At 45.2% G+C, this 144,179-nt stretch overlaps 3 protein-coding genes and 1 pseudogene across 4 annotated transcripts; 2 read left to right on the forward strand and 2 right to left on the reverse strand.

Moving 5' to 3' along the window:
- The first annotated feature begins 8,771 nt into the window (after positions 1 to 8,771).
- LOC127299131 (putative aldehyde oxidase-like protein) lies at positions 8,772 to 21,427 on the forward strand. Of its 2 annotated transcripts, none has more exons than XM_051329044.2 (10): positions 8,772 to 9,012; positions 14,082 to 15,737; positions 15,864 to 16,123; positions 16,830 to 17,039; positions 18,435 to 18,653; positions 19,101 to 20,066; positions 20,193 to 20,288; positions 20,412 to 20,510; positions 20,691 to 20,880; positions 20,973 to 21,427. In XM_051329044.2, exons 1-10 carry the CDS (start codon positions 8,871 to 8,873, stop codon positions 21,185 to 21,187), a joined length of 4,053 nt encoding a protein of 1,350 aa, XP_051185004.1. In that variant the 5' UTR covers positions 8,772 to 8,870; the 3' UTR covers positions 21,188 to 21,427. The 2 variants fall into 2 exon arrangements, with proteins under 2 accessions (XP_051185004.1, XP_051185006.1); XM_051329046.2 differs by lacking the exon at positions 8,772 to 9,012 and adding an exon at positions 13,074 to 13,496.
- An 11,467-nt stretch (positions 21,428 to 32,894) lies between these two features.
- LOC127303321 (protein FAR1-RELATED SEQUENCE 5-like) lies at positions 32,895 to 70,052 on the forward strand (annotated as a pseudogene).
- Positions 70,053 to 99,631: 29,579 nt separating this feature from the next.
- Positions 99,632 to 104,827, reverse strand: LOC127299132 (cysteine-rich receptor-like protein kinase 10). Its single transcript, XM_051329047.2, has 7 exons — positions 103,970 to 104,827; positions 103,671 to 103,781; positions 103,399 to 103,574; positions 100,731 to 100,941; positions 100,315 to 100,555; positions 100,074 to 100,224; positions 99,632 to 99,991 (listed from the first exon to the last, which is right to left on the reverse strand). Exons 1-7 carry the CDS (start codon positions 104,766 to 104,768, stop codon positions 99,704 to 99,706), a joined length of 1,977 nt encoding a protein of 658 aa, XP_051185007.1. The 5' UTR covers positions 104,769 to 104,827; the 3' UTR covers positions 99,632 to 99,703.
- An 8,514-nt stretch (positions 104,828 to 113,341) lies between these two features.
- LOC127303322 (uncharacterized mitochondrial protein AtMg00810-like) lies at positions 113,342 to 113,869 on the reverse strand. The gene has a single exon (XM_051334066.1). The coding sequence runs from the start codon at positions 113,867 to 113,869 to the stop codon at positions 113,342 to 113,344; it is 528 nt and encodes a 175-aa protein (XP_051190026.1).
- Positions 113,870 to 144,179: the final 30,310 nt, after the last annotated feature.

The raw sequence follows: 144,179 nt of genomic DNA on the forward strand, positions 1-144,179 counted from the left end.
ATCTATTTACTATGATTACTTACAAGCAAATTATGGCAGACTATTTTTTAGTTTTGAAGATTTGTATGCACAGTAACTATATACAGTAATCTGCACAGTGAAATCCAAACAGTATTTTTGAACAGTACCCTGAGTTTGCTTCTTCATTTTACACTGCATGACTACTATAGCTTACCTGACTTCCTTCCTCCCGGATCTGGTTCCCAATGTACGTACCTCTTTGTCGGAAAAACAAATTAGCCTGCCAGTACTCAGGGTACCGTTCAATTAGCATACTCTTCCGTCCACTGTTCGCTAGCCTACCTCTAGATCCAGTTGCTAATTGCACTCCCGAAAGATGCAGCTCCTTGTCGGAAAAACAAATTAGCCTGCTAGTACTACACGCTCCGTTCGTTTCAAATTTTTGTCGTGGTTTTAGTTTAAAATTAAATTAAAAATACAATAAAAATTAATAAACCGGGAGAGCACGCACTTGAATTCAGCGGCGGAGCCAGAAATATCCCAAGTGTGGTGCTAATACTGGCTTAGTGGTGCTAAACATCTAGAAATTTCATGTTTGTACCATTGAAATCTATGACGCACTCATTGCAGAGTAGCTGCGGGACAGTGCTACTGGTAGCACCAGGCGCAGGTCCGCAAAATTTGTGTCTCCTTTTGCGTATACCCAACAAATAAAAAGACACGCCTACTCAGTTTGTGTTTACGAGCATGATCTGTAAAAATCCTAACCATTTCTTATGTACGGGTTTGATGTACCTCCGTCCCAAATTAGTTGTCTCAAATTTTTTTAAATATGGATGTATCTAGACATGTTTTAGTGTCTTGATGCATCCATATTTTAACAAACTTGAGACAACTAATTTGGGACGGAGGATAGTACATATCCTGGAGAAATGAGGCGACAGTGCCAGCGAAGGTGTTTGCATCTAGGTCCTAGGAGTTCTCGGAGCCACGGACGAAGCGTTGGGTTAAGTTGCCACCGCATGCATAAAAATCCCTGCCAGATCGGTAAGGGTTGGGTCTGCAAACGCAGGGTCCTTTGCCGCGCTTGACGTACCACCCTTGTTGAGTGCGGCACCGAGCACAACGACAAGGTTGATTTGAGGGCCCTTGCCAAATTGGCCTTGCCTCCTGCCGCTAGCTACTCAAGCTAGCGAGCTGCCGAGAGTTCTTGCGCAGAATTTTGGCGGTGACGATGGACGTGGAGGAACAGCCGCCATGGAGGGTATCGCCTAGGTGAGGGAATGGGGTTTGGGCAGTCAGAGGAAGTGTGTAGTGGGAAGTCAAGGTGATACATCTCTTCTCTTGTGCTCCCCGAAGCAAAATCGCGCCACATTGCTCTCCCAACACCTAGCCACGCGTAAACAATCAATTCGAACCTTTTGAGCTAATTTTTGAACCACTTTAAAATCCATGCTTTATAAAAAAAATGATGCAAGAAGGGAAAGCAAACTGCCAAATTCTTCTATTTTGGTGCCAAAAGTGGGCTTAGGGCATCTCCAGCGGTCTGATGCAAGCGGTCACTTTTTTTGTTTGCGTTCGCGTGATCAAAAAATAGATCTGCATCGCAGCGGTTCGACGCAAACTAATCGGCTATCTGTGGGGACGCAAACGAGACCTAAATTTGCGCTGTGAATGCGTCTGTGTGGACGCTTCGACGAGTCCGCACGCGTTCTCCCTGCGTTCTACATGTCCCGCCCGCCAGTGGCACGTAAGCCACTTCCGCTCCCACCACTCCCAAAAATTGTATATGGTGATGCAAAAAAACCCTACCCAACCATGGACACGCTCGCCGTTGTCGCCGTCTTGGAAGTCGAGGAACCCAACCGCAGTCACCGTCCCTAGCGCTGGAAAAGAAGTTCTCCCAGATCCGCCAAGCGATGTGACCGGCGCTCCAGTTTGAAGCTGAAGCAAAGCCAGCAGGCTAGCGAATAGCCCGTGAGGGTGCCCATCCTTGCAGCAGGCGAACGCCAATGCGCAGCCTAAATTTGGTTAGAATTGATATATTTATGTTTCATTTGGCTAGCAGTGATCTATTTGAAATCCCTAAAATATGGCTGGCTTGAACAAACAAAATGTGTTAGACTGCAAACGGTTAATCGTAAACTAGCGATCATTTTTATGATGACCAAAATAAGTGGAGCGGCAAATGTCTTTAGGACATATACAATGGTTATATCTTAGCACTGCGACGTATGATAAATGATGGTAGAGGAAAGAGACAAATGAAAAAGACTTTGTATTTTTTTAGCTAAGAAATAGCCTCTTAACATAATAATCTCTCTACCACATATTTAGGATGTCTCATTATTAAAGATAGAACTAAAAAATAACTCAACTCATTGTATATTATGCATTATTGTTATATCTAGATCAAGTAGCATATGATTAAGTTAAGATATTATCAACCATTGCGTATGCCGTTAGAGCATCCCCACTCGTTGGCGCTCCCCACGCCCAAATCCGGCGATATTTTCGTCCGGATTGGAGGAAGATTTGGCGTGGGGAGCGCTGAAGTTCCAGCCGTCCCCCCGGCAGGAAACCCCTAACCTCGACCATTTGACATATTTCAAACAAATTTAACATAAAATTTAACAAGTTCCGGCGACCTCGTGCCGACCCACCACGTTGACCAGTTGCCAGTCCGGCGTACATGCTAGCCAAGCAACCAAGGATCATCATGTGCTCGTCGTCTTGGGCGGCTGCTGCCATCTCTTCTTGCATAAGCTCGACGAACATCTGATCCTCCTCTTCGTCCGAGTCCATGGCCGGCGAGGCAAATGGACGAACACCTGACGGGCGTGGTCGAGGCAACCCGAGCCGCGAGCGACGAGGAGCAAGCAGGCCGGCGGAAGAGCAGCCAGATAGGCCGTCGTCCAAAGACGGCGGAATATAGGCAGGTGGGGAAGGAGGGGCGGCGGAATCTGGGCAACAAGCCGGCGGGGTGGTGCCGGCGGCGAGAGAGATACGAGGGGTGGGGGAGATTTTGAGCGACGTGGCGGTGGGGTTCGTGCGTCGAGTCACCGACAGATCGGGCCCTTCCCCGCTTTTCACTCGTCCGGAGTCCCCGAGCGCTCCCCGGGGGACCAGGGATGACGTGGGATCGCCGGATGAATTTAGGCCCAATTCCGAACGAAAACGAGAAACCGGGGGCGCGACTGGGAATTACGCCGTTCGGATGGAAAAAAAGCTCGTCGGGGGCCTCGTCGGGGGACGAGTGGAGATGCTCTTAACTATCCGAAGACCGCCTTTGGTGTGTGATTGAATTCCTTGGGGTACTGGACACTGCACACACGTGCATCTACCAGATCGCGCCCAGCGCTGTCTCCATCGTGCCGGCCCCTACTGGCTAGACCATACTGTACACCACTACCGCTTCCAGCCTATTTAGGCTATTGATCAAATCATCCATCCATCAAGTCATCAACCACATTAAATAGCGATCGAGAGCTTGGGCCGGGGCTGGATCCATCTTTCGCGAGGGATCGACGGAGATGAAGCTGGAGAAGGTGGTGTTCGCGCTGAACGGGCGGCGCTACGAGGTGGCCGGCGGCGAAGTCGACCCATCCACGACGCTGCTCGAATTCATCCGGACCAGGACGCCTTTCACGGGGACGAAGCTCGGCTGCGGCGAAGGTACGTACCTATGCACGCACGCTGCATGTTCTTCGGTCCACAATTCGCTAGCCTAACTCTTCTAGATCCAGTTGCTAATTGCACTCCGGGAAGCAGCAGATGAAGTGCCTCAGCTCGTTGTTGGAAAAACAAATTAATATGCTATATAAGACTTGGAAAGTGTACACCCCATCTGTTCCAAATTCTTGTTATGATTAAAAATCGTGACAACAATTATGAAACCGATAGAGTACATACTTGAATTTGTGTTTACGAGCATGATACATAGACACGTCCGCTCGGTTTATGTTTACGATCATGATCACCAATTCACCATGTCATGAGCTCCCGACAGAATCAAATGCTTTCATGTTTTTGGGTAGACCGCAGTCTGGCTACGAAAGCGGCCCTCTCTTATGGTTTGCTTGCCGATGCAAAATTATGCTCCATCTGTTTCAAATTAACCAAAGCTGTAGCTTTGTCACAAGTCAACATTTTAAGTTTAAGAAGTATATATCAAATAATGCTAATATCTATGACATGAAGCAAACATAGCTCACCAATATATTTATAATTAAACTAATTTGGTATAGTAGGTGTTGATATATTCTTCTATCGATTTGGACAATTTAATTAATATTTAGCCTAAAGCAAAAGGATAAAACTTCAGTTAATTTGATATGGAGAGAGTAATAGGGACAGCTTCAAGAGGCAAACACATTTTTTTGGGAAACCGAAAGGAGTTCTTTTGCACGCCAACTTTGGTGGACGAACTGAGTAGTAGATAGGGACATGACATGACATGATATATTTGTAGGATTATTGGCTGTAGCTTGCCCTTTGCGTGTTGATACACTGCGTGGCGATCGTGATGCTCATGTCAACGATAGCTAAGCAGATCAGTTCCGATATCAGATCGACCTGCTGTCACATCTTCCTTTCACGTTTCCATGTTTCACGCCACACATCTAATTCAATCAGCGTACGTTTTGAACCAGAAGTTAGTTTTTCTCTTTTAGAATAACCAAAAGGTAGCGAAAGCTACAGGTAGCCCCCATGTAGCATGTAGGCTTGACTTTTTGATCTGCCATCGTCGGAAGCCGTCATAGTGCTAGTATCATAGCTAGTATCATACACATTGGTCCCGCAAAAAAATTGATGTGGCAGTTAATTAAGGAGGAGATAGAAGATTAGAGTAACATAGGTGGATACTGTATCATAGCGCATGTCACGAGAAAAGTTAATGCCAAACAAATCTTATGCACACATTTGCATTGAGATTTTAAAAAGTTATAAATATAGCATAACTATGATAATACTTCATGATACTAACCACTATAGAGATAGTACCATACACAAGTATCATATGCATGATACTACAACATGATATTTACCACTATGGCCACGAAAACACTGCTTCACTTGTCACGAGGGGCTATTACTAGGTGGTTCGGAAGATAGCACGTCTCTTTCTTAAACTAGTTGATGCCTGATTTTAAAAAAAACTAGTTGATGCCTTGTGATCGCAAGTTTTTCGAAAAACACACATACTACTACAGCGCCACCACATGGACACTTCCAGGCCAGATTTAAACACCGGACCCGTGCAACTTATGCCTTGTTTGGGCAGGCTGGGTTTGACGTACATGTTTTACTGTGTAATTTTCCGGTCCATGCTAAAACAAAAAAATGGACCTATAGGTACGGGCTGAGCTCAATCAATCTACATGTACTCGTTGGGCTACTAATATCCATCTGTATTCGAAGATATATCAGATTTTATGGTTATGTTTGGCCAATATCTTTCAAAATATATGGTAAATACTAACTAATATCTCAAACTTTTTCAAGGCATTGTCATGTATGTAAATCAATGGTCACCTTCGTAGGCACCCTCACGGCGTTGAGGGGGCAAATTAATTCGCCATAATGGTCATGGAATTATGACTAATTAAAAAATATGTACCTTAGTACTATATCATAATACATAAAGTTGATTTCGAGTAAGTTGGTCCATATTATGTGCTACATATCAGCCTATTTTCAAAGAGAGATTCTACAAAATATTTATCCACAACCGAACAGTATTTGCACCATATTTGGTCTACAGGGTCAACACACACCCTCTCCCAGCGCAAACTCCCAATTGGGTCCGGCCATTGGGGGAGTAGGTAGAAGGGGAGGAGAGGAAGCAGCCGCCGGCTGCGATTTGGTTTTGGCGGACGCCGGACGGTGCCGCCGACAATCAAAGAAGGGGTGGTGGCGGCGGGAGGAGGAAGAGGCGGAAATGGATATGGTGTGCCGCGTTGAACCCCTCACTCCCGCTTATATACGTAGTTCACAGGCCACGATGGGTTATAACCACACCGGCTTTCGTGATGCGGGTAGGTTTGCAGCATCTGATCGGGCCACATTTTGGACCAAAACAAAAAAAAAATAATGAGATGCGGTGTGGGATGGGATATGTACTAGAGATGTTCTTACAAGGAACTTCCCCATGTTGCATCTCAGGATGTGAGAGCATCTCCGGCAGGAGGATCTAAACGTACATGAAAAATGTCTTTTTGTTTATTTGGGTCAAGTCCCGGACATAAAATTTGTCCGTGTCTGTTTGGGTTGGGGAGTGCCCTACGGCATCCCCATTCGACATGACATGTCCTTTTTAATGGTCGAATCTCGGAGTAGAAATTTGTTCGTGTTGCCCAAGCAGTGTCCCCTATTTCGGCCTGGCATGTCCCTTTTAGTAAGTTTTTTTTTTTGTTTTTTTTTTTTGAGAATTCGGCAGGTGAGCTGCACGATATATTGATAGAGGAAGATTTTGCTCAGTTAATAGGAAAACCGGTCCCAAAAACAAAACAGAGCGGCCGAATTTATGAGGGAAACCGGCCCAAAACCGCACAAATATCGGAGCCTCATCGCCCACACGAAACTAGACTACCGACGACCAAACACACACCACCAAACCCGGAGCCGCTGCTCCGATGTCCCCTGCTCGGAGGCGAGCCGCAACGCCGCACGGCATGGACGTCTTGTAGCCCAAACTACCAAGGCGACCACCCGCAGACCACGAACGCCGCGCCAAAAGATCTGGGGCCGCCGCCCCGACATGCCAGCCACACCGACCGTCCCATCTGCGTAGGCCGGGCCGACGAGCTCGGTACCCACGTAGCACCAACACGCCATCCATGCCTTGCTAGACCATGACCACACCCCATGGAGTCAATGTTGCAAGACCTTCCGAGGCCGCCGCCTCGGCGAACGTCAACCTTACGGGGCCGCCGCCCCGGCATCCACTACCCCCGACAACAAGGCAACCATGCACAACTGGCACACATCTACCGCACCATGAGGAACACAGACTCCAAAAGTGGTGACTTCAGGAAGGTAACGGCACAGTGTGTCGCCGCCGCTCGCTCCGAGGAGCAGAGGTTTTCAGCCGGAGAACGCAACAACTCGTGACAGCAGGAGACCAGGCTCCCCGATGAAGCCCTCAACAGGGGAAACGGTACCCAGGGGCACCGCCAACATCGGCACCAATGGTGCGAGGCTTTCGCCTGGAGTGTCAACGCTGCCGACAGGCCCAAGTAGGCCTTGGTCGTAGGCGTGGCGAGCCGCACAGACAACCTTGTTGCCGTCCACCAAAACGCCCAACACTCGCCTGAGCAGCGCGTCCCGGCCAGACCGCTGTAGAAGGCAGCAGATCGGCCGCCCACCGCCAAGCCTGGACACGGGCCCGTCGACGCCCAGATCGGGCCCGACCGTTGAATCCCCCGCGCCTCAGCCAAGCCGGCCACCTCGTCGCACGGCAACACCACGGCTCCGCCGCGCCAACAAGCGCGCCAAGCAGAGCTGTCCTGCGCCCATGTCCGGCGCCGGCCCGCGCCTCCGGCCGACGAGACTGCCCCGCGCAGCCTGCCTCTAGAACGGATTGGGGAGATCCCACCGCCGCCATGGCCGGACGGGGCGAGCTGCAGACCGGACGGCGAGCCGCAGAGAGCAGCGAAGGTCGGGTCCGGCCCGCAAGCCCGCAGCCGGGGCCGGCGCGAGAGGCACCACGGCGAGGACGACGCGGGCGCGACGAGGGGAGGCGGGGAGGCGGCGACGAGCGCGGGCGGCGGCGACCTCCGGGACCGGCATGGTGGCCTCCCTCCTAAACAGCCATGCGGGGGCCTGAGAGGCATAGATCCTCGCCGCCCCCGTCCTTGGCGGCCTCGGGAGGCGACGAGGAGGCGGGCAGAGGGTGGGGAAGGTGGCGGCGGGGAACTAGGGTTTCGCTCCCCCGTCGCCTGGAGGAGACGACAGAGGAGCGGAGGCAACCAACAACCACTGCTTTTTTGGTTTTTATCTCTATTGAAATTTAACACCTATTGCACTATAGCTGGAACAAGTAGTACTACTAGAAGATTAACTAGTACTTCCTCCGTCTATAAGTACATGTCTGACTTTAAGATACATTCAGATATAAGAGCGGCTTTTGTGAACCTGGGTGTATGTGAACCCATTTTTTCAAAAAGTGGGTTTGTGATGTCAAAACATGTTTTAAAAATCGAAACACAAAATAATTGCAAAGATGATCTCAAACATGTGCCCTGGACATGAGTTTCGTTCTGAAAAAAGATTTTATTTTGCCTCGGCAAAAAAGTGAAATTTTACAGGGCTATATAACAGTATATATGTGACGTATTTTGTCTTTTTTAGATTCTGAAATAAAAAAGTGGTTTCTCCGCGAAAACTTTCTACGCACCCATGGAACATGCATACGTACCCTGATATTTTTATTTTAGAATTTTTTCACATTTCGAAAATGTATTTTCCAACCTAGGTTCACGTGCACCTAGATTCAACTGGAGCTTTTCCCAGATATAAACCTTAAACATCTATTTATATAAATAGATGGAGGGAGTAGTTCCGATCGATCCAAGCTGGCTGCCGCAAGAGATCGATGCAAGCTGGCCAGCCGACGAACGGAGAACAGCAGCAGTGTCTCCACATAACATGTGGATAGCTTTCGTGTGTGATTGAATTCCTTCCGCACTGGACATTGCACACGTGCATGGTGCATCTAGCTACCACATCGCGCCCAGCCATCGCGATCTCCATCGTGCTAGACCATACCGTACTACAGTACACCACTACCGCTTCCAGCCTTTTAAGGCTGTTGATCAACTCATCCAGCCATCAACCACATTAAATAGCGATCGAGAGCTTGGGCCGGGGCTGGATCCATCTGTCGCGAGGGATCGAGGTCGAGGGAGATGAAGCTGGAGAAGGTGGTGTTCGCGCTGAACGGCCGGCGGTATGAGGTTGCCGGCGGCGAAGTCGACCCATCCACGACGCTGCTCGAGTTCATCCGGACCAGGACGCCTTTCACGGGGACGAAGCTCGGCTGCGGCGAAGGTACGTCCTATGCACGCAAGCTGCATACTCTTCGGCGACAATTCGGTACGTAGCCAATTGCACTCCGGGAAGCAGCAAATTCGAAGTGCCTCCTTGTTGGGAAAACAAATTACTCTACTATACACGGCTTAGAAAGTACTTCATTCTTCCAAATTCTTGTTATGGTTTTAATTTAAATTCAAACTAAAATCATGACAAAAATTATGAAACCGAGAGAGTTCATACTTGAATTTGTGTTTACGAGCATGATAGAAAGACACGTCTGCTCAGTGTTTGTGTTTACGAGCATGATCACCAATTCACCAAGTCATGAACTCCCGTTAGAATCAAATGCTTTCATGTGTTTGGGGAGACCACAGTCTGGCTACGAAGTGGCCCTCTCTTATGGTTTGCTTGCCTACGCAAGATTATGCTCCATCCGTTTCAAATTAACCAAAGTTGTAGCTTTGTCACAAGTCTTCATTTTAAGTTTAAGAAGTATATATATCAAATAATGCTAATATCTATGACATGAAGCATACATATATAGCTCACCAGTATATATATTTGTTATCAAACTAATTTGGTATAGTAGGTGTTGATATATATTTTTCTATTGATTTGGACAATTTAATAAGTTTAGCCTAAAGCAAAAAAAAACTTCAATTAATTTGATATTGAGAGAGTAGCAGCAGAGACAGCTTCGAGAGGCAAACACATTTTTTAAGCAAACTGAAAGGAGTGCTTTTAGACATCACTTTGTTGGACGAACTGAGTAGCAGAATTTTTTTGATAAGAGGAATATATTAATATCAAGAGATATCAATTACACCCAGCCTCTGCAACAACGTAACACCCTAATGGCAGTACGCATACACACAGATAAGAAAGAAAAAAAGAAAAACTAAGAAACAAGAAAATCCCGCTACGGTATTTCAATCCTAAGAGCAACAATACACCTGAACTGAATAGGCAGATAGGGACATGAAGTGACATATTTGTAGGATTGTAGGCTGTAGCTTGCCCTTTGCGTGTTGATACGCTGGATAGCGATCGTGATGCTCATGTCAACGGTAGCTAAGCAGATCAGTTCCGATCAGATCGACCTGCTGTCATATCTTCCTTTCACGTTTCCATGTTTCACGCCACACATCTAATTCAATCAGCGTACGTTTTGAACCAAAAGTTAGTTTTTCTCTTTGAGAATAACCAAAAGGTAGCGAAAGCTACAGGTAGCCCCCATGTAGCATGTAGGCTTGACTTTCTGATCTGCCATCGTGGAAAGCCATAACGAAAACACTGCTTCACTTGTTGCGAGGGGCTATTACTAGGTGGTTCGGAAGATAGCACGTCTCTTTCTTAAACTAGTTGATGCCCATACTACTACAGCGCTACCACATGCGCATTTCCAGACGAGATTTAAACACCGGACCCATGCAACTTAGAGCAGGTCCAGCAGACCCCTTATTTTGCTGCCCCGTATTTCGCGACTATTTCGTCCCGTATAAAAAATGCTCGTAAAAACACCGTTCCGTCTAGCAGACCCCGTATTTGACCCCGTAAATTCGTAAATTTAAAAATCCGCGAAACTTGTTCATTCATAGTTCGTCGATCATACATACGGATCGACGTATCTACATACAAAATGCGTGATCATGGATCGCGACTTCTAGTCGGAGAGGTCGATGATGTACCCGTCGGCCTCCGCCTTCGCCTCCCGCAACTTCGCATCCTTCACGGCGGCGATGGCCGCCGCCCTATCTTCCTCCTCCACCCTCTTCCTCTCGGCGGCGTCCTTCAGGGACTCTTCAATCGCCTTCTTGAAGGCGGGGTCCTCGTCCTCGTCCTCCTCCTCGCCGGCGAGCGGAGGTCCTCCGCCGCTGGTGCTCCCGATGCTCGCGTTCCATGCCTCCTTCGCCCACCGTTGGCGCTCCCACTCGGCGCGCCACTCGTCGAACTTGGGGCCACTCATCGGCTTGAGCGGCGGGTCCTCGTTGTACCAGCGGCCGCCCCGCGCGAACTCGCGGACCTTCGGCGGGACGAACGAGGCGCCGTCGTACTTGCAGGCCGCACGGCGGCTCCCGGTGGCGGATCTCTTGCATTGGAGACGCCACGCATCCTCCACGTTGTCCAGCGAGCGGGATCGCTTCGATCCGCTCGCCGGCGAGGCGGTACTGCGGCGGCGGGCGTCCATGCCGGAGCTGGGGTGGAATGCGGCGCGGGGGAGTGAGGAATTGCTCGCCGGAGCAGGATGGAGGCGGCGGCGGCGCACGGCGGAGCTAGGGTTGCGAGTGAGGGGTTAACCCCTCACTCGCACCTTCGCCCGGTATAAGTAGGGGGCGGCGGGGCGGATTTTCTGGGCCCCGTATTCCGCCGAAACGGGCCGGCCCGAATACGGGGCCTGCTAGACGGCCCAAACCGCGCCTGCCCCGTATCTCGCCGGAATTTTAAGGGGTGAACGGGTTATAAAGGACCTGTTAGACATGCTCTTATGCCTTGTTTGGGCAGTCCTGGTTTGACAGGTTTTATTATGTAATTTTCCGGTCCACGCTAAAACAAAAAATGGACTGTTTGATGGGTAGGTAAGGGCCGAGCTCAATCAGTGTGCATGTACTCGTTGGGCTACTAGTATTTATCTCTATCCGAAGATATATCATATTTTATGATTATATTTGGTCCATATCTTTCAAAATATCTGGTAACTACTAACTAAGAGCATCTCCACCGGCAGCCCTGAAATAGGCGCCGGCAGGGGTGCAGTAACTGACGTATGAGGGGCGTCGGCAGAGCATCTTCTATTTGAGGATGCTGCTCTCACACCAGCGCCCCCCCCCCCCCCCCATACACCAGCACCGATAGAATTTGAAACTTGGAATGACATTTAAAACCGAAATTCATACGAAATTTAAACAAAAATTATTCGAGTTTAAAACTAAATAAAACTTAAACTTAACCCTAATCTATTGGCTATCGGTTGAGACGCGTGACGGGCCTGCCTCGTCGTCGTTCTCCCCCTTTGCCGCATGCATTCGTGTCCACCTCTCGGCCCTTGCTTCGCACATCTGACTGCAGTGAGTATTTGTGATTTATATTGTAAATTATTCAAAAAAAATAAAAGAATTTTGTACATTTTTAAAATTCACGAACATTTTTTTAATTCATACATTGTTTCTAATTCACGGACATTTCTAAGTTTCACAAACTTTCTAAATTCACTATTTCACCATATTCATGATATTTTAATAAAAAATCACGATTTTTTTTCAAATTCATGAACAGGGATGAAATATGAATAAAGCAAAAGAAAACGAAAGTGAAAACAGGAGAAAAATAAAAACAATCGCAAAAAGAAAAAATGCAGCAGTCTATTTGGGCCGGCCCACGACGCGTCAGTCAAATAGGAGGACCCCGTTTTGGCCGATCGAGATCTCGCTGCTCGGGTGGTGCAGCCAGCTCGGCGGCGGCGCCGCCTCTCCTTTGCCCTGGCTCTTTCCAGCTCCTTCCCGCCACCTTCCACCGCTCCTTCTCCGCACTCCGGCGGTCTCACCACGCCAGCTCTTTCGCCTCACGCCTAGCCCTACTTCACGGGCCATCCCGTCCGCCTCACCGCTGAAAGTTTTCGAATTTCATTTGTGCCTGAACCGAAACAACCCAGGAGGAGATGTGGTCGCCAGCAGATTTCTGAAAATTTTGAATTTGATGAGCAGCTGTGTTAGCACATTGCCAAAAAAAAAACTGGAACTGCGCATTTGTATGAGCATATTTTTGGGCATCTGAGTGAATGGAGTTGTTTCGTTTTATTCTACGGAGTAGTTTTTTGGTGTTGGGGTGAAGTCTTTCTTCCAGCCACCTTCCAGTTTAGCTAGCAAGCCTCTGTTCTTGATGAGGAACAATTCTGCTGGCTCTGTTCTTGTGGTATCTTGGTCAGAGAACATGTGCACAACTGATACTTGTGGTGGGAGGATGGCAATAAAAATATAAAATCATGAAGTTAATTGGCCATGAAGAGTGTTAGTTGAAACACCAGGTTGTGAAGATGTATGTGCGGCCCTCTCACTAGTCACTCCGTCAGGGTTTAGAAATGCATCAGTACCATGGACAATTCGTGCAGGACTGCTTGTGAGGTTTCTAAATTTTATGTGTGACAAATTGACGAAAGCACATACTAGTCAGTCTGTAGGTTTTATACTAGCAATGTATGAATTTAAAATTGCATTCCAAATTTGTAGGAGTATGAACATGGTCCTGACAGTAGAATTTTTTACCTGTATATTTATTCAGATCTAGCATTCTGAATCCTACAAGTTTTTCAATGCAGTAATCCCTGTTTACCAAACAACATTTCTTAAGAGAGGGTTTGTTGGAGATTAGGATGGAAGAGGATCGGATGATTTAATTGTTTTCAGCCAAAACACTAGGGATAATACTCTGGAATACTCTCTAAACCATGCCTGCCAAGCAAAGCCTTAAGATTGTCGAGGTTGCTTTCGGCACATGTCGTGTGGGTATGTTGCGACCCCCAGACAATAAATATGGAGACAATCACAATTTTAGGAACACTGATAATTCTTATTTGGATAACAGACGTGGCTCCAAGAGAGTAGAGAAAAAAGTAAATTTCATCGCAATAAGTAGGGATTAGTTGTGTAGAAACGAAAGCCTCAATGGTCTTATGATAAACATGGGGCTATTTGGTGAGATTATAGACTTAGGGAGTCATATATCTCAACAGTGGTGGGTAATCTTGTAAAACTGAGGAATGAATATCCGTGTATGGTACTTCCTCTGTTCCCTTTTATAAGACGTTTGAAAGGCTTAATTTGATTGCCAAAATGTTTACTTATTGCATGTTCTTAATATTTTTGCTACTTCTCTCATTATATGGCTATATACTTGAGAGTTCAAACTTTGGAAAATGGAACCCAAACCAACTCGATTAAATACAATACCAATCGATTCCGATATGTTTGTTCAGTTTTCACTTAAGGTTCAGTTCTTTCAGTTCAATGAGAACAGGAAACATGCTGCGTTCTTCTTATAGGAAAGAGGCGGATATTATGACTGATATTTATTATTGTGCTCTCCTGCAGGTGGATGTGGAGCTTGTGTAGTCCTTATAGCAAAATATGATCCAACAAAAGATGAAGTGACTGAATTTTCTGCAAGTTCATGCTTGACCCTCCTGTACAATATAAATTTCTATTCAATTATCACGACTGAAGGTCTGGGAAATACACAAGATGGTCTTCATGCTATTCAGAAAAGAATGTCCGGGTTCCATGCTTCTCAATGTGGTTTCTGCACTCCTGGCATGTGCATGTCCATTTTCACTTCTCTTGCCAATGCTGACAAATCCAAGACGCCTGAACCACCAAATGGGTTCTCAAAGTTAACTGTATCCGAAGCAGAAAGGGCCTTCTCAGGCAACTTGTGTCGATGTACTGGTTACCGACCAATAGTTGATGCCTGCAAAAGTTTCGCTTCAGATGTTGACTTGGAGGATTTGGGTCTTAATATATTCTGGAAGAAAAGCGATAAGCATGCTGATGTTAGCAAATTGCCTACTTATACTCTTGGTGGCGGAGTCTGCACTTTCCCGGACTTCCTAAAATCTGAGATCAAATCATCTCTTGATCAACTAAATTATTCATTTACGTTCTCCGGGGAGGGATGGTATCATCCAAAAAGTATTGAGCAATATTATGACTTATTAAACTCTGGCATATTTAGTGACTGCTGTGTCAAAGTAGTCGTTGGAAACACAGGTTCTGGTGTATACAAGGATCAAGACCTATATAACAAGTATATTGACATAGGTGGTATTCCAGAACTGTCAGCTATTTTAAGAAAAGATAACGGCATTGAAATTGGAGCAGCTACACCAATTTCTATGGCCATCAAGATACTTGAGCAAGGAAATGAATCTATATCAGCTCCAAAGGGAAGTTTAGTTTATAGAAAACTTGCCGAACACATGAGCAAAGTTGCTACACCGTTTGTCCGTAACACAGCAAGCCTTGGTGGAAACATAATTTTAGCACAGAAATACCCATTTGCTTCAGACATAGCAACCATACTTCTCGGTGCTGCTTCCACTGTCCGTCTTCAGGTTGCTTCACAAACGCTAGAGGTTACTTTGGAAGAGTTTCTGGAGCAGCCTCCTCTTGATCCTAGTACTTTACTTCTGAGCATATTTATTCCACATTGGACTCCAGATTCTCAGACAGAAACAAGTGTGGTCTTTGAAACTTATCGAGCAGCACCACGCCCTCTTGGCAATGCTGTTTCATATATTAATTCTGCTTTCCTGGGACTTGTCTCCTTGAATGAATCATCTGGTGATCCTGTATTGAGCAACCTACACTTGGCTTTTGGTGCTTACGGGACAGAACATGCTGTTAGAGCAAAAAAAGTTGAAGAGCACCTCACTGGAAAATTGGTGACTCCATCTGTTGTGCTTGAAGCAGTTCATTTACTCAGAGAAACAATTGTACCAATGGAAGGAACATCACATCCCGAATACAGAGTTAGTGTGGCTGTTGGGTTTCTCTTCAGTTTCCTATCTTCATTTTCTGAAGGCATCAAAGGGCCTGGAAAAACCCTGAACTTTAGCTCTGCTAGTTCTGTAGACACAGATGATCTCTGTAACCTGCCATTATCTTCCCGCAGAGAAACAGTTTCCGGTGATGAATATAAACCTGTTGGTGAACCAATTAAAAAGTATGGAGTTGAGCTTCAAGCTTCTGGTATGTGGTTACTGGTTAGCTTACATCATCAGAATGTCTAATGGATCTAGAAGCTATTTTCCTCCCCAAATCATCCATCTTTTAGTATTATGTATAGATTGATAGACTTTCTTTTCTTTACTGCAGGGGAGGCGGTATATGTAGATGATATTCCTGCTCCAAATAATTGCCTCTATGGAGAGTTTATTTACAGCACAAAACCTCTTGCGCATGTCAAGAGTATTAAGTTCAAGCCTTCTTTAGCATCCGAGAAGGTCCTGACAGTTATTTCTGCGAAGGATATTCCAAGTGGAGGGCAAAATATTGGATCATCATACTTGTTTGGGGATGAAATACTTTTTGGTGATCCAATTGCTGAGTACGCTGGCCAAGCTCTTGGTGTTGTGGTATTTATCTTCTCTTCTTAATATTCAAATGTTAATAAATTACAGCATACCAAATAGTGATTTGTAAATGTTTGCTTCATTATTTCTTTTTGTAATACCAATTGTGGATGTTAATTATATAGTTTTGAATAACGAGGGGCCAGTATGTACAAATTAAATACCTTAATTTCACACAGATTTTCATCTTGTGTGGTCACACTTAGTGCACCCTCCAACCCTATTTAGTTCAAACAAGTTCATTTAATTTCACTAAATAGAGTTGGTGGGTACCCTAATGGTCATTAATGTAAACCTCTAAGTTCATGCAAAATTATAAGCATATATCTGTATCCAGAGTCTTATGTGTACAATACCCTAAGGAAACCCCTATCAGTTAAACACATGCGAAGATTTTCTGTGGTAGCACTACTATGCGCTTATTTCTGTTTCTTTCATGATATTTTTTATGGAAATTAGGTACTCAAAGAACAGCACAAGTGGCTATGCAAAAATATACTGAACTGATGGCACGTTTTAATATAAAAAGATTGTTTCAACTTTAAACAGAGTAATATTGTGAAATTAAACTGTTAATGGTTAGCGAAGAACTGAATATGTGCCCCTAATTACATTGCCTTTTTATTTAAAGATCATAAACTTATTACATAGTGTTGGAATTCTTTATTTCTTAAACATTGCTGTTACTGAAATTTGGACATTACCTCAGGTTGCAGAAACCCAGAGATATGCCAACTTGGCACGAAAACAGGTCATTATTGAATATGACACAAAAGATTTGAAGCCACCAATCTTAACTGTAGAACAAGCAGTACAAAACAGCAGCTATTTCAATGTTCCCCCAGAGAGGTATCCAAAACAAGTCGGTGATTTTTCCAAGGGCATGGCTGAAGCTGATCACAAGATCCTGTCGACAGAAGTATGCTCATTTCACTTTCTCTGGGATATTTTCGTAATGACATCTCACGTGCATTGCTGAAAATTTATACAAAGTATTTATACTTTTTTTAAGTAGGAACTTATAACAGTTTTTCCTTCGAGAAAACGCAAAAGCTCTGCACCTAGTTTATGTACAAGCCAAAGAAAGGGTGACACACACGGTATTACAACTAGACGCCCCTACAAACTAGGCCCACAGGGAGCAGCTCCACCAGCATCTTTGCCTGTGAAAAGAACAATACTAGGCCCCGCAGGGAGCAGCTCCTATTAAATAACTCTTTTAATGGTATAGTATTGTAGCGACGGAGGTTGCTGGGTACTTGCGGTTTCTGGAGTTGGAGTCCGAGCTGCAGGATCTTGTTCTGCAGGATCTTGTTCGATTGGGAGATGGAAGATGAGGTCCGTGCGGGGTGTCAGGAGTACCATGACGCGATGGCTACAGGAACGAGGAGCTGCAGCGGCAGTGGTGTGATACAACATGGACAATGTTGCCCCATCCTGGTGGGTAGGGTCGGAGGTGTGCGACACTACGGCTGAAAATCCTGCCCGTCTTTGGTCGGTGCCGGCGGCGACGGCGCCTGCGGGTGTCGTTTCCTTCCTTGGAGGCGTCGCCATGGTGTGTCAGCATCTCCTTCGCTCTCATCGGTGGTTGGTAGTTGTCTCCGGGTGAAAGCCTAGATTTGGACTCAGATCAGCGCGATGGCGGCGTCCTTGACGTCGTTACTCTGTTGGGAACATCGTGTTTGGAGACACGGCTTGGAGGTTCTTTGTTGCACTCCTCTGGTCCTCGCCGGTGTCCGAGGTTGAGTGCAGGGGTGCTATGCACTCCATAGCTGGCGAGTCCAAGATGATTCCTTCTCAGGACCGACCGAGTTCGGCCATCTTCTCTTTGATGGTGCGTCGATAAGGAGAGTTCTTTTGAAATTGTTGTTCTTCGGAGGCGTCTAGCATCGGTCGAGACGCGGTTTTGTTGCTTAGCTTAGGATAGACCCTTTCGTGTTGTTGTTGTTTTGTCAGGGTAGCTGTCTTCGGACTAGTTGGTGTGGAGTTCATGCCATGTGTGGTAGCCTTCTTAACTCAAACCTCTGCCTTCTGTAAAGATAAGGTACGTTGTTGGCGTACTCTAAAAAAAAGTTTAGTATTGTGAATGTAGTCAATCCTACTCTTTCTACCAAAACGCCTTACAGTTTGAAACACAGGTAGTACCATTTAATTTGCACATGAACATAGCAGCTGTATGAAAGTTTGATTTTTTTTTTGTGACGAAAGTTTGCCGATCTTATATGTTAAGTTTTGCTCCCTGCATGTGACTTCATGGAACCCCACAGACAAGTCTATATGGCACGTGTTAATTAACTAACTCTTGTGATTGCAGGTAAAACTTGCCTCTCAGTATTACTTCTACATGGAAACACAGACAGCACTAGCGATTCCAGATGAAGATAACACCATGGTTGTCTACAGTTCATCACAGTACCCTGAGCTTGCACAGAGTGTCATAGCTAAGTGCCTTGGCATTCCATTCAACAATGTGCGTGCCATTACAAGAAGGGTTGGAGGAGGCTTTGGTGGAAAGGCAACCAAATCATTCAATGTGAGTAAGAATTTACAAAATTTGAATAGGTGTCTAAGTGATTAGACACGTTACTTTCAAGTTGTGAGTTCACATGCATGACCTTTTGATTAGCTTTGAGACTAGCTGTTTCAGAATGATTTTGTGGCCATTTGCAATTTTCCAAATTTTGAGGACCTGTTTTGATACAAATCCCATGTGGTACAATTGAATGTATTGTTAAATCTATATGTAATAGCTTCATATAGTTTTGTAATATAACACCGAACATTCCTAAACCGGACATGAGAGCCTAAAACACAGGTGTACATTGGATGGGTTCACGACCTAAGATCCAATGTTTAATTTTCTTAAGGGAGATTAAGATGAGTTTGGCCATTTGAGCTTTATGTACCATTCATTCCACGGAAGCAAAGAGCATTGACAATAGCTGCCTCTGGGGATTGATCCAATATATGATCTTTGTAGGTAGCAACAGCAGCTGCTCTTTGTGCATACAAGTTAAGGCGTCCTGTGCGGATGTATCTCAATCGCAGTACTGACATGGTCATGGTTGGTGGTCGGCACCCAGTGAAAGCATATTACTCTGTTGGTTTCAAGTCTGATGGGAAAGTTACAGCCTTACATCTAGAAGTACTAATTAATGCTGGAATTTCTCCAGATGCGAGCCCCATAATACCAGACACTATTATATCAGGACTGAAGAAATACAACTGGGGTGCTCTCTCATTTGACATCAAGGTCTGTAAAACAAACAATCCGTCCAAATCCGTAATGCGTGCTCCTGGAGATACACAAGGCTCTTTTATTGCTGAAGCTATCATTGAGCATGTTGCTTCAGTGCTCTCACTCGACGCTAACACTATCAGGCAAAAGAATTTTCACACCTATGATAGTCTGGTGTTGTTCTATCCAGAAAGCGCTGGCGAAGCTTCTGCATACACGCTACATTTTATTTTTGATAGATTACTATCGACATCGAGCTACCTGCATCGAGCCAAATCTGTCAAGCAGTTCAACAGTTGCAACAAGTGGCGGAAGCAGGGTATCTCTTGTGTGCCCCTCATTTTCAAGGTAGAACCAAGGCCAGCTCCTGGAAGAGTTTCTGTGCTCAATGATGGTTCCATTGTGGTTGAGGTTGGAGGTATTGAAATTGGGCAAGGACTGTGGACAAAAGTACAGCAGACGACTGCTTTCGCTTTGGGACAGCTGTGGCCTGATGGGTGTGAATGCCTTCTTGATAGAGTGCGTGTGCTTCAGGCTGATACTCTGAACTTAATCCAAGGTGGAGTTACTGCTGGCAGCACAACATCTGAATCTAGTTGTGCAGCAATCCTTCAGGCCTGCAACATGCTGATTCACAGGTTGAAGCCAGTCATGGATAAGCTCAAACAGCAAGCAGGAGCTGTTTCATGGGACTCTTTGATTTCGCAGGTTATTTTTTCTTATTACCCTCTGATCTTTCTTCATACTAAAGAGAGTAGAATGTTTATCCGTGGAAATTGTTATCTTCTTATGTGCTAATACTTAATTTCCGTATGATTCAATTTTCCCAAATAGGCCTCTACGGATAACGTTAATTTGTCTTCAAGTTCATACTGGGTTCCTGGCCAAGAGTCCAATCGCTATCTGAACTATGGAGCTTGTATAAGTGAGGTGAACAAAAATTTTGCAAAATGTCGATCGCAAAAGTGTAGTATAATTACAGTTGGACTTTCTATGGATGATACTGCGATACGTCTCTCATTTCTTATTTAATTCTTCTTTTGAAAAACGTAGGTGGAAATTGATGTTCTTACAGGAGCAATAACTATACTAAGGGGTGATATTATCTATGATTGTGGGAAGAGCATGAACCCTGCAGTGGACTTGGGCCAGGTTTGCATAAATATTGTCCATTATGTTACACTCCTCTATATTATTATGTATTAAACATGAGTACCATTACCAAAAGTGTTATTGGGAATTTAGAGGAGTACATGACAGTCCTGACTATAGCTGCTCAAAGCTGTAGTCTATATTGGCATCACATCGGATGTTGCTCCTCTTATCTTGCAGATTGAAGGTTCCTTTGTGCAAGGAATCGGTTTCTTCATATACGAAGAACACGAGACAAACGCTGATGGCCTTGTTGTGAGTGACAGCACATGGGACTATAAGATCCCAAGTGTCGATACCATCCCAAAGCACTTCAACGTTGAGGTGCTGAATACTGGATACCATAAGGACCGTGTGCTTTCTTCAAAAGGTAGAATGTGATTTTGTTAAGACAAGGTTATGACTTCTTTGCTGGGTGGAAATTCTCATTGGTTCAAGTAACTTAGCTACTTCTTCTGCCAGCTTCCGGGGAACCTGCCGTAGTTCTTGCATCATCCGTCCATTGTGCAGTGAGAGAAGCCATCCGAGCAGCAAGAGAGGAGTTCGGAAGCTCGCCCTTAGTATTCCAACTCGATGTCCCTGCACCAATGACAGTGGTGAAGGAACTGTGTGGTTTGGATATAGTGGAGAAGCACTTGGAAAATCAATCTGCACATCAATTTGCAGCTGGAGCATAATATGTAGGACGCTCTGATGTTGTCAGCCAGACGGAGTGGTGTGATCATATTGTGTAACGTTGGATGGTGAAATATATACTCCCTCCGATCCATAACAAGTGTAACGAGTCCAGTTTAAATTCAATTTGAACTGAGCTCATGACCCTTTTTGGATCGGAGGAAGTACTTCAATATTCGAAATATTTACAGTATTCGGTGCCTCACACCTCTCTAAAAAATGAGAAAACCCTCCTTTTTTTTCAGATGGTCGATACATGTATTGACCTTATGTGTTCCTTGAGTTGTAACTTTTATGAACAAACTTCAATAAGTAAATAAATAAATAGAAGGTCATATGCATCGCCCGAGGATTCCTCCTTTTTGATTTTATTTTAGCAAATGCTCATCAGATATTTATAATACAAATGAGTCTTTTTCGCTAATATAGTTTATCACACAAGATCTTCTACGTGAGTTTAGAAGAAAGCCTTTTCTTTTAGAATACCGAGAAGTCTTACAAGTTGCATCGAATTTAGAATGATGACATGTGTTAGACGCACACACAATTTTCATGTTAGAATAAAAATTACCTGATTGATTTGCTCACATTGGCTAAAAGAAAGGGCTGCAAGCATGAGCCAGCATAAACCCACATATCGATATTTTAAGTCAATTTAGTGTAATTTTTATTTAAGATTAACACACGTTTGATTTTTGATATACGAAATATCAGCTTTGGAACCCTACTAAAAGATAACAATATGGCTAAATAGACCATGTGCTTCCAAAAAAACAACCCAGCAACAAATGTATATTGACAGTTTTCTTTTTGACAGCCATATCATATAATCACGGAGAAAATAATCCCTGGAGCAATTTGAAATGAATTGTTCATTTAGACTCTCAAATCTGGCAACATCGCCATTTACCGGTGTTTCCTTGTTAGTTCTGAAATCAAGTGCACACCTTTTGTCCCTACGAGCGACTTATATGTACAATATTGCAGGAATATACGGTGTAGTAGGCATTTAGGTGCTCATTATCTCAGGGCCGGTGATGCAAGACCGTCGCGACATGCATGCCGAGCAGTAAACGAGTACTGTACGTAGTATTGCAGTTGGCTGCTTTTTCTACTAAGGTTGCTGTCGGCTATCGCAAAGGATGCGTTGGTTGTCAGCAACTATTCTGTAGCTGCTGCCGATGAATTGCTTGCCTCAGTCGATCATTCATGCGAAAGCAAGATTTCAGCACGCACAGATACAAATGTAAAGCCTCATCGAGTCCCATCCGGAGACTCCAATCCCTGCATTTCAGGCTATTTTTTTAAAAATAATACAGTACGTACTTTCAATCAATGCCAGAATTGATACGCATTTTTGGGAAAAATTCAAGTATAAGGCGTGTTTGGTAGTTTGGACCCTATCGACTATCCTGAAACCAGTCGGCGTCTGTATAGCTAAAAGGTATAAGGCGTGTTTGGTAGTTTGGAGGCTGGATTCTTGCATGACTGCGTCAGGGAGAAGTACCTATGCGTGTTGCAGACGGATCACGTGTCAAATTCGGCTTGTTGTTTGGTCGCCTGGGCCAACTATTTCTGCACCGGGTAGGAAGCGATGTCCTGTTGTTTGGTTGCTTTCCAGTCTAATTTGGACGCACGAAAACACGAATCAATGGTTTGGTTGTACAAATCAAAGTTCCATAACCTTACCACATTTCAAATAGGGTGAGAATACCATGCCATAGCATGTTACATCGGATCACACACCATTCAGAAGAATAAGATCCTCACGATCACGACAATAGGAGGACGATGATGTAATCTTTGACCCGACTCTGACGTACCTTCGGTGCTCCTTGTAAAGCATGCACTGCCTCCGGCGGTAGATGTGCTAATGGCACTGGCTGATCGATGGCCTAAAATGCCATGGCCTCATGATCCAGGAAGCTGTGGTACTCTTGTTGTGACTCCTCCAATGTTTCATACCCTCTGTAGCTGTTGTTGGAGTAGCCACTGACTTGGTCTTGACAGATCCTCCATGAGCTGTAGATTTCTGAAACCCATCCGCATAACACCACATACCACTAGCACGGCATAAGAAAAACATGTAATCGATCACAACCATGAACCAATTCATAACAGAGCAATAGAACTACACAAATGTTGACAGCAAATGATAAACTAACAGGGGCATACATGATCATTGCAAAAGTGGATCACAAGTTCATCATATACACTACTATGGTGTTATCCTACCACCACAATAAAAGTGGTTGTCATCCTAACACCGCAAGTTCATCATCACCTGAGAGATTAGTATATACCACCTCACCATAGTTGCAAAGGGGGTCCTCAAATGTCTTTCAACCCTAGCTACTGCCAAAATGTACATCATCAACATCATCATCATGTCCATCACCTCCATGCATGCATCCCTAAACCACCCCTCAAGGGCACCACTACGGCTTGTAGTGGTACTTGGCAAGGTAGTTTCTTAGCCAGAGGACGCGGTGTGGCCCAATCCGCCCACAAATCTGCAACCTTGGGCCTTGTGATCGACGAGGTGGCTCAGCGCCGCCATGAGATCCTCCTCGTCGAAGCCAAGCATGTCCATGACCGCATTGTACATGTCAAGGTGCATGTCTGTGGGCTTGTTGTCCCGGATGGCATGTGTGACATCCTTCACAACAACAATCATGTTGGTGAAGGCCACCAGCTCATCGTCGGCGAAGTCACCTCTCTTCCTCTTGCCAGCGGTCGCCTTGTCAGGCGCATCGGTAGCCTTCTCAGGCACGAGGATGACTGTGTCGGACTTCTGGGTTTCAGCATCCCCGTGCCCAGGGGTCACTGGATCCCATGGCGTACTTGCCGGTGGCGAGGCCGAAAGAGAAGATGGCATGCATCTCGTCGTAGTTCGTAATGGGCACATTCATGAACTCCGGGTCCTTTGGGTGATCCTACTATATGAAGGGACAATGATGTTAGTTGTGCACATCAGTGATGAAAAGAGTTAGTTAGGTGGACAGAGCATGCTCACCGCGACGTGCTCGTAGTAGTGCTCACCCTCAAGGATGATGCATTTGGTATTCGCACCACAGAGCCTGTTAAATGTGAGCCACCTCTGCCGCCACTTCCTTAGATGGTTGTACACCTGAGTGGAGCTAACGTCTACACCACAGTGTTCAAACTGGACCTTCGCCACAACAGTCAGATGGACTTCCTTAAATCCTTTGTCAGTTCTCACTCCGGTCTTGATCAAGGCGCACATCTTCTTCAACACGAAGCTGGACATGAATGGAAGCCATTTCATGGTCCCGTTCCCCTTCTGTGAGGCCTTCAAGGCCTTGGCCGCGTCATTGCGGTTCTTGATCTTCTTTGTGGAGGCCAACCTCGCTGCTAACTCTGCCACTACCTGAGCCACCAAGTCAGCCACATGTCCATTGAGGGCCGGCATAGGGGTGACTGCCACATTGGACTCATAGAGGGGCTGTGAATCGGCAACTTGCGAAGGGATCTGAGAGTCCCCAACGCAGACAAGCGCTTGGCTAAAGTCATCACAGAAGGAGTCCTACACACATCGTAGTAGATATAACGTGAATCTACTTGGGAACAAAGACATGGCTAAAGTGGACAACACAAACCATACCAACATTATCCTAAATTAGGCAAGCAATACATAGCAACTATGGACAACACAAACCCTAGGAAGATCATGGTAGCTCAGCACATTTGGGACACACAAGGAACCGGAAATGTGGCACCCTAGCAAGATCATGATAACTCAGCACAATCGGGAATAATCCTTGCAACAAGATCAAACCCTAGCCAAGATTTGACAACTTCTAACCTAGATCTAAACATAATCAAGGTACCAGGGTGAGGGAATCCTTACAGTCATCGCCGGAGGTGAAGAAGTGCTGCACCAGGAAGAAGATGAAGATGAAGCCACCCAGATGCAGTCGCCGCCGCCGCTGCTAACATCGCCGACCGGAGATGTGTGCGCCTCTTACCTGCTTGCCGACGGGAAGAGGATCTCGAAATTTGGGGGGTGGTGGAGGAGGGGGTAGAAATAGGCGATGTGGCGCGGCGGGAGGTGATGGAATCCTTTCTGCCCCCTTTTCGCTTTTCACCAATACGCGTCGCAGCTCCCGCCATCTCCCTCCCCGTCTCCGCGCGTGCGCTGAAGATTCTCTTTTGCATGAGCTTTGTGCAAGATTTGGGTGGCTCGCTAGAAATGGCCGATCTGAGCGTTCCTTCGGGGCCTGGTTCGAAGGTGCTTTGTGAAGCGGTTCCTGCAACAACGTGGACGAGGCCAGCCAACTAAACGGACCGAAAATTACTGGACCGATGCGAGCTAAGACGAGACCAGGCTATCAAGCGCGCAGATAGGGCGCGTTTGGTTGCCTGGGCTGAAATCCTGCATGGCTGGCGTAGCGAGATGGGCGTCCATGCGCGTCGCGAATGGGCCACTAGCCACTTTTGGCCCATCGTTTGGTAGCCTGTGCTGCACCGGCCCGAACAGAAGTGCACATTGTTTGGATGTCTGTAGACAGCGTTCCATCTCTGTTCAGCCACAGCACATGTGTTTGGTTGCCATTTTGGGCGCCCTGACAACAACTTCTCCTCACCACATTCAAATATGGTGACCTTACCATCGTATAACGGCACACAAACAGCTCAAATACGATCATAAGCAGAGCAAACACTTATATACAACGAACAGAGTACTTAACAGTTCCTAATCTAGCGTCAGAGTGGTAAGACGCTTGCCTAAATCTGGGGCATACTACCTAGGTCCAAAAGCAGTGTTCAAAAGCCTCCTAGAGGCCAGCACAACAGTGAGATATGCACAAAAGAAGTGTTTAACAGCCTCCTAGAGGCCAGCACAACTACATGATCAGACATAAACAGAGGCAGCGATGGAGCAGCAGCACCTTAACAGCGAGGATCAGCAAAAGGGCCCTCGCGGTGCCTCTTGCAGCTGAAGACGCTGGAGCAGGATGTCTCCTTCGTGAAGACGTCGACCTTGAAGCCGTCGCCCTGAGGGGTGAAGACGAGCGTGTCGTCGATGTGCATCAAAATCCTGGCACAGAACTCGCTCCAGGACTTGATGAACCCGATGCGCTGCCCTGTCCACTGCAGCTGCACCTTCCACTCACAACGCTCGTCCAAGTACAAGCAGACCTTCACCGGGGGGCATTGTTCTTGAGCTTGTACTTGGTGATCAGGGGCTGCTCCATGTACGACGAGGCGGTGAGGGCACGGAGGTCGTGGCTCTCCACCGCACGAAGAACGCCGGCAGACGCTGACTGGCAGCGTGCCCCAGGTCAGCGGGACGGCCGGCGTGAAGCCTCGACGCTGTGATCTGGTGGTGGGCTTCCATGAACGCTACGTTGGGACCACGCAGCTGCACACGGACGACATAGTCGATAGCGCCCAGTATGGGCCCTTCCGAGAACAGTTCCAGGAAGGGCCAGTTCTGCAGAAGCACAAGGAAGCAATGTCAAGCTCAAGCAAGCAATGGAATGGACAATTAGAAGCATGAACTTGCACAAGCATAAGGAAGCAATGCCCAGCTCAAGCAAGCAATGGCATGGACAATCAAAAGCATGGACTTGCACACGCACAAGGAAGCAATGCCAAGCTCAAGCAAGCAATGGCATGGACAATATATCAGAAGCAGAAGCTAGCAATGGCATTGCTAAGCACAAGCACAAGCATGCAGAAGCAGAAGCAAGAAATGCCATGGACAAGGATGCACAAGCAGTGACATGGATTTGACATTGTGCCAATGCCAAGCACAATCACTGTCAAGCCAATCATGGTGCTTCAGATTGGCATTGCCAGGTGCTTGAGCTTGGAATAGCCATGAATCCTATCTACGTTCATATGTACAATGTCATCTAGTCCATGTAAACAAGCGAGAAGGAGTCGACTGAAGGTACCTACGATTGGGTGGATGGACAGCAGCCCCGTCAGAGGAGGAAAAGGATGCGCGCAGGCGCCGGTTGGTCCTCGAGGAGCTCGCGGACCAAATCCGGGTGGAGGAGGAGGCGCACCCGAAGCGTACGTCCTCATCGACGGCGGCGGTGCAGCGGTCAGGAAGGGGGGCGCCGATGGTGCTGTCGTCTGCCGATGAGCACGAAGCCGGCTGAACCCCGGCGGCGGCGCGACGGGAGGCGCGCCATTGGGTGCAGGCGGACGCGGCATGCCCCATGGCATCGACGCGTGCATCGGGCTCGACGCGAACCCCGGTGGGGGTTCCATCTCCCTGCTGGAGCCCGGTGCACCGGCCGCCATTGCGGCCGCCCTCGCCGTCGGAAACCCTAGTGGGGAGCGGGCTTGACCGATCCACCGGTCGAATCCCGGCGGCTTGAAGCGCCAGGACGGCGGCGCTCCAGGTTGCCACGCCGGCCGGCCTCGTGCTCGCGAACTGGCGACGGCCGATTCAACACCGGCACGCGGCCGACATCGATCTGAGCCGCTGAGTCGCCGCCTCCAGCCTCGTACTCACGGACGAGGCGCAGCAGCGCCTCGTTGGACCTGGTGCCGTCGGCGGACGGCTGGATCCATCGGTGATGGCGGAGGAGGAGGCGGAGGAGGCGAGGAGGCCATGGCGGCAGTTGATGGGACAGGGAGGTGCTGTCTGTGCCAGGAGTGAATGGGGAGAAAGAAGGAGTGAACCGGTGAGGGGAAGTGGTGAGGACCAAGGCAACGAGTTGTCTCCCGCGCTTCTCCACGCGTGCAACCGTTGCACGTGGGCGTGCAAAATGGCACGACAACGGGACATGCCCGCTGAAAAATGTCGATTCGGGCTTTCCTCCAGACCTATCCCAGAGGTGTTTTGAGAACCGGTGGGTGGGTCACAACGCGAACCACTTACAGGCAACCAAACAGACCGTTTTTTGCGATCCGAGCCAAGGGCTCACAGCCTACCAAAGGCGTCCATAGAGTCTTGCTCCACCGCAGACAGGCTATCGGCCACGCCAAACTCGCAGGTCCAGCTCTCTTCTTCCTTCTCTTGACTGTTTCTCCCGTTTTCTCTCTGGCTCAAATCGGCCAAAAAGCGAGCTGAGAACGAGTGACTATGAACCTTGCTGAATCAAGGCCGCTAGACGGAGAGGCTTGGCACGCTTCAAGGCTAACGCCTAATCCCTGGCTAATTACAGTATGTTGTACATTGCTTAGTTAGATTTATGAATATTAGTCCCATAGTAATTTTAAACTTTTAGGCAGTGTTTCTTAAACGGTATTATTTATATAGTTGGTCCGGTAGTTAATTTTTATTTGTTTAGATGGTATTTTTTCTACTGTGTTATTTATTTACTTGGTCTGGTAGTAATTTTTATTTCTCTTAGCACTATTTTTTGGATGGTGTTATTTATTTAATTTGTCTGGTGGTAAATTTTTATTTGTTTAGGCGTTATTTTTAAGACAGTATTATTTATTTAGTTTTTCTGATGGTAATTTTTATTTGTTTCAGCGGTATTTTTAGATGGTATTATGTCGTGCTGCTTAGTATCTGATGAGTCTGAATATTGTTTTTGGGGATGTGAGAGTTAATGAAATTTGATTTTTAGTATACCGGGTATAACTTATGGGGACTGAGACTTAAGTTATGTCTCAATCAATTGACGTCATCGTTGTTTCGTTTGTAGATGTTTGACCTGGGTTGTCCAGTTGTCCTTGTCGGGCCAGTTTTGTTCAGGTTGTTGGGCCAGTTTTGTTCTCGGGCTTCTTCATAAACAAAAAGCCCAACTTGAAGCGCACGAAATCAACCACTCCTAGATCCCTGTCGAGTGTCGAGTACCAGAAAGCACTGAAAATTTACAAAAATACCCTCACGAGTACAAGAAAACAGACACGAATTAACGCAACCACTCCTAGATTCGTTTCCTTTCTTCCACCTCCAGCTAAACTACAGGAAGGAGAATGAAGGAGCAGATCTGACGGAGGGGAGCTAGTTCTTGAAGAAAATGGAACAATGGATAAAGGGGACGAGGCTTACCATGGTAAATTCTCTTCGATCTGACTTTCTGCCCAAACCCTTTCCCCAAAAATCTTGCCCAAACCTTCATCAGTCGATGATAAGGAACCATCCTTGCTAAAAACCTGATGCATCAACAACAAAGAGGTCAAAAAAGACAGTATTATCTTCTAACTAATAGCTGATTTCATTTGCAACAGATTCGAATTTGGAGGCTGATTTCATAATAGGGACACAGGTAAACAACACAACAATGGCTCCAATTTTTATAAAAGCAAATTTGTATCAAAGATTATATACTGAGTTAAAAATCCAACACTGCATACATTTTCAGATACCAAAGTACCCATACCTGGAAGTTGCAGGAAGCAGTAGCAAGAATTATAACACCTTCTGCCTGAGAAGTTATGCATGTACCTGCAATTTATATTGACTACAAGTTAATATTGACTACATACATCATCCAGTTCGAGTACGTGCATTCAAAATCTGAGCTCATGTAATCTAATAGTTCAGAGTCGATGGGTCGTGAGTATGCAAAATCTTAATGTTCCTCCTGAGCATGGCTCCTTGCCCAAAACATGCAAGCATGTACATATGTCTGACCAAATGAAAGCATGTACATATCCAAAAATATCCTCTACAGGCTACTATGCTCATGATTTAATAATTATACCTCACATTTGCATGTTGTACACTTATTACCAGCAAAATAAATATCATACCCATATATAGATATCTCTCACCAAATGCAAAGCATCTACATATCGACCCAAAATGCATTTGCACTTCTTCATACGGAAAGTATTTGAACATAGCAAAATATACTGAGCCTTACCAGCAACAAGTGATCTAATGTTACTGTGTTAAGAAGCTCCTGACTATAAGTAAAACAAACATTGCTGTGTCCCAACTTGCTGAACACGGAAAGCAAGCCAAAACATGAAAGGCAAAAAATTCGAAAGAAGCCAAAAAATATGATCATGACATAGCTAACCTGACTATTGCATCTTCGTTGTCTAACACGTCCTACATGAGAAGCAGAAAACATCGCTGCAGGTTGCATCCTTTTGCATCGCTGTTATCAAAATTTGTAAAGACGTAATAATAGTTGGTTAGAGCAGGTTGAATCACAAAAACAAATTTGAAAACAAAAAAATAGCAGGTAATAACAAGACAGAGAGGAGAAACTGTCACTAAATTGGAGAGGACAATGTGGAACTCAATTCAAACAAGAAACCAGTTGACGAGGGATCACCTCGCCAATGCCTACGTATTGTAGACTTGGGTTTCGGGAGAGAGCGACGATGGAGATTCCGGGAACGAGATTAGGCACACGACGTATCCAGCTTCGGGTCCCCTCGGTGGAGGATCCCTACGTGCTGCTAGCAATCCACTATATGATGATATGTATGTTTACAGGGTGCCGCCATAAGAGGGACTATGTTGTCTATCTCTATGTCTATATCTTGGCCTCCTTATTTCGGGTGCCCTGGCTAGCTTTATATATGCAACCAGCCTAGGGTTTTACAAGAGTCCTAGTCGACTACTTCTTCGGGTTTCCTTGTTGGGCCTTCTCCATATTTGGTCTTCTCCATATTGGGCCGAGCCAGGTATACTAATAATGGGTACCCGAAGGGTATGCCCATGTCAGTAGCCCCCGAGTTTATAGACCAAATATGGAGCACTTGCCTATAAACTCGGGGGCTACTGACATGGGCATACCCTTCGGGTACCCATTATTAGTATACCTGGCTCGGCCCAATATGGAGAAGACCAAATATGGAGAAGGCCCAACAAGGCAACCCGAAGAAGTAGTCGACTAGGACTCTTGTAAAACCCTAGGCTGGTTGCATATATAAAGCTAGCCAGGACACCCGAAATAAGGAGGCCAAGATATAGACATAGAGATAGACAACATAGTCCCTCTTATGGCGGCACCCTGTAAACATACATATCATCATATAGTGGATTGCTAGCAGCACGTAGGGATCCTCCACCGAGGGGACCCGAAGCTGGGTACGTCGTGTGCCTAATCTCGTTCCCGGAATCTCCATCGTCGCTCTCTCCCGAAACCCAAGTCTACAATACGTAGGCATTGGCGAGGTGATCCCTCGTCACCAGTCACCGCCAGAAGAAAGCAAATTCAGAGCAAATTCAGAAGCAGAATTTGTGGACAGTAGTTTCTATTTCTAGCAAACAAAGTTGTTTACTTCTCGCATTATTTCCAAGACTATATAAGTAGTAGTTTGTTGTGTCATAGTAGTTTTTATTTCTAGCAAAAAAGTTGTTTATTTCTGGCATTAATTGTCAAGACTATATACAAAAGAAGAATAAATTGGAATTATATGACTGTTATTTTTCCATGCAGGAAGAAATTGAAGCTCGCACAGCAAGCTATACTTTGAACAACAACTATGTTAACATGCAGGTTACTTTGATTTACTTTCTGAACTATATATCAAAACATGAATTACAACTCAACTTTGTCAACTTACATATGTTTTAATGAACTTGATGTTTAGACTAAGATACCACCATGGACATATGACTACAACTCAAAGGAAGTTGAACAAGGTGACCTTGAAGATCGCTATGCTGTAAGTTGTTCCATACTGACTTTAGTACATAATTATATGATCATAAAACATTGAAATATGGGATAATGGGATGATAGATGGATTAATGACTTATTTGAAACTAAAAATGCAGATATCCTTATCACAAGGTAATGGTATGTCCTTCACGGAAATGTTGTTGTCTGTCGAAGCACCATCAACATCACAGGTAACAAGCAACATACATAGCGCAGGGAAAATGTTTTTATAAAAAAGTTCTTGGTTGTTTAAACTGACTATTATACTAAAAATATAAATTTGCAGAGCTATTTACAAAGCAATTTCAATGGAATGGAAGAGGGAATGGGTTCAGAGGTAATTAGCTGTGACTACAAATTAGCTGCGGATTATATTTAACTGCGGATTATATTTAACCAAAAATTGAAAAATGTGCAGAACAAGACATTCATGATAACTGGCAGATATGCAAGTTCCCAGTCTACACTCCTAGATGTACAAGAAGAAGATGAAGCTTATGAGCAACCAGTATTTGGCGATGAAGATGAAGAATTAGATGAAGATGAGACAAATATTGGAAATGAAGATTTGCCGAATTATGGTTCAGATAGCTACTACAATTGGCAATTTGATCACAATGAAAATCAGTATAATGATCCAGTACATAATGATCAGCATATTCCAGAGGAAAATAATAGTTTCGACAATGAAACTCACAATAATGAAGATGGTGAAGAAGTAGATATGGACATGCCTGAAGGAGTGGAGAAGCTAACTCAAGAAGATATCCGTATTTTCCTTGAAAATGAAAGTGTTGTTGCAGCATTACAAGCTAGTCAGGAAGTTACTGGGCATCATGCTCCACACTTAAACATGGTATTTAACACTGAAGAGGAAGCCTACAAATTTTACAATGAATATGCTTCAATTTGTGTATTCTCTGTGAAGAAAGAGGGAAACTACAAAGGCAAAAATATTGGAAATGCTATTGGCATGAGAAGAACTTACACATGCAGTAAATTTGGCAAAGTAGTTGCACCTGAGGTAATTGAGGAAAGGAAGAAGAAGAGACAAGAGAGAAACCAATAGAAAGCTGGTTCTGGACCGCCACCTAAAACAAGAAAAAGTAGAAGAAATGTAAATCCTGTTTCAGGTTTCAAAGCCAAAATGGTGGTTACACTAAAAGGAGACAAGTGGGTTGTGACAAACCTAGAGTTGCACCACAACCATGAGTTAAGCCGCCCTGATGAGAGCAAATTCCTGCCATCCCATAGACATATGACCGATCAAGAGAAGCTCTTCATTCGCACTTTCACTTCTGTGAAGCTTCCAGCACGAAAGATAATGGCAATACTCACATACCTGCGAAGAGGAAAGCCAAAGAATGTTCCTTACAACAAGAAATATGTGAGCAATGTCATGACTGCAATCAGATTAGAAGACAACACAAATGATATGATGAAAGTTCTATCTTATTTTAGGCAGAGGCAAGAAGAAGATCCAAGGTTCTACTATAATTTTGATCTTGGAGAAGGGAACAAGGTCAAATGCATATTTTGGTCTGATGGATTTTCTCGACACATGTATGACTTATACGGTGATTGCCTTAGCTTCGACACAACATTCAAGACTAACAAGTATAACCTCCCATTTGCTCCTTTTGTCAGAGTGACAGGACATGGCCACAACTGCCTATTTGCTTGTGCAATAATCAATAATGAACAAGCAAGTACCTTTGAGTGGCTATTCGAGGAATTCCTCATATGTATGGGAGGGAAGCATCCTGCAACAATTATCACAGATCAAGATGCTGCAATGGCAAAAGCAATAAAAGAAGTTTTCAAACAATCTTGTCATAGAAACTGCTTCTTCCATATCAAGAGAAAGTCGGAAGAGAAGTGTGGAGGAAGCTTTAGTAAAATACCAAACCTTCATGCAGATTTCTCTGATATTCTGCGAAACTCACTGACTATAGCTGAATTTGAGCATTTGTGGCCAGAGATGATTTCCAGATACAATGTTGGACACCTGAAATACTTGAAAATTATGTGGGAAAACAGAGAGAAGTTTGTCCCCGTTTACTTCAAGCATAACTTCTTACCTTTCATTCACTCAACTGCTAGAAGTGAGGGAACTAATGCAATCTTCAAAGACAATGTGGGGTCTACATATAGTGTTATCAGCTTCTTGGGTGAGTACCAGAAAATATCTGAAAACATAGAGGAATTGGAAAGAGAACAAGATTCGGTAACAAGGATAACAGAGCCAGACTATTGGGTGCGTAGCGAGATAGAACTTCAAGCTGGTCGCATGTACAACTGGAAAATCTTCTATCGATTCCAAAAACAAATAATGTTCACAACAAAATTGCATGTTCAGGAGGTTCAAAAGTTTGTCAGGTATGAGGTCTACAAGACATCTATGCTACAACTGCAAGATTTCAGGTCCAGAAAATACCTTGTTTCTGTAAACCTACAAGCAGAAGAATTCGCCTGTATATGCTGCAAGTTTGAGAAGGATGGCATAATATGTGCACATATACTGAGGGTCCTCATCCACCTTAACTTGTCAGAGCTTCCTGAAAAGTATTACATCAATAGGTGGAGGCCAAAAGATAGAAAATACATCAGAGATAAGCAGTCCATCCCAATAGATCTAACAACAAGTAACAAACATCTGAGATACTGTGTGCTATCTAGGAAATTTTGCAATATTGCCTCTGAAGGAGCTGTGACTGAAAGGAAATACTTGTTCTTGCTTGATGAAATCAAAAGGATAGAGGACAGACTAGATGAGATGACTCAAGAAGATGAAACTGCGGAATTCCAGAAAAGAGAAAAGGGCAAACAACCATCTGCAACAAGTGAACAGCAATAAACAAGTGAACATCAACATAAAGATGGTTTCCCTGATAACCTACAAGATCCTGATGTTGTTCCTTCGATAGGACGTCCAGAAACTTCTAAATGACAAAGGACATTCATTAAAGAATTGTTGTCGAAAAATCAAATTACATGCAGCCATTGTGGTTCGCATCAACATAACATTGCTACATGTACAATGAGGCACATACCCAAGTCAATGTTTGAGAAAAGTGTCAAAACCAGCAACAAGAAGACAGCGGGTAAAAACAAAACATTAGCTAAAAGAGCAATTATAAAGTATTTCCTATTTTCATAATGTTTACAAACTAATACCTAGAGAATTTTCATTTTGTTGCAGGTAGAGCTGATGTTGATAATACAACAAAGAAGCAAACACAAAAGAGAAACCAGGCGAAGTCAACAGGCAACATGAAGAAGACATCGTCAAAAAGCCAGGGGAAAACATGCCTCTAAAAAACAACTGGAGATTTGTGTGAAAAAGATTCTAGCTATTTATTGATGTTGTGAAATAGATTCTAAACAATGAATCTGAGATACTGGAGCAAATAAATGTAATAGTACTAGTCATACCTGCAAAAAAGCTTCTGCATTTCTTCTCTGAGTCAGATTCTGATATGTCTTCTGCATTTCTTAACAAAAGCTTGTTATACATGTGTTTACTTATGAAAAGTGAAATATGCAGTTGTCATGGTACTTATAGAAAAAAGACAGAAAAGCAAGCAGAGCCTGTTTCCGCATATCCAGAAATAATTCAAACAACAAGATAATGTGAATGCCAAAACATATAAAGCACACCAAGAACATAACTTGTCGTTGCTTAGTAGACGGCACTGATACGTCTCAAACATATCTATAATTTCTTATGTTTCATGCTACTTTTATTACAATACTTGAATGTTTTATACATACTTTACAGCATTATTATACATTTTCTGGCACTAACCTATTAACAAGATGCCGAAGCGCCAGTTGCTGTTTTCTGCTGTTTTTGGTTTCAGAAATCCTAGTAAGGAAATATTCTCGGAATTGGACGAAATCAACGCCCAGGGGCCTATTTTTACACGAAGCTTCCAGAAGACCGAGGGAGGTACGAAGTGGGGCCACGAGGCGCCGACACAATAGGGCGGCGCGGCCTGGGCCCTGGCCGCGCGGCTCTGGTGTGTGGGGCCCTCGTGCCGCCACTTGACCTACCCTTCCGCCTACAAATAGCCTTCGTCGCGAAACCCCCTGTACCGAGAGACACGATACGGAAAACCTTCCAGAGACGCCGCCGTCGCGAATCCCATCTCGGGGGATTCAGGAGATCGCCTCCGGCACCCTGTCGGAGAGGGGAATCATCACCGGAGGGGCTCTACATCATCATGCCCGCCTCCGGATTGATGCGTGAGTAGTTCATCCTTGGACTATGGGTCCATAGCAGTAGCTAGATGGTTGTCTTCTCCGCTTGTGCTATCATTGTTTAGATCTTGTGAGCTAGCTAACATGATCAAGATCATCTATTTGTAATGCTACATGTTGTGTTTGGCGGGATCCGATGAATATAGAATATTATGTTAAGTTGATTATCAATCTATCATATATGTGTTGTTTATGTTCTTGCATGCTCTCCGTTGCTAGTAGAGGCTCTGGCCAAGTTGATACTTGGAACTCCAAGAGGGAGTAATTATGCTCGATAGTGGGTTCATTCCTCCATTGAATCTGGGATCGTGACAATAGGTTCTAAGGTTGTGGATGTGCTGTTGCTACTAGGGATAAAACATAAATGCTTTGTCTAAGGATATTTGTGTTGATTAGATTACGCACCATACTTAATGCAATTATCTGTTGTTTACAACTTAATACTGGAAGGGGTTCGGATGATAACCTGAAGGTGGATTATTTAGTCATAGATGCATGCTGGATAGCGGTCTATGTACTTTGTCGTAATGCCCTGATTAAATCACATAGTAATCATCATTGATATGTATTGAATCTTTATTTGTCAATTGCCCGCCTGTAATTTGTTCACCCAACATGTTAGTTATCTTATTGGAGAGACACCTCTAGTGAACTGTGGACCCCGGTCCATTCTTTTACATCTGAATACATTCTACTGTTTTTACTGTTCTTTGCAAACAAACACCATCTTCCACTCGATACGCTTAATCCGTTGTTTTCAGCAAGCCGATGAGATTGACAACCTCACTGTTACGTTGGGGAAAAGTACTTTGATTGTGTTGTGCAGGTTCCACGTTGGCGCCGGTTTCACTGGTGTTGCGCCACACTACATTCCTCCACCAACAACCTTCACGTGCTTCTTGGCTCCTACTGGTTCGATAACCTTGGTTTCATACTGAGGGAAACTTGCTGCTGTGCGCATCACACCTTCCTCTTGGGGTTCCCAACGGACGTGTACATTTACGCGCATCAAGCCATTTTTCTGGCGCCGTTGCCGGGGAGATCAAGACACGCTGCAAGGGGAGTCTCCACTTCCAATCTCTTTACTTTGTTTTTGTCTTGCTTTACTTTACTTTATTTACTGTCTTGTTTGCTTCATATTAAAAACACAAAAAAATTAGTTACTTTACTTATTGTCTTATTTACTAGCTCTATATCAAAACACAAAAAAATTAGTTACTTGCATTTATTTTATTATCATGACTAGTCCTGTAGTTGTTGCTCTATCACCTGAGGAATCGATCTTTACTTTTAAACAAGGGGGTGAGGAGAGTTTTGAGGAAGCTTGGTCTAGAATTTTTGATTCTTATAGTAGAACTGAACCTAAAATGCCTCTAAGTTTACTTCTTAGTAACTTTTATTTTGGGCTTATTTTCGTTATAGATATGCCTTAGATGCTGTAGTGGGAGGAGATTTCCTTCATTGTGATGGAGATCAAGCTTTTAATGCCGTGAAAAAATTGGTCACATCATCTAGCTCAGCTAGTAACTTTGATTCATCTCTTGCTAGCATTCTTAATAGATTAAACACTCTCGAAACGAATATATCTTGTTTAAAGGAAGGGTACAACCATATTCGCGAATTTTATGATTATGTTCCATTAAGCTTTGAACCTTCAATGTGGGTGCCTACTATAAAAGTTACCATTTGTGGTGAAATTTTTTATTGCCGCTGTGATATTATGTCTGAGTTCTGCCTTATGCCTAAAAGCATTTATGAATCTTTGACACTTTGGGAACTTACTGAAGGAGGAGAAGGAATAACTCTTACTGATAATTCTGTTATAATTCCTAAGGGAATAGCTGAAGGTGTTTTCACAACCTTTCTTGGAAGAACGTCCACTGATTATCTTGTTGTTGAATGTGTAGGGACAGGACAAATCACGCTTGGAAGATCCCTGCTGAAACTCATGGGAGCAATCATAGATATGGGGAAAGGCACTCTAAATTTTACCTCTACACCTGGATGCGGTCATGTATTCCCTAAACCAAAGAGTAAGAAGAGTAGGCTCAAGGTGATGTGGTCTAAGACCCCGATTGTGGCCCGATCTCGCGAAGGACCCAAGGAATCAAGGGGAAAGAGGGGGAAGAGGCGGAAGAACACTAAGAACACGAAGAACACACGAAGAACCACGCACACCAACCCGATACAATCGATGCTTACCCCCACGGCTCGATGGACCGTGCCAATAGAATCCGCCCGGAAGAGACTCGAGGTAGAATTCCGAGAGGAGAGACCGGTGAGGAGGACGAATCAAGGAGTGGGAGAGAGAGTGTAAACACTAGAATCTCTCACTACCAAATCCATACATCCACAAGGGTTGCCTTGATTACAGAGGGATGATACCCAAGGGAGACTAAGCTCAAAGTTAGGTTTGAGTTCTAAACAAGTCTGAAAAACAAAGGAGGGGGTCCAGCTACTTAAATAGGCAAGCACAGCCAGCAAGGGCGAACAGGTACGCGAATGGATAAGTCAAGGCAGTTTGGTGGGGTATTCCCGTCGGATCCGGTTGTGCGTCCGGTCAGACCGGGCCTGTGACCGGGCTGTCCGGTCAGGGGTCCGGTCTGACCGGGCCTGTGACCGGGCTGTCCGGTCACGGATCCGGTCGACCGATCGCCAACCGGGAATCTGCGAAGAATCCGGTCTTGGGTCCGGTCGTCGTCCGGTACGAGGGAGCTGGCCCGGTTTGCGCCCGGTTGACCGGGCCTGTGGCCGGGGCGTCCGGTCGTGGGTCCGGTCCGACCGGGTCCTGGACCGGCCAGCGTCCTTTTCTTCCTTGGCGCTCTTCGGGCGACGTCGGCTTCAGCATCATGTTCATCTCCAGGTTCCGCTGCTCCTCTCCTTCCCTTGACCATGGTGTCTCGTCCTCTCCGGGGTCTTGGTGCGCCTTGTACCTAATGACACATAGCACGTCGGCATGAGGTAGCAATCCATTCAAAGGGGTATCAAGGTCAAGGGTGGTGAGGAGCGAGTTCACCTTGTCATGTATCGCTTTGGCTCGAGCCCTTGTCATTGGTCCGCTTGGGGGACTTGTTGGTCTTGGTGAGGAGGTGTCCGAAGGCCACCCCGCATCATCTCCCCCCCCCCTTGGGAGAGAGTCGTCCTCGACTCTTGTTCCTCCTCATCTCCATGATAGGGTGAGAGATCCGAGATGTTGAAAGTGTTGCTCACCAAGTACTTGGATGTTGGTATGTCGATGACGTAGGCGTTGTTGTTGATGCGCTTGAGGACCTTGAAAGGACCATCTCCTCTTGGCTTGAGCTTGGAGTTGCGTTCTTGCGGAAACCTTTCTTTCCTTAGGTGGATCCAAACGAGGTCTCCTTCTTCAAACACGCGTTCCTTTTTCTTGGCATTGAGGCGGTTAGCTTGGCGAAGAACATGCTCTTGTATGGTTGCTCTTGTCTCTTCATGTAGTTTCTTCATGGCGGTGGTACGCTCGTCGAAGTCCATGTTCGTTCTTTCATGAAGAGGTAGTGGGAGGATGTCGAGTGCCGTTGGAGGTTCGAATCCGTAGACGATCATGAAGGGGCTCCTTGAGGTTGTGGAGTGCTTGGCTCGATTGTAGGCGAACTCCGCGTGGGGTAGGCAATCTTCCCATGACTTCAAATTTGTCTTCACAAGTGTGCGGAGGAGTGTTGAGAGGCTTCGATTGACCACTTCGGTTTGTCCATCGGTTTGCGGGTGCGAGGATGATGAGAACAAGAGCTTCACTCCAAACTTCGCCATGAGCGACTTCCATAGGTAACTCATGAACTTGACGTCTCGATCCGACACAATGCTTGCCGGTATTCCGTGTAGGCGAACCACTTCCCTGAAAAACAACGAAGCAATGTGTGAAGCATCATCGCTCTTATGACATGGTATGAAATGAGCCATTTTAGAGAACCTATCCACTACCACAAATATTGAGTCATGACCATGTTTTATGCGTGGTAAGCCAAGTACAAAGTCCATGCTTATGTCCGACCAAGGTGCATATGGAATGGGTAAAGGCATGTAAAGACCATAGGGATTGGAAGTAGACTTAGCTTGTAAGCATGTTGTACACCGGCGGCAAAGGCGTTCCACGTCGCGGTACATTCTTGGCCAATAGTAGTGGGTTGATAGCATGGCATATGTCTTCTCTCGTCCAAAGTGACCCATGAGACCACCTCCATGTGACTCTTGCAAAAGCAACTTACGAAGAGAAGACTCGGGAATGCAAATCTTGTTAGCTTTAAACAAGTAGCCATCATGCAAATAGAAATCATCAAATACGCGGTCAACGGAACACTTGGCAAAGATTGGTCCAAAGAAAACGTCGGAAGGGTAAAGTTCTTTGATCTCCTCAAGACCCAAAATGTGAAACTCCAAGCGGGTGAGTAGAAGAGTAATCTTGCGGGAAAGTGCATCCGCAACCACATTTTCCTTGCCCTTTTTGTATTTGATAACATAAGGGAAGGACTCTATGAACTCAACCCACTTAGCATGTCTCTTGTTCAAATTGTGTTGACTTTTCAAATACTTCAAGGACTCATGATCCGAATGGATAACAAACTATTTTGGCCAAAGGTAATGTTGCCAAACTTCAAGAACACGAACCAAAGCATAAAGCTCCTTGTCATATATAGGATAGTTGAGGCGTGCGCCATCCAACTTCTCGCTATAGTATGCCACGGGTTTTCCATTTTGCATGAGAACACCACCGATTCCAAGGCCACTCGCGTCGCATTCTATCTCAAATGTTTTAGCAAAATCGGGAAGGGCAAGTAGTGGTGCTTCGGTGAGTCTCTTTTTCAATTCATCAAAAGCTTTTTGTTGTGCTTTGCCCCAAACAAACGGAACATTCTTTTTTGTAAGCTCGTTTAAAGGGCAAGCAATGGTGCTGAAATCTTTCACAAAGCGGCGGTAAAATCCGGCAAGTCCATGGAAACTTCGAACTTGACCAACATTTGTGGGAGTGGGCCAATTGTGGATGGCCTCAACTTTGGAAGAATCAACTTCAATCCTGTTGGCGGAAACCACAAAACCAAGAAAAACCAATTTGTTTTGAGCGAAATGGCATTTCGGAAGGTTGGCAAAGAGCTTCTCGTGGCGCAAGATGCATAAGACTTCTCTCACATGTTGGACATGGTCCTCGAGATTTTTGCTATAGATGAGGATATCATCAAAGTAAACAACCACGCTCTTGCCAATAAGAGGTCGCAAAATGTGATTCATAAGACGCATGAAAGTCGAAGGAGCATTGGAAAGACCAAATGGCATGACGAGCCATTCATAGAGACCAAGCTTGGTCTTGAATGCCGTCTTCCATTCATCACCAATTGCCATGCGAATTTGGTGGTAGCCACTACGCAAATCAATCTTAGAGAAAATGGTGGCACCACTCAATTCATCAAGCATGTCATCTAAACGCGGAATGGGATGGCGATAACGGACGGTAATGGCATTGATAGGGCGGCAATCCATACACATCCGTTGCGTCTCATCCGGTTTAGGCACAAGAATGACGGGAACGGCACAAGGGCTAAGGCTTTCTCGGACGTACCCTTTAGCGAGGAGGTCTTGTATTTGGCGTTGGATCTCCTTGGTATCTTCGGGGTTGGTGCGGTAAGCGGCGCGGTTTGGTAGGGGAGCGCCGGGTATGAGGTCGATGCGATGCTCGATGCCCCGAAGCGGTGGTAGTCCATGAGGTAGCTCGTCGGGGAAGACGTCTTGGAACTCCTTCAAAAGAGACAACAAAGACGAAGGAATGTTGGTTAAGTCGTTAGTCTCCGACGAGAGGCCCTTGCAAATGAGCACGTAGTGTGTGGTGGTGGATGGGTTGTCTTTCACTTCTCTCCACTCGCTTTTGGTGGCTAGGAGGACACTCTTTCTCTCACTCATATGTGGGTGGTGGCGCTCACTCTCTTTTTGGTGGGTAGCTCCCTCTCCTCTCAACTCACTATGGTGGGTGTTGTGTTGTGCCCTCGCTAAAGCCTTCGCATTGTCGGCGATGATTTGGCTAGGAGTCATTGGGCGAAGCTCAAACTTCTTGTCCTTGACCTTGAAGGTGTATGCATTGGAGTAACCATCATGTATGGCCTTCTTGTCAAATTGCCATGGGCGGCCAAGCAACATGTGGCACACGGTCATAGGCACCACGTCACACTCGACGGTGTCTTCATAGGGTCCTATCTTGAAGTTGACGGTGACGGTGTGTTGAATCTTGACATTGCCCTTGTCACTCAACCATTGGACATGGTATGGATGAGGATGTTTGCGAAGCGTGAGGTTGAGCTTCTCACATAACTCGGTGCTTGCCAAGTTGTGGCAACTCCCACCATCGATGATGACCTTGATGGACTTGCCACCAATGCCGGCACGCGTTTGGAAGATGTTGCATCTTTGGTCTTCCATAGCTTGGGGTTGAGTGGTGAGCACTCGAGTGACCACAAGAGAAGGGCTTGGATCATGTGTGCATAAGAGAGGGTCTTCTCCACTTTCTTCATCATAGTCTTCCTCATTAGCAATGGCGGCTTGCACTAGGGCTTCATATTCACCTTCACTTAGCGTCTCTATGTCACCATTTTCCATAGTGATCATGACCTTGGTGTTCTTGCACTCAAAGGATTTGTGGCCTTGAGTACCACACTTGAAACAAGTGACATTGGAGGGTCCCGTAGAGGCTTTGGAGGAGGCGGTGGACGACACCGTTTGCTTCATGCGGCTTTGTATAGAAGGTTGCTTGGAAGGTGTAGAGGATGTGGTTGGCTTGCCACTTGTTGTAGGAGTTGATGTAGCAAGCTTGGAGGCGAAGTATTGCTTGGACTTCGAGTACTTGATGTCCTCATTCACTTGACGCTCGGCCTTGGAAGCTTGGTGAACTAACTCAACCATGTTGGAGTATTGTTGGAACTCCACAATCCTCTTGATGGGGTAGTTGAGGCCATTGAAGAACCTCGCAATGGTTTGGTTCTCGGACTCTTGGATGTTTGCTCGCATCATAGTCAACTCCATTTCCTTGAAGAATTCCTCAACGGTCTTGGTGCCTTGCTTCAACTTTTGTAGCTTGTTGAAGAGATCGGTCTTGTAGTGTGTAGGGACAAAGCGGGCTTGCATCTCCTCCTTCATGTCTTCCCAAGTATCAATTGGAGGATCACCCTTTTCTTCCCTAAGAGTGACAACTTGTTCCCACCAAGTGTTGGCATAGTCTTCAAACTCGAGGGAGGCCATGGCTACTTTCTTGGCACCGGAGTAGTTGTGGATGCGGAAGATCTTGTCAACCTTGAGTGCCCATGAGAGGTAGGCCTCGGCATCGTCTTCACCCTTGAACTTGGGCATGTTGAACTTGAGCTTTCCATACATATTCTCTTCATCTTCCATTTTCCTTCGGCGAGGACGGATGCCTTCATCTCTTGCGACTTGAGGTGGTAGAGGAGGTCTTCCACGACCAACCATAGCATTGGGTTGGCGTTGGAGGTGAACACTAGCTTCACTTGGCTCATGTTGAGGATGTTGTTGCGGATCTTGACGAGGTTGTTGACGTTGTCCAATGTTGGCTCTCTCATCTTGATCTTGTTGAGGTTGTCCTCGGCCCCTTTGGTCATGGCGAGGATGGTTCCGGAGGTCACGCCTTGGTGGATCTTGATGACCTTGGTCTTGAGCATCCACATGGGCTTGACGATGAGGTGCCGGGTCTATGTTGTGGAGGACGTTGTCTTGGGGTTGGTCGTCATGCCCATGGTGGGCATGGCGAGCCGCTTGATGACGATCTTGGTGAAGAGCTTGTTCTTGTTGCGGACGTTCATGAGGACGAGCATGGCGATGGAACTCTCCGCGCCTTGAGTTGGAGCGAGAATCATCATGACGAGCGTGCGGTCGATGAGAGCGATGATGATCTCCATGCCTTGAGTCGGAGCTTGAGGACGAATGGTGATCATGGGAGTAGTCATCACGTGAGGTAGTCGATGACGATGAGGAAGTAGAGCGATGTCGATGTCGGCGTCCCAAGTTGTTGATGGCGCGCTCGAGGCTATCCATGCGCCGCTCCATGTTTGCATCATTGGCCGTCACTTGGTCATGCAAGTTGTCCGTAGCTTCGCGAAGAAGAATCATATCTTGGTTCACTTGGCCGAAGTTGTGAGCCACTTCTTCATATTGTTCATCGATGCGTGTCTCGAACAAGTGGAGTTGGTCCTTGAACTCTTGGCGTTGCACCCATAGGTTGTGTTGGGTGGCCAACCTTTCAGAAGGGTGTAGGACCTCATCCTCCTTTGCTTGGTCTCCGTGCCTATCCATGATCACAAGACAAGAACTATGTTGTGGATGTTAGTGGAAGGAGACTACCTCACACTCTTACCGTGGTAAGATAGTATTGAGGCAATCAACCAAGTCGAAAGTAAGACCAATTGTATCGGGACACACACAAAGGCACACGCAAAAGCTAGCAAATATGGTGGTAGGAGTGGATGGTGGAAAGCCAAAAGACGAAATCCAAAATCGAGTATGTTGTTAAGAGTGGGTAAGGTCCAAAAATCCAAGTGTCAAAGTGGTGATCACTATAAACACGGAAAAATGTGGAACTCACACACGGGATGAACGGGGTTAGTGCAACCAAGGAACGAGCGGAAAAAGGAAAAACCCAAAACGAGGGTGCTCAATGTCACACTAACGCAAGAAGAGATCGAAGCTAGGTTGCATAGAGTAGAAACACCAAGATTCGCACGAGGTCTCTCTTCTCTATCTCTCTTGCTTGCACTCTTTTTGTATCGGTGGCACTTTGCACTTTGCTTTTTCTCTTTCTTTTTTTTTTACTAGCACACTATGCTCTTACTCTTTTGCTGGCCACTCACGAGCTCCACTTATGAGCTGTACTCACACAACGCACACCCTCGCGGTCGGGACCTCGTGCGATGTTTCGCAACACTCGAAAGCTTCGCTCGTGGGATAGATCGCAAAAAGAAGAGGGCTACAAGGGTTACTGCAAGTTATACCTGCGATGGTGGAGATGATGGTGGTGGTGGTGGTCGGCGGTGGTGTTAGTCGATGTCGAAGACGAGGAGCCCGGTCGCTGGTCCGGTTGGACCGGAGTTGGCGCCGGCGTGTCCGGTCTGTGGGCCGGTCGGACCGGTCTCTGGGCCGGCTGTCCGGTTTGCGGCCGGTTGGCCGGGTTCTGCGCCGGACGGTCCGGTCTGGGGGCCGGTTGATCGGGTTCTCAACCGGGCTGCACGATTTGGAGCTTTCTCTCTCCTGTTCTTCCCCAAACCAAAACCAAATCGACCAAAACGAAGGGAAACGGTGGAATTGGAGGCTAAAAGTTGGGGAAATAGTAGATCAAGCACAACAACACCAGATCCACGGAGCAAAACCACTCAAAACTCAACCAAATCACAGATCCGTCCAAAGGCAATTTAGGGCTATTTTTTGGAAAATTTTCTAGAAACGAAATTGGGTGGGTGGAGGGTCAAATCCGCGGAAACCAAAGGCTGCTGATACCATATGATGTGGTCTAAGACCCCGATTGTGGCCCGATCTCGCGAATGACCCAAGGAATCAAGGGGAAAGAGGGGGAAGAGGCGGAAGAACACTAAGAACATGAAGAACACACGAAGAACCACGCACACCAACCCGATACAATCGATGCTTACCCCCACGGCTCGATGGACCGTGCCAATAGAATCCGCCCGGAAGAGACTCGAGGTAGAATTCCGAGAGGAGAGACCGGTGAGGAGGACGAATCAAGGAGTGGGAGAGAGAGTGTAAACACTAGAATCTCTCACTACCAAATCCATACATCCACAAGGGTTGCCTTGATTACAGAGGGATGATACCCAAGGGAGACTAAGCTCAAAGTTAGGTTTGAGTTCTAAACAAGTCTGAAAAACAAAGGAGGGGGTCCAGCTACTTAAATAGGCAAGCACAGCTAGCAAGGGCGAACAGGTACGCGAATGGATAAGTCAAGGCAGTTTGGTGGGGTATTCCCGTCGGATCCGGTTGTGCGTCCGGTCAGACCGGGCCTGTGACCGGGCTGTCCGGTCAGGGGTCCGGTCTGACCGGGCCTGTGACCGGGCTGTCCGGTCACGGATCCGGTCGACCGATCGCCAACCGGGAATCTGCGAAGAATCCGGTCTTGGGTCCGGTCGTCGTCCGGTACGAGGGAGCTGGCCCGGTTTGCGCCCGGTTGACCGGGCCTGTGGCCGGGGCGTCCGGTCGTGGGTCCGGTCCGACCGGGTCCTGGACCGGCCAGCGTCCTTTTCTTCCTTGGTGCTCTTCGGGCGACGTCGGCTTCAGCATCATGTTCATCTCCAGGTTCCGCTGCTCCTCTCCTTCCCTTGACCATGGTGTCTCGTCCTCTCCGGGGTCTTGGTGCGCCTTGTACCTAATGACACATAGCACGTCGGCATGAGGTAGCAATCCATTCAAAGGGGTATCAAGGTCAAGGGTGGTGAGGAGCGAGTTCACCTTGTCATGTATCGCTTTGGCTCGAGCCCTTGTCATTGGTCCGCTTGGGGGACTTGTTGGTCTTGGTGAGGAGGTGTCCGAAGGCCACCCCGCATCACAAGGCCTCTGGTAAGAATGTTAATGCTTCATCTCTTGATGTTACTTGATTTGCACTTTCTGCACCTAGCTGAAAGGCGTTAAAGAAAAGCATTTCTTGGGAGATAACCCATGTTTTATTTTATTTACTGTATTGTTGAGTCTTGGAAGTTGTTTACTACTGTAGCAACCTCTCCTTATCATGTTTTTGTGCCAAGTAAAGTTTCTATGTTAAAGTTGATGATAGATTTGGATCGCTGCGCAGAAACAACATTGCTGTCTGTCACAAATTCTCGCAGAACTCTCTGTAAAAAAATCGAAAAATATGCAAATTTACGAGCGTGATCCTCATATATGTACGCAACTTTTATTATTTTTGACTTTTTCCATTTGAGCAAGTTAAGTGCCCCTGCCAGATTCATCTTTACGGACTGTTCTGTTTTTGACAGATTCTGTCTTTTATTTCGCATTGCCGTTTTTGCTATGTTGAATGAGTTTCTTTGTTCCATTAACTTGCAGAAGCTTTGTGCAATGTCCAGAAGTGTTAAGAATGATTGTGTCACCTCTGAATATGTGAATTTTGGTTATGCACTAACCCTCTAATGAGTTTGCTTGAAGTTTGTGTGAAGGAAGTTTTCAAGGGTCAAGAGAAGATGATGATATACTATGATCAAGAAGAGTGAAAGGTCTAAGCTTGGGGATGCCCCGGTGGTTCATCCCTGCATATTTTAAGAAGACTTAAGCATCTAAGCTTGGGGATGCCCAAGGCATCCCCTTCTTCATCGACAACATTATCAGGTCACTTCTAGTGAAACTATATTTTTATTCCGTCACATCTTATGTTCTTTACTTGGAGCGTCGGTTTGCTTTTATTTTTTGTTTTGTTTTGAATAAAGTTGGATCCCACCATTCTTATATTGGAGATATTACGCTCTGCTTTTTCTTATGGAACACTTGTGTTCTTAATTGTGCTTTAATATTCATGGCGAAGGCTGAAATTGCTTCGTTAAATTGCTATTTGGTTGGAATCAGAAAATGCTGCATATGGTTTGGTGACTTGGCAATTGTTTGAGCTCTCATAGATCATGTTTAAGCTCTTGCATCATGTAGTTTAATCTATTAATGAAGAACTACCGTAGAGCTTGTTAATATTTCCTTACTAGGATTTCTGAAACCAAAAACAGCAGAAAACAGCAACTGGCGCTTCGGCATCTTGTTAATAGGTTAGTGCCGGAAAATGTATAATAATGATGTAATGTATGTATAAAACATTCAAGTATTGTCATAAAAGTAGCATGGAACATAAGAAATTATAGATACGTTTGAGACGTATCAAGCATCCCCAAGCTTAGTTCCTACTCGTCCTCGAGTAGGTAAACGATAACACAAATAATTTCTGAAGTGACATGCTACCAACATAATCTTAATCAACATTATTGTAAAGCATATGAGATGAATGGAGTGATCTGAACAAAAGATTGCTAACAAAGATAATGACTAAACAAATGAATCATATAGCAAAACTTTTCATGAATAGTACTTTCAAGACAAGTATCAACAAGACTTGCATAAGAGCTAACTCATAAGCAATAAATTCTTAGTAGAATGCATTGAAGCAGCACAAAGGATGATTAAGTTTCAGCAATTGCTTTCAACTTGTAACTTGTATATCTCATGGATATTTGTCAACATAGAGTAATATAACAAGTGCAATAAGTAAACATGTAAGTATCAATACACAAAGTTAACACAAGTATTTGCTTCTAAGATAGAAAGAAGTAGGTAAACCGACTCAACATAAAGTAAAAGAATGGCCCTTCGCAGAGGGAAGCATGGATTACTATTTTTGTGCTAGAGCTTTTGTTTTGAAAACATAGAAACAATTTTGTCAACGGTAGTAATAATTCATATGTGCTATGTATAATACTTCCTACAGGTTGAAAGTCTCATGCATAGAGTACTAATAGTGCTCGCACCTTGTCCTAATCAGCTCGGAAAACACGGATTATCATTGCATAACATATGTTTCAACCAAGTGTCACAAAGGGGTACCTCTATGCCGCATGTACAAAGGTCTAAGGAGAAAGCACGCATTGGATTTCTCGCTTTTGATTATTCTCAACTTAGACATCCATACCGGGACAACATAGACAACAGATAATGGACTCCTCTTTTAATGCTTAAGCATTCAACAACAAATAATATTCTCATAAGAGATTGAGGTTGTATGTCCAAACTGAAACTTCCACCATGATACATGGCTTTAGTTGGCTGCCCAATGTTCTTCTCTAACATATGCATACTCAAACCATTTGATCATGAAATCGCACTTACTTCAGACAAGACGAACATGCATAGCATCTCACATGATATCCAAAAAAGGAAAAAAGTTGGTGGCGTCCCCAGAAACATGGTTACCGCTCAACAAGCAACTTATAAGAACTAAGACACATAACTACATATTCATCACCACAATAGTTTTTAAGCTATTTGTCCCATGAGCTATATATTGCAAAGATAAAGGAATGAAATTTTAAAGGTAGCACTCAAGTAATTTACTTTGGAATGGCAGAAAAATACCACATAGTAGGTAGATATGGTGGACACAAATGGCATGGGTTTTGGCTCAAGGTGTTTGGATGCACAAGAAGCATTTCCTCTCAGTACAAGGTTTGGGCTAGCAAGGTTGTTTGAAGCAAACACAAGTATGAACAGGTACAGCAAAACTTACACAAGAACATATTGCAAGCATTATAAGGCTCTACACTGTCTTCCTTGTTGTTCAAACACTATACCAGAAAATATCTAGACTTAGAGAGGCCAATCATGCAAACCAAATTAAACAAGCTCTACGGTAGTTCTTCATTAATAGATTAAACTACATGATGCAAGAGCATAAACATGATCTATGAGAGCTCAAAAAATTGCCAAATTTCCAAACCATATGCAGCATTTTCTGATTCCAACCAAATAGCAATTTAACGAAGCAATTTCAGCCTTCGCCATGAACATTAAAGCATAATTAAGAACACAAGTGTTCCATATGAAAAAGCGGAGCGTAATATCTCCAATATAAGAATGATGGGATCCAACTTTATTCAAACCAAAACAAAAAGCAAACCGACGCTCCAAGTAAAGAACATAAGATGTGACGGAATAAAAATATAGTTTCACTAGAAGTGACCTGATAAGTTGTCGATGAAGAAGGGGATGCCTTGGGCATCCCCAAGCTTAGATGCTCGAGTCTTCTTAAAATATGCAGGGATGAACCACCGGGGCATCCCCAAGCTTAGACCTTTCACTCTTCTTGATCATAGTATATCATCCTCTTCTCTTGACCCTTGAAAACTTCTTCCACACCAAACTTCAAGCAAACTCATTAGAGGGTTAGTGCATAATCAAAAATTCACATATTCAGAGATGACACAATAATTCTTAACACTTCTGCACATTGCACAAAGCTTCTGAAAGTTAATGGAACAAAGAAACTCATTCAACATAGCAAAAGCGGCAATGCGAAATAAAAGGCAGAATCTGTCAAAAACAGAACAGTCCGTAAAGACGAATTTTGCAGGGGCACTTAACTTGCTCAAACGGAAAAACTCAAAACTAATGAAAGTTGCGTACATATATGAGGATCACTCACGTAAATTTTCAGATTTTTTTGACTCTCCTACAGAGAGATCTGTGCGAATTCGTGACAGACAGCAATGTTGTTTCTGCGCAGCAATCCAAATCTAGCATCAACTTTAACATAGAGACTTTACTTGGCACAAAAACATGATAAGAAGAGGTTGCTACAGTAGTAAACAACTTCCAAGACTCAACAATACAGTAAATAAAATGAAACTTGGGTTATCTCCCAAGAAGTGCTTTTCTTTAACGCCTTTCAGCTAGGCGCAGAAAGTGCAAATCAAGTAACATCAACAGAAGAAGCATCAACATCATAGCTTGTTCTAATAATAGAATCAAAAGGCAACTTCATTCTCTTTCTAGTTAAGTGTTCCATACCTTTCTTGAGAGAAAATTCATAATTAATATTACCCTACTTCATATCAATAACAGCACCAACGGTTCGAAGAAAAGGTCTTCCCAACACAATAGGACAAGATGCATTGCATTCAATATCCAAGACAACAAAATCAACGGGGACAAGGTTATTGTTAACCGTAATACAAACATTATCAATCATCCCCAAAGGTTTCTTTTTAACATTATCAGCAAGATTAACATCCAAATAACAATTCTTCAATGGTGGCAAGTCAAGCATATCATAAATTTTCTTAGGCATAACAGAAATACTTGCACCAAGATCACATAAAGCATTACATTCAAAATCATTGAATTTCATCTTAATGATGGGCTCCCAACCATCTTCTAACTTCCTAGGAATAGAAGCTTCAAGTTTTAATTTCTCTTCCCTAGCTTTAATGAGAGCATTTGTAATATGTTTTGTAAAGGCTAAATTTATAGCACTAGCATTAGGACTTCTAGCAAGTTTTTGTAAGAACTTTATAACTTCAGTAATATAACAATCATCAAAATCTAAACCATTATGTTCTACAGCAATGGAATCATTGTCACCAATATTTTGAAAAATTTCAGCAGTTTTATCACAAGCAGTTTCAGGCAATTTTGCGCGCTTTGTACTAGGAGTAGAAACATTGCCAACACCAATTATTTTACCATTGATAGTAGGAGGTGTAGCAACATGTGAAGAATCAACATTACTAGTGGTGGTAATAGTCCATACTTTAGCTACATTATTCTCTTTAGCAAGTTTTTCTTTTTCTTCTCTATCCCACCTAGCATGCAATTCAGCCAACATTATAATATTATCATTAATTCGAACTTGTATGGAATTTGTTTTAGCAAACCTAGCATCTTTAACTTCCTCAGGCATAACTTTCAGTTTTAAAAGATCAACATCAAGAGCAAGACTATCAACCTTAGAAGCAAGAACATCAATTTTACCAAGCTTTTCTTGAACAGTTTTGTTGAAAGCAGTTTGTGTACTAATAAATTCTTTAAGCATCACTTCAAGACCAGGGTACACTCTTATTATTGTTGTAAGAATTACCATAAGAATTACCATAACCATTACCATTATTAGAAGGATATGGCCTATAGTTGTTGTTACCATAATTATTCCTATAAGCATTGTTGTTGAAATTATTACTCTTTATGAAATTCACATCAACATTTTCTTCTTGAGCAACCAATGAAGCTAAAGGAACATTATTAGGATCAATATGAGATCTACCATTTGCAAGCATAGACATAATAGCATCAATCTTATCACCCAAAGAAGAGGTTTCTTCAACAGAATTTACCTTCTTACCTTGAGGAGTTCTTTCAGTGTGCCATTCAGAGTAATTGATCATCATATCATCAAGTAGTTTAGTTGCGGCGCCCAGGGTGATGGACATAAAAGTACCTCCAGCAGCTGAATCCAATAGGTTCCTCGAGGAAAAATTCAATCCTGCATAAAAGGTTTGGATGATCATCCAAGTAGTCAGTCCATGGGTTGGGCAATTCTTTACCAAAGATTTCATTCTCTCCCATGCTTGAGCAACATGTTCATTATCAAATTGTTTAAAGTTCATAATGCTACTTCTCAAAGATATAATCTTAGCAGGAGGATAATATTTACTAATAAAAGCATCTTTACATTTAGTCCATGAATCAATACTATTTTTAGGCAAAGAAAGCAACCAATCTTTAGCTCTTCCTCTTAATGAGAAAGGAAACAATTTCAGTTTTATAATATCACCATCTATATCCTTATACTTTTGCATTTCACAAAGTTCAACAAAATTATTAAGATGGGCAGCAGCATCATCAGTACTAACACCAGAAAATTGCTCTCTCATAACAAGATTCAGTAAAGCAGGTTTAATTTCATAGAATTCTGCAGTAGTAGCAGGTGGAGCAATAGGAGTACTTATAAAATCATTATTATTTGTGCTAGTGAAATCACACAACTTAGTATTTTCAGGAGTACCCATTGTAGCAGTAATAAAGTAAACTAAACAAATAGAATAAAGTAAAGACAAGTAACTAATTTTTTTGTGTTTTTGATATAGAGCTAGTAAATAAGACAGAAAGTAAAGTAACTATTTTTTTTGTGTTTTTAATATGAAGCAAACAAGACAGTAAATAAAGTAAAGTAAAGCAAGGCAAAAACAATGTAAAGATATTGGAAGTGGAGACTCCCCTTGCAGCGTGTCTTGATCTCCCCGGCAACGGCGCCAGAAAAAGTGCTTAATGCGCGTAGATGTACACGTCCATTGGGAACCCCAAGTGGAAGGTATGATGCGCACAGCGGCAAGTTTTCCCTCAGAAAGAAACCAAGGTTATTGAACCAGTAGGAGCCAAGAAGCACGTGAAGGTTGTTGGTGGAGGAATGTAGTGCGGCGCAACACCAGTGAAACTGGCGCCAACGTGGAACCTGCACAACACAATCAAGATACTTTGCCCCAACGTAACAGTGAGGTTGTCAATCTCACCGGCTTGCTGAAAACAAAGGATTAAGCGTATCGAGTGGAAGATGGTGTTTGTTTGCAAAGAATAGTAAAGAACAATTATTGCAGTAGAATGTATTCAGATGTAAAAGAATGGACCGGGGTCCACATTTCACTAGTGGTGTCTCTCCAATAAGATAACTAGCATGTTGGGTGAACAAATTACAGGTGGGCAATTGACAAATCAAGATTCAACACATATCAACGATGATTACTATGTGATTTAATCAGGGCATTACGACAAAGTACATAGACCGCTATCCAGCATGCATCTATGCCTAAATAATCCACCTTCGGGTTAGCATCCGCACCCCCTCCAGTATTAAGTTGTAAACAACAGATAATTGCATTAAGTATGGTGCGTAATGTAATCAACACAAATATCCTTAGACAAAGCATCAATGTTTTATCCCTAGTAGCAACAGCACATCCACAACCTTAGAACTTTCTGTCACTGTCCCAGATTCAATGGAGGCATGAACCCACTATCGAGCATAAATACCCCCTCTTGGAGTTACAAGTATCAACTTGGCCAGAGCCTCTACTAGCAACGGAGAGCATGCAAGAACATAAACAACACATATATGATAGATTGATAATCTACTTAACATAGTATTCTAGATTCATCGGAACCCATCAAACACAACATGTAGCATTACAAATAGATGATCTTGATCATGTTAGGCAGCTCACAAGATCTAAATAATGATAGCACAAGCGGAGAAGACAACCATCTAGCTACTGCTATGGACCCATAGTCAAAGGATGAACTACTCAAGCATCAATCCGGAGGCGGGCATGATGATGTAGAGCCCCTCCGGTGATGATTCCCCTCTCCGGCAGGGTGCCGGAGGCGATCTCCTGAATCCCCTGAGATGGGATTGGCGGCGGCGGCGTCTCTGGAAGGTTTTCCGTATCGTGGCTCTCGGTCCAGGGGTATTCACGACGAAGGCTATATGTAGGCGGAAGGGTAGGTCAGGGGGCGCCACGAGGGGCCCACACCACAGGCCGGCGCGGCCAGGGCTTGGGCCGCGCCGCCCTGTGGTCTGGCCACCTCGTGGCCCCACTTCGTTATCTCTTCGGTCTTCTGGAAGCTTCGTGGAAAAAGAGGACCCTGGGCGTTGATTTCGTCCGATTCCGAGAATATTTTCTTACTAGGATTTTTGAAACCAAAAACAGCAGAAAACAACAACTGGCGCTTCGGCATCTTGTTAATAGGTTAGTGCCGGAAAATGTATAATAATGTTGTAAGTATGTATAAAACATTCAAGTATTGTCATAAAAGTAGCATGTAACATAAGAAATTATAGATACGTTTGAGACGTATCACACCTATATAATGAGGAGCCAAGGGGAGGGGCCGGCGACACCAAGCCTCCTAGGCCGCAGCCCCCAAGTGGCTGGCGCCCTAGCCCCCTCTCCCCAAACCCTAGCCGCCCCCTCCTCCACACATCTCTCCCGCAGCGCATAGTGAAGCCCTGCCGGAGATCTCCACCACCACCGCCACCACGCTGTCGTGCTGCCGGGATTCCGAGGAGGATCTACTACTTCCGCTGCCCGCTGGAACGGGGAGAAGGACGTCGTCTTCATCAGCACTGAACGTGTGACCGAGTACGGAGGTGCTGCCGGATTGTGGCACCGTCAAGATCAAGATCTTCTAGGCGCTTTTGCAAGCGGCAAGTGATCGACTACATCCACCACGAGATCTAATCTCGTTAAGCTTTGCAAATATTCGAGGGTTAGTCTCTTCATCTCCTCGTTGCTAACGTCTACTAGATTAGATCTTGGCTTGTGTTTCGTTCTTGCGGTAGGAAATTTTTTGTTTTCTATGCTACGAATCCCATAAGTGGTATCAGAGCCGTGTCTATGCATAGATTGGTTGCACGAGTAGAACACAATTGTTTGTGGGCGTTGATGCTTTGTTGTCTTTAGTTCGAGTACTTTGCATCTTTGTGGCATAGTGGGATGAAGCGGCTCGGGCTAACTTTACATGACCGCGTTCATGAGATTTGCTCCACGCTCGACATGCAACTTGTATTGCATATGTGGCTTTGCGGGTGTCTGTCTCTCCTACTATAGTAAAGATCCAATTTACTCTTTCTATTGACAACACTAGTATCACCGTTGTGGTTCATGTTCGTAGGTAGATTGGATCTTATGCGAAAACCCTAAACCACGTAAAATATGCAAACCAAATTAGAACCGTCTAACTTGTTTGGGATTTCTATTTTCGTGCCCTCGGCTCCTTAGTTGTACTCAGTTTTCCCCAGATCCTTAGTTTTTCCTCAGTTTTCCCCAACCCCTTGTCTATAACCCGCAGAAGGAGCTCGGACGGAAGGAATCCCGTTTAGTTGACGTTGGTTGGTGCTGGCAAGTGGGGCCGCTGTTGGTGCCCCGCAGTGGACACGTCTCCACTTATCCAGATCATCGTGGGACCCACAACTTGTCCACGTTAGCGCGCCGGACCCACAGCTTACCCAGGTGACCGTTGCAAAATGGGAGCCCGAGCTAGCCCCGCGCCCGTGCCTGTGCCATTGCTTCCCCTTTCTTTCTCCGCGCCCCATTGTTCTTCTTCTCCGTCAGCGGCAGCCCTTCTCCGGCACGCGGGTGATGTCTAGTTTCTCTTCGACCTCCCGTTCTTCATGGCCGCAGTGGACCCGTGCCTTTGACAAGATGCCCTGACTGCCCACGCCAGGAGCCTCTGAAGCGGTCGATCTGTAAGACGGACGAGAACGGCAACCGTGGACGTGAGTTCGTTGCATGCGAGAGCTTGCCATATAGAGAGGGGGATAAGGTTAGATCTCGCTCCAATTTCTCTGTTTTCTCTCGATTTTCTTGTTATTCCCTCGAATTTGGGATTTAGGGTTCACGTTGTTGTTTTCAGATCTTGAAGAAATGCAGGCATTTCGAGTGGATCGATGTGTACGTTCAGAGGCTTCAGTTGCAGGAATCAATTGGCGCTATTGGGGGGCGCAATTTGGGAGGGGGGACTTCTTTGTAGAGAATGCGGCGGAGAGAGGAGCCGTTCCGATTAGGGACCTTCTGATTATGCCTAATGCTCCCAATGCAGAACTGGTGGAAGTGAAGGGAGAAGCTGAAGAAAATGAACAAGCGATTAAGGCAGGTGATCGAGTTGAAGAAGCAAGCTAATATGATGGCTGGTTGTTTTTTTGTTTTTTTATAATTACGATCGTATTCTTATCATTGCTCACCAGGCTCTTGTAGTTGTTACTAGGGATTCCTTACAAATCAATTATTCTGTTACATGTACTTGTAGTTGTTTTCAAAGTTAGTGTGTGCATTCACCGAAATTACCAACTATATTCCCTAAAAGAAAAGGAAAGCTAAAGATAGTTGATAATTGTTAGAGGGCTGACAAATAATGCAATCCCCGAAATCCGCAAATATGTATGCCTCATGTTTATACCAAAATTATACCACTTTTAGGCCGTTTCAAAATACCAATACTATATCCCAAACTATATTCCCTACAACAAAAGGAAAGCTAAAGATAGTTGATAATTGTTAGAGGGGTGACAAATAATGCAATCCCCGAAATCCGCAAATATGTATGCCTCATGTTTATACCAAAATTATACCACTTTTAGGCCTTTCCAAAATACCAATACCATATCTCAAACTATATTCCCTAAAAGAAAAGGACAGCTAAAGATAGTTGATAATTGTTAGAGGGGTGACAAATAATGCAATCGCCGAAATCCGCAAAAATGTATGCCTCATGTTTATAACAAAATTATACCACTTTTAGGCCGTTTCAAAATACCAATACTATATCCCAAACTATATTCCCTAAAAGAAAAGGAAAGCTAAAGATAGTTGATAATTGTTAGAGGGGTGACAAATAATGCAATCCCCGAAATCCGCAAATATGTATGCCTCATGTTTATACCAAAATTATACCACTTTTAGGCCTTTCCAAAATACCAATACCATATCCCAAACTATATTCCCTAAAAGAAAAGGACAGCTAAAGATAGTTGATAATTGTTAGAGGGGTGACAAATAATGCAATCGCCGAAATCAGCAAAAATGTATGCCTCATGTTTATAACAAAATTATACCACTTTTAGGCCGTTTCAAAATACCAATACTATATCCCAAACTATATTCCTCATGTTTATTCTCCACCGACAGAGAGAGAGAGAGATGGGTGGCCACGAAGAGAGAGAGAGAGAGAGAGGTTGCCACGAAGAGACGGATAGGGGTATACTGCCCGTTAGATCAGTGGATCAACGGTTCGTGGAGTCGATCCGTGTGACAACGGCTCAACCAATCAGGATAAGTTTGGGCTTCTCAGAGCATTTGTGACAGTACTTGAGGGCAAAACTGAGTAGTACTAAGAATCCAAGGGCACATAAATAGTAAATAGACTAAGGGATTCAAACAAAAGAATTACAAAATGAAAAATGTGTGTTTTGTACAATATAATTCATATTGGGCTACATCAAATTATTTGCAATTCAAATATACATGAGTGTGACAATTATGGCATCATTTAGACAAACTATGTTTTGGGAAAGATGTTTTGCAAAGGGGTTTGGGTGGAAAACCATGCATCTTCATAGCTACACTAGTGATTCTGAGAAGTTGCAATTTGTGGTAAAACTTGATTTATATATGTTTGTTAAGGTTTTCTAGGTGGCAGGTTGCGTAGGAAGACTCCATGAGTAGTTGCCACTATGTTTTTATTTTTTTTGGATTTTTTTGCGCATGAAATGACTCAATTAGCTATGTTAATCTCATTTGTTGACTCTCTGTTGACCAGCTACTTGAGGGTAAAACTGAGTATATTGCACTTGCCGGTCTAAGTCCTCGAGGGGAAAACTGAGTACAGATAAAATTTCTGTATAAGGCATGAGGTTATAACTGAGTACACCAAACGTCCCAGGGTTAGACTCGTGTAGCGGTGCACGCTGCAGCCGTGCATAGCGGACGCGTGTTGCGGTACACGCCACCTTCGTCTTTATAGAGCCCCTCTTTCTCTCCCTCGACGCACGTTCTCACTGGCTCACTGCAACCGCCTCTCCTGTCCCATCATCTTCTCCACAACCGAAGAAAAAACCCCGAAGAAAACCGCCGGCGATGGAGAAGAATGAGATGCCCATTGTCGGCGCATCGGCCGCCGCCCCCGTCCAGGCCCCTGTCGCTGCTTCCAACGTAGCAGCCGGCGCATCGGCCGCCGCCCCCGTCCAGGCCCCTGTCGCTGCTTCCAACGTAGCAGCCGGCGCATCGGCCGCCGCCCCCGTCCAGGCCCCTGTCGCTGCTTCCAACGTAGCAGCCGGCGCATCGGCCGCCGCCCCCGTCCAGGCCCCTGTCGCTGCTTCCAACGTAGCAGCCGGCGCATCGGCCGCCGCCCCCGTCCAGGCCCCCGTCCATTGGGACCCGTACGAACCAGTGCAGTACGACGCGCCGAAGAACCCCTACGACACCACCATCGTCGACTACGAGTCGGAGGTAACCCTTTGTTCCCTTGTTCTTATCTCATTTCAATCATTTTGTGTTAGATCTAGCGTTATTACGGTTCGTCTGTTCCTAGTTCAATCCTTTTGTGTTAGATCTTGCGTTATTACTGTTCGTCTCTTCCTAGTTCAATCCTTTTTTGTTAGATCTTGCGTTATTACTGTTCGTCTGTTCCTAGTTCAATCCTTTTGTGTTAGATCTTGCGTTATTACTGTTCGTCTGTTCCTAGTTCGATCCTTTTGTGTTAGATCTTGCGTTATTAGTGTTTGTGATTTGCTTTTGTTTCAGATTTGTGCCGATGATGATGAATATTTGGGCATCCCTAAATTGATTCAGGGTTTGGTCAGTAAACAATTGGTGTGTACAAATTTGTTGTGCATGATCTTTGGTTTACTTACTCAAATCCTGGATATAAGTGTGTCCAATGTAACTGAGGCTACCTCTTTTTTTCGAGCCCATATTATCATGCATGATTTTTTGTTCACTCTCTGTTCAATCATCGTTGCAATTGACTCCGTGTTTTTTGCACGATCTTTGGTGCTACGTGACAGGTCGAGAGCAGCGACGTCGACAGCGACGACGAGTCCTTCCACACCAAGACTCGTCACGTCCTCAGGAGGCTGCAGGCCGGCCAATACGGTCGCCCCTTTGCTCAAGGCATTTACAAGTGCCCCTTCTGCAACAGGAGGCTCTTCGACACCAACTTCAACACCCTGCTGAACCATGCTGAATCCATTGGCAGACATGGCGCTAGAGTTGGAAGTACCGTGAACGTGCATGCGTACATGGCCAAACACAAAGCACTTGGGATTCACCTGCGCAACCTCCAAGCGAGTCACACGCGCCACCTGGAGGCGTTGAACGTGCCTACTGCACTCTCTGTATGTGACTGCTCTATCTGTAGAGCAGCTTAAATTCATGTAAAATGTAGCTTATGTTGGATCTATCGGTACTACATTTGGATCTGTCCTGAATATATCTATGCTATGTTGGTTGCTGTATGCAGCTTATCCTATATTTTCTCTCTGGATTTGTGCCCTAGATTTCCTACCTGATTGGGTAAAAACGAAGGCATAAAGAAATGAATGGCGTTAAAAAACAGAAGGAGAAGCTTCTCTAGATTTGCTACCAATTTGGGCTATCAAATATGAATGAGATCGAGCGATAGAGAGGAAAAAGGTACATTGAAAACTGCTAATCTGGGCAAAAGAGATAGAAACCACTCGTGCCCCCGTCCCGGACCCACACGGCTCCACACGCTACGGCCCTACACGCTACGGCCCCACAAACACGGCCTCGTCCTGTCCCACGCGGTCCCTTCCTACCAGCCCCACACGACGCGGTCCCACACGACGCGACCCCACAAACGACACGACCCCACTCGTCAGCACGGAACGGTCAACTTAACGGATTCCTTCCGTCCGAGCTCCTTCTGCGGTTCAGACAAACGTTTGGGTAAAACTGAGGAAAAACTAAGGAGCTGGGGAAAACTGAGTACAACTAACGAAGCAGGGGCACGAAAATAGAAATCCCAACTTGTTTTTGCAGGGTTTGGTGATGTGATATGGCCATAATGTGATGATGAATATGTATGAGATGATCATTATTGTATTGTGGCAACCGGCAGGAGCCTTATGGTTGTCTTTAAATTTCATGTTGAGTAGTATTTCAAAGTGGTTGTAATAGTTGCTACATGGAGGAAAATCATGAAGACGGCGCCATTGACCTTGGTGCTACGCCGACGATGATGGATATCATGCCTGTTGATGATGGAGGATCATGTCCGTGCTTTGGAGATGAAGATCAAAGGCGCAAAGACAAAAGGGCCATATCATATCACATATGAATTGCATGTGATGTTAATCCTTTTATGCATCTTATTTTGCTTAGATTGCGACGGTAGCATTATAAGATGATCCCTCTCACTAAATATCAAGATAATAAAGTGTTCATCCTTAGTATGCACCGTTGCTAAGACTTGTCGTTTCGAAGCATCTCGTGATGATCGGGTGTGATAGATTCTACATGTGCATACAACGGGTACAAGTCAGTTTTGTACACGCGGGTACTAAGGTTACCTTGACGAGCCTAGCATGTACAGACATGGTCTCGGAACACGGGATATCGAAAGGTAGAGCATGAGTCATATGATTGATATGATGAACACTTGGGTGTTCGCCATTGAAATTACATCTTGTTCGTGATGATCGGACTTGGTGTGGTGGATTTGGTTCGTGTGATCACTAAGACAATGCGAGGGATATTGTTTTGAGTGGGAGTTCACCTAGTTTTTAATTTTGTTAAATTAAAATTTAAACTCAATTTTTCATAAACTTAGTCTAAACTATTGCAAATATATGTTGTAGATCATGGCGTCCCCATCAATCAATTTTAACCAGTTCCTAGAGAAAGAAAAGCTTAAAAGCAATGGTAGCAACTTCACCGACTGGTTCCGTCATGTGAGGATCTTCCTCAATGGCGGAAATCTGCAATATGTGCTTGATGCACCGCTAGGTTCCCCACCACCTCCTGCAGTATCCGAGGAAGAAAAGAATGTTTTCGAGACTCGGGCTAAAGTGTACTCTCAAGTTCAGTGTGCCATCCTATGCAGCCTAGAGGTAGAGCTCCAAAAGCGTTTTGAGCACCACGACCCTTGTGAGATGATCCGTGAGCTCAAAGTTATCTTTGAAACTCATGCGGCCGTGGAGAGCTATGAGGCCTCGAAGCAGTTCTTTGGCTGCATGATGGAAGAGGGCAGCTCCGTTAGTGAGCACGTGTTCGCTATGTCCGGACACGCGAGGAAGCTCAGTGACTTGGGGATTGTGATCCCTAACCAGCTGGGTATTCATCGTGTTCTCCAATCACTGCCACCAAGTTATAAGAACTTCGTGATGAACTACAATATGCAGAACATGAACAAGGAGTTACCAGAACTCTTCTCCATGCTGAAATCTGCTGAGGTTGAGATACAGAAAGAGCACCAAGTGTTGATGGTGGATAAGACCACCAAGTTCAAGAAGCAGGGTAAACCTAAGAAGGACCTCAAGAAGGGCGGCAAGAAAGCTGTCGCGCCTCCTGAGAAGCCTAAGGGTGGCCCTAAACCTGATACTGACTGCTATTACTGCAATGGGAAGGGTCACTGGAAGCGGAATTGCCCCAAGTACTTGGCTGATCTGAAGAGCGGCCTTGTCAAGAAGAAGAAAGGTATATCTGATATACATGTTATAGATGTTTATCTCACTGGTTCTCGTACTAGTGCCTGGGTATTTGATACTGGTTCGGTTGCTCACATTTGTAACTCGAAATGGATCCAAGCGTGTTGGAAATGGATCCAAGGTCGATGTGATCGCTGCCGGCACGCTCCCTCTACATCTACCATCGGGATTAGTTTTAGACCTCAATAATTGTTATTTGGTGCCTGCGTTGAGCATGAACATTATATCTGGATCGTGTTTAATGCAAGACGGTTATTCATTCAAGTTTGAGAATAATGGTTGTTCTATTTTTATGAATAATATCTTTTATGGTCATGCGCCTGAGAAGAATGGTTTATTTCTATTAAGTCTCGATAGTAGCGATACACATGTTCATAACATTGATGCTAAGCGAATTAAATTGAATGATAATTCTACTTATATGTGGCACTGTCGTCTTGGTCATATTGGAGTGAAACGCATGAAGAAACTCCATTCCGATGAATTACTTGAGTCACTTGACAGATGCGAAGCATGTCTAATGGGAAAAATGACTAAGACTCCATTCTCTGGTATTATGGAGCGAGCTACAGACTTATTGGAAATCATACATACCGATGTGTGCAGACCAATGAGTGTAGCCTCGCCGGTGGTTGTCGTTATGTTCTAACCTTCACAGATGATCTGAGTAGATATGCGTATATCTATTTCATGAAACATAAATCCGAGACTTTCCAGTAGTTCAAAGAGTTCCAAAGTGAAGTAGAAAATCAACGTAACAAGAAGATCAAGTTTCTGCGATCTGATCGCGGAGGCGAATATCTGAGTTATGAGTTTGGCATGCATTTAAAGAAATGCAGAATACTTTCACAGTTGACACTGTCGGGAACACCACAGCGCAATGGTGTGTCCGAACGTCGTAATCGAACTCTCTTAGATATGGTTTGTTCTATGATGTCTCTTACTGATTTGCCGTTATCGTTTTGGGGTTATGCATTAGAGACAGCTGCATTCACTTTAAATAGGGCACCATCGAAATCCGTTGCAACGACATCGTATGAATTGTGGTTTAATAAGAAACCTAAGCTGTCGTTCCTTAAAGTTTGGGGTTGCGAAGCCTATGTAAAAAAGTTACAACCGGACAAGCTAGAACCCAAAGCGGAGAAATGCGTCTTCATAGGATACCCTAAGGAAACTATAGGGTATACTTTCTATCACAGATCCGAAGGCAAAGTTTTTGTTGCTAAGAACGGAACCTTTCTTGAGAAAGAGTTTCTCACTAAAGAAGTGACTGGAAGAAAAGTAGAACTCGACGAGGTTACTGAACCTTCTCTCGTTGATCAGAGTAGCGCAGTACCGAAAGATGTTCCTATGCCACCCGCACCGGTAACAGAGGAAGCTAATGATAATGATCATGAAACTTCGAGCGAAGTAGCTACTGAACCTCGCATGTCAACAAGGGAACGTACCACTCCTGATTGGTATGATCCTTGTCTAAATCTCATGATTGTGGACAACAATTATGAGGACCCTGCGACGTATGAAGAAGCGATGATGAGCCCAGATTCCAACAAATGGCAAGAAGCCATGAAATCCAAAATGGGATCCATGTATGATAACAAAGTATGGACTTTGGTAGATCTACCTGATGGCCGCAAGGCTGTTGAGAATAAATGGATCTTCAAGAGAAAAACAGATGCTGACGGTAATGTTACTGTCTATAAAGCTCGATTTGTCGCAAAGGGTTTCCGACAAATTCAAGGTGTTGACTACGATGAGACTTTCTCACCTGTAGCGAAGCTAAAATCTGTGAGTATTTTGTTAGAAATAGCTGCATTTTTCGATTATGAGATTCGGCAGATGGATGTCAAAACGGTGTTCCTTAATGGTGACATTGAGGAAGAGTTGCATATGGTACAACCCAAAGGTTTTGTCGATCCTAAAAATGCTGACATGGTATGCAAACTTCAACGTTCCATTTATGGACTAAAGCAAGCATCCAGGAGTTGGAACCGATGCTTTGATAAGGTGATCAAAGACTTCGGGTTTATACAGTGTCATGGAGAGGCCTGTATTTACAAGAAAGTGAGTGGGAGCTCTGTAGCATTCCTGATATTATATGTAGATGACATTGTCGTCGTGGTGAACGAGCAGATGCCATGGGATGGCTTATCTTGGGGCCGAATGGACGCTAGAGGATTCGGGGGAGGGTTTGTGACTAGATGGACGAACTTCCGGATGCTTTCCTCAAGAACCTGGCCAAGGCCAGAGGTAGAAGAAGAAATACACAAGGATGAACTCACTCTAGATCACCATGTTCATTGATCTCAAAACAGGTTACAGGTTGTTCTCTCTTCTGCTGATCGCGCGTATGAAAGAGGCTGCCCCCTCTCCTTATATAGGGGAGAGGGTGGCTTACAGAACAAGAAACCCTAATGGGATCTTTGACTAGACAAACTACTTTACAAGGGTACTTTATAAAGCTACTTTAATCATAGATGACGCCGGGGTCTTCTTTAAACACGAAGGATGACATCCTCCGGCTTCTTTGACCGTCATCCTTCTCTTTGTCTTCTAGTCTTCGTTTAAAGCTACTTTGCTTAGCTCATCCTTGTCCTTTAGCTCCTGACGGAATCTTTGACCAGTCAGCCGGCATGTTCTTCCTTCCGGTGCTCCGGTATCTTTCCTTCCTGGTTCCGGTATACCCCTCTTGGGGATACCGGCTTAGCTTTACTTAGCCAAAACTCTATTTTCTTATTCCGGCATGAACATTAAACCGGTGTCTTGAAGGGTAAGACCATCCGGTATGGCACACCTTTGGCATACCGGGGGTCATCCCCCCAACATTAGTCCCCGAAGCTGGTATAGTCTGGCGGATCCTATCCAACAGACCATGCCAGGTTTTCGTATCTTGGATACCGGTTTAACTTTCTTATTCTTTGGCTCAAATCCGGCATCTTTGCTCGGACTCACATTTTCTCTGTTCGCAAGGCATTCTCCGGTATCTTACTCTCCGGTATCTTAGTCATTAAGTCTCTCCTCGACGAGGTCGAGAATATTTCGGGTTCTGTGCCTGTCAGAGACATGCGCACTGTGACTGTCGCGCCAGTGTCAGTTGTCACTTCGTATTGACACTTGCGCGCCCATTTAATGCACCGCTCCAGATCCCACTCACCGCTTCGGATCCCGTGTGGGCCTCCGTGTGGCTTTCCCTTCTTCGCGTGTACCCCTATGCCACGTGGCGACCAGCGACGCGAACCGTCGCGGGCCGCGAGGCAAACCGCGTAGGCCCAGCGGTTTTCGGCCCACTTACTCTCTCCTTTATAAGCTCAACTGCCCCTCATTCTTCCTCTTCTTCGCATTCCCCTACCTTCGCGCATAGAGTTCCTCGCCTCTGCGCTCCTTCACCGCACTTCGTCCGCCGCTGTTCGCCTCAGTCTCGCCGCCCGGCAAACTTACGCCGCGCCTTCGCCGGACCTCGTCGTGCGGAGAGCTTCTGCAGCGTCTTCTTCAAGCGCGCTGCATTCTCGCTGCTTCTTGACCTTCACCGCCTCGCCGTCGGCAGAGCTCGTCGCCGGCCGCAGGTCCGTTCCTTCGCCGGGGAAAGTCTTCCTCAACTACTGCGACGCTCAAGGTTAGTTCCAATCTTGCTTTGCTCGCCATTTGCTCGCTTTTCAGATCTGGGGTCTACGGCGTTCTTATTTCCTCTTTTTCTTTGGTTTTTCTCTTACTCGTAGATCTTCACGCGGGGGTCAAGTGTGGGATTTCTGTTTCTTTTGCCTCCCATCCAATGTCTGACGAGGAATCTTCCTCCGCATCTTCCTCTTCTTCTTCCGCTAGTCATAGCAAACAATCTTCCGGTGAATCTACATCTTCAGATTCAATGAGGACTGACTCCGGCAACCAGCAGGACTCCGGTAGTCAGCAAGGTTCCGGTAGCCATCAAGACGCCGGTAGCCCTCAAGATGCCGGTAGCCACCTAGAACCCGGTAGCTCTAGCCAAGCATCCGGCAGCCATCTTGAAGCGGGTAGTTCCGGTGAAGCTTCAAGTAGCTCTAGCCAATCTTCCGGCGAGGAGCCTTCCCCAATTACACGCGGAGCCTGGATGGGCTCCAATGTTACTAAGTACGAGATCGACTGGTTATACCGGTCCCGCAGGATTCCGGAAGGAGTCACTTGCCGGATTCCTGATGACGAAATAGTACCGGAACCTGAGGACGATGAACGTGTTGTCTTTCTTGCTCACTTTGAGCGTGGCTTTGGCCTTCCTCCTTCCTCTTTTTTCCTGGACCTTCTAGATTTCTACAAGCTCCAACCTCATCATCTTCCTGGCAACTCCATCTTTTATCTTTCTTGCTACACCACCTTCATGGAGGCCTACATAGGCATTCGTCCCACTCGTGAGACGTTTGCCCGCTTCTTTGCTCTTCGGATTAACTCCGTTCAGGGCCTAGACATTCCTGCACCCAAACCTCCCGTGCAATGCGGGTCTTGCATCATCAGCTCCCGTCAAGGGAGCCCCTTTTTTAAGTTCTCTGGCCTGGAGTCTTGCCGATTATGGCAAGGGACGTTTTTCTATGTGAAGAACAACGGCCCCGCAGATCTCATTTGTCTGCCTCCTTTTGATCCGGCGCCGCCCGCCAAGACCAACTGGAGCTACAATCCGAAGGAGGCTCACAACGAGACCAACCGGATTATACGCTTCATGAAGCAGAAGATGAAGGACACCGGCATCTGCTCCGATGATATCGTCCGCACTTTTATCTCGCGCCGGGTACTTCCTCTGAAGCGCCGTGCGCACAGGATGAGCGAGATGTACGGCCCTGGCGATCCTACCAAGATCACAGGCCTGCCCCTTAGCAAGAAGGACGTTGTTCTCAAGGCTAAGCAGATTTGCCAAACTGCTATGCCTTTTAACTGGAAATGGGGCCTCCTTCCCTTCAGCACTACTAACCCTCCGACCCAAGAAGTAAGGGACTATGCGATTGGGGTTGTTTTTTGCCGGTAACCTTTGGCTTTCGCTTATTTTCTTTTTCATGTTTCAGGCCAAGGACCGCTTCCCCCTCATTGAAGCCGAGCGGCGAGGAGTTTGCCGGAAGCGCGCCCTCGACTCCTTCGACCCAGATCCCTACATTTTCTGGAAGGATCTGAAGATGGGCAAGACCCCGGCATCTCGTCTGGGCCGGTCTCCGCCAAAGCCAACCGGGTCCTCTGATGACCTAGTTATGCTTGAGGTATTTTCTTTTCCGGTTTCTCTTATCCTTCCGTTATCGTTTTCCTTCGAGCTGCTTCTTAGCCTCATTCAATTCACAGATCCATGAGCACGTGCCGCCCCTGCGCGCTGAGGCCGGCTCTGAGTTTGTGGACAAGCTCATGGCCCAGGGCCAGAAGAACAAACGGCCGCCATCTGACGATGGCTCCAGCCAGGCCCCTCCCTCCAAGCGCTTCCGGACTGAGCCCTTGGGGGAGAAGAAGGTGGGCATGCACCGCTACGCGCGCAAGCAGATGCCAACCGCTTCCGGGTAAGTTTTTCATTCTCTGACTCGTCTCTTTTTTGCTAAGTTCTTTTTCCGGTTGCTTTTTTCCAACCATCTCTCTTTCTTTTTCTTAGCCCTGCGCTCAAGCTTGGCCCAAGGCCGTCAGAATCTGAGGGTTCCGCAAGGACCTCGACTCCTCCTCCTCACTCAAGCCCGGCACCACCTGGTGCCGGTAACACCTCTGCCTCCCTTTCGGGGGGCACAACAAGTTCGGGGCGTGCGGCCCCTTCATCATCAGATCACCGCACGGAGGAGGATCTTTCCTTCTTCCCAGAAAACAAAGACACCGGCACCAGCGACATCGGTGCTGGAGAAGAAAATGTTGCCGGGCAGGCGGAGCCTCCAGCTCCTCCTGTCTTTGAGAAAAAGACAACTTCCGCGCCGGAGTCCTCCGCGCCGGAAGGTTCCAACTCGGGTGGTGCGCCTACCGCTCCCCCTTCTCCACGGACCATCCTCATGCCGCCGCCAAGCGCTCCTAGCGCCCAGCCTTCCGGGGCCGCCTCTGCCGCGCCACCGCCCAAGACTTCTAGGCTCACCAAGGGGAAAGCGACGGCTCCCGGCACCTCTTCTGCCGGCCAACAGCCCCTGGTGCTGCATGTCTCCAAGGCCGCCCAGAATACTGTCACCAAGGCCACCGGTCTTCTTGGCCGTATTACTGATTTTAAGTGCAGGGGCCAGGATCTGGGGCATCTACTGCCCTATGCCCAGAAGTGGAACGCCGCGGACATAACTCCGGCGACCCGCGGCTTGGGCAAGGACAGGTTGCCGGCACCTGATCCCATTGGGAACCGGTGTTCCGAGGAGCACTTCACGCGGCTTCGCTGCGCCGTGAAAGAGCTGGACAGTGCGTGGTATGACGCCACGAACAATCTGATGGTACGCTTTACTAACTTTCCTCAATTGTTACCGGTTTCCTTCTTTTCCGGGTTTGTTCTATCTTTTAGTTTTATGCCGGTTTCTTTCCTGTCTATCTTCCCAGTCCCCGAGTTTTGTGGTGAGAGCGCAGCTTTCAGGACAAAACTTGAACTTTGAAAACTTAGCGTGAAACCGGCACTGCCAGTCCCCGAGTTTTGTGTTAAGCACTTTGTTCTTAGCACGAAACTTACCTTAGAACGCGCGAAACCGGCACTGCCAGTCCCCGAGTTTTGTGTTAAGCACTTTGTTCTTAGCACGAAACTTACCTTAGAACGCGCGAAACCGGCACTGCCAGTCCCCGAGTTTTGTGTTAAGCACTTTGTTCTTAGCACGAAACTTACCTTAGAACGCGCGAAACCGGCACTGCCAGTCCCCGAGTTTTGTGTTAAGCACTTTGTTCTTAGCACGAAACTTACCTTAGAACGCGCGAAACCGGCACTGCCAGTCCCCGAGTTTTGTGTTAAGCACTTTGTTCTTAGCACGAAACTTTACTAATCTTTTTTGCTTTGAACAGCTCACGGCTGACGCTCGGAAGACCCTCTTTGAGGAGCTCTTATGGGAGCATCGGGATCTTGTTGAGGCACACGACAAGTGCCAAGGTAAACTTTTGTTCCGCCGGCATCTTTCTTACTGGAACCTTTTTTCCTTCTAACACTTGTAATTTCTTCTTGACAGTGCTCCCGGAAGCTTCCATTGATGCTCTCAAAGAGCAGCTCGCCAACGCCCAGCGTACGACTTTGTTTTTTCCTTCGGCTAACTTGTCTTACTTTGAATTTTACCAACCCCTTCTTGTTTACACCTTCCTTTCCGGGTTGCAGTGGAGAAGGAGCAGCTGATTAAGCAGCATCAGGAGGAGCTGAGCGCCCAGAAGACCAGCTACCAGGAGCTTAAGTCCCAGCTTATCCAGCTGGGTCTTGACCATGCCAAGGTCCTCGAAGCCGCTGAAGCTGACGCAGCGGCCAAGATGAATGAGGCTCTGGAGAACGCTAGCAACGCCACCGTGGTGCTGCAAGCTGAGCTGGAGGAGCTGGCCAAGGCCCGGAAGGCTGCCGAGGAGAAGGCCGCGCGGTTGGAGGAGGAACACAAGGAATGCAACCAGTTGATCCTTCAAACTGACAACCTTGCCCATCGTGAGTTCTCTGACTAACGCATACAAGCCATTTTTCTTCCGACCTCATTTTCTTTTCGCTATCTTGTCTTCCGGAGTCTTTTTCTTCCGGATTCTTTTTCTTCCGGATTCTTTTCCTTAGCCTTTTTTCTTTGCACAGGCCTCTTTCCGGACTCCCAGACGCATGCTGTCAAGAAGGTCAACGCCCGTCGCGCTTCCCAAGGCCAGGCGAATCTTGCCGTGCCATGGACACCCCATGACCATCTGGTCGCGCTTAACGCGCGGGTGTCCCATATGCGCGCCATTGATCGCAACTTATCTGACATCCCTGATGTAGCTTCCCAGCTCTTCAGGACTCTTTGGCCTGGCGAGGTGGTGCCGGACACTTTCTCTCTGATTAGTGATCGCCTCAAGGGCGCCGGCAGGAGGATCCGCGAATGGCAGTGCTCTGCTGCCCACGCTGGAGCAGACTCTGTCCTTCGCGTCGCCTGTTCCTGGTACCCGGAGCTCGACCTGGATGCCCTCACCGGAGTGCGCGAAGGCGCGGAAACCGATCTGGACCTGATCCTTGCCGCCAAACGGCAGGATCGCGCGTACCGCATCGCGGAGTACGCCGAAATGCGCACCTTCATTCCTCCCCCTCACGGCGTTCAAGATTATCTTGATGAGGAGGAAGATGAAGCCGAGGAGGAGCCTCTGGATGATGCTGGTGCTGGCGACGCTCCTCCTGAAGCTCCTGCTGCCTGATCCTCTACCTTAAGATTTACCTGTCATGCCCCATGGCCCTGTGTGGCTTAAAACAATGTTTTGTTAAATTCTGCCCCGGTATGCCGGGGCTTATGATGTAAAACTTTAAGTCCACTGATGGTTGTCGTACAACATTTTGTGCCGGTAGGTTATACCGGTAGCTAATTATCTTAAATTTGCCTTAGCGTTTCTGCGTTTGGTTCTGCTTTTATCCTGCACTTGCAAAGATTTCCAAATTGTTTCTGCATCCAATTCGATGCACACTTGGTTCTTTTGCCTTGACTCTGCCTGCCTTCTCTGGGCGTTCTTTGGCATATGAGCACAAGGTTCTTTCACCAAATAAGCATTTTCTTGAACTTAGAAATAACTCGAAATTTTGCAAAAAACCGGTATGACCGGGGTTAGTTAAATTTTTCCGGATTGTTCTTTCCCGGTTTCCCTCTCCACAGTTCATGTGCTTATTCCCTACCGGTTTATCTTGCTTGCCATGAAGCCAAGTTATGGACAACAGCAGAGTCAAAGACTCCGGTAGGGTTTAGCACATTACTAAACCGGAAAGAAAAAACGTTCAATAAGCAACCGGTAAACAGAAAAAATAGACATGTTTCATGCAATTTAATAAGGCAAGTCCCCGAGATTTATTCGAGGTTCCGACATCTTTTTATTCATAGCATATAAGGTACAAAAAGGAACTTCTTACATCACAACTTCAAGAGTAGAAAGGACGTAACAAGGCTACGTTCCACGGGCGCTTGGTCTCGTCTCCGGATTTGTCCGCCTTTCCCTTCTTCCATTCCTGTGCATCGATTAGGTAATATGCATCATTGTGGAGAGCCTTGCTCACAATGAAAGGTCCTTCCCATGGAGGGGACAGCTTGTGTCTGCCTTCAGTGCGCTGCACCAGGCGTAAAACCAGGTCCCCTTCTTGGAATACCCTTGGGTTTACCTTCCGGCTATGATAGCGTCTGAGGTTTTGCTGGTAAATGGCTGTTCTTGCCAAAGCTAGCTCTCTTGCTTCTTCTAGCAAGTCCACATCATTTTCTCTGGCCTCTTTTACCTCTTCTTCGGTATAGAGCTGCACCCTTGGTGAGTCATGGAGAATGTCGGTTGGTATATGACCGCTTCTGCTCCATAAACCATGAAGAATGGTGTGTATCCGGTAGACCGGTTCGGAGTTGTTCTTAGACTCCAGAGCACTGACGGTAGCTCATCGATCCAACATCCCGGCGACTTTTCCATCGCATCCATGAGTCTTGGTTTGATACCGGAAAGTACCAAAGCATTCGTTCTTTCAACTTGACCATTGCCTTGCGGGTGTGCCACTGAGCACAAATCCAGCCGGATATTTTTGCTTTCACAGAACCGCTTGAATTCTCCTTGGGCAAAGTTTGTGCCATTGTCAGTTATGATACTGTGTGGGTATCCATATCGTAGGATTACATCTTTCAGGAATTTTACTGCCGTGTGGCCATCACATTTTGCGATAGGCTTCACTTCTAGCCACTTGGTGAACTTATCCACCATTACCAAGATGTGGGTCATGTTTCCCCTTGCGGTTTTGAACGGTCCAACCATGCCCAGGCACCAGACAGCGAAAGGCCAAGTTAACGGTATGGTTTTTAAGCCGGATGCTGGGGTATGGTTCTGCTTAGCATACCCCTGGCAGCCATTGCATTTCCTTACCAAATCCTCAGCATCGTCCAAGGCTGTGGGCCAGTAGAACCCATGCCGGAACACCTTTGCTACCAACGCCCTTGAAGAAGCGTGGTGCCCGCATTCTCCTCGATGAATTTCCTCAAGCATTTCTCTTCCTTCTTCCGGCTCTACACACCTTTGGAGGACACCGGTAACACTTCTCTTGTATACCTCGCCATTGATGATGGTGTAAGCTTTGGACCTTCTCTGTATCCTTCTTGATTCATTTTCGTCAACCGGCAAGGTGCCGTTGATCAGGAATTCCTTAATAGGTTCGACCCAAGATGGTGCCTCTCTAACCACAAACACCGGCATGTCTATATCCATGCTGTCCACAAGCATTGCCTCTTCCGGCATGGGCGTCGTAGTCCCCGAGTTTACCGGTGCAGTCCCCGAGTTTGCCGGAACAGTCCCCGGGTTTCCTTCGTCGATCTCCATTGGCACCACATGTGATTCCGGTACAAAAATTGATTCCGACTCCGGACTTGGCTTGATTGATGGAACCCTCAAGTGTGCCAGAGCTATTCCGGGAGGAATTTCTTGCCTGGATGAACCTAGCTTGGATAAGGTATCCGCGGCCTCATTTTCTGCGGGCGGCACATGGTGAAACTCACACCCTTCGAAGAATCCGGCAATCTTTTGCACATGGAACCGGTATGAGGCCATGTTGGCATCTTTTGCGTCCCAATCTCCGGAACACTGTTGCACCACAAGATCTGAATCACCATAGCAAATGATCCTGAGTGCCCCAATTTCTTTTGCAACCTTGAGCCCATGTATGAGAGCTTCGTACTCCGCGACATTGTTTGATGCCCTGAAGTGCACTTGTAAAACATACCGGAGGTGGTCTCCTTTTGGTGAGGTGAGTACTACACCGGCACCTAGGCCCTCCTTAAGCTTGGATCCGTCAAAATGCATCTTCCAGTACTCTATCTTGTGCTCTGGCGGTTTGTATTGTATCTCCGCCCAATCAACCAAGAAATCAGCTAAAGCTTGCGATTTTATGGCATCTCTTCTTTCATACACCGGTACATACGGTGATAGCTGAATTGCCCATTTTGCAATCCGGCCGCTGGCATCCTTGTTACCCATGATATCGGAAATGGGTGCCTCGCTCACTACCTTCATGGGGTGCTCCTCAAAGTAATGCTTGAGCTTCGTGGCGGCCATAAACACGCCATAGGTCATTTTTTGGAAGTGTGGGTAGTTTTGTTTTGATGAGGAGAGCACCTCGCTCAGGTAGTATACCGGCCTCTGGACGGTTTTTCCTTCCTCTTCTCTTTCCACCACTACCACAACACTAACCACCCGGTTCGTTGCCGCTATATAAAGCAACATAGGTTCTCTCTCCAAGGGTGAGGCCAAAATTGGGGCCGTTACGAGCATGTTTTTCAATTCTTTAAATGCTGCGTCTGCCTGCGTGGTCCAGACGAAAGTATCCGATTTTCTCATCAAAGCATATAGCGGCAAGGCCTTTTCTCCTAGCCTGCTTATGAACCGGCTTAGCGATGCCAAGCTTCCGGTAAACTTTTGCACATCTTTCAGTTCTCGTGGGATAGACATTCTTTCTATCGCCCGGATTTTTACCGGATTAACCTCAATGCCCCGGCTTGACACAAGGAAACCAAGCAACTTGCCGGCAGGGACACCAAAGGTGCACTTTGCCGGATTGAGTTTCATCCGGAACCGCCTTAGGTTATCAAATGTTTGCCGGATGTCATCGATTAAGGTATCTTTTACTTTAGTTTTTATCACGATATCATCCACATAAACTTGCACATTTTTTCCGATTTGATCAAACAAGCATTTTTGCATACAGCGCTGGTACGTTGCACCAGCGTTGCGCAAACCAAAAGGCATAGTAACATAACAATAAGCCCCGTGCGGGGTAATGAACGCAGTTTTTATTTGATCTTCTTTTTTCAGAGGGATTTGATGGAAGCCGGAATAAGCATCCAGGAAAGACAACAGCTCACACCCAGCAGTAGAATCAATCACTTGATCGATTCGGGGCAAAGGGAAAGGGTCTCTTGGGCAAGCTTTGTTGAGGTTGGTGTAGTCGATGCACATGCGCCATATTTTTGCAAGTTTTGCCTCCAGGTTCTCATCTTTTTTCTTTTCGACCAGCACCGGATTGGCCAGCCACTCTGTGTGCGTGACCTCCACAATGAAACCGGCTACCAGTAGCTTTGTTACTTCCTCTCCAATGATTTTTCTCCTATCTTCAGCGAACCGGCGCAAAGGTTGCCGCACCGGCTTAGCATCCTTCCGGACGTTTAGAGAGTGCTCAGCCAGCTCCCTCGGAACACCCACCAAATCATCAGTAGACCAGGCGAAGATATTCCGATTCTCACGGAGGAAGCTGACGAGCGCGCTTTCCTATGCTTGACTGAGGCCGGCACCGATACGAATGGTGCGCTCTGGGTAAGCCGGATCCAGCACAATGTCCTTTGTCTCGTTTGTCGGCTTGAATGTCGGTGAGTCCAAGCTTCCACTCATTGCCGCTAAGCTCAACTTTGAGGACTGAGCCAGCGCAACAGCAGTTTGCATTCTCTTTTTCTCCTCCGCGATCACCAGCGATTCCGCTAGGTTCGATCCGGCCGATGCTGTTTCCATTGAGACTTTGTAGTTTCCCACCACAGTTAGTGGTCCACGAGGTGCCGGCATCTTCATCTTGAGGTAGGCCGTATGGGTTGATGCCATGAAAGCTGCCAAAGCCGGTCTCCCCAACAAGGCATGGTAGGGACTATCTAAGTCCACCACCTCAAACTCAAGGTTCTCAACACGACAATTGTCACGTCCTCCAAACGACACGTCCACCCGAACTTTTCCTATCGGGGCGCAAGATAAACCGGGAACAATCCCATGGAAAGTTGTGTGAGTCGGCTGCAACATATTTTCTGTTATGCCCAGCGTACGCATGGTGTGCTTGTACATGATGTTTATGCTGCTACCATTGTCTATCAGCACCTTGCTGAATTTTACTCGAGTTTCCGGCCCCTTCATAATTGGGTCCACAACGAGAGCATATCCACCCGGATTCGGCATGACTTTGGGGTGATCCTTGAACGACCAGGTGATTTCCTGATCTGACCACAGCATGTATTTTGGAACTGCCGGCATCACGGCGTTCACTTCCATGGAACGGCGATGCACGCTTTGCCTATCCATTGGCTCAGTGACAAAAACAACCATGCACAAGTGTGGGTCTTCGTAAACATTCCGGCCTAAAGGTGCCGGTGGCGGTGGTTGGTCATTGTTTTGTTCCACCCGGTTAACCTGCTGGTACTGCTGCCTGTTTGGCTGAGGCTGCACCGGCAGAGCATTTGCTCCAGTGAGTGGTGGTGGAGGTGGCAATTGCTGTTGTTGCTGCATGGGGCCCCCTGGCGCCTGCGCATCTTTTACCGCTCCCCTTTGCATCAAAAACTTGGTCCAAGAACAATCCTTTGTTAAGTGGTTTGACGGGTGATCCGGGTTCGGCGTGTGCCACCGGCAAGGTTGATCCATGGCGGCTTCCATGGTGTACTTCACGGGTTCCTGCCAGTTCTTTTTCTGGCCCCAGGGTTTCTTTTCTACCCACTGCTTCTTTGGACCCGCCCACGGCTGCGATCCGGTTTTCTGTCTCTGACTGCCGCTGGCGTCAAAATTTTCCTGCACGGCAGCAACTTGCTGCGATGCATATCTTCGATCCGGGAAATCTTCCCTTCTTTTGTTGTTCCGGTTATCCCGGTATTGCTGCTGATGCGGATTCGACTGCTCCGGCTCAGCTTGCACTGCCGGCTGCATTGGGTCTCCCAATGCATAGCTATCTGCCACACGTATCATTTTCGCCAAAGTGGTGGGCATGCTTCTCTGCAACCTTTGCCACAAAGGCGATCCTCTCCGGCATCCTTGACTGAACCAAGCAATGGCTTGTGCCTCAATCACTCCTTCACATGTATTTCTCATCGAGTTCCACCGGGTGAGGTAATCCCGGTCTGGTTCTCCTGCACGCTGCTGGCACGGCGCAAGCTGCTGGGGCCGGTTTGGCCTTTTGTAGGTGCTGCTGAAGTTGTTCACAAATGCTTCCTCGAAGTCCAACCATCCGTTAATACTTCCTGCCGGCAAGTTGTTAAGCCAAATCCTCGCAGGACCCACGAGGTAGGACGGTATGATTCTTACCGCCCAACGCCGATTTACTCCACCACCAGCCACATAAACAGCTGTGACATAATCTGCCAGCCAGTCTTCCGGCTTGGTCGTACCATCATACGTTCTTGTGTCTCGGGGCAACTGGAAGTTGCGTACCGGTGGTTCTTCTCTCATGATCCGTGGGCCAAAACACCTTGGGCCGGGAGGTCCTTCACATTCAACTATTGCAGATAGATGTACTCTGTCCAACCTGTGCCTCGCATCCCGGTCTGGCAAACATCTTTCCCCCAGGCGTTCTCCCAAAGGATTCCGGTGAACTCTTGTTCGTTCCACCTCAGAATCTGATTCATCGTACTCTTCTGGTTCCGCGGCTCTTGCCTGCCGGTACCCTGGTGGTGGCATTTCTTCATCCACGTACGCCACTCTCGCGGCTCGATAATTTTGCCCGGTTTCATATCTACCGGCATGATTGTTTCCGGCATAGCCTCCTTTGGCGTAGCCTCGATCTGCCCCTTGGCTTTTTCTACCGGCATCTTGTTGCCCGGCTTTTTGTTTTCCGGCAAGAACTGGATCATACACAGTCATCTGCCGTGCGTTCTTTTCCTTTCTTTTGTCCGGATGAGGGGACGATGCCTGCCCCTGGGACTTGCTTCCGGCATTCTTTGTTGAACGCGCGGATTTTGAGGCCACTGCCTCGTTCAGCTTAGCCAGCTGCTCAGCATTTTGCTGCTCAATCACTTTCAACAGCTCTTGTACACGTTCTTGCTGCTTTGCCAACTCGTCACCGGAAAGAGATTCACATAATGCTACTGCAGCTTTAGCGGCTTTTATAGTTTTATCCGGACTACTGTACTTAGGCTTTTCTATGATGCTCACAGATACAGATGCACTCTTGCCGGCAAGAACTTCTTTGCGCAAATCCTGATCTAGATTGCGAGCCTTAAGCCGGTTTTCCGGCATCCTAGCAGCATGAGCACTAACTGAAGCAAAGCCATGGGCAGCGTTGTACTCACGTAGGGTTAGGTTCAGCTCGCGCTGCGCCCGGATGATGTCGGCGCCGCCGGTAAGCAGGGCCTTGCGGGTGGCCTCTAGCTCCTCCTGAGCCTTTGCCGGGTCGATGTTCTGCGCGATGGGCGTGGCCAGCGTGTTCATCGCCGCTTGGAGAGGTGTTGCCGGTGGTGCTGATGATGCTCCCGCGACGCCAGCGTCACGCTCCAGCGGCGGTTTTGCCGCGCGGGTCGATGCCGCACGCTCAGCTCCTTCCTCCACAGCTCCCTTGCCGGTGTTGACCGCACCAGCCATCATGACCTCCACGCTGCCGGCGGCGCGGCCAGCACACAGCCATCTTGGCGGATCCGGCGCCACCAGCACCGGCGAGAGGCGCTGGCGCACAGGGACGGTGCCGAGGTAGACGCGGATGCTGCCGAACTCGATGGTGCGGCCGTTCTGCGGGAACTTGCCGCCGTTGGCGAAGCAGCCCGCGTTATCGTTGATGAAGTCCATGTTGTAGATGCGTTCCACGAGCGCGGACACCGTACGCTCGCCGTTGATGTCGAGGATGCCCGTCCGAATATGAACTCCAGCAAGCGCCACTTCATGCCCCACGGTGGGCGCCAACTGTCGTCGTGGTGAACGAGCAGATGCCATGGGATGGCTTATCTTGGGGCCGAATGGACGCTAGAGGATTCGGGGGAGGGTTTGTGACTAGATGGACGAACTTCCGGATGCTTTCCTCAAGAACCTGGCCAAGGCCAGAGGTAGAAGAAGAAATACACAAGGATGAACTCACTCTAGATCACCATGTTCATTGATCTCAAAACAGGTTACAGGTTGTTCTCTCTTCTGCTGATCGCGCGTATGAAAGAGGCTGCCCCCTCTCCTTATATAGGGGAGAGGGTGGCTTACAGAACAAGAAACCCTAATGGGATCTTTGACTAGACAAACTACTTTACAAGGGTACTTTATAAAGCTACTTTAATCATAGATGACGCCGGGGTCTTCTTTAAACACGAAGGATGACATCCTCCGGCTTCTTTGACCGTCATCCTTCTCTTTGTCTTCTAGTCTTCGTTTAAAGCTACTTTGCTTAGCTCATCCTTGTCCTTTAGCTCCTGACGGAATCTTTGACCAGTCAGCCGGCATGTTCTTCCTTCCGGTGCTCCGGTATCTTTCCTTCCTGGTTCCGGTATACCCCTCTTGGGGATACCGGCTTAGCTTTACTTAGCCAAAACTCTATTTTCTTATTCCGGCATGAACATTAAACCGGTGTCTTGAAGGGTAAGACCATCCGGTATGGCACACCTTTGGCATACCGGGGGTCATCCCCCCAACAGACATATTATTGATTGGGAATGATATAGAACTATTAAGCAGTATAAAAGGTTATTTGAATAAGTGTTTTTCAATGAAGGACCTTGGTGAAGCAGCGTACATTTTAGGCATCAAGATTTATAGAGATAGATCAAGACGCCTAATAGGGCTTTCACAGAGTACATACCTGGACAAGATTCTAAAGAAGTTTAGAATGGATGAAAGTAAGAAAGGATTCTTACCGATGTTGCCAGGTAAGGTCTTGAGTAAGACTCAAGGTCCGGCTACGGCAGAAGAAAGAGAGAGGATGAATCAGATCCCCTATGCCTCGGCAGTAGGCTCTATCATGTATGCCATGCTGTGTACTAGACCGGATATAGCACATGCTGTTAGTTTGACTAGCAGATATCAAAGTGATCCAGGAATGGAACACTGGACAGCGGTCAAGAATATCCTGAAGTACTTGAAAAGAACAAAGGATATGTTTCTTTCTTATGGCGGTGACCAAGAGCTCGTTGTAACCAGTTACACCGATGCAAGTTGGAACACTGATCTTGATGACTCTAAGTCTCAGTCTGGGTACGTGTTTATATTGAATGGTGATGCGGTAAGCTGGTGCAGCTCCAAGCAGTGCACGGTGGCGAAGTCTTCAACAGAATCGGAATACATAGCGGCTTCGGAGGCTTCATCGGAAGTGGTATGGATGAAGAGGTTCATTGTTGAGCTCGGTGTGGTTCCTAGTGCATTGGACCCACTAGTCATTTATTGTGACAACATGGGTGCCATCGCCAATGCACAAAAATCAAGGTCACACAAGAAGCTAAAGCATATCAAGCTGCGTTTTCATTCGATTCGCGAGTACATCGAAGATGGAGAAGTAAAGATTTGCAAAGTACACACTGATCTGAATGTAGCAGATCCGTTGAATAAAGCTCTCCCTAGGGCAAAGCATGACCAATACCAGAAAGCCATGGGTGTTAGGTACCTTACAATGTAATCTAGATTATTGACTCTAGTGCAAGTGGGAGACTGTTGGAGATATGCCCAAGATGCAATAATAAATTGGTTATTATATATCTTTGTGTTTATGATAAATGTTTATATACCATGCTATAATTGTATTAACCGAAACATTGATACATGTGTGTTATGTAAACAACAAGAAGTCCCTGGTAAAGCCTCTTGTATAACTAGCTTGTTGATTAATAGATGATCATCGTTTCGTGATCATGAACATTGGATGTTATTAATGACAAGGTTATATCATTATGTGAATGATGTAATGGACACACCCAATTAAGCGTAGCATAAGATCACGTCATTAAGTTCATTTGCTATAAGCTTTTGATACATAGTTACCTAGTCCTTTCGACCATGAGATCATGTAAATCACTTATGCTGGAAGGGAACTTTGATTACATCAAACGCCACTGCGTAAATGGGTGGTTATAAAGGTGGGATTAGGTATCCGAAAAGTATGAGTTGAGGCATATGGATCAACAGTGGGATTTGTCCATCCCGATGACGGATAGATATACTCTGGGCCCTCTCGGTGGAATGTCGTCTAAATGGCTTGCAAGCATATGAATAGTTCATAAGAGACCACATACCACGGTACGAGTAAAGAGTACTTGTCAGGAGACGAGGTTGAACAAGGTATCGAGATACCGATGATCAAACCTCGGACAAGTAATATATCGCGAGACAAAGGGAATCGGTATCGTATGTAAATGGTTCAATCGGTCACTAAGTCATCGTTGAATATGTGGGAGCCATTATGGATCTCCAGATCCCGCTATTGGTTATTGGTCGGAGAGAAGTCTCAACCATGTCTGCATAGTTCGCGAACCGTAGGGTGACACACTTAAGGTTTGATGTCGTTTGAGTAGATATGGAATATGGAATGGAGTTTGAAGTTTTGTTCGGAGTCTCGGATGGGATCCAGGACATCACGAGGAATTCCGGAATGGTCCGGAGAATAAGATTCATATATAGGAAGTCATATTCCAAGTTTGGAAATGATCCGGTGCATTTATGGAAGGTTCTAGAAGGTTCTAGAAAAGTCCGGAAGAAACGCACTATGGAAGGTGGAGTCCCAGAGGGACTCCACATGCTAGGCCGGCCAACCCTAAGGGGTGGAGTCCCAGGTGGACTCCACCATAGGTGGCTGGCCAACCCACCTAAAGGAAAGGTGGGAGTCCCACCTTGAGTAGGACTCCCCCCTTTTGTAGGTTTCCCACTTTTGGGAGGATTTGTTGTTGGGGTCTTATTCGAAGACTTGAACTACAACTCTTGGGCACTTCCACCTATATAATGAGGAGCCAAGGGGAGGGGCCGGCGACACCAAGCCTCCTAGGCCGCAGCCCCCAAGTGGCCGGCGCCCTATCCCCCTCTCCCCAAACCCTAGCCGCCCCCCTCCTCCACACATCTCTCCCGCAGCGCATAGCGAAGCCCTGCCGGAGATCTCCACCACCACCGCCACCACGCCGTCGTGCTTCCGGGATTCCGAGGAGGATCTACTACTTCCGCTGCCCACTGGAACGGGGAGAAGGACGTCGTCTTCATCAACACTGAACGTGTGACCGAGTACGGAGGTGCTGCCGGATTGTGGCACCGTCAAGATCAAGATCTTCTACGCGCTTTTGCAAGCGGCAAGTGATCGACTACATCCACCCCGAGATCTAATCTCGTTAAGCTTTGCGAATCTTCGAGGGTTAGTCTCTTCATCTCCTCGTTGCTACCGTCTACTAGATTAGATCTTGGCTTGTGTTTCGTTCTTGCGGTAGGAAATTTTTTGTCCATCCAAATGACGGATAGATATACTCTGGGCCATCTCGGTGGAATGTCATCCAATTAGCTTGCAAGCATGTAACTGGCTCACAAGGAATGTCATATCACGGTACGAGTAAAGAGTAATTATCGGTAACGAGGTTGAACTAGGTATAGAGATACCGACGATCAAACTTTGGATAAGTAAAATAACGCGCGACAAAGGGAATCGGTATCGTACGTTAATGGTTATTTGATAACGAATTCATTGTTGAATATGTGTGAGCCATTATAGATCTCCAGGTCCCGCTATTGGTTATTGATCAGAGAGGTGTCTCGATCGTGTTTGCATAGTTCACGAACCGTAGGGTGACACACTTAAGGTTCGATGTTGTTTAAGTGAATATGAAATATGGTATGGAGTTCGAATGTGGTTCAGAGTCTCGGATGGGATCCAGGACATCATGAGGAGGTTCGGAATGGTCCGGAGAATAAGATTCATATATAGGAAGCCATTTTCCGGGGTTCAGAAAAAGTTCGGTGTTTTGACCGAAGCTTCTAGAAAGATCGGAAGGGTTCGGAATATTATGGAAGGTTCCGCAAGTGTCCGTGACGACCCGGTGCTACGTCTCAAACGTATCTATAATTTCTTATGTTCCATGCTACTTTTATTACAATACTTGAATGTTTTATACATACTTTACAACATTATTATACATTTTCCGGCACTAACCTATTAACAAGATGCCGAAGTGCCAGTTGTTGTTTTCTGCTGTTTTTGGTTTCAGAAATCCTAGTAAGGAAATATTCTCGGAATTGGACGAAATCAACGCCCAGGGTCCTATTTTTGCAAGAAGCTTCTAGAAGACCGAAAGGGAAACGAAGTGGGGCCACGAGGCGCCGACACAACAGGGCGGCGCGGCCCAAGCCCTGGCCGCGCCGGCCTGGTGTGTGGGGCCCTCGTGCCGCCACTTGACCTACCCTTCCGCCTACAAATAGCCTTCGTTGCAAAACCCCCTGTACCGAGAGCCACGATACGGAAAACCTTCCAGAGACGCCGCTGTCGCGAATCCCATCTCGGGGGATTCAGGAGATCGCCTCCGGCACCCTGCCGGAGAGGGGAATCATCACCGGAGGGGCTCTACATCATCATGCCCGCCTCCGGATTGATGCGTGAGTAGTTCATCCTTGGACTATGGGGCCATAGCAGTAGCTAGATGGTTGTCTTCTCCGCTTGTGCTATCATTGTTTAGATCTTGTGAGCTGCCTAACATGATCAAGATCATCTATTTGTAATGCTACATGTTGTGTTTGGCGGGATCCGATGAATATAGAATATTATGTTAAGTTGATTATCAATCTATCATATATGTGTTGTTTATGTTCTTGCATGCTCTCCGTTGCTAGTAGAGGCTCTGGCCAAGTTGATACTTGTAACTCCAAGAGGGGGTAATTATGCTCGATAGTGGGTTCATGCCTCCATTGAATCTGGGACAGTGACAGAAAGTTCTAAGGTTGTGGATGTGCTGTTGCTACTAGGGATAAAACATCGATGCTTTGTCTAAGGATATTTGTGTTGATTACATTACGCACCATACTTAATGCAATTATCTGTTGTTTACAACTTAATACCGGAAGGGGTTCGGATGATAACCTGAAGGTGGATTATTTAGGCATAGATGCATGCTGGATAGCGGTCTATGTACTTTGTCGTAATGCCCTGATTAAATCACATAGTAATCATCATTGATATGTATTGAATCTTTATTTTTCAATTGCCCGCCTGTAATTTATTCACCCAGCATGTTAGTTATCTTATTGGAGAGACACCACTAGTGAACTGTGGACCCCGGTCCATTCTTTTACATCTAAATACATTCTACTGTTCTTTACTGTTCGTTGCAAACAAACACCATTTTCCACTCGATACGCTTAATCCTTTGTTTTCAGCAAGCCGGTGAGATTGACAACCTCACTGTTACGTTGGGGCAAAGTACTTTGATTGTGTTGTGCAGGTTCCACGTTGGCGCCGGTTTCACTGGTGTTGCGCCGCACTACACTCGTCCACCAACAACCTTCACGTGCTTCTTGGCTCCTACTGGTTCGATAACCTTGGTTTCTTTCTGAGGGAAAACTTGCCGCTGTGCGCATCATACCTTTCTCTTGGGGTTCCCAACGGACGTGTACATCTACGCGCATCACCCGGGCGGTCTAAGGAAGTCCAGAGGGTTACATAATAGGTGTATCCACGTTTTCCTTAAGGGTTAAGGAGTTTCCCCTAAGGCAGATTCGGATTTGGCAAAAGAGTCCTAGTTCTAGTAGGTTTCGGCTGACAGAAACCTACCGGAACTCTCCCAAACTTTGCGGGCAGGTCGTGGACAACCCAAGGGCCTTTTCCACCTATAAAAGGAGGGCAAGGAGAGCCCCAAGAGCTACACAAGTCGCAGCCCAAGCTCCCTCTCTCCCCAAAACCTAGCTGCCCCTCCCTCCTCCCTCTTGCACGGCTACGGCGAAGCCCTGCGTGATTTCTGCACCACCACCGCCACCACACCGTCGTGCTGCCGGGATTCCGAGGATGATCTACTACTTCTGCTGCACGCTGGAACAGGAAGAAGGACGTCTTCATCGACACCGTACGGGTGACCGAGTGCGGAGGTGTTGCCCGATTGTGGCACCGTCAAGATCTTCTACGCGATTTTGAAAGCGACAAGTGATCGACTACATCCACCACGAGATTTATCTCGTTAAGGCTTAGCGATCTTCGAGGGTATGTTGATCTTCACCTCATTGCTACCATCTACTAGATTAGATCTTGGCTTGTTATTCATTCTTGCGGTAGGAATTTTTATGTTTTCTATGCTACGAACCCCTACAGTGGTATTAGAGCTGTGTCTATGCATAGATTGGTTGCACGAGTAGAACACAATGGTTTTGTGGGTGTTGAAGCTTTTGTTGTCTGTTGTTTATCGTGTACTTTGCATCTTGCGGGATGGTGGGATGAAGCGGCCCGGGCTAACCTTACATGACCGCGTTCATGATACTTGCTCCACGCTTGACATGCAACTTTTATTGCATAAGCGGCTTTGCGGATGTCAGTTTCTCTCACCATAGTTAAGATCCAATTTACAATTCTCAATTGACAACACTTGTATCAGCGTTGTGGTTCATGTTCGTAGGTAGATCGGATCTTACTCGAAAACCCTAAGTCACGTAAAATATGCAAACCAAATTAGAGGCGTCTAACTTGTTTTTGCAGGGTTTCGTCGTGTGATATGGCCATGATGTGATTATGAATATATTTGATGTATGAGATGATCCTTATTATATTGTGGCAACCGACAGGAGCCTTATGGTTCTCTTTATATTTCATGTAGTAAGTTTTATTTCAAAGTAGTTGTAATAATTGCTACACGTGGTGGACAACCATGAAGATGGCACCATGGACCTTGATGCCCCGCCGACGATGATGGAGATCATGCCCGTGCTTTGGAGATGAAAATCAAAGGCGCGAGATAAAAAGGCCATATCATATCACATTATGAATCACATGTGATGTTAATCCTTTTTATGCATCTTGTATTTCTTAGATCGCGACGGTAGCATTATAAGATGATCCCTCTCACTAAAAATCAAGATAATAAAGTGTTCGTCCTTAGTTAGCACCGTTGCTAAGACTCATTGTTTCGAAGCATCACGCGATGATCGGGTGTGATATATTCAACGTGTGCATACAACGGGTGCAAGCCAGATTTGCACATGCGGAAATTAAGGTTTAACTTGACGAGCCTAGCATGTACAGACATGGCCTTGGAACACGGCAGACCGAAAGGTTAAGCATGAATCATATAGATGATATGATGAACATGTAGATGTTCGCCATTGAAGCTACATCATCTCTCGTGATGATTGGACTTGGTGTAGTGAATTTGGTTCGTGTAATCACTAAGGCAACATGAGGGATGTTGTTTTAAGTGGGAGTTCACCTAGTTAATTTAAGAATTAATAATAAACTCAATTTATCATGAACTTAGTCTAAATTGTATTTGAATTAATTTTTGTAGAATTGGCATCCGTTTTCTACATTGCGCTAGGATTGTAACTGAGATAGAAATAATGTTAAATCTGACAAGTAACTTTACAGATCGGTACCGTATTGTTAAAGAATCAACAAATGATTAAGTCCTTTTGCAAACTTTTGGTAATCCTCAAATTGCTGATTCGAAGAGCAATGATTTCAATTAGTATCAAGAAATGATTAAGTCCTTTTGCAAACTTTTGGTAATCCATTTGAAAAGTAAGGAGCTGAAAATTTTGTGTTCAGAAATAAGCAAGGTATGAGATATTTGTGATATCTAAGACCTTATTACAAGATGATAGAATATAATTTAGTGAGACTATATAAACTCATAAGTTTTATGGGAATGTACGAAGGTTGAAGACGCTAGGTGTCCCGATCCTCCAACTAGTTGGGCACTAACGTTATTCGCATATCCATGTAAGCCATAGTAGCTTCATCATGAAGTTGTCATGATTTGATGGATAAAATTATGAGTGAAATTGTTCATCACATTAAAATTTACTAATAATAAAATATGGAATACTTGTCATGTGATGATCAACTTCAAAGTGCGAACCTCAAGGTTATTGGTATTTGACCAACAAGCCTATAAGTTATTGATGTTGAAGTATTTTCTGAAATATGAGGAAAGTCGAAAGAGAAACTACAAAAAGATTTTGGCAGAAAGAAAGAAAAGACTAGAAAGTCTAGCTCATGTGTATATAGATGATATACATGTTATGAATGTATTCTTTGATTGGTCACACAATGGAATTCTTGGATATTTGTACCATATTGGTTGGTATGAGATGTCATACAACACAATGCAATAACATAATACAATGGCCTAAGTGATTGACAAGGAAGGTGGTAATAATGCACGCCTGGAACAAAATAAAGTGTTATTGTGTTCATCGTTGGCATTCTACCTAGCTTTTTAGATTTATCATAAAGAACTTAATAATTGTTATTTTGCTCTAGTCAAATGAAAACAATGAGTTGTTCAAATTATGACCATACTCCATGTACAATGGATAAGTTATTATAAATCTTAATGGTGAAATACACATGCATAACACTGACGCTAAAATGCCATAAGGCAAATGAGTTGAATTCCACATATTTGTGGAACCGCCATTTAGGTCATGTTAGAAAGGAACGCATGGAGAAACTCCATGCAAATGGATTTTTGGAGTTATTTGATTTTTGAATCGTTTGGCACTTACAAATATTTTCTAAAGAAAATGACTGAAATACCGTTCATACACCAAGAGTTGAACAGACAACTAACTTAGTGGAAACATACATGATGATGTATGTGGTTCATTGGGCATAGTTGTGTCGGAAGATTCTTCTACTTCATGAAAACTTCCAACGATGAATTGAGTGTATATATATGGATATATGTATTCGACAAGGAAGAAGTCTGAAACATTTAAATAGATTCAAATAAAATTTAGCATGAAGTGGAAATTATCATAATAGAAAAGTCAAATATCTATGATTGGATCATGATGGAAATATTTGAATTGCGAGTTTTAGCAAACATCTAAGAGAGTTACAAAATTGTTCCTCAACTCACGTTTTTCGGAACACCATAGTTATGATGGAGTATTCGAGAGATGTATCCAAACCTTGTTGGATTAATGATGAGATAAAATAAAATCATGCCATTATATTTTTGTGAATGAGAGTGGATTTGGTGTTCAGGGGGGTACGTGAGCACGTCCTAGCTGCCGTTGGATCAACGTTGAGATTCATTTTCTGGCTCACGGCGAGCATACGGCGTGAGTACCTCTTTCTCTCTGAGAAAACGCTGCCCCACCATGTGCATCCTCTTATTCCGCTCGTCCCCATCGTCTAGCATAATTGCGGCAATAATTGCACCAGCGCCCGGGCGTCCAAGCCAGCCGACAAAAATTCCCCAAATCATCTTCCTCCCCAGACGCGGCAGACGGCATGGGCGCTGCAGCTGCGTCGACCACGCAGTGGACGGGAGCGGGTGGAGCTCCCTCGATGAGTGCCCACTGCCCAGCCGTGGCCACCCTTGACGCCAGACCGATGGCGGCGGCTTCCCCCGGCGCGTTCCCGGCGGCGGAGGACACGGTGGCGGGCTCCCCTGGCACATTCCCGGCGGCGGAGGACTTCTCCCCATGCGCGTGTCGGAAGCGGCGGGCTCCCTCGACGCCAGCCCGATGGTGGCGGGCTCCCCCGGCGCGTTCCTGGCGGCGAGGGTCCTGATCCTGCGGCGCGCGGCCTTCCTGTCGGCGTCGAGGCCTTTGAGAAGGTCGGCGAAGCTCAGACGCGCGTCCCCGAGCCTGCCCTGCGTGGCGGCGAGCGCGGTGAAGGGCTCGTGGTAGTAGGCGGCGAGGAGGCCGTGGGACCAGGCCACGAATTTCACCGGACACGGCAGAGCTTGCGGGCGAGGCTTTTCCTTGCTCCTCCACCTCGGCGCTCCTTCCGCAGGCAGGAGGCAAGATCCGACGGGGGACGGCGGGAAGGGACGGACCATCGCCCACACGCTGCAGCACATCGACGCCGTCGAGCATCCATCTCGAAAAGGTTCCAAATCGATTCAAACAAAAATCGAGTCAGCGCTTGAAGCGGTTCAGGCATCAGGCGTGAGTGGATTCTGCTAAAAAAAATGCACGCGGCGTGGGTCCTATTCCATGGAGCGATTCTCTACTCTCTCCAAATTTGTCTCTCCGATTCACAGTACTTAGTAAATCTCCAACGATTTAGGACCGGCGACTTCCATATAAATCAGCAGTTCATCACCGCTCGTTGGAGAAATCCGTCTGTGCCACGAACGGAATCGCAAATCGCAGCAGCTCGAGGTTGCGGCCATGGCGGACACCGCGAGTTGTCCTTCCTCGTCTCCTACCTCCGACCGGTCGCGTCATGGCAGAGGGATGTTGTGGCGAAGCCGGTCGAACTTCTCTATCGCTCGAGCCGGTCGAATGGGGAGGAGCAGGTGACCTGAGCAGCGCGAGCTTGACCGCTCATGGCCAGGCCCTCGTCGCGTTGTGCAGCACTAATTGATGTTGCTTGCGCCTTTCGATTTTGGGCAGCGGGCGGCGAGCTTGGGCAGAGCGGAGTCGTTTTTGTCTCTAGCGATTAGGAGAACTTTTCCTGTAACCAGCGCGGGACACAAGGTATCAGTACGAATCAACTTTTTTAAGGATTACCTGCTGTGTTATCACTTCACGGACGACAGACGCCGTTAGACACGTGTCGATCATTGCATGCGTGCTCACGTACCCATGTGATCACCGAGCTTCATCCGTTTTGTGAATTATGCTTTAGAGAATATCGCTTTTACACTAAATAGAGCATCATCATAATCTGTTGAAATGACACCATACGAGTTATGGCATGGGTATAAACCCTAATAGTCCTTTCTTAAATTTTGGTATGTATAGCATAAGTAAATGAGTTTACAACCAAAATCGGATGAATGTCTTTGTTGGTTATCCCAAAGAACAAATTGGGAATTCTTTCCACTATGAAGTGAAAGACAAAGTATTTGTCGATGTCCGTGCCCGGCTGCCAAAGGTTGGGGGCGGTGGTGGCGCGCCCATGGACTCCCCTTCGGGCGGAGGCGGGGTCTTTCAGGGGCGGCGATGGTGGACGGCGGGTCTAGGGGTGGTGGCCTTCGGCTACATCACCTGGATCATGGCGGGGGACGCTGAGGGTGTGGCGGAACTCGGCGGTGCGGAAGGGCATCAGCGGGACCGGGCCGCAGTGGCAAGGTATATGGTCGCGAGGAGGTGGCAATGAGGCTCAGCCTGGCTATCCTGGCGCGCAGCAGCTGGCCGTCTCCGCGTCGTGGGCGTGCGTAGCTGCTATCCCGACGGCTGCCGACCTCCACCGGCCGAATTGGAGGAAGAAGATGGACCGTGGTTCCCAGTCATGGCGGCGGTGTGGGGGCCGTCCGTTCCGGCTTTCATGGTGGTGGTCCTAGGGTTCTTCTTTTGCGAAGATGAAGACATTCCGGATGCTGATCTTTCTTCATCTAGCCAGGGTGATGAGTTCCGGAAGGCTCCGATAGCGAATGAAACAGTGCATCTTTTGCCTAGAGTTCACAGGTTCGGGTGGTATTCGGTCGCACGCACTGATACGTCTCCAACGTATCGATAATTTCTTATGTTCCATGCTACTTTATTGATGATACCTACATGTTTTATGCACATTATATGTCATATTTATGCATTTTCTGGAACTAACCTATTAACAAGATGCCGAAGAGCCGATTCTTTGTTTCTGCTGTTTTTGGTTTCAGAAATCCTAGTAAAGAAATATTCTCAGAATTGGACGAAACTTTCGCCCAGGGTCCTATTTTTGCACGAAGCTTCCAGAAGACCGAAGAGATAACGAAGTGGGGCCACGAGGCGGCCAGAGGGTAGGGCGGCGCGGCCCAGGCCTTGGCCGCGCCGACCTAGCCTCTGGGCCCCTCGTGTGGCCCCCCGCGTTGACCCTCCGCCTACTTAAAGCTTCCGTCGCGAAACCCCCAGTACCGAGAGCCACGATACGGAAAACCTTACTGAGACGCCGCCGCCGCGAATCCCATCTCGGGGGATTCGAGATCGCCTCCGGCACCCTGCCGGAGAGGGATTCATCTCCGGAGGACTCTACACCGCCATGGTCGCCTCCGGAGTGATGAGTGAGTAGTTCACCCCTGGACCATGGGTCCATAGCAGTAGCTAGATGGTCGTCTTCTCCTTGTTGTGCTTCATTGTTGGATCTTGTGAGCTGCCTAACATGATCAAGATCATCTATCTGTAATTCTATATGTTGTGTTTGTCGGGATCCGATGGATAGAGAGTACTATGATTATGGTGATTATCAATCTATTGTTCATGTGTTGTTTATGATCTTGCATGCTCTCCGTTACTAGTAGAGGCTCTGGCCAAGTTTTTACTCTTAACTCCAAGAGGGAGTATTTATGCTCGATAGTGGGTTCATGCCTCCATTGAATCTGGGACAGTGACAGAAAGTTCTAAGGTTGTGGATGTGCTGTTGCCACTAGGGATAAAACATTGATGCTATGTCTAAGGATGTAGTTGTTGATTACATTACGCACCATACTTAATGCAATTGTCTGTTGCTTTGCAACTTAATACTGGAGGGGGTTCGGATGATAACCTGAAGGTGGACTTTTTAGGCATAGATGCAGTTGGATGGCGGTCTATGTACTTTGTCGTAATGCCCTGATTAAATCTCACTATATTTATCATATCATGTATATGCATTGTTATGCCTTTCTCTATTTGTCAATTGCCCGACTGTAATTTGTTCACCCAACATGCTTTTATCTTATGGGAGAGACACCTCTAGTGAACTGTGGACCCCGGTCCTATTCTTTACATAGCATACAATCTACTTGTTTTACTGTTTTCTTTGCAAACATCTTCCACTCGATACGTTTAATCCTTTGTTACAGCAAGCCGGTGAGATTGACAACCTCACTGTTTCGTTGGGGCAAAGTACTTGGGTTGTGTTGTGCAGGTTCCGCGTTGGCGCCGGAATCCCTGGTGTTGCGCCGCATCACATTTCGCGACCATCAACCTTCAACGTGCTTCTGGGCTCCTACTGGTTCGATTAAACCTTGGTTTCATACTGAGGGAAAACTTGCCACTGTGCGCATCATACCTTCCTCTTGGGGTTCCCAACGGACGTGTACATCTACGCGCATCAAGCACTTTTTCTGGCGCCGTTGCCGGGGAGATCAAGACACGCTGCAAGGGGAGTCTCCACTTCTCAATCTCTTTACTTTGTTTTTGTCTTGCTTTATTTTATTTACTACTTTGTTTGCTGCACTAAATCAAAATACAAAAAATTAGTTGCTAGTTTTACTTTATTTACTGTCTTGCTCTCTATATCAAAAACACAAAAAAATTAGTTACTTGCATTTACTTTATCTAGTTTGCTTTATTTACTTTTGCTTAAATGAGTAATCCTGAAGTTGAAGTTCGTTCTTTTAAGCAACAAGGTGGAGAAAGTTTTAAAGATGCTTGGTATAGAATTAGTAATGCTCATCAAAGGTGCATTAAGAAACACTCCACCACTATCCTTCTTAGGAACTTTTATGTTGGTTTATCTAGTTGGAATAGATATGTTCTTGATACTCTTTCGGGAGGTAATTTCCTAGGTACTCCCGCTTTAGAAGCTAGTTGCATCATTGAGAGTCTAGTTGGAATACCACCTGTTAATGAAGTTAAAATTGAAATCTCTCTTGAAGATGTTATGAAAAAATTGGAAACCATAGAGAAAAATTTTCCAAGTGTTGAAACTAAATTGGGAATGTTATTTGACAAAACTTATGAACTTGACAAATCCTTAGGAGGAATTGATGAAAGAATTAGTGTCCTAGGAACTTGTGTTGTCCATGATAATCAAACCAATAGGATTGATGAACTTGAAAAAGCTATGGGAACCTTGGGTTCAACCTTTTCTTCTCTCAAGTATAATGAGAAAGCTTATGTGGGTAAAGAGCAAAAATTCATGTACGCCTCTAAAGTGCCTAAACAAAAGAATTACTATAGGCCTAAAATTGCTAAAACCCCTAGCACCACCATAGAAAATTTAGATAATGGAGCACCTAAAGCACCCTCTGCAACAAGTTGTGTTTGCATGAAAAATAATAATGTTGATGCTTCTACTCTCGATGTTACTTGATTTGCACTTTCTGCGCCTAGCTGAAAGGCGTTAAAGAAAAGCGCTTATGGGAGACAACCCATGTTTTTACCTACAGCAATTTTTTGTTTTGTTGAGTCTTGGAAGTTGTTTACTACTGTAGCAACCTCTCCTTATCATGTTTTTGTGCCAAGTAAAGTTTCTATGTCAAAGTTGATGTTATATTTGGGATCGCTGCGCAGAAACAGCATTGCTGTCTGTCACGAATCTGGGCACAGTTCCCTGTAGAAAATTCGAAAAAATCTGCCAATTTACGAGCGTGATCCTCAGATATGTACGCAACTTTCATTAGTTTTGAGTTTTTCCATTTGAGCAAGTCTAGTGCCAGCTCTAAATTCTTCTTTACGAACTGTTCTGTTTTTGACAGATTCTGCCTTTTATTTCGCATTGCCTCTTTTGCTATGTTGGATTTATTTCTTTGATCCACTAATGTCCAGTAGCATTATGCAATGTCCAGAAGTGAAAATAATGATTGTGTCACCTCTGAATGAGTGAATTATTAATGATGCACTAACCCTCTAATGAGTTTGCTTGAAGTTTGGTGTGAAGGAAGTTTTCAAGGGTCAAGAGAGGAGAATGATATACTATGATCAAGAGGAGTGAAAGCTCTAAGCTTGGGGATGCCCCCGTGGTTCACCCCTGCATATTTTAAGAAGACTCAAGCGTCTAAGCTTGGGGATGCCCAAGGCATCCCCTTCTTCATCGACAACATCATCAGGTTCCTCCCCTGAAACTATATTTTTATTCAATCACATCTTATGTTCTTTACTTGGAGCGTCGGTTTGTTTTCGTTTTTGTTTTTGTTTGAATAAGATGGATCCTAGCATTCACTTTGTGGGAGAGAGACATGCTCCGCTGTTGCATATGGACACATGTGTCCTTAGGCTTTACTCATAATGTTCAAGGCGAAGTTTCTTCTTCGTTAAATTGTTATATGGTTGGAATTGGAAAATGCTACAGGTAGTAATTCTAAAATGTCTTGGATAATGTGATGCTTGACAATTGTTGTGTTCATATTTAAGCTCTTGCATCATATGCTTTGCACCCATTAATGAAGAAATACATAGAGCTTGCTAAAATTTGATTTGCATATTTGGTTTCTCTAAGGTCTAGATAATATCTAGTATTGAGTTTTGAACAACAAGGAAGACGGTGTAGAGTCTTATAATGTTTACAATATGTCTTTTATGTGAGTTTTGCTGCACTTGTTCATCCTTGAGTTTGCTTCAAATAACCTTGCTAGCCTAAACCTTGTATCGAGAGGGAATACTTCTCATGCATCCAAAATCCTTGAGCCAACTACTATGCCATTTGTGTCCACCATACCTACCTACTACATGGTATTTCTCCGCCATTCCAAAGTAAATTGCTTGAGTGCTACCTTTAAAATTCCATCATCCACCTTTGCAATATATAGCTCATGGGACAAAATAGCCTTAAAAACTATCGTAGTATTGAATATGTACTTATGCACTTTATATTTTATTAAGTTGCTTGTTGTGCGATAACCATGCTTCTGGGGAACGCCATCAACTATTGTTGAATATCATGTGAGTTGCTATGCATGTCCGTCTTGTCTGAAGGATCTATCATTTTAGTGGTTGGAGCATGCAAAATTGTTAGAGAAGAACATTGGGCCGCTAACTAAAGCCATGAACCATGGTGGAAGTTTCAGTTTTGGACATATATCCTCAATCTCATATGAGAATAATAACTTTGCTACATGCTTATGCATTTAAGAGGAGTCCATTATCTGTTGTCCATGTTGTCCCGGTATGGATGTCTAAGTTGAGAATAATCAAAAGCGAGAAATCCGAAATGCGAGCATTCTCCTTAGACCTTTGTACAGGCGGCATGGAGGTACCCCTTTGTGACACTTGGTTGAAACATGGCATGCGAAGATCCGGTAGTCCAAGCTAAGTAGGACGAGGTGCGGGCACTATTAGTATACTATGCATGAGGCTTGCAACTTGTAAGATATAATTTTCATAACTCATATGCTTTATTACTACCGTTGACAAAATTGTTTCATGTTTTCAAAATAAAAGCTCTAGCACAAATACAGCAATCGATGCTTTCCTTTTGAAGGACCATTCTTTTACTTTTATTGTTGAGTCAGTTTACCTATCTCCTTCCACCTTAAGAAGCAAACACTTGTGTGAACTGTGCATTGATTCCTACATACTTGCATATTGCACTTGTTATATTACTTTATGTTGACAATATCCATGAGATATACATGTTATAAGTTGAAAGCAACCGCTGAAACTCAATCTTCCTTTGTGTTGCTTCAACACCTTTACTTTGACTTATTGCTTTATGAGTTAACTCTTATGCAAGACTTATTGATGCTTGTCTCGAAGTACTATTCATGAAAAGTCTTTGTCATATGATTCACTTGTTTACTCATGTCATTACTTTTGTTTTGATCGCTGCATTCATTACATATGTTTACAAATAGTATGATCAAGATTATGATGGCATGTCACTTCAGAAATTATCTTTGTTATCGTTTTACCTGCTCGGGACGAGCAGAACTAAGCTTGGAGATGCTGATACGTCTCCAACGTATCGATAATTTCTTATGTTCCATGCTACTTTATTGATGATACCTACATGTTTTATGCACATTATATGTCATATTTATGCATTTTCTGGAACTAACCTATTAACAAGATGCCGAAGAGCCGATTCTTTGTTTCTGCTGTTTTTGGTTTCGTAAATCCTAGTAAAGAAATATTCTCGGAATTGGACGAAACTTTCGCCCAGGGTCCTATTTTTGCACGAAGCTTCCAGAAGACCGAAGAGATAACGAAGTGGGGCCACGAGGCGGCCAGAGGGTAGGGCGGCGCGGCCCAGGCCTTGGCCGCGCCGACCTAGCCTCTGGGCCCCTCGTGTGGCCCCCCGCGTTGACCCTCCGCCTACTTAAAGCTTCCGTCGCGAAACCCCCGATCGAGAGCCACGATACGGAAAACCTTACCGAGACGCCGCCGCCGCGAATCCCATCTCGGGGGATTCGAGATCGCCTCCGGCACCCTGCCGGAGAGGGGATTCATCTCCCGGAGGACTCTACACCGCCATGGTCGCCTCCGGAGTGATGAGTGAGTAGTTCACCCCTGGACCATGGGTCCATAGCAGTAGCTAGATGGTCGTCTTCTCCTTGTTGTGCTTCATTGTTGGATCTTGTGAGCTGCCTAACATGATCAAGATCATCTATCTGTAATTCTATATGTTGTGTTTGTCGGGATCCGATGGATAGAGAGTACTATGATTATGGTGATTATCAATCTATTGTTCATGTGTTGTTTATGATCTTGCATGCTCTCCGTTACTAGTAGAGGCTCTGGCCAAGTTTTTACTCTTAACTCCAAGAGGGAGTATTTATGCTCGATAGTGGGTTCATGCCTCCATTGAATGCAGGACGGTGACAGAAAGTTCTAAGGTTGTGGATGTGCTGTTGCCACTAGGGATAAAACATTGATGCTATGTCTAAGGATGTAGTTGTTGATTACATTACGCACCATACTTAATGCAATTGTCTGTTGCTTTGCAACTTAATACTGGAGGGGGTTCGGATGATAACCTGAAGGTGGACTTTTTAGGCATAGATGCAGTTGGATGGCGGTCTATGTATTTTGTCGTAATGCCCTGATTAAATCTCACTATATTTATCATATCATGTATATGCATTGTTATGCCTTTCTCTATTTGTCAATTGCCCGACTGTAATTTGTTCACCCAACATGCTTTTATCTTATGGGAGAGACACCTCTAGTGAACTGTGGACCCCGGTCCTATTCTTTACATAGCATACAATCTACTTGTTTTACTGTTTTCTTTGCAAACATCTTCCACTCGATACGTTTAATCCTTTGTTACAGCAAGCCGGTGAGATTGACAACCTCACTGTTTCGTTGGGGCAAAGTACTTGGGTTGTTTTGTGCAGGTTCCGCGTTGGCGCCGGAATCCCTGGTGTTGCGCCGCATCACATTTCGCGACCATCAACCTTCAACGTGCTTCTGGGCTCCTACTGGTTCGATTAAACCTTGGTTTCATACTGAGGGAAAACTTGCCACTGTGCGCATCATACCTTCCTCTTGGGGTTCCCAACGGACGTGTACATCTACGCGCATCACGCACCCATGCTTTTATTCAGACCGTTTGATTTCGGTGGGAGCGGCGTGAAGCTCTGCTCTAAGTTGACGTCAAGTGGCTTTTGGTCCATGGTGAAGTCAGAAGCAGAGAATATCATGAAGGCGGGATTGGGGATTAGCTAAAGAAGGTCCAAGTCTTCGTGATGTTGAGGAACTTGCTTGGTGTTCCGGGATTCGTAGCAGTGGTATGAAAATGGGGGTGGCAGCACAGGTGAAGTTCAGAGTCCTACCTTTCAGGGTGAAAACTCAAGGTCTGGCCTTAACTGGTTGTGCCTGCCAATGACCTTGTTGGAGGCATTGTTTTGAGAGCGGGGACTATCTTCAAGGTGAAAACCTAAGATCTTTGATTGGGCGACGACGGCGCTGGTGAACTGTTCCCTTCTTGGAGGCGTCGGTTTTGGAGAATTTGTATTTCAGGTGTTTTCTTGGTGGTGGATGTATTGTTGTTGGTAAACCTAGGAGACTGTAGCGAGACTTTTATTTCCTAGTTTTCTTTTCTCTTTTTTGGCTATGTGTATCCATACTGTCATTATGATGTTGCGTTGTTGCAGAGCCTGGGTGTAATTGGTATCTTTTGGTATTAATATATTCCCTTTATCGAAAAACCAACAAAAGAATCTCCATGGATTTTGTCTTGAATTTTAGAGAAAAATTTAAGAAAAATGGGACAAAATACCAAATTTTTCTTACTACTTTTTCTTAAACATCGTGCATGCCATGCTCAAGATTACAAAATAAAACATTATTACAAACTTATTTTGATACAAGAATTTATATTTTGAAATCTTGTAACATATTTCTAGTTTAAATTATATATATTTTTGTTTGATTTACTACTTGATCAATATTTTCCAAGCTACTCAACCTTTAATAGGTTGACCATATTACGTGATAAAAACATATTTTTAGAAATAATTTCTCCCAGCCACCAACCCTTTCTAACCCATATCTTACTACTTCACAAAATTCTCACTATTTGCCAACAACACAAAATGGCCCCTTATTTGTTTATTTAACTGTTGTATATACGATGAGTATATCGTATGTGTGAATATATTCCTTGTCAACTCCCAACCTGCATGTAACCCGGCCCACTCACAATAATTGATGCTATTCTGATACGTGCATTTTGCATCATTAATATAGTAACTTACATGGTCTGTTTTGATTGGTATTTTCCATGATCTATTGTTATTTATTATTGTTTAGTTGATTTATGAGACTTTCCTATAAAGTCTTTTCATTGCTATTTAATTTCCGGGAGGCAGAAAACCTCATTTTTTTCTATCCAAAACACCAAAAACAATCAACCCCTTTACAATTTTTACTTAGTAACTTTATTTTATCTAGTTTTACTCGCTTTATTTTTACTTGTGTTTTATGGCTTACACGAAACCTTCTGCTTGGCAACCACACGGTGGAGTTGGGGACACAAGGCTTTTATTTTACTTTGCATAATTACTAGAAGAAGAGATAAGAGAATACTCTTTGCTCAGTTCCCGAGTGTTCGATATAAACCTCGAGTCACCCTTGTGGGGAAAATACTTTGCTTTCGCAACACTCTGCACTTGGAGTCCCAGCAACATCAGCTTGACAACAGGGTGGAAAGTCTTGTCGTAGTCGATGCTCCAACACTGAGAGTACCCACGAACGACCCAACACGCCATGTAGCGAGCGAGAGTGCCATCGGAGTGAAACTTCTGACGAAAGATCCACTTGCGGGTGACAATGTTTGCGTCTGGAGGGTGAGGAACGAGAGACCAATTGTTGTTGTCGACAAGAGCCCGGTACTCTTCTGCCATGGCAGAACGCCAGCGAGAATCCTGCATCGCCTGATGGAACATGGTGGGGATGGGGGCGACGGTGGAGTCCATGCCAGAAAGGTTCAGCCGGTCCAAATGGCGCACTTGACATCCAGAGCACGTGATCGGGGTCGTGGAAGGCCCTCTGGACGATGCAACATATGGCGGCAGCGGCAGCACCCTTCTCCGCCATGGAAGCTTGCCGAGAGGCCACAGAAGCCTAGCGCGTGACGGGGGTGGCAGGCGAGGTGCCAACCACGGCAGGTTATGGCGAGGAGGCAGGGGCCTCCTGGTGTGGTGCAAATGACGATGTCAATGGGCCCAGCGGAGCCAAGGGCGGTGCACCGAACAAGAAGTCGATTCGGCGGGGCGCTACAAGCACGGGCACTGACAAGGATGCTGCAAACTAAAATGGAAAAACAGTTTCACCGAAGACAAAGTGACGTGAGATTGGAATTTTCCCGGTGACTGAATTATAGTAGCGATAACCACGATGGTTAGACTAGTACCGAGCACTAAGCTTGTGTGTGGCGGTGGATAAATGTCGGGATAGCATAGACATCCAAAGACACGATGATTATCATATGGAGGAGTACGACCGTGGAGACGTGTGTATGGAACTTTGGAGTTTATGGCTGTACCAGGACCACAGTTTAGGAGGTAGGTGGCAGTAGCTAGATCCTTAGCATAGAGGTGTTCTGGAAGACGAGCCTAAAACATATGGGTGCACACTTTGTTGTTTTACTGGGAAGTGTATGGGCACGATAACGGTAGGACGGTACCATTTGTGGTGAGTAGAGTGTCAATATGCTTGTTGAGGAATTCGGTGCCGTTCTCTATTTGAAGAGAGTGAATAGTGACGCCGAACTAGGTGCGGCGTAGGCGAAAAAATCTGATAGTGTACGGGCAGCACATGATTTGTGACGTGAAGGAAAAAACCAATAAAAATGTGAATAGTCGTCGACAATAACAAGATAGGAAAACCCAAGCTACTAATAATTTAAAATGTCCACAAATCACAATGTATCAAATCAAAGACATCGCTACACGTGATAGTAGACTGACTGAATAACAGACAAATGTTCTTGCCAAGTTAACACGCGTAACAGACTCAAATACAACTATTTTTATTACACTTGATAAAATCTAGAGGCTCGAGAGCCGACATGGCATCATGGAAAGAGGTGAGCACGGCGCTGGTGCAACAAATCTGCAGTGGCGGTCACGACCAAAGCGGTGCAGAACGACCGATGTAAGCTGGTTTTCCGAAGGAAATGTGTAGAGTTCTCTGTTACTATTACAACGAAGAATCACGCGACGAGTCTTCAGGAAAAAACTAAAGGCGTCAAACTCAATAGAACACATGTTAGCGTAAACTTGCAAACTGAAAGAAAATTGCAAATAGAACGCTGCTATACAAACTATGGTGAAACCGATACGAACTGGTATTTCTATCTGGTCGATACGAAGTACGAACGAACGAAGCGAACCTTTTTCTCAGGATCGCAAACAAACAAAAAACGCAACGCGTGAAACGTACCAAACCAAGGAAATTATTTTTCTTTTATTATTAGTTATAGATATAGATATAGATTTAAATTAACTCATGTCGTTAAATACCGATGTTTCAGATATCTTTCGGGAATCGGATCAACTGAGTATCTTCAGGTAAAACATAGTGGTAATCGCTTGTAAGTTGCATACTTGAATTTCCGAATCATGAGAAAATGAAACACCTCCTTCTATTAAAGTCCCAAGCACAACTATATGTAGCACACGAACACTTTTGTCACAGGTGAAATTTGATCGAACAACATAAACACGGCAAACGGCAGGCATATCCAAGTCTTGTATATCTCTAGGGAGTTGATAGCATATATAACCAAGCATGATTTGTATAAAGAGAAAACGTTAGGTGCTACGTATTAATACGCTACTTACTGATAAACCGATATAGAGAGAGTATATAATACAAGTAAATTACATTTGAGGTGATATACTTATTCTGTCCAGTAGGGACTATATACAAATGAAAAACTATCTAGCCGTTGTGGTAGATATGATCATATCGGTAGTAGTACCCGATGCCTCTTCATTACCTACCCTTAGATGGAAGTATGGTGGGTGCTTAGGCTCCCGTTGGATCATGGTATCTCCGCTTAACATTGTGATCACATCCAACATGGTTGGTCGATCTGATGCATTCTCTTGTACACATAAAAGCGCAATGTTAAGGCACCTCATCATTTCTACCGAGTGATACTTGGGAAGCAATGACACATCAACCAGCTCGGTCCATCTTCCCTCTTCCCATAACTGCCATGCCTGTTTAATATGTCATCACTCACTTAGATATGAGACACGATGTAATCAATGTTTTCATGATATATGGATGTTATGCACTCACATATCCAATAAAACTGATGAACCCTCCGCATTGGTTGCTACCAGAATTCTTTTTCCCGCTAAGGATCTCAAGAATTAATACACCAAAGCTGAATACATCAGATTTGGTAGAGAAGAGGCCCTCGGAAGCATACTCGGGAGCCATGTAGCCACTAAAATGATGTAATGATAAATATGAAGTTAATATATGGTTAGATTTCAATAAATAAGTTCGTAAATTTACCAACTGATAGGAAACTTACTATGTACCAACCACTCTTCTTGTCGTGTTTTCTTCAATGTTACTTGAGGTGGAAATTTTCGCTAGTCCAAAATCTGAAATTTTAGGATTCATTTCGGTGTCCAAGAGTATGTTGCTTGGTTTAAGATCACGATGTATGACACGTAACCGGGAGTGCTTATGTAGGTAAAGAAGTCCTTCCGCAATTCCTTCAATTATCGCAAGACGTTTGTTCCAGTCCAATAAAACTTTTTTCTTTTCATCTGCACATGTGAGCTAAAAGTTAATTAGGTTAACAGAGAAATTGACATTTTTTTTTGAAAAGGGGAAGCCCTGGCCTCTGCATCAAATACCTATAACTTATTGAGAAGTTCAACTATATACATGAGGCTGGTACAACTATATTTAACATATCATTCCAAAAGTTCAAATATATACCAAATATGAAGAAGTCGAGGCTTTTGTTTGGTAAGTATTCATAGATCAGTATTTTCTCTTCTCCTTGAGAGCAACATCCCAAGAGTCTAACCAGGTTCCTGTGTTGAAGCTTTGCTATTAGCTCGACTTCATTCTTGAACTCTATGAAGCCTTGTCCTGAATTTGAAGCGAGTCTCTTAACTGCTATCTCGCTTCTATCCGGAAAGTGTCCCTAGGGGAAGATATTAAAATGTTCTTTAAAGATATTATGTCGCAATACATTTTCTACAAGATACACAAGTTAACCCGCGGTTACTAATTATAGAGTAAAATCAAACGGACGGCACAATGGATCAATTCTTTTCCACTTAATTATTGTACTATATATGCTATGATGATGCTATGTTAGGATGCTATTTTCTTTCATGTATGGGATTAAATTGGCAAAAAATTGAAAGATAAAAGGTATATATTTATACTTTTCTGATTGTAGAAGTAGGATTACAATAGATCTGCCGACTTCTATCAAACATTTTGGGGGGTTATTAAAATAGATCTGATGAATATGTTTGAAAAAATACAACAAGGGAAATTATCATCATTTCTACTAATCTATGGCACGATTACTGTGTTCCCTAAGAAAGTAAACACAATTCAAATTCAGAGTATAGCACAATTTGTTTGAAATGTGAGCTTCAAAATTTGCACAAAGGTCGGTAGAAATAGGGTTATGGAGGTCGCGCGTGGGGTTATTAGACCAACGCAAAGGGTGTGCATGCCAGGGAAAGATATCTTAGAAGGTGTACTAATTTTGCACGAGACTATCCACGAAGTAAATAGGAACAAATTAGATGGTGTAGTGCTTAAAATTGATTTTGAGAAGGCCTATGATAAGATACAGTGGCACCTTGTTTGCAGTAAGTGCTGAGAATGAAAGGCTTCGACCCTAAATGGTGTCAATGGATAGATCATTTTGTTAGTGAAGCAAGTGTAGATATTAAAGTAAATGATGACATTGGGAACTATTTCTAGACTAAAAAAGGATTGAAGCAAGGTGATCCGCTATCACCCATGTTGTTTGATCTTGTGGAGGATATGTTAGAAATTTTAGTTGAATAATTCAAAGAAGATGCGCAAGTAGAAGGCCTCATACCTCATCAGGTTGAGGGAGGAATGTCTATTTTTCAATATGTTGATGCCACAATTATTTTTATGGACAATGATATAGAAAAATCATTAAGTATGAAACTGATACTTTTGGCGAGCAAATTGTTGTCATATGGGGTCCATTTGGTTCTCATTAATTCTACTCCCTCTGATTCATATTACTTTCCACTAGTATGAATGTACCTAGAAATAAAATATGTCTAGATACATCTATATTAGTGGCAACTAATATGAATCAGAGGGAATATCATAACTAGTCTTCCGATGTTTATGTTTTCATTCTTTAAAATACCCAAAGGGTTAAGGAAAAGATTGGGCTTTTTTTGCTCCAGGTTTTATTGGCAAAGTGATGGTCATAAAAAAAATTAGGGTTACAAAATGGAACATCATTTGTCGCCCAAAGGACCAAGGCGGTCTTGGAGTAGAGGTTCTTGATATTAAGAAAATATGTTTATTGGGAAAATGGGATTTTAAATTAATGACCAAACAAGGTGTATGTCAAGAGTTAATACAAAAATAAAATTCTACTCTCAAAATCCATGTCCCAAGTTAATTTCAAATCGAAGGATTCACCTTTCTGGAAAGGCCTCAACTCATAAAGGTGAAATATGATTTCTTCGACAGAGGATCCTTCCATGTAGGAAATGGAGAGGATACTCCTTTTGGGGAAGACACGTGGTTACAAGATTCGCCATTGTCTCACAAATACCCATTTGTATACAACAGATATCCACCTATTTAGATGTATTCACTTGGAAATTAATTTGTATTGGATATTTTACGATCATAACACTTTATCTAGACAACATGAATAACCATACGAGATTCCCTCGCAAGTACACTTGAAAATAAAAGAACTACTAGAAAATATGATTTTCATGTGACAGAGTGCTTCTTACTAAAGATAACTTAGTAAAGAGAAATTAGCAAGGTAGTAAAAATGTTATTTTTTGATCAAGCTGAAACAGTTCAATGTTTATTCATATCTTGCCCGCTAGCAAAGACTGTTTGACGGATTGTATATATGGATTTTTAATATAATTCCCCCAACAAATGTTACACAACTTTTTGGGAACCGGCTAAGGCGAGTAGTTAAAAAAGATAAATCACAAATATGTGTAGGAGTATGTACTTTACTTTAGACCAATGCAAATTCTACTTCTTTAATGCATGTTATTCTGCTGGCTAAGCATTGAACTTGTATGTGGTCCAACCTATAGCCAACGGAGAAGGGAGAAGATTTCGATTGGGTGGAACCAGCTGAAGATGGTTGATCGGGATTTATACAGCTTGTGCAAGTAGTATTTTGATATTCGGATAACTTCATTCTATATTGTCTTCTATTTTTTCCAATGGCTGATCCATGTATCCACATTATATGACCCATGAGGTTCAGATTTTGTAATAATTGATTGGTAATAAAATAAAAGAAGGTTGTATGAATCAATCAATGCAGAGGTCGGGGTCATCATTCCACATTTTGGAAAAAGAAGTAGGTTATAGACATGTGTTATATTTGTACCTTATATACAGGGCCGAATCCACCTTGTCCAAGTTTGTTTTCTTCGGAAAAATTACATGTAGCCTCTAATATGTCATGGAAGTTATAAACTGAAAACTCCGCTCCCATTTCCCAAACAATTTCATGATCTTGTCCTTGAGATTTGTGAGAGCTCTTTTCTGCTAGTCTTGTTGTACCTGAAAAATAAGTAATTTGTGCAATCGGTCGATTTCTTTAATTATGGTTATTTAGGTAAGCGCAATACATATATTCTGATGAACTAATTTAACTACCTTTTCTGAATCTTCTTCCCAGGCGACGACGGTAAAGGATGAAGCAAACTACTACTAGTGCCACAGGAGCAGCTACACGTATAGCAATCACCCAAGGTTCTGTTCCACGTCCTTTCAAATTTGAACAGACATATGCAAGAATTATCACAGGTCTTTAATTAATAATATCATGACAAATTGACAATTACTTTTGCCTGGTTACTGAAACAAAAAAATTATCATAACATGTCAAGTTTTGGGCAGTTAACATGGTTACTGAAACTAAATTAATTAAATTTCATCACAGCTCGTAATCATACTTTTGCCTGGCGGCGCCGGAGCAATGGACGATGGATTGATTCGCCTTGTGGGTTGGTCGAAGAACATGAACGCTTCGAACCTGATGTTGCAGCGCAGCACGAAGATCCGTCCTCCCAGTCGCATGGAAGTGGTGGCGTTGACCATGCCGTTGAGCCGCTGAAGGCACGCGAGGCAGTCGCCGGCGGACAGGTCCGGCGTGCACTGAGCCAGGGAGTAGAGCGTCTGGACGGAGTCCATGACCGTGGTGGCGTACCGCCTCGCAGTGTCGGCGGCCGCGTCCTGGGCCGTCACCGTAAGTAGGTTGTGGACGACGGCGGAAACGACGCTGGCAGTGCCGTCGCCAGAGATGTTGTTCGAATTCCACGACTGGAAGAGCGTGGAGTTCTCGGTGATGCCATAGGCTGGGCTGAGGAAGTCGTTGTCGCCGGAGAAGCCGACGACGCACCCTGGCCGCTGTGTGTCGTCGTACTCGTAGTAGACAGCGGCGCCCTTGCGGTTCGGGCAAGCCTGCTGCGCGTGCTGGAACGAGGCGGCGACGCAGTCTCTGCACGCTGTGTCGTTGGCGAAGTCGCCGCGGCAGAGCGCGAGCGCGTGCACCGCGTCGGGGGACTGGCCGGTGCTGCCGGCGACGAATAGCTGTGGAGAAGAGGATGCGTTGCTAGCGAGTGTGGTGGCGAGGACGGCAAGATTGGACTGGTAGGTGCTTTTGGCCGTGTAATTGCCGCCGTTGCCGCAGAGCTCCGCTGTTGCCGTTGCCGACAGCGGCATCAAGAGGAGGAGGAGCAGGACGAGCATCATGCTCGTTTTTGCATCGACCCTTTGGAAAAAATGTAACGAGAGAAAGATTATTCGGTGGCTGGCCTTTGTCCCTTTTAGCAGTCAGTCTCAGTCGAACAGTCAAAAACTATGAAATCGTCAATCACGGGGTCCCGTTGATTGAATAATTATTCACCGCCCAGCACGATCTAATAGAGGAAGCTCACTTCCATAAACTGATGTTGAAGTAATCCATCCATCTATCTATGTATCTATTATGTAATAAAAATAAAATAGAGATGTCACGTTAATCCACATCATCAAAATTACAGTTATATCTGCAATATACACTTAGAATTTAGGGCAGAGCTGAGCGTTCCCCGGGGGATCAAATCTCCGATCCTCCGGGGGATCAAATCTCCGATCCCCCGGGTCGCCAGCCCTTGGATGCGAGCGACAACGACCGTCTGATTCGAGTCACCGCTACGGCGCAGAACAAAAGAAAAACACGTACTCTCAGTCCCGCACGATCCTAGCACCACGCGGAGATGTAAAGTCCCTGCGGTACCACCGCCCGCCGGCAGCACCGCCGCCCGGTCCGGCAGCACCGCCACCGTCGCCGGCCTCCTTGCAGCACGGCGGCGCCCCTGTTTGTAGCAACCTTACAGCAACGAAGCGCTAGCTGCTGCCGCCGCTGCCTTCGTAGAATACGCCGCCGCGCCGCCGTCTGCGCCGTCGTCGCTCTGCCGCCTAATGTAGCAGCCGCCGTCGCGCCGCCGCCCTTTGTAGCAGTTGCCGCCGCCTTTTGTAGCAAGTGCCTCTGCCCTTTGTAGCGGACGCCGACGCCTATTGTACCATATGCCGCCGCCTCCCAGCCCTTGATGCAGCAGTGGCCGTGGCCATGGCGGTCGGGCCTGTACCAGCGTCGGTTGCCCATCGCAGCAACTCCGGCCGCCCGTGGCAGCAATGCCAGGTGACCAAAGTAGCACCGCCCGGATCCATCGGCAGCAGGCCACCATCGACTTCCAGCAGAGGACGGGGACATGGATGACGGCATGTAGCAATGTCGGCCGCCTGTGGCAGCAACGCTGCCTCGCGATTGTAGCAGCGCCGTCACCGGGGCATGTAGCAAAGCCGTCCCGGGGGCTTGTAGCAGCCCCGCCTGTGGCATGTAGCGGCGCCGCTGGCCGCTTGTAGCAGCGCGGCTGGCCGTTTGTAGCAGCGCGGCTCGGGGCATGTAGCAGCGCCGCTGGGACCATATAGGCGGCGCTCGGGATGGAGGCGGAAAGGAGTGAGTTCACGCCGGCCGGCGACCTCCCCTGGCTCTCCCATGGGAGCAGAGCACCTAGGTGTTTGGAGCCGCGGTGGAACGAGCGGCGGCGCTTCGTGGGTGTAGAATGAGATGCAATGCTCGATGTATTGATCGGATGTATATGGCGGTACATATATAGGCCACGTCCTCGACTATACAAGGAAGGAGGCGGGCCCAATAGTAAATACAAAGATATGTATCGCTATACAATAACTACAGAGGATACACATCCGGATATACAAGATATGTATCTCAACACCCCCCCCCCCCCCCGCAGTCGAAGCGTCGCCTGGTCGAACGCATAGACTGGACCGGAACTCCTCAAAAGATGCCGTGGGAAGACCCTTGGTCATGATATCCGCAAATTGTTGGGAGGTGGGCACATGAAGTACTCGAATGTGCCCAAGAGCCACCTGTTCCCGAACAAAGTGGATGTCCAGCTCAATATGCTTGGTGCGGCGATGGTGGACCGGGTTGGCGGAGAGGTAGACGGCGGAGACGTTGTCGCAGTAGATGATACGTCTCTAACGTATCGATAATTTCTTATGTTCCATGCCACTTTATTGATGATACCTACATGTTTTATGCACATTATATGTCGTATTTATGCGTTTTCTGGAACTAACCTATTAACAAGATGCCGAAGCGCCAGTTCCTGTTTTCTGCTGTTTTTGGTTTCAGAAATCCTAGTAACGAAATATTCTCGGAATTGGACGAAATCACCTCCCAGGTTCCTATTTTGCCCGGAAGCATCCAGAACACCCGAGAGCCGCCAGAGGGGGGGCCTGGTGGGCCCAGATGACATGGTGGCGCGGCCCAGGCCCTGGCCGCGCCACCCTATGGTCTCGTCGCCTCGTTGACCCTCCTGCGCCGCCTCTTCGCCTATATAAAGCCCCTGCATCGAAAACCCTTACAGAGGAAGCCACGATACGAGAAAAGTTCCAGAGCCGCCGTCATCGCGAAGCCAAGATCTGGGGGACAGGAGTCTCTGTTCCGGCACCCTGCCGGAGCGGGGAAGTGCCCCCGGAAGGCTTCTCCATCGACACCGCTGCCATCTCCACCGCCATCTTCATCACCGCTGCTGCTCCCATGAGGAGGGAGTAGTTCTCCATCGAGGCTCGGGGCTGTACCGGTAGCTATGTGGTTCATCTCTCTCCTATGTAGTTCAATACAATAATCTCATGAGCTGCCTTACATGATTGAGATTCATATGATGATGCTTGTAATCTAGATGTCATTATGCTAGTCAAGTGGGTTTTACTTATGTGATCTCCGGAGACTCCTTGTCCCACGTGTGTAAAGGTGACAGTGTGTGCACCGTGTGGGTCTCTTAGGCTATATTTCACGAAGTACTTATTCACTGTTGAAGAGCGTAGTGAAGTGCTTATTTATATCTCTTGATGATTGCAATGTGTTTGTATCACAATTTATCTATGTGCTACTCTAGTGATGTGTTATTAAAGTAGTTTTATTCCTCCTGCATGTGTGCAAAGGTGACAGTGCGTGCACCGTGTTAGTACTTGGTTTATGCTATGATCATGATCTCTTGTAGATTGCGAAGTTAACTATTGCTATGATAATATTGATGTGATCTATTCCTCCTACATATGCATGAAGGTGACAGTGTGCATGCTATGCTAGTACTTGGTTTAGTCGTTTTGATCTATCTTACACTAAAGGTTACTAAAATATGAGCATTATTGTGGAGCTTGTTAACTCCGGCATTGAGGGTTCGTGTAATCCTACGCAATGTGTTCATCATCCAACAAAAGTGTAGAGTATGCATTTATCTATTCTGTTATGTGATCAATGTTGAGAGTGTCCACTAGTGAAAGTGTAATCCCTAGGCCTTGTTCCTAAATACTGCTGAGTTACTACTGCTCGTTTCTTGTTTTATCGTTACTACTGCTGCAATACTACCACCATCAACTACACGCCAGCAAGCTATTTTCTGGCACCGTTGCTACTGCTCATATATATTCATACCACCTGTATTTCACTATCTCTTCGCCGAACTAGTGCACCTATTTGGTGTGTTGGGGACACAAGAGACTTCTTGCTTTGTGGTTGCAGGGTTGCATGAGAGGGATATCTTTGACCTCTTCCTCCCTGAGTTCGATAAACCTTGGGTGATCCACTTAAGGGAAAACTTGCTGCTGTTCTACAAACCTCTGCACTTGGAGGCCCAACACTGTCTACAGGAAAGGAGGGGGAACGTAGACATCAAGCACTTTTCTGGCGCCGTTGCCGGGGAGGAAAGGTAAAAGGTACTCACACTCCGGATCTCGGCTACTAAGCTATTTTCCGGCGCCATTGTAAGTACTCGAAGCTATTTCCTTTAGACTCTGCAATTGCGACATTTGGTTTCTTGTTTACACTAGTTAGGCATAATGGAAAACAACAAAAATATGAGAGATCTTTATGAACTTTATCTTGAATTAGGACATGATGTGTTTGAAGAGAGAATTAAAAAACCCATGGAACTTTATATGCATGCTAATGGGAATGTTATTACTATGAATGCTTTGAACACCATTGTTGCTAATGCTATGGAAAATTCTAAGCTTGGGGAAGCCGGCTTTGATGAGCATGATATTTTTAGTCCCCCAAGCATTGAGGAGAAAATTTACTTTGATGATACTTTGCCTCCCATTTATGATGATTATAATGATAGTAGTCTTTTGTTACCACCTGTTATGGAGGATAAATTTGATTATGATTACAATATACCTCCTATATTTGATAGCTACTTTGTTGAATTTGCTCCCACTACAACTAATAAAATTGATTATGCTTATGTTGGGAGTAGTAATTATTTTATGCATGAGACTCATGATAAGAATGCTTTATGTGATAGTTATATTGTTGAGTTTGCTCATGATGCTACTGAAAGTTATTATGAGAGAGGAAAATATGGTTGTAAAAATTTTCATGTTACTAAAACACCTCTCTATGTGCTGAAATTTTTGAAGCTACACTTGTTTTATCTTCCTATGCTTGTTACTTTGCTCTTCATGAACTTGTTTATTTACAAGATTCCTATGCATAGGAAGCATGTTAGACTTAAATGTGTTTTGAATTTGCCTCTTGATGCCTTCTTTTGCTTCAAATACTATTTCTTATGAGAGCATTATCATTAAAACTGCTGAGCCCATCTTACTGGCTATAAAGAAAGAACTTCTTGGGAGATAACCCATGTGTTATTTTGCTACAGTACTTTGTTTTATATTTGTGTTTTGGAAGTTGTTTACTACTGTAGCAACCTCTCCTTATCTTAGTTTTGTGTTTTGTTGTGCCAAGTAAAGTTTCTATGTCAAAGTTGATGTTATATTTGGGATTGCTGCGCAGAAACAGCATTGCTGTCTGTCACGAATCTGGGCCTATTTCTCTGTAGAAAATTCGAAAAAATCTGCCAATTTACGAGCGTGATCCTCAGATATGTACGCAACTTTCATTAGTTTTGAGTTTTTCCATTTGAGCAAGTCTGGTGCCATCTTTAAATTCGTCTTTACGGACTGTTCTGTTTTTTACAGATTCTGCCTTTTATTTCGCATTGCCTCTTTTGCTATGTTGGATTTATTTCTTTGATCCATTAATGTCCAGTAGCTTTATGCAATGTCCAGAAGTGTAAAGAATGTTTGTGTCACCTCTGAACATGTGAATTTTTGATTATGCACTAACCCTCTAATGAGTTGGCTTGAAGTTTGGTGTGAAGGAAGTTTTCAAGGGTCAATAGAAGAGGGTGATATAATGTGATCGAGAAGAGTGAAAGGTCTAAGCTTGGGGATGCCCCGGTGGTTCATCCCTGCATATTTCAAGAAGACTCAAGCATCTAAGCTTGGGGATGCCCAAGGCATCCCCTTCTTCATCGACAACTTATCAGGTTTCTTCTAGTGAAACTATATTTTTATTCCATCACATCCTATGTATTTTACTTGGAGCGTCTGTGTGCTTTTATTTTTGTTTTTGTTTTGTTATCTTAGTTCTCTGAATAAGTTCATCCTTGTGTGGGAGAGAGACACGCTCCGCTGGTTCATATGAACACATGTGTTCTTAGCTCATAATATTCATGGCGAAGTTTCTTCTTCGTTAAATTGTTATATGGTTGGAATTGGAAAATGCTACATGTAGTAATTCTAAAATGTCTTGGGTAATGTGATACTTGGCAATTGTTGTGTTCATGTTTAAGCTCTTGCATCATATACTTTGCACCTATTAATGAAGAAATACATAGAGCTTGCTAAAATTTGGTTTGCATAATTGGTCTCTCTAAGGTCTAGATAATTTCTAGTATTGAGTTTGAACAACAAGGAAGACGGTGTAGAGTCTTATAATGTTTACAATATGTCTTTTATGTGAGTTTTGCTGCACCGGTTCATCCTTGTGTTTGTTTCAAATAACCTTGCTAGCCTAAACCTTGTATCGAGAGGAATTACTTCTCATGCATCCAAAATCCTTGAGCCAATATTCATGCCATTTGTGTCCACCATACCTACCTACTACATGGTATTTCTCCGCCATTCCAAAGTAAATTGCTTGAGTGCTACCTTTAAACAATTCAAAAGTTATTACCTCTGATTTGTGTCAATGTTTTATAGCTCATGAGGAAGTATGTGGTGTTTATCTTTCAATCTTGTTGGGCAACTTTCACCAATGGACTAGTGGCTTCATCCGCTTATCCAATAATTTTGCAGAAAGAGTTGGCAATGGGATTCCCAGTCCTAAATTAATTAACAAAAATAGACACTCCTCCATGGTATGTGATTGTTGGACGACACCCGAAGGATTCGGTTAGCCATGGCTTGAGAAAGCAAAGGTGGGGAGGAGTGTCATCATAATAAAACTAAAATAAAAAGGCACTCCTTCAGGGTATGAGATTGTTGGCAGGCACCCGAGGATTCGGTTAGCCATGGTTTGTGAAAGAAAGGTTGGAAGGAGTGCCACCCAAAAACAAAATAAAATGGGAGCCGCTCTTTGAAGGTTTGCCTGGCAAGGGGGTTAGAGTGCCCACTACCATTCGTTGACAACAACAAACACTTCTCAAAATTTTACTTTTATGCTCTCTTTATGTTTTCAAAACCAAAGCTCTAGCACAAATATAGCAATCGATGCTTTCCTCTTTGAAGGGCCATTCTTTTACTTTTTATGTTGAGTCAGTTTACCTATCTCTCTCCACCTCAAGAAGCAAACACTTGTGTGAACTGTGCATTGATTCCTACATACTTGCATATTGCATTTGTTATATTACTCTATGTTGACAATTATCCATGAGATATACATGTTACAAGTTGAAAGCAACCGCTGAAACTTAATCTTCCATTGTGTTGCTTCAATGTCTATACTTTAAATTATTGCTTTATGAGTTAACTTTTATGCAAGACTTATTGATGCTTGTCTTGAAGTACTATTCATGAAAAGTCTTTGCTTTATGATTCAGTTGTTTACTCATGTCATTACCATTGTTTTGATCGCTGCATTCATCTCATATGCTTACAATAGTATGATCAAGGTTATGATGGCATGTCACTTAAGAAATTATCTTTGTTATCGTTTTACCTGCTCGGGACGAGCAGAACTAAGCTTGGGGATGCTGATACGTCTCTAACGTATCGATAATTTCTTATGTTCCATGCCACTTTATTGATGATACCTACATGTTTTATGCACATTATATGTCGTATTTATGCGTTTTCTGGAACTAACCTATTAACAAGATGCCGAAGCGCCAGTTCCTGTTTTCTGCTGTTTTTGGTTTCAGAAATCCTAGTAACGAAATATTCTCGGAATTGGACGAAATCACCTCCCAGGTTCCTATTTTGCCCGGAAGCATCCAGAACACCCGAGAGCCGCCAGAGGGGGGGCCTGGTGGGCCCAGATGACATGGTGGCGCGGCCCAGGCCCTGGCCGCGCCACCCTATGGTCTCGTCGCCTCGTTGACCCTCCTGCGCCGCCTCTTCGCCTATATAAAGCCCCTGCATCGAAAACCCTTACAGAGGAAGCCACGATACGAGAAAAGTTCCAGAGCCGCCGTCATCGCGAAGCCAAGATCTGGGGGACAGGAGTCTCTGTTCCGGCACCCTGCTGGAGCGGGGAAGTGCCCCCGGAAGGCTTCTCCATCGACACCGCTGCCATCTCCACCGCCATCTTCATCACCGCTGCTGCTCCCATGAGGAGGGAGTAGTTCTCCATCGAGGCTCGGGGCTGTACCGGTAGCTATGTGGTTCATCTCTCTCCTATGTAGTTCAATACAATAATCTCATGAGCTGCCTTACATGATTGAGATTCATATGATGATGCTTGTAATCTAGATGTCATTATGCTAGTCAAGTGGGTTTTACTTATGTGATCTCCGGAGACTCCTTGTCCCACGTGTGTAAAGGTGACAGTGTGTGCACCGTGTGGGTCTCTTAGGCTATATTTCACGAAGTACTTATTCACTGTTGAAGAGCGTAGTGAAGTGCTTATTTATATCTCTTGATGATTGCAATGTGTTTGTATCACAATTTATCTATGTGCTACTCTAGTGATGTGTTATTAAAGTAGTTTTATTCCTCCTGCATGTGTGCAAAGGTGACAGTGCGTGCACCGTGTTAGTACTTGGTTTATGCTATGATCATGATCTCTTGTAGATTGCGAAGTTAACTATTGCTATGATAATATTGATGTGATCTATTCCTCCTACATATGCATGAAGGTGACAGTGTGCATGCTATGCTAGTACTTGGTTTAGTCGTTTTAATATATCTTACACTAAAGGTTACTAAAATATGAGCATTATTGTGGAGCTTGTTAACTCCGGCATTGAGGGTTCGTGTAATCCTACGCAATGTGTTCATCATCCAACAAAAGTGTAGAGTATGCATTTATCTATTCTGTTATGTGATCAATGTTGAGAGTGTCCACTAGTGAAAGTGTAATCCCTAGGCCTTGTTCCTAAATACTGCTGAGTTACTACGTCTGTTTCTTGTTTTCTTTGCGTTACTACTCTGTGCAATACTACCACCATCAACTACACGCCAGCAAGCTATTTTCTGGCACCGTTGCTACTGCTCATATATATTCATACCACCTGTATTTCACTATCTCTTCGCCGAACTAGTGCACCTATTTGGTGTGTTGGGGACACAAGAGACTTCTTGCTTTGTGGTTGCAGGGTTGCATGAGAGGGATATCTTTGACCTCTTCCTCCCTGAGTTCGATAAACCTTGGGTGATCCACTTAAGGGAAAACTTGCTGCTGTTCTACAAACCTCTGCACTTGGAGGCCCAACACTGTCTACAGGAAAGGAGGGGGAACGTAGACATCAGTAGACCACGGTGGCTTTGGCGATAGGACATGAGAGCTCAACGAGGAGTTGCCGCAGCCAGGAGACCTTGGCAACCGCGTTAGCAACAGCCCGGTACTCTGCTTCGGCGCTGGAGCGAGATACCGTGGGCTGTCGCTTAGACGACCAGGAGATGAGCGAAGGGCCGAAGTAGACGCAGTAGCCAGACGTGGAGCGACGCGTGTCGGGGCAGCCGGCCCAATCGGCGTCCGAGTAGGCGACGATGTCCGTGGCGGTGGAGGCGTGGAGCGAGAGACCGAAGTCCATGGTACCACGAATGTAGCGGAGAATCCGCTTGACCGCAGCCCAATGAGGATCTCGCGGAGCGTGCATGTGAAGGCACACCTGCTGAACAACATACTGCAGCTCGGGGCGGGTCAAGGTGAGGTACTGCAGGGCACCGACGATGGAGCGGTAAGAGGACGCGTCCGTGGCCAAGGAACCGTCTGTGGCGGAGAGCTTGGACTTCGTGTCGACTGGCGTGGCCGCGGGTTTGCAATTAATCATATCGGCGCGGTCCAGGAGCTCATGGGCGTACTTGCGCTAATTAAGGAAGAAGCCGTCGGTGCGACGCACGACCTCGACGCCGAGGAAGTAGTGCAGAGGCCCCAAGTCCTTCAGGGCAAACTCGGCGCGAAGACGGGCGGTGAGCTGGCGCAGTAGGTCCGTGGAGCTGGCCGTTAAGATGATGTCGTCGACGTAGAGCAGCAGATACGCGGTGGTGTCGTCGTTGTTGTAACGAACAGCGATGCATCGGAGCGGGTGGAGCGGAAGCCGAGTTGGTGAAGAAACGCTGCGATGCGCTGGTACCAGGCGCGTGGTGCCTGCTTGAGCCCGTATAACGAGCGCGAGAGCAGGCACACATGGTCGGGGTGGGCGCTGTCGACGAACCCAGTGGGCTGCTGGCAGAAGACCTGCTCCTCGAGATGGCCGTGAAGAAAGGCGTTGGAGACATCCATCTGATGCACGGGCCATGCACGGGAGAACGCGAGCTGAAGAACGGTGCGGATCGTCCCGGGCTTGACAACCGGGGCGAAGGTGTCGGTGAAGTCGATGCCGGCGCGCTGACGAAAGCCGTGAACCACCCATCGCGCCTTGTGACGGTCAAGGGTACCGTCCGGATGGGACTTGTGCTTGAAGACCCACTTCCCGGTGATGATGTTGGCGTGAGGTTGGCGGGGAACAAGCGTCCATGTTTGGTTCCGCTGCAGGGCGTCGAACTCGTCATGCATGGCCGCAAGCCACTGCGAGTCGCGGAGAGCAGCCCGGGCAGAGGCGGGCAGGGGCGACGGTAGGGCTGGTGAAGGCGCAGAAGTCGACGCGGTGCAGACGTACTCGTCCGAGGGGTACCGCGTGCTCGGGACGCGAATACCCGCACGGGCGCGCGTGAGGGGGCCCGTCGCCGGTGCGGGAGGAGGCGGAGGCGGGGCCGGAGGCGAGGCATCGCCCGAGCTGGGGCTCGAGGGCGATGCGGTGGAGGACGCAACGGTACCCGAGGATGACACGGCGGTGCCCGAGGTAGTGCTCGAGGGCGACGCGGGCGGTGTCTGGGGCGAGGCGGTGGCGCCCGAGGCAGGGCTCGAGGGCGCCACGTGTGAGCCCGAGGTAGAGCTCGAGGGCGTCACGGGAGGCGTCGTAGCTGTGGTAGAGGGAGCGCGTGGGGGCGCTGCCGAGCCAGGGACCTCCACCAAGGTAGGGCCGCGACGCCGCGGACTGTTAGTCGCGGGAGGAGGGGTCCTCACCTGTTCCTGTGCAAAGGGAAAACAGTGCTCATCAAAGTAAACGTGCTGAGACGTGATGACGTGGTGAGAGACCGGATCATAGCAACGGTAGCCGGTGTTAGCCGGGTAACCGAGAAATACACACGGAATGGAGCGAGGTGCGAGTTTATGAGGGGTTGTGGCAGCGGTGCTAGGGAAACAGCGACAACCGAAAATACGGAGACCGTCGTATGAGGGAGGTGAACCGAACAGGAGGTTATGTGGTGTGTAATTCCAGCGAGGGCGACACGGGCGTAGGTTGACTAGGAGGGTGGCGGTGGAGAGGGCGTCCGGCCAGAACTGGGGGGGCATGTGAGCGTGGAATAGGAGAGTACGGACACAGTCATTAAGGGTGCATAGGACGCGCTCGGCGCGGCCGTTCTGCTGGGAGGTGTATGGGCAAGTTAGGCGGAATATAGTGCCGTGGGTGGAGAGGAGGGTGCGGATGGTGGTGTTGTCGAACTCCTTGCCGTTGTCAGTTTGGAGGGCGAGAATGGGGCGACCGAACTGCGTAGACACATAAGAATAAAAGGCGGTGAGTGTGGAGGCGACGTCAGATTTCTTACGAAGAGGAAAAGTCCATACAAAATGAGAAAAATCATCAAGAATAACGAGATAATAAAGAAAACCAGAATGACTTGGTAGAGGGGACGTCTGATGTCTACGTTCCCCCTCCTTTCCTGTAGACAGTGTTGGGCCTCCAAGTGCAGAGGTTTGTAGAACAGCAGCAAGTTTTCCCTTAAGTGGATCACCCAAGGTTTATCGAACTCAGGGAGGAAGAGGTCAAAGATATCCCTCTCATGCAACCCTGCAACCACAAAGCAAGAAGTCTCTTGTGTCCCCAACACACCAAATAGGTGCACTAGTTCGGCGAAGAGATAGTGAAATACAGGTGGTATGAATATATATGAGCAGTAGCAACGGTGCCAGAAAATAGCTTGCTGGCGTGTAGTTGATGGTGGTAGTATTGCAGCAGTAGTAACGCAGTAAAACAGTAAACAAGCAGTAGTAACTCAGCAGTATTTGGGAACAAGGCCTAGGGATTACACTTTCACTAGTGGACACTCTCAACATTGATCACATAACAGAATAGATAAATGCATACTCTACACTTTTGTTGGATGATGAACACATTGCGTAGGATTACACGAACCCTCAATGCCGGAGTTAACAAGCTCCACAATAATGCTCATGTTTAAGTAACCTTAAGTGTAAGATAGATCAAAAGACTAAACCAAGTACTAGCATAGCATGCACACTGTCACCTTCATGCATATGTAGGAGGAATAGATCACATCAATATTATCATAGCAATAGTTAACTTCGCAATCTACAAGAGATCATGATCATAGCATAAACCAAGTACTAACACGGTGCACACACTGTCACCTTTACACACGTGCAGGAGGAATAGAACTACTTTAATAACTTTGCTAGAGTAGCACATAGATAGTAGTGATACAAAACTCATATGAATCTCAATCATGTAAAGCAGCTCATGAGATCATTGTATTGAAGTACATAGGAGAGAGATTAACCACATAGCTACCGGTACAGCCCCGAGCCTCGATGGAGAACTACTCCCTCTTCATGGGAGCAGCAGCGGTGATGAAGATGGCGGTGGAGATGGCAGCGGTGTCGATGGAGAAGCCTTCCGGGGGCACTTCCCCGCTCCGGCAGGGTGCCGGAACAGAGACTCCTGTCCCCCAGATCTTGGCTTCGCGATGACGGCGGCTCTGGAACTTTTCTCGTATCGTGGCTTCCTCCTTAAGGGTTTTCGATGCAGGGGCTTTATATAGGCGAAGAGGCGGCGCAGGGGGGTCGAAGGGGCGCCCACACCATAGGGTGGCGCGGGCCCAGCCCTGGCCGCGCCACCATGTCATCTGGGGCCCACAGGGCCCCCCTCTGGCGGCTCTCGGGTGTTCTGGATGCTTCCGGGCAAAATAGGAACCTGGGCGTTGATTTCGTCCAATTCCGAGAATATTTCGTTACTAGGATTTCTGAAACCAAAAACAGCAGAAAACAGGAACTGGCACTTCGGCATCTTGTTAATAGGTTAGTTCCAGAAAATGCGTAAATACGACATATAATGTGCATAAAACATGTAGGTATCATCAATAAAGTAGCATGGAACATAAGAAATTATCGATACGTTGGAGACGTATCAGCATCCCCAAGCTTAGTTCTGCTCGTCCCGAGCAGGTAAAACGATAACAAAGATAATTTCTTAAGTGACATGCCATCATAACCTTGATCATACTATTGTAAGCATATGAGATGAATGCAGCGATCAAAACAATGGTAATGACATGAGTAAACAACTGAATCATAAAGCAAAGACTTTTCATGAATAGCACTTTCAAGACAGGCATCAATAAGTCTTGCATAAAAGTTAACTCATAAAGCAATAATTCAAAGTAGAGGTATTGAAGCAACACAATGGAAGATTAAGTTTCAGCGGTTGCTTTCAACTTATAACATGTATATCTCATGGATAATTGTCAACATAGAGTAATATAACAAGTGCAATATGCAAGTATGTAGGAATCAATGCACAGTTCACACAAGTGTTTGCTTCTTAAGGTGGAGGGAGATAGGTAAACTGACTCAACAATAAAAGTAAAAGAAAGGTCCTTCAAAGAGGAAAGCATCGATTGCTATATTTGTGCTAGAGCTTTGGTTTTGAAAACATAAAGAGAGCATAAAAGTAAAATTTTGAGAGGTGTTTGTTGTTGTCAACGAATGGTAGCGGGTACTCTAACCCCCTTGCCAGACAAACCTTCAAAAAGCGGCTCCCATTTTATTTTATTTTTGGGTGGCACTCCTTCCAACCTTTCTTTCACAAACCATGGCTAACCGAATCCTCGGGTGCCTGCCAACAATCTCATACCATGAAGGAGTGCCTTTTTATTTTAGTTTTATTATGATGACACTCCTCCCCACCTTTGCTTTCTCAAGCCATGGCTAACCGAATCCTTCGGGTGCCGTCCAACAATCACATACCATGGAGGAGTGTCTATTTTTGTTAATTAATTTGGGACTGGGAATCCCATTGCCAGCTCTTTTTGCAAAATTATTGGATAAGCGGATGAAGCCACTAGTCCATTGGTGAAAGTTGCCCAACAAGATTGAAAGATAAACACCACATACTTCATCATGAGCTATAAAACATTGACACAAATAAGAGGTAATAACTTTTGAATTGTTTAAAGATAGCACTCAAGCAATTTACTTTGGAATGGCGGAGAAATACCATGTAGTAGGTAGGTATGGTGGACACAAATGGCATGAATATTGGCTCAAGTATTTGGATGCATGAGAAGTATTCCCTCTCGATACAAGGTTTAGGCTAGCAAGGTTTATTTGAAACAAACACAAGGATGAACCGGTGCAGCAAAACTCACATAAAAGACATATTGTAAACATTATAAGACTCTACACCGTCTTCCTTGTTGTTCAAAACTCAATACTAGATATTATCTAGACCTTAGAGAGACCAAATATGCAAATCAAATTTTAGCAAGCTCTATGTATTTCTTCATTAATAGGTGCAAAGTATATGATGCAAGAGCTTAAACATGAGCACAACAATTGCCAAGTATCACATTACCCAAGACATTTTAGAATTACTACATGTAGCATTTTCCAATTCCAACCATATAACAATTTAACGAAGAAGAAACTTCGCCATGAATATTATGAGCTAAGAACACATGTGTTCATACGAACCAGCGGAGCGTGTCTCTCTCCCACACAAGGATGAACTTATTCAGAGAAATAAGATAACAAAACAAAAATAAAAGCACACACAGACGCTCCAAGTAAAGTACATAAGATGTGACCGAATAAAAATATAGTTTCAAGGGAGGAACCTGATGATGTTGTCGATGAAGAAGGGGATGCCTTGGGCATCCCCAAGCTTAGACGCTTGAGTCTTCTTGAAATATGCAGGGATGAACCACGGGGGCATCCCCAAGCTTAGAGCTTTCACTCCTCTTGATCATAGTATATCATCCTCCTCTCTTGACCCTTGAAAACTTCCTTCACACCAAACTTCAAGCAAACTCATTAGAGGGTTAGTGCATAATAAAAAATTCACATGTTCAGAGGTGACACAATCATTCTTAACACTTCTGGACATTGCATAAAGCTACTGGACATTAATGGATCAAAGAAATTCATCCAACATAGCAAAAGAGGCAATGCGAAATAAAAGGCAGAATCTGTCAAAAACAGAACAGTCCGTAAAGACGAATTTTAGGATGGCACCAGACTTGCTCAAATGGAAAAACTCAAAACTAATGAAAGTTGCGTACATATCTGAGGATCACGCTCGTAAATTGGCAGATTTTTTCGAATTTTCTACAGAGAACTGTGCCCAGATTCGTGACAGACAGCAATGCTGTTTCTGCGCAGCGATCCCAAATATAACATCAACTTTGACATAGAAACTTTACTTGGCACAAAAACTTGATAAGGAGAGGTTGCTACAGTAGTAAACAACTTCCAAGACTCAACAAAACGAAAATTGCTGTAGCAAAATAAACACATGGGTTATCTCCCAAGAAGTTCTTTCTTTATAGCCATTAAGATGGGCTCAGCAGTTTTAATGATACTCTCATGAAAATAGACAATGAAGCAAAAGAGAACATCAAGAGGCAAATTCAAAATACATTTAAGTCTAACATGCTTCCTATGCATAGGAATCTTGTAAATAAACAAGTTCATGAAGAGCAAAGTAGCAAGCATAGGAAGATAAAACAAGTGTAGCTTCAAAAATTTCAGCACATAGAGAGGTGTTTTAGTAACATGAAAATTTTTACAACCATATTTTCCTCTCTCATAATAACTTTCAGTAGCATCATGAGCAAACTCAACAATATAACTATCACATAAAGCATTCTTATCATGAGTCTCATGCATAAAATAATTACTACTCCCAACATAAGCATAATCAATTTTATTAGTTGTAGTGGGAGCAAATTCAACAAAGTAGCTATCAAATATAGGAGGTATATTGTAATCATAATCAAATTTATCCTCCATAACAGGTGGTAACAAAAGACTACTATCATTATAATCATCATAAATGGGAGGCAAAGTATCATCAAAGTAAATTTTCTCCTCAATGCTTGGGGGACTAAAAATATCATGCTCATCAAAGCCAGCTTCCCCAAGCTTAGAATTTTCCATAACATTAGCAACAATGGTGCTCAAAGCATTCATAGTAATAACATTCCCATTAGCATGCATATAAAGTTCCATGGGTTTCTTAATTCTTTCTTCAAACACATCATGTCCTAATTCAAGATAAAGTTCATAAAGATCTCTCATATTTTTGGTGTTTTCCATTATGCCTAACTAGTGTAAACAAGAAACCAAATGTCGCAATTGCAGAATCTAAAGGAAATAGCTTCGAGTACTTACAACGGCGCCGGAAAATAGCTTAGTAGCCGAGATCCGTAGTGTGAGTACCTTTTACCTTTCCTCCCCGGCAACGGCGCCAGAAATTAGCTTGATGTCTACGTTCCCCCTCCTTTCCTGTAGACAGTGTTGGGCCTCCAAGTGCAGAGGTTTGTAGAACAGCAGCAAGTTTTCCCTTAAGTGGATCACCCAAGGTTTATCGAACTCAGGGAGGAAGAGGTCAAAGATATCCCTCTCATGCAACCCTGCAACCACAAAGCAAGAAGTCTCTTGTGTCCCCAACACACCAAATAGGTGCACTAGTTCGGCGAAGAGATAGTGAAATACAGGTGGTATGGATATATATGAGCAGTAGCAACGGTGCCAGAAAATAGCTTGCTGGCGTGTAGTTGATGGTGGTAGTATTGCAGCAGTAGTAACGCAGTAAAACAGTAAACAAGCAGTAGTAACTCAGCAGTATTTGGGAACAAGGCCTAGGGATTACACTTTCACTAGTGGACACTCTCAACATTGATCACATAACAGAATAGATAAATGCATACTCTACACTTTTGTTGGATGATGAACACATTGCGTAGGATTACACGAACCCTCAATGCCGGAGTTAACAAGCTCCACAATAATGCTCATGTTTAAGTAACCTTAAGTGTAAGATAGATCAAAAGACTAAACCAAGTACTAGCATAGCATGCACACTGTCACCTTCATGCATATGTAGGAGGAATAGATCACATCAATATTATCATAGCAATAGTTAACTTCCCAATCTACAAGAGATCATGATCATAGCATAAACCAAGTACTAACACGGTGCACACACTGTCACCTTTACACACGTGCAGGAGGAATAGAACTACTTTAATAACTTTGCTAGAGTAGCACATAGATAGTAGTGATACAAAACTCATATGAATCTCAATCATGTAAAGCAGCTCATGAGATCATTGTATTGAAGTACATAGGAGAGAGATTAACCACATAGCTACCGGTACAGCCCCGAGCCTCGATGGAGAACTACTCCCTCTTCATGGGAGCAGCAGCGGTGATGAAGATGGCGGTGGAGATGGCAGCGGTGTCGATGGAGAAGCCTTCCGGGGGCACTTCCCCGCTCCGGCAGGGTGCCGGAACAGAGACTCCTGTCCCCCAGATCTTGGCTTCGCGATGACGGCGGCTCTGGAACTTTTCTCGTATCGTGGCTTCCTCCTTAAGGGTTTTCGATGCAGGGGCTTTATATAGGCGAAGAGGCGGCGCAGGGGGGTCGAAGGGGCGCCCACACCATAGGGTGGCGCGGGCCCAGCCCTGGCCGCGCCACCATGTCATCTGGGGCCCACAGGGCCCCCCTCTGGCGGCTCTCGGGTGTTCTGGATGCTTCCGGGCAAAATAGGAACCTGGGCGTTGATTTCGTCCAATTCCGAGAATATTTCGTTACTAGGATTTCTGAAACCAAAAACAGCAGAAAACAGGAACTGGCACTTCGGCATCTTGTTAATAGGTTAGTTCCAGAAAATGCGTAAATACGACATATAATGTGCATAAAACATGTAGGTATCATCAATAAAGTAGCATGGAACATAAGAAATTATCGATACGTTGGAGACGTATCAACGTCCATACATCACTATGAAGTAATTGAAAAGGAAAAGATGCAACTGTGGATGAAGTACTAAAAGGAAGCCGAACATGTTTGCCTAGTCGGCAGGCATCACAGGAGTGAGCCGCCAGTTTATTACATGAAAAAGAAAAGCCTCTCATGATGTGGCGGAGCGAGGTGGAGCTGGGATGGCCAAGGCGAGCGTGCCAAAGGTCGACGCCGGCAGAGAGCGCCTGAGGTGCAGCGTGAGTGGAGGAGGACGGCTGAACGGGGTAGAGGTCGCCGGGACTCTCACAGCGGTGCAAAACCATCTGGGTACGGGCGTCCTTTACAGAAAAACCAAACGCGTCAAATTCCACAGTTACAAAGTTATCACGAGAAAGAGTTTTGACGGAAACTAAATTCTGAACAAGATGTGGCGAAACTAAGACATTATTAAGAGACAATGGTGTGGAATTAGAAGGAAAAGGAGTGGAACCAATATGGGAGATGGGAAGACCAGCACCGCCGTTACCGACGATGATGCGAGAGGAAGTGGATGTCGGAGATGAAGTGGAAAGGTTACCCGGGTGAGCAGCCATGTGTGCGGAGGGTCCGGTGTCCATGAACCAGTCGCCACCGCCAGAGTAAGCGCCCGGCGAGGGGGCATGTTGAAGGGCGGTGTATAGCGCGGGGTCCCAGTGGGCCGGCGGTGCCTGCGGCATCATGCCGCCGTAGACGGGAGCGTAGGGCAGGCCGGCGGGACCCTGCGGTGGCACGGCGATGAAGGCCTGGTGCGTCGGCGGACGGGGGCCGACGGTGCCGGGGACGGGGGGCGCGGAACGGGCATGGTGTAGGCGTGCACGACCCCCGTCCAGGGGTTGTGTCCGCCCACCCACGGCGGAGTGGGGTGGGAGTACTGATGCGCGTAGATGTACACGTCCGTTGGGAACCCCAAGAGGAAGGTATGATGTGCACAGTGGCAAGTTTCCCTCAGTAAGAAACCAAGGTTTAATCGGACCAGTAGGAGTCAAGAAGCACGTTGAAGGTTGATGGTGGCGAAATGTGATGCGGCGCAACACCAGGGATTCCGGCGCCAACGTGGAACCTGCACAACACAACCAAAGTACTTTGCCCCAACGAAACAGTGAGGTTGTCAATCTCACCGGCTTGATGTAACAAAGGATTAACCGTATTGTGTGGAAGATGATTGTTTGCGAAGAAAACAGTAAAACAAGTATTGCAGTAGATTGTATGCGATGTAAAGAATAGGACCGGAGTCCACAGTTCACTAGAGGTGTCTCTCCCATAAGATTAAAGCATGTTGGGTGAACAAATTACAGTCGGGCAATTGACAAATAGAAAAGGGCATAACAATGCATATACATGATATGATAAATATAGTGAGATTTAATTGGGCATTACGACAAAGTACATAGACCGCCATCCAGCATGCATCTATGCCTAAAAAGTCCACCTTCAGGTTATCATCCGAACCCCTTCCAGTATTAAGTTGCAAGCAACAGACAATTGCATTAAGTATGGTGCGTAATGTAATCAACAACTACATCCTTAGACATAGCATCAATGTTTTATCCCTAGTGGCCACAGCACATCCACAACCTTAGAACTTTCTGTCACTGTCCCAGGTATCAATGGAGGCATGAACCCACTATCGAGCATAAATACTCCCTCTTGGAGTTAAGAGCAAAAACTTGGCCAGAGCCTCTACTAATAACGGAGAGCATGCAAGATCATAAACAACACATAGGTAATAGATTGATAATCACCATAACATAGTATTCTCTATCCATCGGATCCCGACAAACACAACATATATTATTACAGATAGATGATCTTGATCATGTTAGGCAGCTCACAAGATCCAACAATGAAGCACAATTAGGAGAAGACGACCATCTAGCTACTGCTATGGACCCATAGTCCAGGGGTGAACTACTCACTCATCACTCCGGAGGCGATCATGGCGATGAAGAGTCCTCCGGGAGATGATTCCCCTCTCCGGCAGGGTGCCGGAGGCGATCTCCTGAATCCCCCGAGATGGGATTCGCGGCGGCGGCGTCTCTGGAAGGTTTTCCGTATCGTGGCTCTCGGTACTGGGGGTTTCGCGACGGAGGCTTTAAGTAGGCGGAAGGGCAACGCGGGGGGCCACACGAGGGCCCCACACGCCAGGGCCGCGCGGCCAAGCCCTAGGCCGCGCCGCCCTATTGTGGCGGCGCCTCGTGGCCCCACTTCCTTTCCCCTTCGGTCTTCTGGAAGCTTCGTGCAAAAATAGGACCCTGGGCGATGATTTCGTCCAATTCCGAGAATATTTCTTTACCCGGATTTCTGAAACCAAAAACAGCAGAAAACAGCAACTGGCTCTTCGGCATCTTGTTAATAGGTTAGTCCAGAAAATGCGTAAATACGACATATAATGTGTATAAAACATGTAGATATCATCAATAATGTAGCATGGAACATAAGAAATTATCGATACGTCGGAGACGTATCAGCATCCCCAAGCTTAGTTCTGCTCGTCCCGAGCAGGCAAACGATAACAAGGATAATTTCTGGAGTGACATGCCATCATAATCTTGATCATACTATTGTAAACATATGTAATGAATGCAGCGATCAGAACAATGGTAATGACATGAGTAAACAAATGAATCATAAGGCAAAGACTTTTCATGAATAGCACTTTCAAGACAAGCATCAATAAGTCTTGCATAAGTGTTAACTCATAAAGCAATAAATCAAAGTAAAGGTATTGAAGCAACACAAAGGAAGATTAATTTTCAGCGGTTGCTTTCAACTTATAACATGTATATATCTCATGGATAGTGTCAACATGGAGTAATATAACAAGTGCAATATGCAAGTATGTAGGAATCAATGCACAGTTCACACAAGTGTTTGCTTCTTGAGGTGGAGAGAGATAGGTAAACTGACTCAACAATAAAAGTAAAAGAAAGGTCCTTCAAAGAGGAAAGCATCGATTGCTATATTTGTGCTAGAGCTTTTATTTTGAAAACATGAAACAATTTTGTCAACGGTAGTAATAAAGCATATGAGTTATGTAAATTATATCTTACAAGTTGCAAGCCTCATGCATAGTATACTAATAGTGCCCGCACCTTGTCCTACTTAGCTTGGACTACCGGATCTTCGCAATACACATGTTTCAACCAAGTGTCACAAAGGGGTACCTCCATGCCGCCTGTACAAAGGTCTAAGGAGAAAGCTCGCATTTTGGATTTCTCGCTTTTGATTATTCTCAACTTAGACATCCATACCGGGACAACATGGACAACAGATAATGGACTCCTCTTTAATGCATAAGCATGTGACAATAATTATTATTCTCATATGAGATTGAGGATATATGTCCAAAACTGAAACTTCCACCATGATTCATGGCTTTAGTTAGCGGCCCAATGTTCTTCTCTAACAATATGCATGCTCCAACTATTAAGGTGGTAGATCTCTCTTACTTCAGACAAGACGGACATGCATAGCAACTCACATGATATTCAACAAAGAGTAGTTGATGGCGTCCCCAGAAGCATGGTTATCGCACAACAAGCAACTTAATAAGAGATAAAGTGCATAAGTACATATTCAATACTACGATAGTTTTTAAGGCTATTTTGTCCCATGAGCTATATCTTGCAAAGGTGAATAATGGAATTTTAAAGGTAGCACTCAAGCAATTTACTTTGGAATGGCGGAGAAATACCATGTAGTAGGTAGGTATGGTGGACACAAATGGCATAGTGGTTGGCTCAAGGATTTTGGATGCATGAGAAGTATTCCCTCTCGATACAAGGTTTAGGCTAGCAATGTTATTTGAAGCAAACTCAAGGATGAACCGGTGCAGCAAAACTCACATAAAAGACATATTGTAAACATTATAAGACTCTACACCGTCTTCCTTGTTGTTCAAAACTCAATACTAGAATTATCTAGACCTTAGAGATACCAAATATGCAAACCAAATTTTAGCAAGCTCTATGTATTTCTTCATTAATGGGTGCAAAGTATATGATGCAAGAGCTTAAACATGAGCACAACAATTGCCAAGTATCACATTATCCAAGACATTTTAGAATTACTACATGTAGCATTTCCCAATTCCAACCATATAACAATTTAACGAAGAAGTTTCAACCTTCGCCTTGAACATTATGAGTAAAGCCTAAGGACATATTTGTCCATATGCAAAAGCGGAGCATGTTTCTCTCCCACAAAGTGAATGCTAGGATCCATTTTATTCAAACAAAAACAAAAACAAAAACAAACCGACGCTCCAAGTAAAGAACAAAAGATGTGACTAAATAAAAATATAGTTTCAGGGGAGGAACCTGATGATGTTGTCGATGAAGAAGGGGATGCCTTGGGCATCCCCAAGCTTAGACGCTTGAGTCTTCTTAAAATATGCAGGGATGGACCACGGGGGCATCCCCAAGCTTAGAGCTTTCACTCCTCTTGATCATAGTATATCATACTCCTCTCTTGACCCATGAAAACTTCCTTCACACCAAACTTCAAGCAAACTCATTAGAGGGTTAGTGCACAATTAAAATTCACATATTCAGAGGTGACACAATCATTCTTAACACTTCTGGACATTGCATAAAACTACTGGACATTAATGGATCAAAGAAATTCATCCAACATAGCAAATACGGCAATGCGGAATAAAAGGCAGAATCTGTCAAAAACAGAACAGTCCGTAAAGACGAACCAGAAAGGTGCACTAGACTTGCTCAAATGGAAAAACTCAAAACTAGTGAAAGTTGCATACATATCTGAGGATCACGCTCGTAATTTGCAGATTTTTTTGAATTTTCTACAGAGACTTATGCCAGAATTCGTGACAGACAGCAATGCTGTTTCTGCAGCGATCCCAAATATAACATCAACTTTAGCATAGAAACTTTACTTGGCACAAAAACATGATAAGGAGAGGTTGCTACAGTAGTAAATAACTTCCAATACTCAAATAAAACAAAAATTTCTGTAGTAAAACCATGGGTTGTCTCCCATAAGCGCTTTTCTTTAACGCCTTTCAGCTAGGCGCAGAAAGTGCAAATCAAGTATTATCAAGAGTAGAAGCATCAACAGCATAACTTGTTCTAATAATAGAATCAAAAGGCAACTTCATTCTCTTTCTAGGGAAGTGTTCCATACCTTTCTTGAGAGGAAATTGATATTTAATATTACCTTCCCTCATATCAATAACAGCACCAACGGTTCGAAGAAAAGGTCTTCCCAACACAATAGGACAAGATGCATTGCATTCGATATCCAAGACAACAAAATCAACGGGGACAAGGTTATTGTTAACCGTAATGCGCACATTATCAATCCTCCCCAAAGGTTTCTTTTTAACATTATCGGCAAGATTAACATCCAAATAACAATTCTTCAGTGGTGGCAAGTCAAGCATATCATAAATCTTTTTAGGCATAACAGAAATACTTGCACCAAGATCACATAAAGCATTACATTCAAATTCATTGAATTTCATTTTAATGATGGGCTCCCAACCATCTTCTAACTTTCTAGGAATAGAAGTTTCAAGTTTTAGTTTCTCTTCTCTAGCTTTTATGAGAGCATTTGTAATATGTTTTGTAAAGGCCAGATTTATAGCACTAGCATTAGGACTTTTAGCAAGTTTTTGTAAGAACTTTATAACTTCAGAGATGTGGCAATCATCAAAATCTAAATCATTATGAGCTACAGCAATGGGATCATTGTCCCCAAGGTTGGAAAAAATTTCAGCAGTTTTATCACAAGCGGTTTAAAGTAGCTTTAGCAATTTCAGGCAGTTTCGTACGCTTTGCACTAGGAGTAGAAACATTGCCAACACCAATTATTTTACCATTGATAGTAGGAGGTGCAGCAACATGTGAATCATTATCATTACTAATGGTGGTAATAGTTCAAACTTTAGCTACATTATTCTCTTTAACTAGTTTTTCATTTTCTTCTCTATCCCACCTAGCACGCAATTCAGCCATTAATCTTATATTCTCATTAATTCTAACTTGGATGGCATTTGCTGTAGTAGTAATCTTATTATCAATATCATTATTATGCATAACTTTCAATTTTAATAGATCAACATCGGAGGCAAGTCTGTCAACTCTAGAAGCAATAATATCAATTTTATCAAGCTTTTCCTCAACAGATTTGTTAAAAGCAGTTTGTGTACTAATAAATTCTTTAAGCATGGCTTCAAGACCAGGGGGTACACTCCTATTATTATTCTAATAATTCCCATAAGAATTACCATAACCATTACCATTAGCAGAAGGATATGGCCTATAGTTATTACCAGAATTGTTCCTATAAGCATTGTTGTTGAAATTATTATTTTTAATGAAATTCACATCAACATTTTCTTCTTGAGCAACCAATGAAGCTAAAGGAACATTATTTGGATCAACATTAGATCTACCATTCACAAGCATAGACATAATCACATCAATCTTATCACTCAAGGAAGGTTTCTTCAACAGAATTTACCTTCTTACCTTGTGGAGCTCTTTCCGTGTGTCATTCAGAGTAATTTATCATCATATCATCAAGAAGCTTTGTAGCCGCCCCCAAAGTGATGGACATAAAGGTACCTCCAGCAGCTGAATCCAATAAATTCCGCGAAGAAAATTTTAGTCCTGCATAGAAGGTTTGGATGATCATCCAAGTAGTCAGTCCATGGGTTGGGCAATTCTTTACCAAAGTTTTCATTCTCTCCCATGCTTGAGCAACATGTTCAGTATCTAATTGCTTAAAATTCATTATGCTACTTCTCAAAGATATAATTTTAGCGGGAGGATAATATCTACCAATAAAAGCATCCTTACATTTAGTCCATGAATCAATACTATTCTTAGGCAAAGATAGCAACCAATCTTTAGCTCTTCCTCTTAATGAGAAAGGAAACAATTTCAATTTAATAATATCACCATCTACATCCTTATATTTTTGCATTTCACAAAGTTCAACAAAATTATTAAGATGGGCAGCAGCATCATCAGAACTAACACCAGAAAATTGATCTCTCATAACAAGGTTCAGTAAAGCAGGTTTAATTTCAAAGAATTCCGCTGTAGTAGCAGGTGGAGCAATAGGTGTGCATAGGAAATCATTATTATTTCTAGTTGTGAAGTCACACAACTTAGTATTTTCAGGGGTATTCATTTTAGCAACAGTAAATAAAGCAAACTAGATAAAGTAAATGCAAGTAACTAATTTGTTTGTGTTTTTGATATAGAGAGCAAGACGGTAAATAAAGTAAAACTAGCAACTAATTTTTTTGTGTTTTGTTTAGGTGCAGCAAACAAAGTAGTAAATAAAATAAAGCAAGACAAAAACAAAGTAAAGAGATTGAGAAGTGGAGACTCCCCTTGCAGCGTGTCTTGATCTCCCCGGCAACGGCGCCAGAAATTTGCTTGATGCGCGTAGATGTACACGTCCGTTGGGAACCCCAAGAGGAAGGTATGATGTGCACAGTGGCAAGTTTCCCTCAGTAAGAAACCAAGGTTTAATCGGACCAGTAGGAGTCAAGAAGCACGTTGAAGGTTGATGGTGGCGAAATGTGATGCGGCGCAACACCAGGGATTCCGGCGCCAACGTGGAACCTGCACAACACAACCAAAGTACTTTGCCCCAACGAAACAGTGAGGTTGTCAATCTCACCGGCTTGCTGTAACAAAGGATTAACCGTACTGTGTGGAAGATGATTGTTTGTGAAGAAAACAGTAAAACAAGTATTGCAGTAGATTGTATGCGATGTAAAGAATAGGACCGGGGTCCACAGTTCACTAGAGGTGTCTCTCCCATAAGATTAAAGCATGTTGGGTGAACAAATTACAGTCGGGCAATTGACAAATAGAAAAGGGCATAACAATGCATATACATGATATGATAAATATAGTGAGATTTAATTGGGCATTACGACAAAGTACATAGACCGCCATCCAGCATGCATCTATGCCTAAAAAGTCCACCTTCAGGTTATCATCTGAACCCCTTCCAGTATTAAGTTGCAAGCAACAGACAATTGCATTAAGTATGGTGCGTAATGTAATCAACAACTACATCCTTAGACATAGCATCAATGTTTTATCCCTAGTGGCAACAGCACATCCACAACCTTAGAACTTTCTGTCACTGTCCCAGGTATCAATGGAGGCATGAACCCACTATCGAGCATAAATACTCCCTCTTGGAGTTAAGAGCAAAAACTTGGCCAGAGCCTCTACTAATAACGGAGAGCATGCAAGATCATAAACAACACATAGGTAATAGATTGATAATCACCATAACATAGTATTCTCTATCCATCGGATCCCGACAAACACAACATATAGTATTACAGATAGATGATCTTGATCATGTTAGGCAGCTCACAAGATCCAACAATGAAGCACAATTAGGAGAAGACGACCATCTAGCTACTGCTATGGACCCATAGTCCAGGGGTGAACTACTCACTCATCACTCCAGAGGCGATCATGGCGATGAAGAGTCCTCCGGGAGATGATTCCCCTCTCCGGCAGGGTGCCGGAGGTGATCTCCTGAATCCCCCGAGATGGGATTCGCGGCGGCCGCGTCTCTGGAAGGTTTTCCGTATCGTGGCTCTCGGTACTGGGGGTTTCACGACGGAGGCTTTAAGTAGGCGGAAGGGCAACGCGGGGGGCCACACGAGGGCCCCACACGCCAGGGCCGCGCGGCCAAGCCCTAGGCCCCGCCGCCCTGTTGTGGCGGCGCCTCGTGGCCCCACTTCCTTTCCCCTTCGGTCTTCTGGAAGCTTCGTGCAAAAATAGGACCCTGGGCGTTGATTTCGTCCAATTCCGAGAATATTTCTTTACTAGGATTTCTGAAACCAAAAACAGCAGAAAACAGCAACTGGCTCTTCGGCATCTTGTTAATAGGTTAGTTCTAGAAAATGCGTAAATACGACATATAATGTGTATAAAACATGTAGATATCATCAATAATGTAGCATGGAACATAAGAAATTATCGATACGTCGGAGACGTATCAAGTACCCGGGGCGCGGACCGACGATGCCGGGGCCGCCGTTGTTGCCACCGCCACGGCCACCACCACGGCCGCGGCGACGACCACGGCCACCGCCCCCTCCTCCTTGGTGTTGGTGCGGCTGAGGCGCAGGGTGTGGAGGGGCGGGGGTGGGCGCTGGTGGAGCTCCTCCGCCATGAGGAAGAACGCTGTTGCCGCTGGCCCATAGAGCGGTGTGAACCGCCCGGGTGCGCACACTCTTCAGCCGGCGCTCCTCCAGCCGGAAGTAGTCGACCGCTCGCTCGAACGTCGGGTTGGACATGAGGGTGAGGTTGGAGGCGGCGTTCCCGAGATCCTCGCTGAGGCCGGCGGTGAGGGTGGAGAGGAGGAGCTCGTCGCCAATCCGGAACCCAAGGTCCTGGAGCTCGACGGAGATGGCCTTGAGGCGCAGGCAGTAGGCGTCCAAGGTTTGATCGCCCTGGGGTGTGCCGAAGAATTCCTGCTGCAAAAAGACAACACGTTGGAGCTTGTTATTGGTGAAGAGGCCGTTGATCTTTCCCCACACCGTGCGGGCATCATCGCCTTCCCGAACGACGGTCTGGAAGATGTCCGGCGAGACGGTGAGGAAGAGCCATCGGATGATGGTGGCGTCGATGGCCAGCCAGTCGGAGTCGCGGGCGAGGAGGTCGGCGGTGCCGTCGATCTGATCGCGCAGGTTGTAGTCGCGGAAGAGGAGGTAGAAGTACGTCTTCCAGGCGAGGTAGTTGGCGGCGGTGGTGGACAGCTTGACGGGGACATGGTCGTTGATGGCGACGGCGCGGAGCTGGCTGGGGTCGGGGATGGAGGAGTCGGCGAAGGGGTTGGAGCTAGGGGTGGACATGGTGGGGAAGGGGAGGCGGCGCGCGGCTGGAGAGGGAGGAGAGGCGGCGCGGCTAGAGTTTAGGGGTGGGGAAGGGGGGGGGGGGCGGCGCACGGGGAAGAGAGGCGGCGCGCGGGTAGGGTTTAGGATCTAGGAGGTGTCTGATACCATGTAGAATGAGATGCCATGCTCGATGTATTGATCGGATGTATATGGCGGTACATATATAGGCCACGTCCTCGACTATACAAGGAAGGAGACGGGCCCAATAGTAAATACAAAGATATGTATCGCTATACAATAACTACAGAGGATACACATCCGGATATACAAGATATGTATCTCAACAGTGGGGGTGGCAGCGCTGTGCGCGGGCGCGTAGGGCGGCGCTTCGTGGGGCCGCTCGCCGCTCGGCGGCCTTGCGTAGGGCGCGGTCATGGCCGTGTATGCCCTGCCCGTGGGGATGATAGGAAACGACCGGAGGAAGAGCAGTTGTGAGGGGATAAGGTTATGGTGGGTCCCAGCGCTGTCACCATCGAGGAGGACACGCGGCGCGTGTACGAGGCGGAGGAAAGAAACACGGGATCCTCCGGGGGGATCAGTAGCTTTTTCCTAGAATTTAACAATCGATTGTGGAACTTTATTGTCAAGTCGCGAACACTATGCAAATAATACTTATACTTTGGATTCACCCGGCACGTAAATTGGTCACCACACAAAGCAGTGCCAAGATAAGAAGAAAAAAAGGATATGCTTAGATGAAGCACCCTGCACAATAAGAATTGTACAGAAACACAGCCAAACGTTTTGTTGCCCCAGTAAACCTCAACAGTCAAGTAGTCAACATACATGCAAACGTACCAATATTTTCCTTTCCTTTCTTGCGTGGCCATGTACAAAGGAGGATAAGAAGCAAAACTAATTCCGATCATAGCAGGGATGAAATTAAAATATATTCACCATACTACTAACAATTCAAATAATGTTGTAAGACAATCATTCACATGTTTTCTATTTGGTTTCATGCATACACTGCCATCTAGAATTTCCACAATCTTGGCCACGTAAAATACTCGAGATAAGACGTGTCTAAATATATTTAAATATATCTATCTTTTATATGTGAAAAACAATATACAAATATTTAATATAACCACCACGTTAAGCCACATCATTGTGTAAGTACAAAAGTATTTGTGGATTTTGTACACGCACGCATGGGTGTGGGTGTGTTCTAGACCGTCAATTTATTCTTCCAGATTTCCGCTTGTCTTGATAGATGAAAATATTATTTTGTCTCTCCTCATTTTATCGAATCTCGAAGTAAAACGGACGGTGATAGAAACACCCACACATTCAAAACAAAAAAGTACAAAAGTATTTCATGTTGGATCCAAAATTGGTGGCTAGGATTTAACCCAAAAATATTAGTTATGTCATTCAGTAATCTGGTTTCACATGTTCAAATAATAAACAATATACAAATGTTTAATAGAGCCACCACGTTAAGCAACATCATTTAAAAATTTGATAGTTTGATCTAGAATTGTGGCTAGAATTTAACGACAGATTATAGCAACGTAATTTAGTAATATGTTTTTTCACATGTTCAATATTGAAGCTACTTATCAATTATAAAAGTAACAGATATAATGTGGAATCTATTATATAAAACGAACTGATATGACATGCAATTTTTTTGGTCAATTCTATATATCAACATAGCACTCTGTATGCGCTCTCTAGAAATATTAGAAAATATAATAATAAGAGTACTTGTCATTTTAAAGAGAGATCATAATTTAATTTGTATCCAATACGATGCTTATAATGAAAATCTATCTATCTATTATATACTCAAAATACTAAATTCAATATACAGATCTTTAACACAGTCACAACGTTATACCACACCATCAGTCACTAGTAGAAAAAGAGACTTCCGTCCACCCCCATTAGTCCCCAAAATATTCGAACCGCAACTAAAGGGGTCTTTAGTCGCGGTTCGGGAGGCGACCCGCGACCAAAGGTCTGGGTCCAGCGGGCTCGGTCGACAGCTGGGGGACGGGAGGGGTTTTAGTCGCGGTTGGCCAGGCCAACCGGGACTAAAGGCCCACCCCTATAAATGCGGTTCAACACACTCACTTAGCCATTTGGTGCCACTTCTCTTCACAATCTTCACAAGGGGCTGGTGGGTTTGCTTTTGGTTCCTCTTATGCACACAAGGTGTTCGATGAAATGCCCGAGAGCATGAAACAAACATGATATGAAGTGTCCGAGCCACACTTGAGCTTTGTCATTTATTTTTCCTCCTCGATCGTGGTTAGCAACTTGAACCTTTCATGTGTCATTGATAAAATATGCATGTGTGTAGTTCATTGTTTAATTTCTATTATTTCTAGCTAGTTAGTTTAACAAATGCATGATGGTTAATTATATACTTTATATAATAATAATGCAGATGAATCGGCAATGGATGTACGGTAACTGACTCTCCGGCGAGTCCATTACGGGTTTGCAAAATTTCCTCGTAGTGGCTAATGCGAACAAGCAGGGGGGGTTTGTTATCTGTCCATGTGTTGCCTGTAAGAATCAGAAGGGTTACTCTTCTTCAAGAGACGTTCACCTGCACCTGCTTCGGCAGGGTTTCATGCCAAGCTATAATTGTTGGACCAAGCATGGAGAAAGAGGGGTTAGAATGGAAGAAGATGAAGAAGGGGATGATTCATCGATGACAACTATCCTGATCATTTCGGTGATACTTTCATGGAGGATGCTGAAGGTGGGGAAGGCGAAGGGGAAGGTGAAGGTGAAGAAGAGGCACGTGATGAGCCCGCTGATGATCTTTGTCGGACCATTGCTGATGCATGGAGATGCTGCGAAACTGAAAAGGAGAGGAAGAATTTAGATCGCATGTTAGAGGATCACAAAAACTCGCTGTACCCAGGATGCGATAATGGTCTGAAAAAGCTGGGCTGCACACTGAATTTGCTGAAATGGAAGGCACAGGAAGGTCTATCTGACTCGGGATTTGAAAATTTGCTGAAAATGATGAAGAATATGTTTCCAAAGAATAACGAGTTGCCCGCCAGTACGTACGAAGCAAAGAAGGTTGTCTTCCCTCTAGGTTTAGAGGTTCTGAAGATACATGCATGCATTAACGATTGCATCCTCTACCGCGATGAATACGAGAATTTGAATGAATGTCCGGTATGCACTGCATTGCGTTCTAAGATCAGAGGCGATGACCCTGGTGACGATGTTGAGGGCGAGAAACCCAGGAAGAGGGTTCCCGCCAAGGTGATGTAGTATGCTCCTATAATACCACGGTTGAAACGTCTGTTCAGGAACAAAGAGCATGCCAAGTTGTTACGATGGCACAAAGAGGACCGTAAGTCGGACGGGGAGTTGAGGCACCCCGCTGATGGAACGCAATGGAGAAAGATCGACAGAGAGTTCAAAGATTTTGCAGCTGACGCAAGGAACATAAGATTTGGTCTAAGTACAGATGTCATGAATCCTTTTGGCGAGCAGAGCTCCAGCCATAGCACCTGGCTCGTGACTCTATGCATCTACAACCTTCCTCCTTGGTTGTGCATGAAGCGGAAGTTCATTATGATGCCAGTGCTCATCCAAGGTCCGAAGCAACCCGGCAACGACATCGTTGTGTACCTAAGGCCATTAGTTGATGAACTTTTACAGTTGTGGGGCAGACCTGGTGTACGTGTGTGGGATGAGCACAAAGAAGAGGAATTTGACCTACGAGCATTGCTTTTCGTAACCATCAACGATTGGCCTGCTCTTAGTAACCTTTCGGGACAGAAAAATAAGGGATACAATTCATGCATGCACTGCTTACATGAGACTAAAAGTGTATATTTGCCAAATTGTAAGAAGAACGTGTACCTGGGGCATCGTCGATTTCTTCCCCGAAATCATATCGTAAGAAAGAAAGGCAAGCATTACAACGTCAAGGCACATCACCGGCCGAAGCCTACAAAACGTACTGGTGCTGAGGTATTTGATATGGTCAAGGATTTGAAAGTCATCTTTGGAAACGGTCCTGGCGGATAATCAGTTCCGCAGGGAGTTAACGGGCACGCACCCATGTGGAAGAAGAAATCTATATTTTGGGAGCTAGAATATTGGAAAGTCCTAGATGTCCGCTCAGCAATCGACGTGATGCATGTTACGAAGAATATTTGCATGAACCTGCTAAGCTCCTTGGGCGTGTATGGGAAGACAAATGATACAAAGGAAGCACGGCAGGACCAGCAACGATTGAAAGACCCAGATGACCGGCATCCGGAATGGTTTCAAGGTCGTGCCAGCTACGCTCTTACCAAAGAAGAGAAGGTCATCTTTTTTGAATGCCTGAGCAGTATGAAGGTCCCGTCTGGCTTCTCGTCGAATATAAAGGGAATAATAAACATGGCGGGCAAAAAGTTCCAAAACCTGAAGTCTCACGACTGCCACGTGATTATGACGCAATTGCTTCCGATTGCTTTGAGGGGGCTCCTACCGGAAAATGTTCGAGTAGGCATTGTGAAGCTATGTGCATTCCTCAATGCAATCTCTCAGAAGGTAATCAATCCAGAAGATCTACCACGGTTACAGAACGATGTGGTCCAATGTCTTGTCAGTTTCGAGTTGGTGTTCCCACCATCCTTCTTCAATATTATGATGCACCTCCTGGTTCACCTAGTCGAAGAGATTTCCATTCTCGGTCCTGTATTTCTACACAATATGTTCCCCTTTGAGAGGTTCATGGGAGTATTAAAGAAATATGTTCGTAACCGTGCTAGGCCAGAAGGAAGCATCGCCAAGGGCTATGGAAATGAGGAGGTAATTGAGTTTTGTGTTGACTATGTTCCTGACGTTAAGCCGATTGGTCTTCCTCAATCGCGGCACGAGGGGAGACTAAGTGGAAAAGGCACGATCGGAAGGAAATCAACGATATGTATGGACGGCCATTCTATGGCTAAAGCACACCACACAGTTCTGCAAAATTCCAGCTTGGTGGCTCCGTACTTCGAGGAATACAAGAATATTTTACGCTCAGACAACCCGGGGAAGCCTGAATCCTTTATTAGAAAGGCCCACATGGAGACTTTCGGCAGTTGGTTGCGAAAACATTTAATGAATGACAATGATGTTGGAGATCAGCTGTACATGTTGGCCAAGACACCATCTTCGACTATAACGACTTTCCAAGGGTACGAGATAAATGGGAATACATTTTACACGATCGCCCAAGATAAAAAAGAGCACCAACCAAAACAGTGGTGTCTGCTTTGATGCAGCAACCGAGACTGGGCAAAAGGTCACATATTATGGTTACATAGAGGATATATGGGAACTTGACTATGGACCCTCCTTTAAGGTCCCTTTGTTCCGGTGCAAATAGTTCAAGCTAACAGGAGGTGGGGTAAAGGTGGACGAGCAATACGAAATGACAATGGTGGATTTCAACATTCTTGGTTAACTTGACGAACCATTCATCCTAGCCAAAGATGCCGCTCAGGTTTTCTATGTGAAGGACATGAGTAGCAAACCGAGGAAACGGAAAGATAAGAAAACGATCAGTACATCATGCGATGATCCAAAGCGCCACATTGTTCTTTCAGGGACAAGAAACATCGTGGGAGTGGAGGACAAGACAGACATGTCAGAAGATTATAATATGTTTGGTGAAATTCCTCCCTCTTCAAAGTGAACACTGACCCAAGCATTAAGTTAAATGATGAGGATGCTCCATGGATACGGCACAATCGTAAGCAAGCAGGGACACAAGGGAAGAAATGATGTGTAATAATTTATTGTACCAAACTTTGTTGAATGGATCATGTGAATTATATTATCTGTGATGTGTTTGATGTCCATTTTCGAATGATTCGATTGATTCGAGATACCACTGATGATACATGAAATTTGAACTACAACCAATGATGTGAAGGACATGCCTAGGCCTAGGAGTACATCTTGGAATGTTGGAGTGATTTAGTCATACTCCTTCCTAGGTGTATAATATGCATACTCGTAGTCTTCATAGTCACCGTCGTTGTACTGGTAGTCGTCTCCTTCTAAGTTTCCGCCGTCGTTGTCGATGCCGTCGTCGCTGTCGTCGGGCGGCGCTCGTGGCTCGAACTGAGGGTAGCGCAGGCGGGGGATATCACCGGCCGTGATGTAGTCCATGACGCTCTGTAGAGTCCGGTCGTACCACCATAGCCGACGGTCAGCCTCGTGGAAGTTCCCAGGAGGCAGACCGTCCTCCTCATAACTGGCGAGCGCCCTCTCACGTCGATTGATGAAGAAGGCGTCCCAAGTATGCTGGTTATCGGGATGCCAGCGGGGATTCATCCGCTGCTCCGGCGTGAGGTCGAGGTAGTAGTGGTTCGTGATGGCCGCCCTTCGCGCAGTACCCTGATGGACGGGAGGGACCGGCACGCCTCCGGCGCTTAGGCTCCAGCTTTAGTCCCGGCTGGAGGGTGCAACCGCGACTAAAGCTGTCAGCAGGATAAGGACGCGTGGGTGGACGCACTGCTCGATGAGATAAAACATGTAGCGCAAAACGCCCTGTCGGAGGAACAAGACAAAGCAGAAGCGGCGTCGTGCGTATAAAAGGAGCATCGATACGCCTTGACAAGCAGACCAACAAGCCAACCTAGCAGGTAGGGAGAGAGTTTCATCCCCATGGATGGAGTAAAGGGTTGGAAAATCTCCCGTGGCGCAGCTTCTCGAAGATGTCGTCGGTGCACACGCCCTACGGCATCTTCGGAAGTTGCACCTCGGATTTTTTTCTTGCAAGCTGATGGCGTGTAACTCACACATTCGTTGGGAACCCCAAGAGGAAGGTATGATGCGCACAGCAGCAAGTTTTCCCTCAGAAAGAAACCAAGGTTTGTCGAACCAGGAGGAGCCAAGAAGCACGTTGAAGGTTGATGGTGGCGAAATGTGATGCGGCGCAACACCAGGGATTCCGGCGCCAACGCGGAACCTGCACAACACAACCAAAGTACTTTGCCCCAACGAAACAGTGAGGTTGTCAATCTCACCGGCTTGCTGTAACAAAGGATTAACCGTATTGTGTGGAAGATGATTGTTTGCGAATAAAATAGTAAAACAAGTATTGCAGTAGATTGTATGCGATGTAAAGAATAGGACCGGGGTCCACAGTTCACTAGAGGTGTCTCTCCCATAAGATAAAAGCATGTTGGGTGAACAAATTACAGTCTGGCAATTGACAAATAGAAAAGGGCATAACAATGCATATACATGATATGATAAATATAGTGAGATTTAATTGGGCATTACGACAAAGTACATAGACCGCCATCCAACTGCATCTATGCCTAAAAAGTCCACCTTTAGGTTATCATCCGAACCCCTTTCAGTATTAAGTTGCAAAGCAACAGACAATTGCATTAACTATGGTGCGTAATATAATCGACAACTACATCCTTAGACATAGAATCAATGTTTTATCCCTAGTGGCAACAGCACATCACAACCTTAGAACTTTCTGTCACTGTCCCAGGTGTCAATGAAGGCATGAACCCACTATCGAGCATAAATACTCCCTCTTGGAGTTAAGAGTAAAAACTTGGCCAGAGCCTCTACTAATAACGGAGAGCATGCAAGATCATAAACAACACATAAGTAATAGATTGATAATCACCATAACATAGTATTCTCTATCCATCGGATCCCGACAAACACAACATATAGTATTACAGATAGATGATCTTGATCATGTTAGGCAGCTCACAAGATCCAACAATGAAGCACAATTAGGAGAAGACGACCATCTAGCTACTGCTATGGACCCATAGTCCAGGGGTGAACTACTCACTCATCACTCCGGAGGCGATCATGGCGATGAATCCCCTCTCCGGCAGGGTGCCGGAGGCGATCTCCTGAATCCCCCGATATGGGATTCGCGGCGGCGGCGTCTCTGGAAGGTTTTCCGTATCGTGGCTCTCGGTACTGGGGGTTTCGCGACGGAGGCTTTAAGTAGGCGAAAGGGCAAGTCAAGGGGCGGCACGAGGGCCCCACACACCAGGGCGGCGCGGGCCCAGCCCTGGCCGCGCGGCCCTGGCGTGGCGGCGCCTCGTCGCCCCACTTCGTTATCCTTTCGGTCTTCTGGAAGCTTCGTGCAAAAATAGGACCCTGGGCGTTGATTTCGTCCAATTCCGAGAATATTTCCTTACTAGGATTTCTGAAACCAAAAACAGCGTAAAACAAAGAATCGGCTCTTCGGCATCTTGTTAATAGGTTAGTTCCAGAAAATGCGCAAATACGACATATAATGTGCATAAAACATGTAGATATCATTAATAATGTAGCATGGAACATAAGAAATTATCGATACGTTGGAGACGTATCAGCATCCCCAAGCTTAGTTCTGCTCGTCTCGAGCAGGTAAAACGATAACAAAGATAATTTCTGAAGTGACATGCCATCATAATCTTGATCATACTATTTGTGAACATATGTAATGAATGCAGCGATCAAAACAACGGTAATGACATGAGTAAACAAATGAATCATAAAGCAAAGACTTTTAATGAATAGTACTTCAAGACAAGCATCAATAAGTCTTGCATAAGAGTTAACTCATAAAACAATAAATCAAAGTAAAGGTGTTGAAGCAACACAAAGGAAGATTAAGTTTCAGCGGTTGCTTTCAACTTATAACATGTATATCTCATGGATATTGTCAACATAAAGTAATATAACAAGTGCAATATGCAAGTATGTAGGAATCAATGCACAGTTCACACAAGTGTTTGCTTCTTAAGGTGGAGAGAGATAGGTAAACTGACTCAACAATAAAAGTAAAAGATAGGTCCTTCAAAGAGGAAAGCATCAATTGCTGTATTTGTGCTAGAGCTTTTATTTTGAAAACATGAAACAATTTTGTCAACGGTAGTAATAAAGCATATGAGTTATGTAAATTATATCTTACAAGTTGCAAGCCTCATGCATAGTATACTAATAGTGCCCGCAACTTGTCCTACTTAGCTTGGACTACCGGATCTTCGCAATACACATGTTTCAACCAAGTGTCACAAAGGGGTACCTCCATGCCGCCTGTACAAAGGTCTAAGGAGAAAGCTCGCATTTTGGATTTCTCGCTTTTGATTATTCTCAACTTAGACATCCATACCGGGACAACATGGACAACAGATAATGGACTCCTCTTTAATGCATAAGCATGTAGCAACAATTATTATTCTCATATGAGATTGAGGATATATGTCCAAACTGAAACTTCCACCATGATTCATGGCTTTAGTTAGCGGCCCAATGTTCTTCTCTAACAATATGCATGCTCCAACCATTAAGGTGGTAGATCTCTCTTACTTCAGACAAGACGGACATGCATAGCAACGCACATGATATTCAAGAAAGAGTAGTTGATGGCGTCCCCAGAAGCATGGTTATCGCACAACAAGCAACTTAATAAGAGATAAAGTGCATAAGTACATATTCAATACTACAATAGTTTTTAAGGCTATTTTGTCCCATGAGCTATATATTGCAAAGGTGGATGATGGAATTTTAAAGGTAGCACTCAAGCAATTTACTTTGGAATGGCGGAGAAATACCATGTAGTAGGTAGGTATGGTGGACACAAATGGCATAGTGGTTGGCTCAAGGATTTTGGATGCATGAGAAGTATTCCCTCTCGATACAAGGTTTAGGCTAGCAATGTTATTTGAAGCAAACTCAAGGATGAACCGGTGCAGCAAAACTCACATAAAAGACATATTGTAAACATTATAAGACTCTACACCGTCTTCCTTGTTGTTCAAAACTCAATACTAGAATTATCTAGACCTTAGAGATACCAAATATGCAAACCAAATTTTAGCAAGCTCTATGTATTTCTTCATTAATGGGTGCAAAGTATATGATGCAAGAGCTTAAACATGAGCACAACAATTGCCAAGTATCACATTATCCAAGACATTTTAGAATTACTACATGTAGCATTTCCCAATTCCAACCATATAACAATTTAACGAAGAAGTTTCAACCTTCGCCTTGAACATTATGAGTAAAGCCTAAGGACATATTTGTCCATATGCAACAGCGGAGCGTGTCTCTCTCCCACAAAGTGAATTCTAGGATCCATTTTATTCAAACAAAACAAAAACAAAAACAAACCGACGCTCCAAGTAAAGAACACAAGATGTGACTGAATAAAAATATAGTTTCAGGGGAGAAACCTGATGATGTTGTCGATGAAGAAGGGGATGCCTTGGGCATCCCCAAGCTTAGACGCTTGAGTCTTCTTAAAATATGCAGGGATGAACCACGGGGGCATCCCCAAGCTTAGAGCTTTCACTCCTCTTGATCATAGTATATCATACTCCTCTCTTGATCCTTGAAAACTTCTTTCACACCAAACTTCAAGCAAACTCATTAGAGGGTTAGTGCACAATTAATAATTCACATATTCAGAGGTGACACAATCATTCTTAACACTTTTGGACATTGCACAAAGCTACTGGACATTAATGGATCAAATAAATTCATCCAACATAGAAAATACGGCAATACGAAATAAAAGGCAGAATCTGTCAAAAACAGAACAGTCCGTAAATACGAATTTTAAAACGGCACCAGACTTGCTCAAATGGAAAAACTCAAAACTAATGAAAGTTGCGTACATATCTGATGATCACGCTCGTAAATTGGAAGATTTTTTCAAATTTTCTACAGAGACTTGTGACAGAATTCGTGACAGACAGCAATGCTGTTTCTGCGCAGCGATCCCAAATATAACATCAACTTTAACATAGAAACTTTACTTGGCACAAAAACATGATAAGGAGAGGTTGCTACAGTAGTAAACAACTTCCAAGACTCAAATATAAAACAAAGTACTGTATTAAAAACATGGGTTGTCTCCCATAAGCGCTTTTCTTTAACGCCTTTCAGCTAGGCGCAGAAAGTGTAAATCAAGTAACATCAAGAGTAGAAGCATCAACATCGGGGTTTGGAGTTTTCTCAACCAAGCATAGTATATTGGATACATAAATTTCAGCGTCTCCCTTTTCATTAGTCTTGGGCTTGTGATACGTCCAAAACGTATCTACTTTCCCGAACACTTTTGCTATTGTTTTGCCTCTAATTTGTGTATTTTGGATACAACTAACACGGACTAACGCTGTTTTCAGCAGAACTGCTCTGGTATCTCGTTTTTGTGCAGAAATCCAACTTTCGGGAAAATCCTCGGAATTTCTTCAGATGGCCCTATTTTACCAAAATATCGACGGAGCCAGAAGGGCAAAGGAGGTGGAGGCCCGAGGGCCCCACACCATAAGGCGGCGCGGCCCAGGGGGGGGCCGCGTGGCCCTATGGTGTGGCCCCCTCGGCCGGCCTCCGACGCCCCCCTTTGGACTACTTATCGGGTTCGACCTAAAAACGCACGGGGGGAAGTCGACATCGCCAGAAACCCTCCAGAGAGCCGCCACATCGCAAAACTCCGTCGCGGGAGCCAGAAGTCTCCGTTCTGGCACTCCGCCGGGACGGGGAATTGGAGGAGATCTTCACCGCCATCACCGCCAACGCCTCTCCATCAACCAGCAATGTTTCCCCCATCCATGTGTGAGTAATTCCCCCGCTGTAGGCTGAAGGGGATGGTAGGGATTGGATGAGATTGGTCATGTAATAGTCATAAGATTGTTAGGGCATAGTGCCTAGTATCCGTAGATGTCACTTTTATGATATTGTTGCAACTTGTTATGCTTAATGCTTGTCACTAGGGCCCGAGTGCCATGATCTCAGATCTGAACATGTTATTGATTCATGAAGATATTCGTTGTTTATGATCTTACCTATAAGTTGTATACACATGTCGCTGTCCGGAACCAATGGCCCCGAAGTGACAAGAATCGGGACAACCGGAGGGGATGGTAGTGATGTGAGGATCACATGTGTTCACGGAGTGTTAATGCTTTGCTCCGGTACTCTATTAAAAGGAGTACCTTAATATCCAGTAGTTTCCCTAGAGGCCCGGCTGCCACCGGCTGGTAGGACAGAAGATGTTGTGCAAGTTTCTCATTGCGAGCACGTACGACTAAATATGGAACACATGCCTATTGATTGATTAGTACTTGGATACCGTTTTATTATTATCTGCAAATGCCCCTGCTT

This window comes from Lolium perenne, chromosome 5, assembly GCF_019359855.2.
Source record: "Lolium perenne isolate Kyuss_39 chromosome 5, Kyuss_2.0, whole genome shotgun sequence".
Taxonomy (NCBI): domain Eukaryota; kingdom Viridiplantae; phylum Streptophyta; class Magnoliopsida; order Poales; family Poaceae; genus Lolium; species Lolium perenne.

Excerpts from the sequence above, each read along its gene's own strand:
- LOC127299131 (XM_051329044.2), top strand. The coding sequence starts at position 8,871 with ATGAAGCTGGAGAAGGTGGTGTTCGCGCTGAACGGCCGGCGGTATGAG. Across the intron at positions 20,067-20,192 it reads GGGACTCTTTGATTTCGCAG|GCCTCTACGGATAACGTTAA; the intron begins GTTATTTTTTCT and ends TTTCCCAAATAG. Across the intron at positions 20,881-20,972 it reads CCGTGTGCTTTCTTCAAAAG|CTTCCGGGGAACCTGCCGTA; the intron begins GTAGAATGTGAT and ends TTCTTCTGCCAG.
- LOC127299132 (XM_051329047.2), bottom strand. The coding sequence starts at position 104,768 with ATGATGCTCGTCCTGCTCCTCCTCCTCTTGATGCCGCTGTCGGCAACG. Across the intron at positions 103,782-103,969 it reads TCCGGCGCCGCCAGGCAAAA|GACGTGGAACAGAACCTTGG; the intron begins GTATGATTACGA and ends CAAATTTGAAAG. Across the intron at positions 99,992-100,073 it reads TCATCAGTTTTATTGGATAT|GCATGGCAGTTATGGGAAGA; the intron begins GTGAGTGCATAA and ends CATATTAAACAG.
- LOC127303322 (XM_051334066.1), bottom strand. The coding sequence starts at position 113,869 with ATGATTAATTGCAAACCCGCGGCCACGCCAGTCGACACGAAGTCCAAG.